The 144,179-nt window shown below is 45.1% G+C and overlaps 1 protein-coding gene across 1 annotated transcript; it reads right to left on the reverse strand.

Annotated features, from left to right (window-relative positions):
- Positions 1-4,348: 4,348 nt before the first annotated feature.
- LOC115080269 (vomeronasal type-2 receptor 26-like) lies at positions 4,349-117,931 on the reverse strand. The gene is made up of 6 exons (XM_029584423.1): positions 117,849-117,931; positions 117,206-117,497; positions 28,357-29,169; positions 15,288-15,515; positions 12,633-12,759; positions 4,349-5,513 (listed from the first exon to the last, which is right to left on the reverse strand). The coding sequence occupies exons 1-6, from the start codon at positions 117,929-117,931 to the stop codon at positions 4,618-4,620; spliced, it is 2,439 nt and encodes an 812-aa protein (XP_029440283.1). The 3' UTR covers positions 4,349-4,617.
- Positions 117,932-144,179: the final 26,248 nt, after the last annotated feature.

The following is a 144,179-nucleotide window of genomic DNA, read 5'->3' on the forward strand; positions in this document are numbered from 1 at the left end:
CACTAATTTACTCACTGCTGAAGCAGGCTGAGCCCAAGAAGAAAAAAAATTAAAAAAAACAGGTTGTGAGAAAAAGCAGGAAGTGCTATCCCGACCTGACATCTCCAGCACAAGGGGGAGAAAGACTGCCTTGATTACAGGAGCCACAGGAGATACAAGAGGGATGCCAGTGACTCACACTGTGTACATAAAGAGGAAGTTGTGCAGTGAATAAATTAAACTTCCAGGGACAAGAAACAACATTGAACAGGAAGCTTCCCTGCCATCACGGAGAGCAGAGGCTGGAGTGGTGACAGAAACAATGAATAAAAGCAGGAATGGGAGGATTTAGCTGACCGGTAATTGTCAGCAGTAATTTAAAAAAAAAGAGCTGCTATTGCCGGAGCATCTTTCTCCCACCTCCGCAGACACAGAAAGGAAGATGAAAGAAACCTTTCCCCACTGTTGTCACTGCCACTGATGAAACAGTCTCTGGTGAGTGCTGTAAAGTTTTTTTGTTTTTTTTAAGCTGTGCTGAGACTCAGGGTCAGGGAAGCCTGAGAGAAGTGAAAAGTTCAGGCAGGTTGCAGTGACAGTTACTAGTGATGTCATGAACCTCCCACAATTTCTGAAGGGGGGGGGGGGGCACCAATTTAGTGAAAAATAAGGAAAATTAGCCAATGTTAAACTGAAATAAGAGTAGCATGCAGGTTAGGGAAGGTTATTGACCTGTACAAATGTAGCAAACATCCTCTGCAAAGGCTTTTAATTATTCTATTTGTAATAGTTATGTTTAGACCCAGGGGATTAAACAGGGAAGGAAATTACAAGCAGAAACCTTTAAAGAAAAATATAAGGAGTACAGGAACATAAAAATAAGAATTCCAAGACCAACAAAATTTAAACTAAAAAAATATAAATTGTATTCAACACTGATAAATAAAGGAAAATTAAATAGTAATGAGACAATTTTTTAAAAGTAAGGAAATGTTTTATGGAAATAAAAATAAAAGAAATATCTTTCTAAAAAGAGCAATTGGTATAGACTGCCACCCCCAGAAAACATAGTATAGTCGGGCGCATCATCATCAGCTTAGCGTTAATCCCTTTAACCAAGCTAGTAGGAGATGTCGTATCCAGGGACCCGTGTCATTGGCTTCCTTGAATACGAGAAAAGAGGCCAGTGTAAGAGTATTAAAACTAGTTAAAGCACAAAGACTGAATTTAAAATTAGTGATCTATTAAAAATTAACAAAGCTACCTAAAAATAAACAAGAACATCAGTATGTAATAAAAATTTAAAAAGGAACTAACAGACAATATTAAAAGGGAGAAACAATTAGCCCAGAACTATTTGATAGAAATACATCATCAAGAGCAGGGATTACCTTGCAATAATAGCAAGTGACAGTTCATAGAGTAAGTCAGTTAGGAGTTGGCCATTGAATGGAGAGGAACTGCTGACTAAGTTCTCTTCACTTAAGGCCTACTAAGTATAGGAAAGTATAGGAAAGTATAGGAAAGTTTGGGAAGTGTGAATGTAATGATTTTCGTTGCAATTTAAGTAAGTTTATATAGGTTTAGTTAAAATAATTTTAAAGTGACTCCGCGAATTATTGTCACTTTAGTAAGGGATAGCAAAAAAACAAAAAAAACAAATGAGTGAATGTTCCATATTAGCTGTTCTGTAACTTTAGAGTTAGGGATAATAATTATTCTTTATTTTAATATAGTTAGTACAAACAAAGTTTCAATAAATCAACAAAGACATTCACATTAGGGTACATTTCAGACTAAGCTTTCGGAAGATCGAAGCGATCAGATGTGGTCAGTAGACAGGCAGAGGTCGGTTCCAGGCAGCGATCAGACGTGGTCAAGAACAGGCAGAGGTCAGTACCGTGAGATCAGTCTGAAGGGTACTACCAGGGAATTGGGGAGATGAAGGAACAGGAGATGCTGGAACAGAAGACACTGGAACAGGAGACACGAGAGCAGGCAAACAAACTACAACGGAGTGTTGACCCAATTGCCAAGGCGAGGAACAGGAAGCAGAACCTCGCCTTAAGTATCCGGCCTAGGTAACGTCAATGGGGTGTGCCCCCATGGGTTTTCCCGCCGTTGGCCCTTTAAAGAGATGCAGGTCAGCCGCGCGCACACCTAGGAGCAGGGCCGAGGATGCCGATGACGCGGAGCCCCAACGGGAGCTCCGCTATGAGGCCTGCATGGGAGACTGCGAGCGGGGGAGCCAGGGATGCTGCAAACTGGCTGCGGCAGCAGAGGAGGAGTGCCCAGAACTGGAGGAAGGGATAGCGAGGTGAGTAGGGCCGGCCGCGGTGCGGATGCGGCCGGGGCGTGCAACACCGTTACGATGTATTGTCTTAGTGAAGGTATACAAAACCTAATAAATAAATAGAAGGCTTCTACATTATCAGGTACGTTTTATTGGGTTGATGGCTTATTCAGAGAAGATTAATCTGGATAAATGGCCAAGATATTCAAATATTGGAGTTTATCCGGACAATTCACAAATTATCCAGATAAACCCCTTTGATTATTGGCCTCAGACATTTTTTTTAAAGTATAACATAATGAAATATCAGTGTTAATAAGGCTAACTTGAATGTTCTTTAAAGAGATGAGCCACCGTGAGAGATCAAAGAAGGATCAGTCCTGAAATTAAGTTTGCAGAAGTATTTATAAATTTGTTCAGGACAGTGGTAAGAAATCAGTTCGGAGAAGTAAGTGAAGGAAATGGATCATGCACATACTAAGATCATGAATTGAAGGATAGGATTAAATGAACGGATGGATATTTACATGTGATCAATGGAAAAATACAGAAATATTTCTGGAGCAAGTGAGATGCTGAGACTGGAAAAAGGAAAAGAACGGGTGATAGAGAATAGTGAGGTGATTAGTTTCCTTAATGACTATTTCCAATATATAGGGCCTGGGTCATCAAGGTATTTGCCCAACAACACTGAAATGGAGAGGGATACTTGTGAATCAGGGCTGTACTGCTAGTTCACTGTAGGCAGGTTGGGGGTGCAGGGATCTGTTTGCTACAAGACACTGCCAGCTGCCCTTCCACCTTACATGCGATCCTAAGTCAGGGAAAAGACAACGTGTATTCTCCTCAGAAATAAACTTTAATTTATCAGATTTGGCAGGACATAGCATTTAGAAAATAACAATTCCTATCTCTAACATCCTTGCTACTAAGCACCAGTTTTCCCTAAAGAAAGTTCTGTATCATGGGTGGTAACTAAACATGCCGTAAACCTTAGCCTGCTTATGATATTAATACTTGTGGCTAACTTACTTACCCCTGATTCCAACGTTCAGGCGATTCCTCTGTTCATCTCTGAAGCAGGTTCCGGCTGTAGAGCTGGAGAGTGTAGGCAGGGGAGAGGCTTGCTTCCTGGCTTGGTGCTGGCAGAGCAGGCAGGCTGTGCTGGAAGGATGCAGGCTTCTGGCTCTGGTGCTTGCCGGCTGTCTGGTCTGGTTCTCACCCTTCGTGACAGCAGGGAGATCTGATCGACCTCGGACCCTCCTTTTGCTTCAAGGGACACCTCAGCACAGGTTCTCGCTGTCAGTGTTTTCTTCTCGGGTTTGTGTTCAGGATTTGTGCCTCCTCTTCCTCTTGGGGTCCATGGCTTGCCTCTCTGCTCCCTTTTGGCATAAGGGTCGCTCTGCCAGGAGGTTCTTTTCCCCCTTTTTCTCCTCCTTGCCTCCTGTCTTATACTTCCCAGCTGATAAATATTCAGAAGCTCATGCATAACCTTGTGGTGGGTAGACGGTCTCTTGCCTCATTGCAGGTCTTTTCCCCCCTCCCTATTACTTCAGGAGGGGCCCTGCCATGTTACAAGTCCTTTCCCCCTTCCCATTTCTTTGGGGGGGGGGGGGGGGAAACTGTCACGTTGGCATGCCAAGCTGTGAGTCAGGGTCAGCATTGTCTCAGGCTCCTCCCCCTTTCTCGCACAGGTGGGGGTCTCTGCTTGCTTACTTGAATGTCCCTGACACTTGCTTAGGATCTTAAGTCGTATTGTCTCTTCTGTCTGGTTTCTTTATTTGCACAGGATCTGACAAACAGGCACATCTGATAAGGCATCCTTCTCTGCTTTAGGACAAGGCCTCTCCTTTCCACTGATGCAATGCAGTTTAAAGTTCACCTGGGTAAAATTCCTTCCTTTGCTGTAGCAGGGTCTGGGCCTGTCCGAATTTATCCTGTACATGGCTATTATAATTCATAATTAGTGCATAATTGGTGTTTCTAGAGCTACTGGGAAGAATATGGAAAGAAATGTTTCAATAATAGATTTCTCATACAGGTCTTTAAAAAGAGATTTATACTGCGTAAAATGTGTGGTGAATGGTGGTGACAACTTCTAAAATGATATTGTACAAATAGAGTACAGAATGATTTAAAATATGGTGATCATATCCTCCTAGATGAGAAAAAAAAGTTTTATTCAGAATCTATTTACACATTATTCTGAATTTAATATAAATATGAAAATGACTATGCTCTGGATCAGTGATGCATTTCTGGGCAAAACACAGATCAATCAATATGAACTGGCCAAATAATACAAATAATATTACATTTATCAATCATTTAAACAGATATTAATCATTCTAGTATTTTGTTAGGTACTTCCTGTTGTTCCTTTCAGGCCTCAGCAGAATAATGTAGCATTTGGGGATAAATATACAGCCCAGCAGTCCAGCACTGGAGGCCAGGATAGCAAATATCTCCACCACCACCATGTACTTGCCCCTGGTGCTCAGGTACGTTGGGATGAAGGACACCCAAACACTGCAGAACACCAGCATGCTGAAGGTGATGTACTTGGCCTCATTGAAGCTGTCAGGCAGATTTCTTGCTAGGAAAGCTATGAAGAAGCTGACACCAGCCAGAAGTCCCAGATAACCCAGAATACAGTAAAATGCAGTTATTGACCCTTCATTACATTCAATTAGTATTTTTCCAGTTTCTGATTGCATGTTATGATATGGGAAAGGAGGAGCAGTGCATAACCAGGCAAGACACAAAAAGGCTTGAGGAAGGAAACAGGAAAGGACAATAGAGTTTGAGACCCTGGAGCCCATCCATTTCTGGAGCTTGCTTCCCGGCTTGGTGGCTTGGAAGGCCATGACCACAGTGATGGTTTTTGCCAGAATGGAGGAGAGACAGATGGAGAAAGTGATCCCAAAGACAGTCTGTCGGAGAATGCAGGTTATGTCCTCAGGACGGCCGATGAATATCAAGGAACAGAGGAAGCAGAGCATGAGGGAAACAAGGAGAATGTAGCTGAGTTCCCGGTTGTTGGCTTTCACTATGGGAGTGTCTTTGTAATTAATGAAGATTCCCAAAATGACAGCAGTGATGAGAAAAAAGCAAATGCTGATTAGACTCAAAGCTATCCCCAAAGGTTCTTCAAAGGACAGAAAAATTATCACTTTTAGAATGCAGGCATCTCTCTTCTGATTGGACCATTTGTCCTCTGGGCACTTTGTACAGGCGTCCATATCTGAGAAGAGAGAATATTTAGTCAGCATCTCACAGACAGCTTCAATTTCAGATCCGCAAATGAACACATTTATTAATATTTAGGGATTCTTTGATTCTGTAGCTTAGAACATCATAGAATTTACGGTGCTGTAGTATTTTGGAAGCAATTATTAAAAGATTAGTCACATTTCATGCTGGTAAAAGGAAGTTTGCACTTTTACTTTCCTGATATTTTGGGACAATGCAAATTCAATTGGGAAAATAGTTGTGCATTTTTCCTCTCACCATATAAACTATTGAATGTGCTGAATGGACATTTTGGGGTGTTTTGGGATGAGAAAATGCAAAACACAAATACATTCTGCATCCTGGGTTCACTTGAGATAATAACACCTTTGCACTGTTAGTTTTTGCAGATAAGGGAAAGGTAACTGCCTCTCTCTGCAGTTTATCTCCAAGCCTTATATTAAGGACAGTTACTGCCTCTCTGTCAGGTCGATACAGTAACGTGCGGTTGAAGATTTCCCGTCTGTAACGTGCTGGGAGGGCACAATACAGACGAGTAAGGCGATCCAGCGATACAGTCTCCAGTTTCACGCGTCCTTAGCGCTTCGTAAAATAGACACATAACCCTTTCTGCACGCAGCATGTAAATGAACGAATTAGCTGTATAATGAAGGAATTAGCTATTCCCCACCGATACTGTAACGGGCGCTGATATTATCTCCTTAGTAACCCGCTGTTTTGCCGCGGCCTTAACGTGTTAGTTTACCGCCTCCCCCTAGTAGGAGTTAGGACTGTGAGTCTAGTAACAAATCCATCGACACCGCTTAAGATACTCAAAAACAATAAAACAATAAAAAAAAAAGCGATACAGAGATGATCGAGAAAATGTAATGCTGTGGGACACATAAAACCCGGCGGGCGGCGGCGGCGGGAGCCGGGTGGTCGCGTGTTAAATCTAGGCCGGGTCACACAGGCGCGCATTCATCCACTGTTCCAGGCGGCGGCGGCGGGTGGACGCGCGTTAGTTTCAGACGGCTGGCGGCGGGAGCCGGGTGGTCACGTGTTAAATCTAGGCCAGGTCGCACAGGCGCGCATTCATCCACTGTTCCAGGCGGCGGCGGCACGCGCGTTAGTTTCAGACGGCCGGCGGGCGGCGGCGGGAGCCGGGTGGTCGCGTGTTAAATCTCGGCCGGGTCGCACAGGCGCGCATTCATCCACTGCCGGTGGGGGCTGCCGGAGAGGCAGCCCCCACCGGCAGTGGATGAATGAGCGCCTGTGCGACCCGGCCTAGATTTAACACGCGACCACCCGCCCCCCGGAACCCGCCTGCCGACCGCCTGGACCCACGCGGCCCTCCGACAGGTTTTTTACACTTCCTGGTGCCTGTCATTTCAAATGTCATTTGAAATGACATTTGAAATGACAGGTACCAGCGCACCCAGGTTACTGTATAGGCGCTGTATTAAGCGCCTATACAGTAAAATGGGTTGCGCGGGCATAACCCTTCCCTAACGCTTCACAGCCGTGGCATGCATTTGCATGCGATTAGAAGAGAGTATCAGGCGCTAGGTCAAGAGAACTGTGCGTGCGGGGAGGAAGGGTGCGCCTGACACTGCCGCACTGTTTCTACCGCGGCCTTACAGTATCGACCCGTGTGTAGGTTATCCCCAAGCCTTATATTAAGGGCAGTAACTGCCTCTCTGTGTAGGTTATCCCCAAGCCATATATTAAGGGCACTAACTGCCTCTCTGTGCAGGTTATCCCCAAGCCTTTTGTTAAGGACAGTAACTGCCTCTCTGTGCAGGTTATCCCTAAGCCTTTTGTTAAGGACAGTAACTGCCTCTCTGTGCAGGTTATTCCTAAGCCTTTTGTTAAGGACAGTAACTGCCTCTCTGTGCAGGTTATCCCCAAGCCTTTTGCTAAGGACAGTAACTGCCTCTCTGTGCAGGTTATCCCTAAGCCTTTTGTTAAGGACAGTAACTGCCTCTCTGTGCAGGTTATTTCCAAGCATTTTGTTAAGGACAGTAACTGCCTCTCTGTGCAGGTTATTCCTAAGCCTTTTGTTAAGGACAGTAACTGCCTCTCTGTGCAGGTTATTCCTAAGCCTTTTGTTAAGGACAGTAACTGCCTCTCTGTGCAGGTTATCCCTAAGCCTTTTGTTAAGGACAGTAACTGCCTCTCTGTGCAGGTTATCCCTAAGCCTTTTGTTAAGGACAGTAACTGCCTCTCTGTGCAGGTTATTTCCAAGCATTTTGTTAAGGACAGTAACTGCCTCTCTGTGCAGGTTATCCCTAAACCTTTTGTTAAGGACAGTAACTGCCTCTCTGTGCAGGTTATCCCTAAGCCTTTTGCTAAGGACAGTAACTGCCTCTCTGAGCAGGTTATTTCCAAGCATTTTGTTAAGGGCCGGTGAGAGGTGAGAGGCTGCCAGCAGCATCACAACATGAATAAATCACAATCTTAATGAACCATTAACTAATAAATAACTGATTTTTGGATGTGCATGATCTCTAGCATAATACATTGTCAGTTGAATTGAATTTAATATGTGTGCACTTTATAAGTTGTGAAATTGTTATATGCACTTTATACATAAGCTGTGATTTTTATACAGCATTTTTTTGTTATAAGCATTTTTGTATTGTCTGTTCTTGGATTGTGTATGATTGGACTGATGTGCACGGAGCAAGAGAGGGACATTGGGATGATAGTGTCTAGTGATCTGAAGATTAAAAATCAATGTGACAAGGTGATAGCCAAGGCCAGAAGAATGCTGGGCTGCATAGAAAGAGGAGTATCCAGTAAGAAAAAGGAAGTGATAATCCCCTTGTACAAGTCCCTGGGGATGCCTCACCTGGAATACTGTGTACAGTTCTGGAGACCGTATCTGAAAAAGGACAGAGACAGGATGGAGGCGGTCCAGGGAAGGGTGACCAAAATGGTGGGCGGTATAAATCAAATGACTTTTGAGGAGAGGTTGAAGAACCTGAATATGTACACCCTGGATGAGAGGAGATGCAGGGGAGATATGATACAGACCTTCAGATACTTAAAAGGCATAAATGTCGCAACTTTAAGAACACATCTCTTCTGTTGGAAAGAAACAAGGAGAACTAGAGGTCATGGAATGAAGCTCCAAGGAGGACATTTTATAATCTGACAGCAGAAACTATAACTTGAACTATATAGTCAGGGGAAAAAAGGGGAGCAGACTGGGAAACCCAGCCGGCACAGGGGTGACGTCAGTGCAAAATGTGAATCCAATGGCACAAGAGGAAGTCTAGGTATACAAATGATCAAGGGGGGGGGGGGGGGGTGTGACTTACCGATGAGACACATATACCCTGAAACAAGTAACCATGACACAAGTGGGATTATCCCAGCAGTGTTATCTGCCACAACAGCAAAGAACAATGGAAAACTAGGAAAGCTGATCACATTACCCCAATACTCAAAGAACTCCACTGGCTCCCCATCGCATCCCGAATTCTCTTCAAAATTCTAACCATAGTGCACAAGTCCATCCACTCGCACAATTCCAATTGGTTGGATGAACCCTTTCGTCCTATACGCACTGAACGACCCACTCGCACTGTCAACAAAGGCACCCTCTCCATTCCCCCTCTGAAAAAAGCCCACCTCTCCTCTACTAGGGACCGTGCACTATCCATTGCAGGCCCTAAACAATGGAACACCCTCCCTACCACTCTCAGGCTAGAGCCATGTTACGCCAAGTTCAGAAAAAAACTTAAAACATGGCTCTTCCGACAAGCCTACCCTGATTAAGTACACCGACTTCTGCAAGTATCTTGCCTACGCCTTGTATATTCCTGTAAATAGTCCGTTGCAGTTTTTATTTATTGCTTTAATTCCTCCACCTCCTGCTCTTTGTATACTCCTCCTTGTTCGCCCTCCCTGTTCATTGTAATTTCTACCTTTAAAGTTACATTGTAAACCGGTATGATGTATGCATACTAATACCGGTATATAAAAGTTTTTAAATAAATAAAAAATAAAATAAAATAAATAAAAACTGATCTCAAACAAGTAACCTACAAGGCCTAGACCCTGACAGTCTGTGAACCAAACTGGATGTGAGCTTACTGGGCAGACGGGATGGGCAATTATGTCCTTTTCTGCCATCATTTTCTCTGTTTCTGTTTCTGTGATTGAGATGGATGAATGTGTATGACATTCTTTGGTGAGTGGTATTTACTGTAATAATGAAGCTTTATATTTTTGTAAGCTGTAATAAAAATTTGTGATAAACACTTGAAACATTAATTTGAAAATATATGGCTATTCTCCTGATTCTATTTTCCATATATACAGTACATATAAAGTTAGTTTACAGTAGGTCCTAAATGCAAGTACCTTAATGTCTTTCTTACAATAAGTGTTCACTTTCTCTCTGTGCTGACCGTGAGGTGATCTTGCTCACCAGCCCCTGGCACTGCAGCCTCCCCTTTGCTGCCCAGGACTATATCTTCTGCAGAGATGAATGTTATCTGGCTGAAGGACCCCTCAGAACTTCATTCCTGCCTGGTTCTCCTTGACCTTGTGCTTCAGGTCTCACCGCTTGTAGCTGAAGTCCTGTGCATTGTTGTTCTTGTGGAAGGCTTCATTCAGTTTCTGGCAGATTTCCTCCCATATCTGCTCCTTTCTGTACAATCCAGCTTTCCCTGACTCCTTCCCATACAGAACCTTCATTACCTCCCTGAAAAGTAGGTCCACCTCTTGTGGCTGGAAGTTAGGCTTCCTAAGTGGGGGTCCTTTGCCTCAAACTATGGTGCTGAACTTAAACCTCCTAATGGGAATGTAGTTACGGGTATATGGGGCTGTTTAAATGCACAGAAAATTAGCATGCATACTTTTATTAAAAATAAAGTAATGTTTAGCATGGAACCTGTATATGTGTACATTTTATCAGACGTATATACTGCATATATAAGGCCACTTTTTTGTGGTATATGCATAATACTTTCTTATATGTGTGTGTAGAGTTGGCAAACATAATATTGAATATTAGAGCTCCAAGGCACATGTGGATGATGACCTCATTTTCTGAAGCCTTTTCCATTAGGCCCATGGCCTAAGCACTTCACCTTCTAGAGAAGAGGGAGAAGCTCTTCTTTCATCACTGTACACTCATCTGAGTCATCGTTTGTCCGCTTTGTATTAGAAACCTTCAGAGTGTTGTGCTCCAAAGGGTTACCTTAGCTCTGTGTAACCATCGTACTCCATGTTTTATTTTTTAATGTGTATGTCTGGACAGGAAGCTGCTGTTTGGCAGAGACATTTCTCACCAGGTGCTTTTACTCAGACTCTAAAGGAAAGCTTTGTGTGGTTCCTTCTCCATTGTAAGGGGTTCAGGTTGGTGAGGTGATGAGCTGATGGTTACATCTTTAGTCCGTGATAGTTCACAGCTGTCTGCTTTTATAAGAAAGCCTTTCCATACTCCTTGTGCCAATGAGTCAGGTAGAAGACAGTGGCACTGGGGGAAATGCTGTAAGGGCAAGCAGATTTCCATAGCATGTGGGGGACGTTAGTGTTGGAAAGATAATGAAAGGATTCCTTGTAATGGAAAGCAGGCCCCTTCCTGGGAGGAGAGGTGGGGTTTGCAGAAATAAAGTGAAAATTGGCCTCTAGTAGCTTCATGGAAACATAGAAACATGAGGGCTGAAAAAGACCGCAAGGCCCATCTAGTCTGCAATCCACCTAACTAATTTAGCTTTACGTTTCCCATCACTCCCTCAGAGAACCCTGGTATTCTTCTCATGCTTTCTTGAACTCAGACACCATTTTTGTCTTCACCACCTCCACTGAGGCCATTCCATTACCCTCTCTGCAAAGAAATATTTCCAAAGATTACTCCGGAGTCTACCCCCTTTCACTCTCATCTCATGACCCTTTTTTCTGTTGATAGAGGCATGGAAACCTTTGAGATATTTTAATATTTCTATCATATATCTCCTTTTTCCCCTTTCCTCTAGGATATTCATGTATAAATCTTTAAGTCTATCCCCACAAGCTTTGGAACAAAGACCACTGACCATTCAGGTAGCCAAATGAGGTCTCACCAGGGACTTATACAGGGGCAAGTTCACCTCCATTTCTCTGCTGACCATTCCACTCCCTATGCAGCCAAGCATCTTTCTGACTTTTACCATCACTTTATCCACCTGTTTGGCCATCTTAAGGTCATTGAATATGATGACCCCAGATCCCTCTCTTCTTTGTGCTTACATCAGATGCAGCAGGTAGATCATTTCATCACGCATCGTTAATGAAGTCTTGGTCTTAATAAAGTATTGACCGTTCCACATAGCTCAAGTTGTCCACCAGTCCTAACCTGCCGGCATTTTCTGTTTCCCTGATGAAGGAGTGTCCTCCGAAACATTGCAGTGTCGGACAGAACAAGACATCTTATCAAATAAAGCCCGGCACGACCTGATTGTGGACTGCACACAGACTGGTAACATAAAGACCTATCAGATACTCGACTAAAAGGTGGACTTAAGCCTATTCTATAGATATATGCGTGACAGCTTCACATGGAAGAATCACTGACTTTCTGTGACCAGTGATTAGAAAAGACCTAGCGACTCCTAGAGCTTAATTCAAAAAGCTTGTAGCCCCTAGCGGCACTATATGAGGTCACTACAAAGTCAAAATTATTTACCCCTTTGAATTTTCTAAAGGAACATTTCTGCAATTCAAACAGCACTTTACTCAAAGAAGTCCCTTTGAAATCTATTCTGCATATGTATTGTATTTTTAATGCATTGTAAGACTTATTATCTGCTGAGTGTCAGGACCCAATCAAATTAGAATTTGAATTTTCAAAACATAAACTGGATATTTCCATAGCACAAGCACACTTACAGTTTGAAGGCATCTAAGCCATAATACTACAAACTTTCTGCACAACGAAAATAGATGAAAAACAAGAATATTTGGATCTGGACATTTTTTCTTCACTCTTTAAATAAAGAGAGACAGCCAGGCCTGCCTGGGAAATAACTGGCTGTGCCCCCTGAAAATGTATTTATCTGCATAATCTTTGGCAGCTTCATAATTTCAAAGAGCTGTGGAGATAGGTCATGCCGCATGATCAGATGATATCACCCACCGGTTTGGTTGGAGATCTCTCCCTCTGGACAGGGAATGCATTCATAGCAGCAGACGGGATCTCCTCTCTTGTGTAATTTGCTGAAGCCAGGAAGGCAGCTGTCACTGCATTTGGCACGTACAGGTAACTAAACATTGAGAAAATAAAATCTGGATGACTTGACATAACACTAGGCTGTCACTTTTTAAATGCACTGTTACTCTTTGGTCTAGATAGGAGCCATTTCAAATAAGTTAGTTTTATATTATCAACCAACATATCCTGTTATATTTGTGGAGAGTTAGGAGTCATTCTTTGATTTAAAAAAAACAAACTTTTATTAAAATCTGGAATCAGACAATCTGGTTGATCTGGCAATATGTTGGGCAATGTTTCTAGCTATTATACAGGTTACACTTAAAATTAATAAAATGAATCAGCAGTAAGAGAATAAACCTTTGATTTTTCCATTAAATTTATATAGTTTCTCTAGTGCTAAGAGTCAGGGTATAAAAACAGCACCTTTGATGCTTTTGTAGCCTACTGTTATCTTTCAGAGTTTACTTTTAGGTCTTCTTTCTAAAAATGAATTAATAAAGCCTCACTTCCATGTCCTGTCCATCTGTCTGTGACCTGTTTCTTCTACTGCTTTGGGATCCGCCACATGGGGAAGCTGCGGTGTGAAATCACCAGATGAGAACCAATGCCCTGGAGCAAAGAGAGCACAAGGCAGGCCTGGCCAGCTCAGGATAGCAGCCTCATTGGGCACTGTAGTGAGGGAAAGAAGATGCTGTAGCTGCAGTATCTCACACTTTCCTCGGCAAAATGGGGCCTGCTGGCCTGGGAGAACACCCAGATGGTGGCACCATGCCGAGAAGGAAAAGACCATGGAGCCAGCATGCCTCATGTGATGGATCACAAAGATCCACTTTCACAGCCCAGCACAGGACAACAGAATGTGTAGGGGTTGTGTTGGGCCATGCAGGATGGGAGACAGAGTCCTGTTCCTCACTGCTAGGCAGAGCATGGGTAACGTGTGGTGGATCTCCAATGTTATGCAGGACAGCATAGCGGGAGGCAGAAGGCTGCACACGGAGATTCAGGATCTCAGAGGATGCACCAGTAGGAGGGGCTGAGAGACAGAGATATCGGGTGGCGTGGAGGAGAGAGGAAGCATTCTGCTGTCATTCCTGATAAAGGGCTGGTTATGAACACTGAACTCACACCATCTCTCTGAGGCTGACGCAATATAGTGTGCTCAGTGTAGCGCACAGCCTGACGTGCGGTTGGACGCGTGTTTTGGAGGTACTAGAATAACTCCTGTAATAATGGGATTATCGTGTCGAAACAAGCGCTTAGCTCATAGCGCTTATCATATGTAAATGCCATGTAGATGAGGCTTAGCTATCACTCCCTATGCAAAAAATGACTGTACACCTGATGCTCACCTTTTAACTTGGAGCTGGCGTAACATCTTGACGCACTCCAGGCCGCCACAAAAAAGCAGAATTCAGCATCAGGAAAAAAAAGCCTTACCAGCAGTCAGGTTAGGAAAATGGATGCTCGTATATTGAGCGTCCATTTTCCTAAACTGCACACAGCCACATCTCCTGGGCACCCGATGACAAGGAGGTGCTAGGGACGCACAATTGATCCCTAGCGTGTCCTTTATTGCACGGCACCTCATTAACATATTGAATCACGTGCCCAGGAAAGGTGGATGTGCACGTGTTAGGAAAACAGGCGCTCAATACCAGCGCCTAATTTCTACACGTTCATATTGCATCGTGCCCTCTATCTGTGACCTTCACTTGGTATCAGGAGAGAAATGCCAAACAGGATAACCAGGGATTGTACAGGTTACCATTGGGTGATTAGCGCACCTGAAAATGATAAATGGAAATGTTCTCAGAATTGTTATCACCTTCCATTTTGTGCGTCACCCCCCCATGTTCAGATTATATTAACGTGCACTCACTGCTCATGTACTCTTAGTTGGAATATTCTTTCTGTACTTGGTTAATGGTATCAAGTGTAGAACGAGCTCAGTCCGAACATTGCACTGTGTGCACTGAGGGGGTAATTTTCAAAAGGAGTTACATGCGTAAATGTAGCTACTATTGTAGCAATTTCCAAAAGCCATTTACTCGAGTAAGTGCACTTACTTGAGTAAATCCTATGGACAATTCAATGGCATATATTGTAGCAATTTTCAAAAGCCCACTTACTCGAGTAAAGTGCATTTACATGCGTAAAACCCAGATTTACGCATGTAAATGCTTTTTAAAATCTGGCCCTGAGTGTAGGAAATGATGTAAACCAGTGATAGATGAGAATGAGCTGGAAGCCTCTGAGCATCAGTCCACAGACAGCCTGCAGGATGAGGGAATGAGCCCTGCATGGCAGGTTCCTTTGAACATATTACCTGCATTATTCTTCCCACCCAGATTTAGAAATTCTGTTTCTCTGTTATTTTATCAAGCACCAGCATTTGGGGCAGCGTTTCTATGTTGCTATTGGATCTCTGAGGGAGAGATGGGAATTGTAGGGCTGGATAAATTGGACAGAAGGCAGACTAGATGGATCATACGCTCTTCTTCTGTCATTGGGTTTCTACATTTCTAATCACAAGGAAACAGTTCCTTCCATCATGTTCTAATGTCACTTAAATCTAACCTGGAGTAACTCGCCATCCCACGCAATCGCCTTCTCATCAATGGTGAAATCCCTCCCCTGAGGAGCATATGGGTTATAACTCCCAACAATCTCAGACATTTGTGTCCCATTGCGTAGACCGGCCATATTTATTATATAGTAACCAATGGGGAGGTCTCCATTCTCATCAAAAAAGATCTCGTCACCCAGACTGTTCTTAAAGCGGACGTTCTTCAGATAACGATGAAGCTGAAAAAGGAGGGAGTTGTTTTCAGTAATTCCCCTAACAGCAGGGCTACACCCATAGCTTAAGCACCCGCAGAGTGAACCCGATTTTAGTACTCAGCTTTGTGTTGAAATGACATGAAAACTTCCCTAGCATTTGGTGATTCAATTGTCATTTAGAAAAGAACATTCTAGAAAAACACCACAGGAATTAATTTAGAACCTTTTTTTAGTATTTTATCATGCGCTAAAGCTAGCACTGGATAAATAGTTGTACGCATGCTAAAGCATATACAAAAATAAAGAAAAAATGAAATTTAGTAGTAAAAAAACAAAATGAAACAAAAGAGGAGAAAATGAAGAATGAAGAATTCTTTCCTGCACACACCCAGAACCTATTTTCATATATATTTTTTAAATGATTAAGTTTAGATTTGAACAAGTTTAGTCACGATTATAGAAGTAAAATATCATTCATTTTGAAACTGTGCATAGTTGTAAAAAGAAAGAAAGAAGATGAGAAAATGAAAAAAAACCCACGAGCAATTGGTGGAGAAAGTCCTAGAAGGTGAAATGCTGAAATAGAGCAACTCATTTTCACAGAAACACCTTATTTAGTAACAGGGTAAGCTCAGAAAACTGAGTTCATCTTGTTTTGTCTTCCCTTTATTTATAGCGTTATTTATTTATATTTTCATGCTGTTGCATTTCTTTTGATTACTTTAAGCATGCAAAAGCATTTTTCTGCATGTATCCTTTTTTCTCCCCTTTGCTCGTTCTTCTCTCTTCTCAGTTTCTCCCCTCCCCCCACCCTGGTTTTTTTGGATTTCCCTCCTTCAGTTATATTGTAAACCGGCATGTTGTGCCCCACCAATGTCGGTATTAAAAAGTTAATAAATAAATAAAAATGTAATGTCCAATGTTTCCATTTTTATGCACATTCATATACCCTTAGGTGTGTACACAATTCACACAGGCAGAGAAATGAAATGAATGCATTTCCCTATTATGTAGCTGGTCAGAGCCCTCAGGGGGAGATTGGCCCGTGCAGGGTGGCTGCACATTGTCATGTAGGGTTACCAAGCAGCTCTATTTAGCACCAAAACATGGGAGGTTCAGGAGGTAGGAGAGAATCAGAGGGACTTAACTGGTTAATGCTGAAATTCATTTCCTATCCCTGTCTTCAAGGAGAGCAGGGGAAATCTTGTGGCTTGCAGAAGATTATTTTACAAAACTCTTCCTTATATAATCAAAATACAATTTCATTTTTCCCCTTCCTGGCCCTCAACATATGTCAGTCTCATCTCCATCTCCATAGGCCACAGGATTAAGCTTTACTATCAAAGTACATCCAGTGCCTCAACATCCAGTTACAGTTAAAGAAAACTACATCTATATATCTAGTTCTATTTATCTATTTATATCTATCTATCTACATACTGCAGCTATTTCTATATCTATCTATATCCGTACATGTACGTATGATGTCACAATTGTATGTTTGCTATCTCACTCTATTATTAAATATCAGAGGTTCCAGGTGCATATCATGATATGTCTGTGCATGCCAACGCATGATGTCACACAGAAGCTACTAAAATTATTTGGTTGGGAAGAGCAGAGCTGGAAGTGAAACCCGGGATAACACGGAGCCCAGGCCCCACCTGCGGTGGTTCAGGCAAAGAAGTGGCTCACAGGGAGCCCAGGCCCCAACAAACGGAGATGGAAGCAGTGATAGCCGAGACCAGGATCGGGCCAGGAGCCAGAACTGCAGCCAGAACCCCGGAGTTGCCTGCATGAGCTCACCCATCACTCATCCTGCTTTGTTATGTGGCCCTTCCTCCTCATCATCGTCATGTATCTGCTGCCCTGAGAGCAACCTGCCCCTGCCAGAACTTCCTGAAAGTGAACCTTTCTGTGTCTGCAGTGAGCACTTCACTGGGACCACTGGTTGTTGGGAAACAAAGATAGTGCTGAGCCTCATTGGCTAGGTCTGCCCAATATGCTAGGGCATCGGTACCCATATCCTTGATGGGCTATGCGAGATAGCATGTCACAGATATTTATGCTGGGGTGGTGGGCAGAGAGTCTCTCCTGCCAGCTGCTTTAGCTATGACTTCTATCAAGAGAGATGCTTCTTTGTGGGCAACGTGACTTTGGTGGGGGAGGAAGTGGTATCTGACAGGAAGCTGCTCATGCTGCTGATCTAGGATGTGGGTTCATGGGATGAGAAGGAAAGGAGGTGGCCTCAGGAATAATCTTAGGAAATATTTCTTTACAAAGAGAGGAGTGGATGCATGGAGCAGCCTCCCAGTGGATTTGGTGGAGAAAATAACAGTATTTGAATTCAAGAATGCACTGGATAAATGTAGGAGATTTCTGAGGGTATGATAGGAATTGTAAATCTAAATTGGTTGGGTGGATGGACAGACTAGGTAAGAACATAAGAATTGCCCAACTGGATCAGACCAAGAGTCCATCAAGCCCAGCATCCTATCTCCAACAGTGGCAAATCCAGATCACAAGCATCTGGCAAGATCCCAAAGAGCAGATAGATAGCTGCTAATGAGTGCTCAGAGCAGTGGGAGATGAACCAGAGAGACCAGCGTTCAATCCCACTGTCATTCCTGGTGACCTTGGGCAAGTCACTTTACCCTCCATTGCCTCAGGTAAAAACTTAGATTATGAGCCCTCTGGGGATAGAGAAATCCCTACAGTACCTGAATATAATCCACTTTAAAGTGCAAAAAGCAGAATACAAAAATCTAAATAAATAAAGCCCAATGATAAGTAATTTCTTTCCCCAAGTCTATCTGATTAATAACATTTTATGGTCTTCTCTTCCTAGTTCTGCTAATTGCCTTTAGCACATCCTCCAGCATTGAATTACAGAGCTTAATTGTATGTTAAGTGAAGAAGTAATTTCTCGGATTTGTTTTAAATGTGCTACTTACTAACTTAAGGGAGTGCCCCCTAGTTTTCATATTTTTGAAAGAGTAAATAACCAATTCACATTTATCCATTTCATTCCACTCATGATTTTATAGGTCTCTATCCTATCCCCTCTCAGCCGTCTCCTCTCCAAGCTAAAGGGATGTAACCTATTTAGCCTTTCCTCATAGGGGAGCCATTCCATCCCCTTTATCATTTTGGTTGCCATTCTCTATATCAGAGCTTTCCAAACTTTTAACCAATGTGACCCGTTTTAGCTCTTGGAAATGTATATGACTTCCGAGTAAGACCAAATCAAATCAGCAGAGTGCGGTCCCCCTCCAGCAATCACTCCACACAGGTTGAAAAATGGCAACAAGAGCAACGGAGGCCCGCTCCTTCCACCACTAGGCCTCAGGGATACATTGACTATGCTTAGCCTCACGTAGGAGGCCTAGCCCCAGGAATATTTTGTTCTGAGTTGTAGGAGGGCATTAGAAGTTTTTTGTACTGGGTTTATCACTAGACCCAGGGATTGTTGCTGGGATTGTGGGATGGAGGGGGGTTTGCTTGATCAGTGGGGTCATTTAATAATTGGTCAATAGTGCACTTATTTGTAAAGAGGTGCATTATTTACCAAAAATAAACAAACAAAATGAAGCAAAATGAAGCAAAGTGACCAGGGATGCCCCACCCCCCCCTCGCCAACACACACATAAGAAACAATCTAAAGCATATTGATCCCCATGAAAATGAAATGAATGAATAAAACAAAATTTCATGCATGCACATCTCTACAATACTCCCACTGAGTTCTCACCAGCGGCCTGTCCAATGGCAAACACACTCCCTATTCTCTACTAGTTCTGTCCCCTTCCACGCACCCTAGCATTCCTCCAGCTCTGGCAATAACCTTGTCTCACTGTTTCCATACTTTGAAATCATCAGATATTATCACACTGAGGTCACTTTCCTGCTTTGTGGACATCAAAATATAACTCTCTGTGTATTCCACCCCTTTGGATTTCTGCACTCAGTATACATAACTCTGCTTCCCTTTCAGCACCTCCTATGCATACGTCTGAATTTATTAATACTGGAACGTTGCCATCAAGGGCTTGAGAACTCCTCATGACCTCATAGATCACTTTTCTGTGGGCTGTCACTTCTCCTCTCCCTCTCTGACCACCTCCCCCCACATGGAGAAACTTTAATGTTTAGGTAAACCTCTTCTCTATTGTGGGAGGGGCCACAAACATAACTCCACCTCTCAGCTGTGTGTTTAGGGACAGACACATATAATGCGCCCACATAACTAAAGGTTCTCCCAGGGATGGGGAGGACAGGCTGGAGCAGAGAATAGAACAATAAGTGATAACATAAAATCCAGCTTATGTAGCTACAGCAAGTTCTGCATATAAAATCAGTGCATGCACAGTTACACAGCGCCTTAGGATTCTTATACTCTACAGCAAACACCGACAAATGGATGATATTAACATTATTATTATTATTATTATTATTTATTTCTTTTATATACCGACATTCAATCGGTTTCCAGATAACTAAGAGAATAGGGCGATATCAGCCCTATTTTACATTATAACATGGTAACAAATATAACAATTATAACATATTATAACAGAAGCACATAGAATAATAGGTTATAGAATATAACATATGTACATAAATGACTTGTTGATAAAAATAATTTAGGATTAAGGGTAGAAAGGAGGGGTGAGGTGAGGGAGGAGGGGACGGTTGGGTGGGAGGAAGTTGGTGTCAGGGAGGGATGCATGGGGGGTGAGAAGTCTGTGTAGGGGGTGTGGTGTGTTGTGTTCGGGCAGGTTAAGGGTCAGGTGGGAAGGCTTTTAAAAACAGCCATGTTTTGAGGTTTTTTTTGAAGACTTGCAATGAAGGTTCGTTTCTGAGACAGGTGGGGAGGGTGTTCCATAGGGTAGGTCCCGCTATTGTTATGGCTCGTTTGCGGGTTGCGTTGAGGTGTGCAGATTTGAGATTAGGGACTGCTAGAAGGCCAGTGTTGGTGGATCTGAGAGTTCTTTGTGTGGGGTATGGATGTATTGCGTTGTTTAGCCAGTTCATTTTGTTGTTGTGTATTTTTTTGTGCATGAGGGTGAGGGTTTTATAATGGATTCTTTGTGTGATGGGTAGCCAGTGGAGTTCTTTGAGAGTAGGTGCGATGTGGGAGGATTTTTTGTTGTTAGTGATGATTCTGGCGGCGGCATTTTGTAGAACTTCGAGGGGTTTGATGTGGATTTCTGGTAGGCCGATGAGAAGGGAGTTGCAGTAGTCGAGTTTTGAGAGGATAATTGATTGAAGGACTGTTCGGAAATCGTGCGCTTGGAGAAGAGGTTTGAGTTTTTTCAGAGTTTGAAGTTTGAAGACTCCATCCTTAATTGTATTGGAGATGTGTCGTTTAAAGTTGAGTTGGCTGTCGATTGTTACGCCTAGGTTTCTTGTGGATGGTGTGAGTGAGATTTGTGAGATTTGTGGCACTCCCGGGTTGATTGAGTTTCCTGGGTAGTGGGAGGGTGTGCACTTTAGGGGAGAAGAGGGACGGTCGTCGTGGATGTGAAGGATTTCTGTTTTGGCTTGGTTGAGGCATAGTGATAATTGGGATAGTAAGTGGGATAGATTTGCACTGAGGTTGTTCCATTTTTCCATGGTGAGTTGAATGGACTTGTTTATGGGGAGTAATATTTGTATGTCGTCTGCATAGACGAAGTAGGTGAGGTTTGCATCTGAAAGGTATTTGCATAGTGGGAGGAGGTAAATGTTAAAGAGAGTTGAGGATAGGGAAGAACCTTGTGGGACCCCATGTGTGAGGGGCACTTGAGAGGATTCAGATGAGTTTGTCTTGACGATGTAGGATCTGTTTGAGAGGTAGGATTTGAACCATTGGATTGTGGTGTCTTGAAGACCAATTTCTTTAAGTCTGGTGAGGAGTGTTCTGTGATTGATGGTGTCAAAGGCGGCTGATATGTCAAGAAGTATCAGGAGGAACGATTTGCCTTTGTCACGGCCTCTGAGGATGGTATCAGTGAGAGAGAGGAGGAGGGTTTCAGTGCTGAAGAATTTTCTGAAACCATGCTGTGCTGGCTGGAGAATATTATGGGTTTCAAGGTGGTCTGTAAGTTGATTGTTGACTGTTTTTTCTATGATTTTTGCTAAGAATGGGAGGTTAGAGACTGGTCTGTAATTTGCTGGGTCTGATTTGTCGAGTTGAGGTTTTTTGATGATTGGTTTGATGATGGCGTTTTTGAGTTTTTCTGGGAAAATTCCTTGTTCGAGGGATAAGTTGATGATGTAAGTTATTGGTTTGACAATAATCTCTCTGATGAGTTTTAGGGTTTTGATGGGGATGGGGTCTAAGGGGTGGGATGCAGGGTTGGTTTTTTTGATGATGGGTTCAATTTCTGTAGAAGCAGCGGGTGCGAATTGTGACCATATGTGGATGGGAGGGGAGATGGCAGTTGGGTCGTTGTGGGTTTGGGGAATCTTGGCAATGATGTTGTCGACTTTGTCCTTGAAGAATTGTGCTAGTTTTTCGATGGAGATGTTGCTGGAGTTTGGCGTTGTGTCATTTTGGATGGGGTTGGTTAGGTCTTTGACATAGGCGAAGAGGGTCCTCGGGTTAAATTGGTAATCATGAATTCTTGACGTGTAGAAATTGCGCTTTGCTGTGTTGAGATCTGTTGTATAGTTGTGTAGTAGCGTTCTGTATTTGTCTTTCAGGTTTGAGGTGGGGGTTCGTCTCCACTGTTTTTCAGTTTGTCTCAGTGTTCGCTTTGAGGTTTTCAGTTCTGGGGTGTACCATGGGGCTTTTTGCTTTGTAGATTGTTTGATTTCCTTTCTTATCGTGGGACATAATGTATTGGCTTTGTCTGCGTTGATAGATATCCAGGAGTTTGTGGCGGTGTTGGCATCATTTAGGTCGATTGTTTTTAGTGCCTCCGGTAACAGTTCGGCGATGTCTTCACTGGAGCATGGTTTGGTGAATTCGATGATTCGGTTGTCTGTTTTTTGTGGGTTCGATTGGAGTTGAAGCTTGGCTTGGATGAGGCTGTGGTCGGACCATGGGGTGGGGGATGTGGAGGGTGGTCCAGTTGCGGATATTTTGTTGTTTAGGAAGATTAAGTCCAGGGTGTGGCCCGATTTTTGCATGGGCGTGTTGATGATTTGGGTGAATCCAATGGCAGACATGGTGGATAGGAGTAGTTCGCTGGTGGGAGAAGGAGGGTGGGAGTCGATATGGAGATTGAAGTCTCCTAGTATGATGGTTGGCTCTTGTAAGTTGATGTGGGTTGTGATGGATTCAATTAGGGTGGAGAGGTTGTGCTGTAGGCATCCAGGTGGGGCGTAGAGGAGGAGGATTTGGAGATGTTTTGATTTGAATAGGTTGGTCTCGAGAGGAGGTGGTAAGTTTAGGGAGTGGGAAGAAAATTTAAGTTTTTTGTGAGCTAGGAATAGTAGGCCACCTCCCTTTCTTTTGCTTCTGGGTATGGAGAATATGTTGTATGTATTTCTGGGCAGTTGATTGAGTAGGACTGTGTCGAAGTGTTTCAGCCAGGATTCGGTTATACAGAATATGTCTGGTTGGTCGTCTGTGAGTATGTCATGGATGATTGGAATTTTTTTGGTGATCGACTGTGCATTGATGAGGAGTAGAGTAATGAGTGTGATTGTGGTATAGGGTATGTTAGGGTTGGTGTGGATTTTGGTGAGGCGTCTAGTGATGGGTGTGGCTTTAGGAGTGTGGTGGTGGTTGTAGCGATGAGGTAGTTTGGGGATGTATTGGGCTGAGGCCATTGTGTGTGTTTTTTGTGTGAGGTAGTTAGATTGTTGAGAGTTGTATGATTGCTTTCAGGCGATTCATGGGTTGAGTGTTGGGAGGCAAATATAGGGGCTGGAAGGTTGCTGAGGGCTGTGGAGGGAATGGTGGGGAGGGCTGTGAAGACAGAAGAGTATGCGGGAGTACACAAAGGGAGTGCACGAAGGAGCGCACAAAGGAGCAGGCTCCTTTGTCGCGCGGCGCCTGGGAGGTTCTCAGCTTTAAAGGCGAATCAGGGCTGTCCCCTGATTGGCTGGACGTCGGCAGCGTGCAGCGTGTTCCTTCGGCGGCGGAGGAAGGTCGGCAGGATGGCGAGACACGGCGGAAGGCAGGGGCTGCCTCGTGGTCGGGGTCGGAGGCGGTCGTGGGTAAGTGTGCAATTAAGCAGGCCTTACCCCGGCGGGTCTCCGGCGCCGATCGCGCAGGCCTGGCACCGCTCCGAGTCGCCCTCGTCTCGCTGTGGCGTCCGGAAGAAAGGACTCCGATCGGGAGGTTCTCAGCTTTAAAGGCCAATCAGGGTTGTCCCCTGATTGGCTGGACGTCGGCAGCGTGCAGCGTGTTCCCTCGGTGGCGGAGGAAGGTCGGCAGGATGGCGAGACATGGCGGAAGGCAGGGGCTGCCTCGTGGTCGGGGTCGGAGGCGGTCGTGGGTAAGTGTGCAATTAAGCAGGCCTTACCCCGGCGGGTCTCCGGCGCCGATCGCGCAGGCCTGGCACCGCTCCGAGTTGCCCTCGTCTCGCTGTAGCGTCCGGAAACATGATAAAATGAGGTAAATTAGGTTACAAGATATAAAAGAAAAATCACTAGCCCTGCTCTGTATCTCATTTCAGTTCATTAACAAACTCCCACCTACATTCTGGCCAGAATAATAACATAAGTTCTCAGTTAAGTCTCGCGTGAGTTCTGTTTTCCTTTTCTTTAGACAATCTGCTCCACTGTGTGCTTCATGAAGCCAATGATGATGCTTGAGATCCTATACTCAGCTTAGCTGCAGGGTCTGCTTGCTTCAGTAGATTGAAAGTCCTGGTTCTCACCAAAATTATATATATATATTCTCTCTCTACTCTATATAAAATCATGACAAATCTTCTGAATTTCCCTGCAACTAAATCAGCCTGATACTAAATGTATGCAGAAACTATTCTAAATACTGTCCTTCTAACTATAAATGAAACAAAAGGTCATAAAATACCTGAAGCTCACACTCTTTTCCCTTACTACAAAATAACAAACCACTGCTTTCTCAACACTGCTTTATAATTACTATTCTACAGATTATGGCCTTGAGGAATGTTCAATATATACCTGTATCTATGCTTTATGTTAATGCTTTCTATTTAACATTAATATTCATGATTACCATGTTTTGTATTTTGAAATAGACAGCAGATTAAGAAAAGTCTATATGAACAACAAGAACGACATAGATGTTCCCTATAATGGTAATGAAGAAATAATAGCTTAGTACTGATCCCCTGAGGAAACCATTTGGGTGAAACGAGAGTCTCTCGTCAGGAGTTTCATTAATATCGAGAGAAAAGGGAACTGTGAGAGGAAGCATTGTTGGACGTTTTGGTGTAACTAAAATTATGTAAATGAATGACATGGAAATTGGGTAAGAAAATCAAGATACAATTAAATAAATGTTAGGGAACCATTTGGAATTGTTGTATAATTATTGGATAATGGGATTAGTCACATGTATGTAACATGAAATATATGTATGTATTTTAATATGATAGGGATAGGTGCAATATTGTATTATGTGGATGAATGTGGTATGAGTGAATAATGTTAAAAGATTTTATTTGAATGTGAAATCAAGTGAATAATAATAAATAAAATGTGTTTTTATAATAGATACAGGTATGTATTGTATATTTATTCATGACAGAATAATACCTGTAGAGTACCCATTTGTTGTAATTTATATTTGACCCTTGAGGAATGTTCCCAACTATCTGCAATTCCTCTTTCCTTTGTGGTAGCAACCATGTGGCTGAGGTAGAACCCTCACCTCATTGCTATGTCCTTCTGTCTTTTCCTTGCTCTGCCTGTCTGACTGTACACAAAAGACAACCGTTTTTAGCATAAGAACATAAGAAATTGATATACTGGGTCAAACCAAGGGTCCATCAAGCCCAGCATCCTGTTTCCAGTAGATCTCCTGCTCCTCATTGGCTCTGGTCTGAAATTATTCCCCAAGTTCTGATTCCAAGAACTGCCATAGCTCCATTCAACTCAAAATTTCCTTCTGTGGAAATATCCATTTAATCCTAGCAATTGTAGCCAGGTCCACTTGGTGTCACTGCAGTTCAGGAGATAAAACCACTGGCTTCCCGCCATGGCAAACCCCTCCCCCACCCCCCTTGTAGTGGAGCCAGAGGGTAATTTAAAACTTGCATAGGTGAGAAGGACTTCTGTAGGCTTCAAAGGAAAGAATTTGTATTGGCCCCTCTCTGGCTCTACCAACAAAGGTACTGCCAAGTAATTCACATCACCATTTTCCTTTACTGTTCTTCCCTAGCATTTGTTTTACTTCAAACAGATAGAGGACAATTCTGTAAAAGGTGCAGGAGAGCCGGCGCTCCGAGTTGAGCGTCCACTCTCCTGACGCACGACCAGTCACCTCTCCTGGGCACGCGATTCTCTATTTAAATGAGGCCTGGCGCTAATAAGGAGGCGCTGGGACAACAGCACATCCCTAGCGCCTCTTATTAGCGTTAGAGGTGGCTGTCAGCGGGTCCAACTACCAACACTCAATTATGCCGGCATCGGTTTTGAATCCGCTGACAGCCATGGGTTCAGAAAACGGATGCCAGCAAAACTGAGCATCCATTTTCAAACCTGCCAACCAGCGGGCAGATTTTTAAAATTTTTTTTAATTTTAATTTTTTGCTTCCTCCGACTTAATATTGCTGGGAAATTAAGTTGGAGGGTTACAACTTTCAGGGTCGCTTCAATTTCTGAGAGTAAAATGTGTGGTGGGTGACTAACTAATAGGCTCATCAACATGCATGTAATGAGCGCTATAAGTTTCAGGGGGGCTGGCCGTGTGTTTCCACGCTCTATTACCCCTTACAATATAAAGGGGTAATAGACGCCAGTGGAAAACGTGCGGCTAACCACGTGTTAAATGGTGAGCTCAGCCGAGCGCACTGTTCTCTATCGGCCTGATAGTGAACAGGGGTTCTCCCCTTTGTAATTTAATTCACCTTTCCTAGTCAGAGCAAGAACATAAGAACATAAAAAATTGCCATACTGGGTCAGACCAAAGGTCCATCAAGCTCAGCATCCTGTTTCCAACAGTGGCCAATCCAAGTCACAAGTCACAAACACCAAGAAGATCCTATGCTACTGATGCCAGTAATAGCAGAGGCTATTCCCTAAGTCAATTTGATTAATAGCAGATAATGGACTTCTCCTCCAAGTACTTATCCAAACCTTTTTTAAACTCAGCTGCAATAACTGCACTAACCACGTCCTCTGGCAACAAATTCCAGAGCTTTATTGTGCGTTGAGTGAAAAAGAACTTTCTCCGATTAGTCTTAAATGTGCTACTTGCTAACTTCATGGAATGCCCCCTAGTCCTTCTGTTATTTGAAAGTGTAAATAACTGATTCACATCTACTCGTTCAAGACCTATCATGATTTTAAACACCTCTATCATATCCCCCCTCAGTCGTCTCTTCTCCAAGCTGAACAGCCCTACCCTCTTTAGTCTTTCCTCCTACGGGAGCTGTTCCATCCCCTTTATCATTTTGGTAGCCCTTCTCTGTACCTTCTCCATCGCAATTATATCTTTTTTGAGATGCGGCGACCAGAATTGTACACAGTATTCAAGGTGCGGTCTCACCATGGAGCGATACAGAGGCATTATGACATTTTCCGTTTTATTCATCATTCCCTTCCTAATAATTCCTAACATCCTATTTGCTTTTTTGACTGCTGCAGCACACTGAGCCGACTATGATGTCTAGATCTCTTTCTTGGGTTGTAGCACCTAATATGGAACCCAACATTGTGTAATTATAGCATGGGTTATTTTTCCCTATATGCAACACCTTGCACTTCTCCACATTAAATTTCATCTGCAATTTGGATGACCAATCTTCCAGTCTCACAAGGTCCTCCTGTAATGTTTCAAAGTCTTCTTGTGATTTAACTACTCTGAATAATTTTGTATCATCCACAAATTTGATAACCTCACTCGTCGTATTCCTTTCCAGATCATTTATATATATATATTGAAAAGCACCGGTCCCTGAGGCACTCCACTGTTTACCCTTTTCCACTGAGAAAATTGACCATTTAATCCTACTCTCTGTTTCCTGTCTTTTAACCAGCCTGCAATCCACGAAAGGACATCGCCTCCTATCCCATGACATTTTAGTTTTCTTAGAAGCCTCTCATGAGGGACTTTGTCAAACGCCTTCTGAAAATCCAAATACACTACATATATTTTAAGCTTCTGGATTACATGTATTTGTTTTATTTAATTACTCACCTTTCTAACAAAACCCTTCTGTGAGGTAGTGCATAAAAAACTCCCTCAGACACCTTAGCGGATCGGCCACAGCTATCTGGCCCAGTCCTCCTTAAAAGCTAACCCGGGGTTCTGGGTCAGGGAGGTTCCCTTCAGCAGGGGATAAACAAGCAGGACCCAGAGGGGTTAGGCAGCCCCTGGAGCCTCAAGAAAGAGAACTGCACTGTCACATTTGTTTCCTGAACTGCACAGAGTAGCAAAGGTGCTTTGGCTGTTACTTCCTACAAAAAAAGATTTATAAAAGATTTTGCCAGAGTCGAGCCTGAGTCTGTTCTCTGGCTGCCCTCTGCCCGCTCTGTACCACACCTTCATTTTTTTTCAATTCTGTCAGCAAACAGGGACTTTAATTTCTCTCCTCTCCCCCCTCTCCTTATCTGCTGAGCTCGGCTTGCCTTCTAATGTGGAGATGTAGAGCACTCTGTGAACATCTGCATAAGCCTAGGGTCTGCACTGCGTCCTGCTTCCCTTTCACACTCTGCCATTGTATATCGCTCCTTTTCTTTCTGATTATTTCATTACACTGACAAAGCATGTTACCTGCCATGGCCTGAAATCCAGAAATCTCTCACCGTCTCCTCGCGACACAGCGTTGCTTCCAGAGCCGGACATGACCCTGTCATGCACTGCGTGTGCCAGGGCGTACACCGCATTGTATACGCTATAGCTGCTCCCAAGGTATTTCCTGTTACAATGCATTCGTGCGTATGGTTTCGTATTAGTGCTGCAGGATCTTCGGATGCTCTTGAGGCATCGGCTGTCACATAGCATTTCCCACCACACCTCGGGGTTCATATCACGTGGAAACAAGGTAAAATTCACCTCACGGATAAATTTATAAAAGCGTGGAATATTCTTTTTTGTGACTGTGAATGCCAGGAAGTTGTTACATTGCTGCCAGGTTAGGTTCAGCGCCTGGAGGTTTATGAAATAGGAGTTGTAAATGTCCACTTCAGCTGTGGTGATCCAGACCCTGCCAGGTACAATAACATTGTTTATGATCATATATATGCTCCTTCCATATTCTGTAGGACAGTAGAGAATGAACACTTTAGTCACCAGCATGCGCCTGATCATTTTAACCATCTGCTCTTGGGTTAAGGCCTTGTTGTGACTGAAGGTTTCTGTGACTGCGACGCAGCCTCCATTCTGCTCAATCCCTTCTTTTAGGATCTGGACAGCCCTCGTGCTGCTTTCATCATCAGATGCCATGATACTAACCCAGGTCCAGTCAAAATGTTTCAGTAGCTTGAGTATCCCAGCGCAGAGGGACAATTCGCTGGGAACGGTGCGGTAGAAATAAGGGAACGTAACAGCGTCACTCATAAGAAGATTCTGGGAGGCGTAGCTGATCTGTTGAAATAAATGTATTGAATTCCTCACATTTTATGTCATTGTGAGATTACATTTTTTTTTTTTATTTATGAAATTTGTCAAATACATGGCAAGGAACAACCTTGCAAGGAAATACAGAAACAAAATATTTTTGGAAATTATACATACATTCATTCATGTATATACTCTCATCTGTTAAATGAAATTTCTTCTATTGCATTTCATTGGAAATTAGTGGGGGAGGAGAAAGGAGAACAACAAAGGAGAATCAAAGGCAATACTATTGCAACAATTTCAACCATTAAGGCTCAGCTTGCTATTTAAACCCCAGTAATCATGGTCTATGTCCCCCCCATCTAAGAACTGTCTCAATTGTTCTGGCAGAAAAAAGATATATGTATTCCCCGCTGATTTTACAACACATTTACACGGAAACCGCAATAGAAAATTTGCTCCCTTGGTGAAAACCTTGGGGCGCATAGCAAAAAAACATTTTTCTTCGTTGTTGAGTGGACCTCGAGAGGTCTGGAACGAGCCTTACCACCCCACCCATCAAAGGATTGTTCGTATTTTTGAAATAAGCTTTCATCAGCTGTCCCAAATCCAATTCAGTGAAAAAAAAAAAGAAATAAAGAGAGTCGCTCTTTCAGTGATTTCCATATTTGAATTTTCCAAATATTGTGTTAAGTTTGCAAACTCATCCCTAACGTCCCCCGATTAAAACAGGGGGGGGGAGGGGTATTCCTTCTAGATGGCAAAAATAATCTTTTCTTTACAGATGGCACTTTCTCTGTTGGAATTCTTAGGATCTCAGTCACGTATCTTTTCAAAGTCACAAGAGTTGGTTCTCCTAATACTTTAGGAAACTTCACCATTCTAACGTTCTAATGACGAAGATAGTTTTCTATAGACTCAAGTCTTCTTTGAGATGTTATGCGATCCTTCATGAGAATCATATTAAGCTCTTGAGCCTGATTTAGTTTACCAGATATGTCCTGTATCATGTTAGCGTGCTCTTGTAATATTTGTGAGTGTACTACAAGCTACTATATTATCTAAATTGGACTACTGCAACTCCATTTTACTAGGTCTCCCAAATAGCTCACTACAACCACTACAGATGCTACAAAATGCAGCTGCACGCTTGCTTACTAACACGCACCGCCACGAACACATTACTCCAGCTCTACAATTCCTACACTGGCTTCCGATCGCATCTAGGATATTATTCAAAGTTCTTACCCTTATACACAAGTCATTATATAACCAAGATATGCATTGGTTCTCTGATCTTTTTACATTCCATACATCAGACAGACCAATAAGAAAAATGCACCAGGCTAAACTCTCTATTCCTACGCTCAAACATATAAAATATGTTTCAACGAGAGAACGATCATTCACGATAGCTGGAATCAACATATGGAACAAAATGCCCACAGATCTGCGCCAGGAACCCTGCCACAAGAAATTTAAACAGAACCTGAAAACCTGGCTGTTTAAACAAGCCTACAATTTATGAACACTTCCCTTCAGATAATTCTATATAACATGCCACTTATGCAATATTATCTATCCATACCTTTCAGCTACTATTCAATAACTCTAAGCACATCCTTTGACCTATATACTCGCAATACTCTTAATATTGTGAAGACTATTCTGATCCCCTAATCTGTCAATTATTCCCTTGACTCACAAGTAATCCACATTTCTTGTTTTATATTCCCAAAATGTAAATATTTGTATTGTTATTTTTGATCCTCCGGCCAAATGCGCCTCCTATGGATTATTTGATATTAATTATTTTATAGTTTTAATTTTATCAGCTATGTACCATTCTATAATTGTTTGGATTGTAAAGCTTGTTGCTAATTTAATGTTCATTGTAAACCAAGGTGATGTTTTCTAACGTGCCGCGGTATATATAAAAACCCTTAAATAAATAAAATAAATAAATAAATACTTGATCCACTGAATCCAATTTTTTTGCAAAATTACCCAATTGTTGAGACTGTACTTTAAGAGTACGGGCCATTACGGCCATTAGATCCCAAATGGTTTCTAATGTGATCTCCACCAGTTTCTCAAACTCCAAGGGATCCAAGATGTTTACTCCCACTTCCTCCTGGCGTGGTCTTTCTCTCGCTGTTTCCAGAGATTCAGCTCCCGCTTCAACAACTCCTCTCGCGGGAGATTCTCAACCAACAATCAGGAATGGTGGGCCTGCCCCAGCTACCGCATGGTCAACGGATCCACCCCGCTGTGCTTGCCCAGCTACGCTTGCGTCAGAAAATCCAGCTCCATCGAGAATGCGGAGGGGAGAGCTACACAGCGGTCCTCGGGGATCAGGCGGGCTCAAGGTGATCTCGCCAGGCGAAAGAGCCGCTCCTCTTGGTTCTTCCACAGCGGCGCTCAGAGCCCCCAAAACAGAGCCAGGAGTTGCAAAGTCGGTGATAAAGCGCTGTCCCGCTGGGCCAGGTGAGTCTGGTGGATAAACTCTCACCTTGCCCTTCCTCTTATGAGGCATTTTGGAAAAGATTTTAGCAAGTAACAAGAAATAGGGAAATCAGGAAGCGGAGCAGTCTGACTTAGCGTCCTCTGGTCCCGGCCATCTTGACTCCTCGTGAGATTACATTTTCATTCACATATTGCGTATTCAAAACATAATTATACGTGGAAAAGTAAAAGACCAAAAGTGGAAGATAAAGCCAACTTGCACACAGCAGCAGGGCCGCTATGCTGAGCTCTGAGTGAGAGGTGGCATCGTACACCAGTGTGGAACAGCTACTCAGGTTAGGTGAGGGATGTGCACGCAAAGACAATGTGCTTTCTTTCATTTCTCAGTTTATTTCCTCATTCATTTCGTTTTTTTTATATCTTTTTATTTTTATTAATTTCCTTTCATTTCTCATGTAGAGACCCTAGGTCTCCACTATCCAGTTGGTCCCTAGCTTAAGGATTTTAGGAAGGGAGAGTAGTTTGGAGACGATCCCTGCAGGCACCTTCACAGAGCTTTGCCTGGATTAGTCAGCAGGATGTGTATGAGGAGCAGTGGTGTTTGCTGTAGGTTAGGATTTGGTGCTGAGCTGCTGCAGTTTTGGAGTTCTCCCCGTTTTTGGGTCCCACAGCCTGACGCAGGGGAAGTGGCTTTTGTTTCTGCATTTTGGAGTGCTGAGCTGGAGAAGTAGTATGGTGGCTGAAGACTGGAGGGTGGCCAATGTAACCCCAATATTTAAAAAAGGCTCCAGGGGCGATCCGGGTAACTATAGACCAGTGAGCCTGACTTCAGTGCCGGGAAAAATAGTGGAAACTATTCTCAAGATCAAAATCGTAGAGCATATAGAAAGACATAATTTAATGGGACACAGTCAACATGGATTTACCCAAGGGAAGTCTTGCCTAACAAATCTGCTTCATTTTTTTGAAGGGGTTAATAAACATGTGGATAAAGGTGAACCGGTAGATGTAGTGTATTTGGATTTTCAGAAGGCGTTTGACAAAGTCCCTCATGAGAGGCTTCTACGAAAACTAAAAAGTCATGGGATCGGAGGCGATGTCCTTTCGTAGATTACAAACTGGTTAAAAGACAGGAAACAGAGAGTAGGATTAAATGGTCGTTTTTCTCAGTGGAAAAGGGAAACAGTGGAGTGCCTCAGGGATCTGTACTTGGACCTGTGCTTTTCAATATATATATAAATGATCTGGAAAGGAATACGACGAGTGAGGTTATCAAATTTGAGGGTGATACAAAATTATTCAGAATAGTTAAATCACAAGCAGACTGTGATACATTACAGGAGGACCTTGCAAGACTGGAAGATTGGGCATCCAAATGGCAGATGAAATTTAATGTGGATAAGTGCAAGGTGTTGCATATAGAGAAAAATAACCCTTGCTGTAGTTACACGATGTTAGGTTCCATATTAGGAGCTACCACCCAGGAAAAAGATCTAGGCATCATAGTGGATAATACTTTAAAATCGTCGGCTCAGTGTGCTGCAGCAGTCAAAAAAGCAAATAGAATGTTAGGAATTATTAGGAAGGGAATGGTTAATAGAACGGAAAATGTCATAATGCCTCTATATCGCTCCATGGTGAGACCGCACCTTGAATGCTGTGTACAATTCTGGTCGCCGCATCTCAAAAAATATATAGTTGCGATGGAGAAGGTACAGAGAAGGGCAACCAAAATGATAAAGGGGATGGAACAGCTCCCCTATGAGGAAAGGCTGAAGAGGTTAGGGCTGTTCAGCTTGGAGAAGAGACGGCTGAGGGGGGATATGATAGAGGTCTTTAAGATCATGAGAGGTCTTGAACGAGTAGATGTGACTCGGTTATTTACACTTTCGAATAATAGAAGGACTAGGGGGCATTCCATGAAGTTAGCAAGTAGCACATTTAAGACTAATAGGAGAAAATTCTTTTTCACTCAACGCACAATAAAGCTCTGGAATTTGTTGCCAGAGGAGGTGGTTAGTGCAGTTACTGTAGCTGGGTTCAAAAAAGGTTTGGATAAGTTCTTGGCGGAGAAGTCCATTACCGGCTATTAATCAATTATACTTAGGGGTAGATTTTAAAAGAAGCGCGATCAGCCTACTTTTGCTTGCGCATCAGACTCAAGCAAAAGTACGCTGGATTTTAGTAGATACGCGCGGAGCCGCGCGTATCCACTAAAATCCTGGATCGGCGCGCGCAAGGCTATCGATTTTGTATAGCCTGCGCGCGCCGAGCCGCTCCCCCGTTCCCTCCAAGGCCGCTCCGAAATCGGAGCGGCCTCGGAGGGAACTTTCCTTTGCCCTCCCCTCACCTTACCCTCCCTTCCCCTACCTAACCCACCCACCCGGCCCTGTCTACACCCCCCCCTTACCTTTGTCGGGGGATTTACGCCTCCCGGAGGGAGACGTAAATCCCCGCGCGCCAGCGGGCCTGCTGCGCGCCGGGCCGCGACCTGGGGGCGGGTACGGAGGGCGCGGCCACGCCCCCGGGCTGTAGCCACGCCCCCGTACCCGCCCCCAAAACGCTGCCGACACGCCCCCGGAACGCCGCGACGACCGGGCCCGCCCCCGACACGCCCCCCCTCCGAGAACCCCGGGACTTACGCGAGTCCCGGGGCTCTGTGCGCGCCGGGAGGCCTATGTAAAATAGGCTTCCCGGCGCGCAGGGCTCTGCTCGCGTAAATCCGCCCGGTTTTGGGCGGATTTACGCGAGCAGGGCTCTGAAAATCCGCCCCTTAGGGAATAGCCACTGCTATTAATTGCATCAGTAGCATGGGATCTTCTTAGTCTTCTTAGTTTTTGGGTACTTGCCAGGTTCTTGTGGCCTGGATTGGCCTCTGTTGGAAACAGGATGCTGGGCTTGATGGACCCTTGGTCTGACCCAGCATGGCAATTTCTTATGTTCTTATGTTTCACAGCCTGATTCAAGGGAAGAGACTCTGCCCTGTGCCAGTGCCCCACAATATGGAAGGGATTATCCTGGAGGAGGGAAGGAGATTTTGAGAGAAGTTTTGAGAAGAGCTGTTTTGTTTCTCGCTAGGTTTTGCTTTTTGGGATCCTGTGCCTGCCTAAGGAGGAATATTTTCCCCTGCGTTGGGAGGTCAGGAAGGTGCTTCCATCACCCAAGTAAGAATGGACAGCAGTGACCTGACAGAGTACTGACAGGGAAGAAGAAAGGAGCATTTCTGCAGAGTTTTGTTCTTGTTATTTGGGATTTCTGGCCACTGAGAATGAAAGAGATAATTTTGAATTCTGTTCACATTTCAGGACTTTCTACCCCGTATGTCCTGCTGGTTGCCATCTGAGAAAGAGACAGGAGATCCCAGCCCCATTAGGAGTCCCTTCTCCCTCGACCAGGAGTGCTGGGTCTTTCCTGCTAATTGCAGAGGTACTGAAATTCTCCGGTGCCTGGGGGTCAATGCATTTGTGCACCTCCTCCCCCCGCACCCCCTTCCTCTTCTAGTAATGCTTAAGGTCACAGAAAGTCAGAGGCGTCTCTAGACAGAATTGGAGGAAGAGCAACGGGGATCAAGGTAATTATGAAGGGGGGCGAGCCAAAGTGACATTTCCACACATGACACAGCGTGGCCGCTGTCTTTAAATTGGCTATAAAAAAGCAACAATAAGGAAACGTTGTCAGGGCCTGCTGCACAATTTAAAAAACGCTGTCCAGTTTCATCCTTCCAATAAAACTGCTATTATAATTATTTCATTGCCTCATTCAGCCAATTCTACATGGACATGAGGGTGAAGTCTGGAATCTATGCAGGAAGGGACAGAATCTAAATGTAAATCCTGCACCTCCAGCTCTGTAGCACAGAAATTCCCCCAGCAATGGAGCATGAATGTTTCCCCATGCAACTCATGAGACAAAAACATATTTTCAAATTCTGCTGTCATCACTGTAACATCAGCAAAGACACCTTCCACTGCCAGACTCATCGTGAAGTAACATAAAACAATGCAAAACAAAGACATTCAAAGGGGCTGATTTTAAAAGCCCTACACATGCTGGGCCAATTTTAGAAAGGCTCGGTGACGCGCGTAAAGCACCGGGACACGTCTAACTCCCAGGGCTTTACTAAAGGTGCGTGGAGGGGGCGGGGGCGGGGCTAGAGGCTCCAGGCACAGCGGCCATTTGCCAGGGCTGAAGTAAGCTTTGAAACAACCAAATGAAAACAAAAAAGGTAGGGGAAGGGAAGGTGGAGGGTAAGGGAACAGGGGAAGGCAGCGCGGCTCGGCGCGCGCAAGGTGCACAATTGTGCACCCCCTTGCGTGCGCCGACCCCAAATTTTATAACATGCATGCGCCTGCACACGCATGTTATAAAATCGGGCGTACGTGTGTGTGCGCCGGGTAGCGCGCGCACATGTACGCCCGCGCACAACCTTTTAAAATCTACCCCGTAATGTATTTATCAAACCTATCATTACATAAGATTAGTAACACCAAGGATTCAAACAACAACAACCCTACCTATGAAAAAGCAGCACTGTAAATATTACTCTGGGTCCCAGAATACCAATACACCTCCTACTGGGGAAACGAGACAAACCTGATTGCTGTAGATCCCTACACAGACACTAGACGCTAGCAGAATCCCTCACCTTGGTCACACACACAGAACAGAGACAGACCCTCCCCAAATCCAGAATAAAGGATCACAAATTAGAACCAGCAAAATGCAGCCAAAAACTGAAATGGAAACCCCAAGAAGCCAGAATCTGGCTGCAGTGTATCAGTGAAAAAGCAGAAACATTGCCATGCCTCACAAAAGATCAAACAATAAAATCCAGGAACATAAAATTATAAGAGTAAAACCATACTAATAAAAAGAATAAATATACCTGAAGAATAGAATAAATAAATATACCTGAAGAATAGAATAATATCCAATAATTAATTTCATATACATTTTTTTCAATATCCCAAGCACCAATAAATTATTTCAAAATAGCAGGCATATCAAATATCACCCAATAATGAAAACTAATAAGGATAAAAATCCCTGCTGTCCATACCTGGGAATTTTTAATTTCCAGTTACCCTGAGATAGTCAAGGACTAGGGGGTGAGGGGGATTTGTGGGCATAAACTTTATCCTCTCTCCACCCACACTCGCATGTTTATTATCTCTCACACACACTCTGTCAAACACGCATATACATACTCTCATACACATCCTCACACACTCTTAAACATATGCTTAAAGACGCTCTCTTTCTTCCCCCAGGAACACACACAGGCTGTTACTCCCACAGGTTTCCTCATAAAACATACTCCTTCTCTTTCACACATATACAGACAGAGGGTTCATCAAGCCTAGCATCCTGTTTCCAACAGTGGCCAATCCAGGCCTTAAGAACCTGGTAAGTACCCAAAAACTAAGTTTATTTCATGTTACCGTTGCTAGTAATAGCAGTGGCTATTTTCTAAGTCAATTAATAGCAGGTAATGGACTTCTCTTCCAAGAACTTATCCAATCCTTTTTTAAACACAGCTAAACTAACTGCACTAATCACATCCTCTGGCAACAAATTCCAGAGTTTAATTGTGCGTTGAGTGAAGAAGAACTTTCTCCGATTAGTTTTAAATGTGCCACATGCTAACTTCATGGAGTGCCCCCTAGTCTTTCTACTATCCGAAAGAGTAAATAATCGATTCACATCTACCCGTTCTAGACCTCTCATGATTTTAAACACCTCTATCATATCCCCCCCCTCAGCTGTCTCTTCTCCAAGCTGAAAAGTCCTAACCTCTTTAGTCTGTTCCATTCCCCTTATCATTTTGGTCGCCCTTCTCTGTACCTTCTCCATCGCAATTCTATCTTTTTTGAGATGTGGCAACCAGAATTGTACACAGTATTCAAGATGGGGTTTCACCATGGAGCGATACAGAGGCATTATGACATTTTCCGTTTTATTCACCATTCCCTTCCTAATAATTCCCAACATTCTGTTTGCTTTTTTGACTGCCGCAGCACACTGAACCGACGATTTCAATGTGTTATCTACTTTGACGCCTAGATCTCTTTCTTGGGTGGTAGCACCTAATATGGAACCTAACATTATGTAACTGTAGCATGGGTTATTTTTCCCTATATGCATCACCTTGCACTTATCCACATTAAATTTCATCTGCCATTTGGATGCCCAATTTTCCAGTCTCACAAGGTCTTCCTGCAATTTATCACAATCTGCTTGTGAATTAACTACTCTGTGTTATGCTCAGGCTTGTGGACCCCTGGCCGATGAAAGGATGGTATACCTTTCGGAGGGTCCGAGGCTCTCTCGTTGGGTGGCGAGGCAGAACAGGAGGCAGGACCAGCTGACCCTTGGCACTGGAGACTGAGGCGAACACGGAGGCGATGAAGAGACGAGATAAGGCGCTGTGTCTTCACCACTGGTGGTCTGCGGTCCCCCCGGGAGGAGCCCGTAGGGACCCGACCACTGGGACTTAGGTGGACCTAGGGAGGTCAGGGTAACGGTGCAAAGGCCAACTGGAGCTTTGCCCTGGAAGCCCGCGGTCCCCCCAGGAGGAGCCCGTAGGGACCCGGGCCGCTGGGACTTAGGTGGACCTAGGGAGGTCAGGGTAACGGTGCAAAGGCCAACTGGAGCTTTGCCCTGGAAGCCCGCGGTCCCCCCAGGAGGAGCCCGTAGGGACCCGGGCCGCTGGGACTTAGGTGGGCCCTTGGAGGCGGTGGTCATGAAGGAGTCCTAGGTCAAATGCCAGAGAGTCGACACTTACCAGTCCGAAGTCGTATACCAGAGAATCTCCGCTTGCCAATCCAGAGTCAGGAACCAGAGAATCACCGTAAGCCAATCCGAAGTTAGGAACCAGGCATGTCAAGACGGAACAGGAATGAGATCCAAAGCTAGACTCACCGAAGCAAGCAGACTAGACAGCGCTAGGGGACGTTGCCAAGTCGCTGGATGAGCAGAGTTAGCTGCCTTATATACTTCCTCTGCTCTGCCTGATGGAAGACAGGTGAAGCCATTTAAAGGGATTAGGTCCCTTTAAATCACTGGAGAGGGTGCGGCCTTGTGCCTAAGGATGGCGGAGGCCATTTTGAATCTCCCCCGCGGAGGGGAGACGCCGTCAGACGCTGCGAAGGGGGAAGCAGGACGGCTTCCCCTGCAATGAGCAGGTCCGGAGGCCGCGTGGGCGCAGTGGCCCGAATCGGAGCCCTTCCCCGGGGCTCCCGCGGCGAGAGAACACTGTGACTCAGGTAGGGGGCCCGCGGTCGTGGGATGCCATGGCCGCGGGACACAACAGTACCCCCCTCTTTAGGGCGTCTCCCTGGAGGCTTGGGTTTAGCTGGATGGTCCTTGTGGAACTGCTCCAGCAAATTCCGGTCCAGGATATTAGCCAGTGGTTCCCAGGAGTTCTCCTTGGGACCGAAGCCTTCCCACGCTATCAGGTATTCCCATTTCTTCCTGTGTTTCCTTACATCTAGAACCTCTCGGACTTGATAGGTGAGGTCATCTTCAGAGGCCACAGGTTGCGGGGTCGGAGGCGTGCTGGAAGGCCAAGACAAAACCAGAGGCTTCAGTAGGGAGACGTGGAACGTGTTGTGAATCTTGAGGGATGGATGGAGACGAAGTTGATGCGAGACAGCACCCACTTGCCGGACGATGGGAAACGGTCCGATGAACCGCGAGGCCAGTCGCGATGAGGGCAGCTCCAACCGGATGAACTGCGTGCTCAACCAAACCTTTTGGCCCGGCTTGAGAGGTGGGTACGGCCTTCTGCGCTGGTCTGCGTATCTCTTAGCTGCCTGACCAGCCCTGATCAGGGCGCGTTGCGTGGAAATCCACAGGTGATGCAACTCATCGGCGGAGAGTTTTGCTGTCGGAGATGCAACCGTGATGGGAACAGGCAGGGGCAGGCATGGCTGCTTCCCATACACTATCTGAAACGGGGAGGACCCCCATGGTGGCTGAGATATGGGAATTCAGTGCAAATTCGGCCCAGGATAGCAGGCTGGCCCAGTCGTCTTGTTTTTTATTAACCGGAGACGCCGAGTCTCCAACTTCTTGCCGGGCCTCACGCTGGAACTTGGCGTTGGCCATCTTGATGGCCAAGCCCATACGTACATGTGTGCGGGCAGCTCCTTCAGTTATAGTACCTAGGGCGGAACCGGGTCCCCAGACATGCCCAATTGGCTCTAGTTAAAAGGAAGTTCCTAGCTTCACTTCCTCGCTTCAGCAATCAGCCTTCTTAGTCGATTGCTTGCCTGTTTGTTTGCTAGCCTTGTCCTAGTACCTATTCGTGTTTGACCTCGGCTTGTTCCTGACCAATGCTTGCTTGCTGGTAATCCTGACCTCGGCTTGTTCCTGACTTATGCTTGCTTACATCTAGAACCTCTCGGACTTGGTCCGAACAGACCCGGGAGGAATAGCTATCGACGCTAACCCCATATGGATAGAGATGAAACAGAATACCCCATTCCATATATGGCCAGACAAGGAATCCAGATACATCTGCAGAGACTGTATGATTTGGGCATTCTCCGGCGAATCCGATCTGCGTGGAACACTCCCTTGTTACCCGTAAAGAAACCTGGTTCTACTGATTACCGACCAGTACAGGATCTACGGAAAGTGAATAATCAAGTAGCAGATCTAGTAGCCCTCGTACCAAATCCATACTCAATCTTGGCTCAAGTTTCCCCTGCATCCAAGTGGTACAGTGTCATTGATCTCAAAGATGCTTTCTTCTCCGTTCCAGTAGCAGAAGAATGCCAGAAGATTTTTGCTTTCACATGGGAAAATGCACCTACTGGAATAAAGCAGCAGTACACATGGACTCATTTGCCTCAAGGGTTTAAGCACTCACCTACGCTGTTCGGTGAGCAACTGGCAAAAGACTTAAAGATGTATCAAGTTATGTATGGGCCAGTCATACAATATGTGGATGACCTGTTGTTTCGAGAGACGTACCTCGAATGTGCAGTATCCACTCTTCAGCTGCTAAAGACTTTGTACTCCAAAGGATACCGTGCAAGTAAAAAGAAAGCGCAAATCTGTGAATTGGAAGTAGAGTATTTGGGCTTTCAAATACGTGAAGGCACTCGTTGTCTTGGAATCTCTCGTACTAGTTCTATAAGAGATCAACCTGTACCCACTTGCAAGAAAGAGCTCCGAGCGTTCCTTGGAGCTGCAGGATACTGTAGATTGTGGATTGCCAACTATGCGATTATTGCCCAACCCCTGTACGACAAGTTGCGGGGTAAAGAAGCAGAGTCTCAACCTTTTCAATGGGAAAGACACGAACTAGCAAGCTTACATCAACTAAAGGACGCCTTGATTGAACCACCTGCTCTAGGACTGCCAGATATAATGAAACCATTTCATCTGTTCATCGACGAAAAGAAAGGAATGGCCATAGGGGTATTGACTCAAACTTTAGGCTCATGGGAACGACCTGTTGCATATCTGTCAAAAGGAATGGACAACGTTGCAAAAGGATGGCCAGGTTGTCTTCGAAGCATGGCGGCTGCATGCTTACTAATTCCAGAAGCAGTCAAATTAACTTCTGGTCAAACTCTGAACGTAACAACTCCCCACACCATTCAAGGACTGCTAGAGACCCATGGACCAAAATGGATGACTAATTCACGTCTCGTCAAGTATCAAGCCTTACTGTGTGAAACATCTGAAATTCAAATACAAGACAGCAAAAACTTGAACCCGGCCACTCTTATGCCGGCACCTGAACCAGTTGCCCATGATTGTGAAGAAGTCATGACTACAATACATTCCAGTAGACCAGACCTGAGGGATCAATCCTGGCAAGGAGCTTGGACTTTATTCACTGATGGGAGCAGCCAAATCATTCATGAGATACGTTCTGCTGGATATGCTGTTGTATCCGAAGATGAAATCATTGAGGCTCAACCTCTTCCCCCAGGAACGACTGCACAAAAAGCTGAACTAATTGCCCTTACTCGAGCTCTGCAGTTAGCAGAAGGACAAACTGTAAATATCTATACAGACTCTAGATATGCCTTTCTTACAATTCAAGTGCATGGAGCATGATAGAGGGAAAACAATTGAACAATGCATCAGAAGTAAATTACTAGACGCAGTTTGGCTACCTCACAAGGTGGCTGTAATGCATTGCAAAGCACACACCAGGAAATCAAACCCTATTGTCAAGGAAATCAGAGAGCAGATGAAGCAGCAAAAAGGGGCAACTCGGGAACCCTTCCAAGCAGTATTAATTGCATCGAATCATCAGGCTTCAGGCAGTCCTGGAGCTCATCACCAACGACTGCTTTCGCTCTTAAACTCTGGGCAAAACAAAATACCAAAATTATGACTGCAGTGTACCAGAATAGATTGGTTTTAGATTACCTTCTGGCCCAGGAAGGAGGGTTGGTGGAACATTTAACCTCTCCACTTGTTGTTTACAGGTAGATGACCAAAGCAAGGTTATCCAAGACATCACTGATCGCATGGTCGAAATGGCTCACGTCCCTGTCCAGCAATGGAATAGTGCTTGGGACTGGACCAATGGATTCCGTGGTTGGTTTTCCATGATCGGTGGATTTAAGAGCTTGTTTGTTATCCCAGCCAGTTTAATTCTGTTTTGTCTTTTAGGACCCTGAATTATTCCTTTCTTGCTTAAATCGCCTTCGTCGGATGATGGAGGACATTGCTGAACGCAATACAGCCACGCAGCTCATGTCACTGTACATGTATTCCTCTGAGCCTATAGAACCTGTTTAACCATCCTCATGTTTTATCCTGGGCCATCTTCCCATACATGACAAGTTCGGGCTACAAAGGGGGGTGGAGCCAATAGGGCCCATCCGTCTCAAACCCGTGAAGTAACCAACGACCTGGCAACGTCTTAGGGTCCACCCTGAAAGTTCTATGTATTAATTTTTTGCTTCTCTTTTCAGTTACTTAACAGCTACAAGTGATACTTCCACCTTCCACCGAAGTTGAAGTATCAAAGGGGGGAATGAAGGAGTTCGATTCCATGAACCCCTGAAGACTGCACCCCTGAGACGCCTCTCGTCTCTTCATGCCTGCAGTGAAACGCACAGCCATCTTGATTTACTAACATTTGCAACGCAAACGGAACCTAATACGTAGTGACGTACTTACGCACTAACATTTAGTGAAACGTAACTCCATTTTGGATTCATAATTTGTATTGTATTAATACGAACGCCGCCGCAAATGTCTAACCCGTCAATTAAATGACGAAACAATAGTCTGATCATAAGCTACACCTACTAGAGACCACGCTAGCTATTGCTTGTTCAGCAGTTTGTAAATTGTTTGTTCAGCAAAAACCAGAACGCATGTGTGAAAGATAAGAACTGTAAAGTGTATAAAGGTTTGCTCCTAAGGGGGCGTGGCATGCAGTTGTACTAAGCCGTTGTCTTAGCTGCATCTTGCTGGCAATAAAAGTCTATCTTTACGGATCAGTTGTCTGGGCCTCCTTACTGACTAAAAAGAGACGGTTACACTAGTATCCTTACCTTGGCTTGTTCCTGACCAACGCTTGCTTGCTGGTAATCCTGACCTCGGCTTTTTCCTGACCAACGCTTGCTTGCTGGTAATCCTGACCTTGGCTTGTTCCTGACTTATGCTTGCTTGCTGGTATCCTTACCTTGGCTTATTCCTGACCAATGCTTGCTTGCTGGTAATCCTGACCTTGGCCTGACTTGATCTTCGCTTGTTTCAACATCTTCTCTACTGCGCTCATCCAGCTACGTGGGCACATCTACATCTTTTGGAGACCTAGTGAGGCCCACCTAAGACCCAGCGGCCTGGATCTCTACGGGCTCCTCCTGGGGGGATCTCGGGTCTCCAGTGGTGAAGTTCCTTCTTGCCTCTGTCTCCTCCTGTGCTCCACCCTTGAGCAGGGTCTTTGGGTCCCTACCCTTCGGAATTCCTACTCTTGGCTAAGAGTCCACCTCCGAGCGCAAAAATGTCTTTCTATATGTTCTGTGATTTTGATATTTAAAACACTTTCCACTATTTTTCCTGGCACTGAAGTCAGGCTAACTGGTCTGTAGTTTCCCGAATCGCCCCTGGAACCCTTTTTAAATATTTGGGTTTCATTAGCTACCCTCCAGTCTTCAGGTACAATGGATGGTTTTAAAGATAGGTTACAAATTTTTACTAACAGGTCTGAAATTTCATTTTTTAGTTCCTTCAGAACCTCGGGGTATATACCATCTGGTCCAGGTGATTTACTACTCTTCAGTTTGTCAATCAGGCCTACCACATCTTCTAGGTTCACCGTGATTTGGTTCAGTCCATCTGAATCATCACCCATGAAAACCTTCTCTGGTACGGGCAGCTCCCCAAAATCCTTTTCAGTAAACACTGAAGCAAAGAAAACATTTAATCTTTCTGCTATGGCCTTATCTTCTCTAAGTGCCCCTTTAACCCCTCGATCATCTAACGATCCAACTGACTCCCTCACAGGCTTTCTGCTTCGGATATATTTAAAAATGTTTTTACTGTGAGTTTTTGCCTCCATGGCCAACTTCTTTTTAAATTCTCTCTTAGCCTGTTTTATCAATTTCTTACATTTAACTTGCCAACGCTTATGCATAATCCTATATTCTTCTGTTGGATCCTTCTTCCAATTTTTGAATGAAGATTTTTTGGATAAAATAGCTTCTTTCACCTCCCCTTTTAACCATGTCTGTAATCATTTTGCCTTCTTTCCACCTTTCTTAATGTGTGGAAAACATGTGGACTGTGCTTCTACAATGGTATTTTTTAACAATGCACAAGCACAGTAGAGGAGCAAATGCTGCACTCCAACTATAATATCCAAATTACCAGGGAGATGCAGAAACATAGAGTCAGTCCCAAACTTCAAGATTTGTGCGAACAATTCTTTAATTCATTCTTTAATTCATTATACCGGCAACTCCATTGCTTAGAAGACACAAAAGTTTATTAACACGGCGTTTCCCGACACGGACCCGTGTTTTGCCAAACGCGACTGCGTCGGAGGGGGGGGGGGGGGGGGGAACAGTAATTTTTTAGTGGTATTCAAAGCTTTAAATCTTAGCGTCTTGGCAGTTTTAGGTTGCTACGGAAATAGGACTGTGTCTAATTAATGACCTTTAAATGTATTAGTGAATTCACTATACCTCTGGTAGTGGCCTACAGGGGAATGATCAAACTCAATAAAGTTTTTTTTTTTTAATGAATGTGGCACCTGCCTATAAATTAAAGGATGAGCTAGGGATGGGTGGGCGAAGGGTGGGAGGGTTGGGAAATACAAACAGTCTAACTTCAGTTAGTCAGCCAGAGTGACTCACTGCTCTCTTGATTAACAAATGTTGGTACGTAATCAAACCAAATCACACTACCTTAACACCTTTCCAAGGTGAGTAACTGAACTGAACTTTTCAACCTTTTTACTTAGGTATACAATGCTCCTAGCTTATTTCTAGCTTCTGGCTACCTTTTTTTTTTTTAATATACAAACACTGCTTCCTAGCTGCCTTATTGACTATTTAAAAAATATAAACAGTCTAACTTCTGTTTACTCGCTGCCTTACTGACTATTAAGAACATAAGAACATAAGAAAATGCCATACTGGTTCAGCATCCTGTTTCCAACAGTGGCCAATCCAGGCCATAAGAACCTGGCAAGTACCCAAAAACTAAGTCTATTCCATGTTACCATTGCTAATGGCAGTGGCTATTCTCTAAGTGAATTTAATAGCAGGTAATGGACTTCTCCTCCAAGAACTTATCCAATCCTTTTTTAAACACAGCTATACTAACTGCACTAACCACATCCTCTGGCAACAAATTCCAGAGTTTAATTGTGCGTTGAGTAAAAAAGAACTTTCTCCGATTAGTTTTAAATGTGCCCCATGCTAACTTCATGGAGTGCCCCCTAGTCTTTCTACTATCCGAAAGAGTAAATAACCGATTCACATCTACCCGTTCTAGACCTCTCATGATTTTAAACATCTCTATCATATCCCCCCTCAGTCGTCTCTTCTCCAAGCTGAAAAGTCCTAACCTCTTTAGTCTTTCCTCATAGGGGAGCTGTTCCATTCCCCTTATCATTTTGGTAGCCCTTCTCTGTACCTTCTCCATCGCAATTATATCTTTTTTGAGATGCGGCGACCAGAATTGTACACACTATTCAAGGTGCGGTCTTCACCATGGAGCGATACAGAGGCATTATGACATTTTCCGTTTTATTCACCTTTCCCTTTCTAATAATTCCCAACATTCTGTTTGCATTTTTGACTGCCGCAGCACACTGAACCGACGATTTCAATGTGTTATCCACTATGATGCCCAGATCTCTTTCTTGAGTTGTAGCACCTAATATGGAACCTAACAATGTGTAATTATAGCATGGGTTATTTTTCCCTATATGCATCACCTTGCACTTATCCACATTAAATTTCAACTGCCATTTGGATGCCCAATTTTCCAGTCTCACAAGGTCTTCCTGCAATTTATCACAATCTGCTTGTGATTTAACTACTCTGAACAATTTTGTGTCATCTGCAAATTTGATTATCTCACTCGTCGTATTTCTTTCCAGATCATTTATAAATATATTGAAAAGTAAGGGTCCCAATACAGATCCCTGAGGCACTCCACTGTCCACTCCTTTCCACTGAGAAAATTGTCCATTTAATCCTACTCTCTGTTTCCTGTCTTTTAGCCAGTTTGCAATCCACGAAAGAACATCGCCACCTATCCCATGGCTTTTTACTTTTCCTAGAAGCCTCTCATGATGAACTTTGTCAAAAGCCTTCTGAAAATCCAAGTATACTATATCTACCGGTTCACCTTTATCCACATGTTTATCAACTCCTTCAAAAAAGTGAAGCAGATTTGTGAGGCAAGACTTGCCTTGGGTAAAGCCATGCTGACTTTGTTCCATTAAACCATGTCTTTCTATATATGTTCTGTGATTTTGATGTTTAGAACACTTTCCACTATTTTTCCTGGCACTGAAGTCAGGCTAACCAGTCTGTAGTTTCCCGGATCGCCCCTGGAGCCCATTTTAAATATTGGGGTTATATTTGCTATCCTCCAGTCTTCAGGTACAATGGATGATTTTAATGATAGGTTACAAATTTTTACTAATAGGTCTGAAATTTCATTTTTTAGTTCCTTCAGAACTCTGAGGTGTATACCATCCGGTCCAGGTGATTTACTACTCTTCAGTTTGTCAGTCAGGCCTACCACATCTTCTAGGTTCACCGTGATTTGATTCAGTCCATCTGAATCATTACCCATGAAAACCTTCTCCATTACGGGTACCTCCCCAACATCCTCTTCAGTAAACACCGAAGCAAAGAAATCATTTAATTTTTCCGCGATGGCCTTATCTTCTCTAAGTGCCCCTTTAACCCCTCGATCATCTAATGGTCCAACTGACTCCCTCACATGCTTTCTGCTTCGGATATATTTTTAAAAGTTTTTACTGTGAGTTTTTGCCTCTACAGCCAACTTCTTTTCAAATTCTCTCTTAGCCTGTCTTATCAATGTCTTACATTTAACTTGCCAATGTTTATGCTTTATCCTATTTTCTTCTGTTGGATCTTTCTTCCAATTTTTGAATGAAGATCTTTTGGCTAAAATAGCTTCTTTCACCTCCCCTTTTAACCATGCCGGTAATCGTTTTGCCTTCTTTCCACCTTTCTTAATGTGTGGAATACATCTGGACTGTGCTTCTAGAATGGTATTTTTTAACAATGACCATGCCTCTTGGACATTTTTTACTTTTGTAGCTGCTTCTTTCACTTTTTTCCTAACAATTTTTCTCATTTTATCAAAGTTTCCCTTTTGAAAGTTTAGCACGAGAGCTTTGGATTTGCACACTGTTCCTCTTCCAGTCATTAAATTTGATCATATTATAATCACTATTGCCAAGCGGCCCCCCCACCGTTACCTCTCTCACCAAGTCCTGTGCTCCACTGAGAATTAGATCTAAAATTGCTCCCTCTCTCGTCGGTTCCTGAACCAATTGCTCCATAAAGCTATCATTTATTCCATCCAGGAACGTTATCTCTCTAGCGTGTCCCGATGATACATTTACCCAGTCAATATTGGGGTAATTGAAGTCTACTCACACAAAGGAGTCAGCGGTTAACCACAACATATAATCTAGTCACCAAAAATGTGGAACCCAAATGCAAATTCAAAAATTGGCCTAAGAAGGTGTCAGCAAGCCTTGACGTTATGTGTCACTATCAAGCAGACACTAACCGGTCTTATCTATCATTCACCTTCATCATAATTTTAATGCAACAAAATTTTTTCTTTTCTTTTTTCAATTAATTAAAAATGTCCTCCATTGTTAATAGCAAAATGACTCTTTCATATACAATTGGTAGGGGAGCCCTACACAGGCCAGTGTTTCGCTGAGTAAGCTTCCTCAGGGGCGTATAGAAACACTTCAATTGTAGAGCCACATATCATTTTAGACTGGACCAGACGTCTCAACCATCTCAAAAGGAAACAAATGGAGGTGTGTGAGAGAGTGCAGGTGTGTGTGAGATCATGTGTGATCTCTCTCTCTCACACACACACACACCCTGTATCTCTCACATATACACATACATGCACACAGGCTCACAAACACATATACACTGTGAGAGATAGAGAGAGCTTGTGTGTGTATGAAAGAGAGCCTGTATGTATGTATATGTGACAGAGAGGGAGTATGTATGAGAGCATGGCCATGTATATGAGGAAGTGTGTGAAAAATGAATATGTGTGGGTGTTTGTGTGCATGTGTGTGTGCGCCTGTGTGTGTGTGTGTGCATGTGTGTGTGTGTGTGTGTTTGTATTGAAAGAGGAAGCCTGTGAATTTGTGTGCATGTATGAAGGAGAAAGAGCCAGTGTGAGAGAAATGGAATGTGTGTGAGAGCATAGACATGTGTATGAGAGAGAGAGAATCTGAGAGAATAAATGTGTAAGTGTGTTTGTGTGTGAGAGAGAGAGAGAGAAAAGATAAAGATGTATGATCCAACTTCCTCCAATCCACGACAGTCTCAGGGTGACTGGAAATCAAAAGATCCCAGGTGGAGAAAGCATGAGATTTTTAAATACTTATTAGTTTTAATTTTTAGGTGTTATTTGATAATTCTGCTGTTTTTTTTATTTTTTTTATTTCTTTATGCATTTTACAAACATTCAAGAAGAATTCTTGTACAGAAAGAGAGGTAATACAAAGCAAAAAACTTTTAGGCAACTATTTCTTTCACAGCCACATAATGTAATATATACCTCTTTACTCAGAAGGAAATTGGGGGAGGAACAAGGGAAAATAAAGCAAAAGTACCATAGCAAATTTTAAAAGGAAAAAACTGAGAGATATAGCCAATTTCTAATTTGCACCGAGTACCGTAATTCTAATTAAGTGTGCGAGTCTAGAAAGGCCGGAGCTGGAATTATTCAAAAAACATGTAACTCACATTTTGAAATTTCAAGAAACATTTACAGGGGTAACAGAATATGAAATGACCCCCCTTACAGACCACCTCATTGCGCATAGCTAAAAATTTCTTACGAAGCAATTGAGTATTTCTAGTGAGATCTGGATATATCCATATCTTTTGGCCATAAAACAAAGATAAACGGTTAAGGAAGAAACATTTCAATACATTATTTCTATCAGATTGGAAGGCGAAATTCACCAAAAGATAACCTCTTTTTTTTACTTCAAAAGATTGTGATAATTCCAAGATAGTTGTAATATCCAATGATTGATCTTGAGCTTGAGCGTCATCATCTCTGTCTTCAGTAGTAGATGGCACATAATAAGCCTTTGTTATTATCGGCAAAACATCTTTAGGAATCTTCAGTGATTGAGTAATATAATTTTTAAAGAGATGAAATTGTTATGGCTATGGCTGCTGTGCAACCGCCTCACCACCAGGGGTCCCTCTAGTGCTGGCTCTCCTGACAGGCCCAGTCCATCTCCCCTGTCCACTCTATGTTCTGGGCTTTCCCTTATAACCCTGCCTGACAGTTCCCTCGATGCTTCGGCATCGAGCTCGCCTGGGCTCCCTGCTCTAGTCTTCCTTCCTTGCTTGCTGTGCGTTTGGTCCCTGGACCTTGCCTTGCGCGGCCTTCGGGCCTTATTCCTTGCCTTGCGCGGCCTTCGGGCCTTCTTCCTTGTCTTGCTTTGCCTTGCGCGGCCTTCGGGCCTTATTCCTTTCCTTGCCTTGCGCGGCCTTCGGGCCTTCTTCCTTGTCTTGCTTTGCCTTGCCTTGCGCGGCCTTCGGGCCTTATTCCTTGCCTTGCCTTCGGGCCTTCTTCCTTGTCTTGCTTTGCCTTGCCTTGCGCGGCCTACGGGCCTTCTGACCTGCCTTGCTCTGCCGCCTGCCCTGACCCAGCCTGAACCCAGATACTGCTATCTGCCGCCTGCCCTGACCCAGCCTGAACCCAGACACTGCTATCTGCCACCTGCCCTGACCCAGCCTGAACCCAGACACTGCTATCTGCCGCCTGCCCTGACCCAGCCTGAACCCAGACACTGCTATCTGCCGCCTGCCCTGACCCAGCCTGGACCCAGACACTGCTACTTGCCGCCTGCCCTGACCCAGCCTGGACCCAGTCACTGTTTCTAGCCATTCCTGTCTCTCTCCAACTGGAGACACCCTTCTGGGTGGTGTTCACGACTCCTGACTGGAGCCCATTCGTAACAGTATGCCGAAGCCATCAATTTCCAGGGGAAGAGATAGGTCTGTGTGCTAAACCGGTGAGTCAACTTTTTCACTATTACAAGATGCCTCCTTCAAAGTTTTATACCTGCAATTCCGGTCAGACCTTGAATTACCCAAGCTATCAGAACTGTCTAGCCTGTCAACCTGCTGGTCAGGAACACTGGTCATGCAGTAACTGCAATAAGAGAAATGTCTCTGTCTATCAAGAGTGTTTGAACTGTTCTACTCCAAAGCCAGGATGGTGGAAATGTTCATGTATTCCCAGCCTATTACCACCAGGCAAACCGTGCCCCTGTTGTTCAGCTATAGGACCAGCTGCTTCATTAGGGAGAACAGTCAGCTCTACTACCGTGCGTTCAGCTTCTGGCCCAGTTAACATTATTTCATGTAACAGTTTATGGATTAAGCATTCTAGCACTTCATCTCTGGACACTTTGAAAAAAACTTGCTACCAGGAAACAAGTATTAATTCTGAAAATCTTAGAACTCACCGGGTTAAGAAGCCTTCTATAACTTCCATGCTAGAGCACCAGAAACAGAAGCAGAGGGAAGTAATTAACTCTAGCAGGGCTCTGCTTCCCACAGCTGCCAAGTGGACACTAACGAGCACCTTCCCAAGACGGCCCAAAGCAGCCTGTGTTTTTTCTAAGCTGCAAGTCTCTGCTGCAGAATCAAGGAACCATGATCGGGGGTTTAAGAATTTGTCATCTACAGCCCAGTCTTTATCCTCCTTTCACACCAACATAACTACTCCCATGACTGGTGAACAATGCACAACTGACTTCAGTGCTCTGCCACCTCTGAATGTCAAAATACCTCAAGAGGAGCCTCCTGCTGCATCGCCCCGAGAGGGGTCCGAGCCTGCTGTTTCACCCCGAGAGGGGTCCAAGTCTGCTGTTTCACCCCGAGAGGGGTCCAAGTCTGCTGTTTCACCCCGAGAGGGGTCCAAGCCTGCTGCATCACCCCGAGAGGGGTCCGAGCCTGCTGTTTCGCCCCGAGAGGGGTCCGAGCCTGCTGTTTCGCCCCGAGAGGGGTCCGAGCCTGCTGTTTCGCCCCGAGAGGGGTCCAAGCCTGCTGCATCACCCCGAGAGGGGTCCGAGTCTGCTGCATCACCCTGAGAGGGGTACGAGTCTACTGCATCACCTCGAGAGGGGTCCGAGCCTGCTGCACTACTCCGAGAAGAGCCTGAGTCTGCTGTATCGCCCCCGGAGGGGTCCGAACCGGTCCTGCTGCCGTCCCCGGAGGGGTCCGAACCAGTCCTGCTGCCGTCCCCGGAGGGGTCCGAACCGGTCCTACTGACAGACTTTCTGACTCAGCCATCTGAGCCTGCTGAACCGGTCCTGCTACCGTCCCCGGAGGGGTCCGAACCGGTCCTGCTGCTGTCCCCAGAGGGGTCCAAACCGGTCCTACTGACAGACTTTCTGACTCAGCCATCTGAGCCTGCCAAACCGGTCCTGCTGCCGTCCTCGGAGGGGTCCGAACCGGTCCTGCTGTCGTCCCCGGAGGGGTCCGAACCGGTCCTACTGACAGACTTTCTGACTCAGCCATCTGAGTCTACTGAACCGGTCCTGCTGCCGCCCCCGGAGGGGCTCGAACCGGTCCTGCTGCCACCCCCAGAGGGGCTCGAACCGGTCCTGCTGCCACCCCCAGAGGGGCTCGAACCGGTCCTGCTGCCGTCCTCGGAGGGGTCCGAACCGGTCCTACTGACAGACTTTCTGACTCAGCCATCTCAACCTGCTGAACCGGTCCTGCTACCGTCCCCGGAGGGGTCCGAACCGGTCCTGCTGCTGTCCCCGGAGGGGTCCAAACCGGTCCTACTGACAGACTTTCTGACTCAGCCATCTGAGCCTGCTGTACCGGTCCAGCTGCCGACCCTGGAGGGGTCCGTACTGGTCCTGATGTCGCCGACCCTGGAGGGGTCTGTGCCAGTCCTGATGCCGACCCTGGAGGGGTCCGGACCAGTCCTGCTGTCGTCTCAGGAGGGATTACGGACTATTTCGCTGCCCCAGGTGGGGTTTGTGTTCCCCTTGTCACCCCAGGAGGGGTTATGGAAATCTGCACCGCCTCTGCTACCCCAGGAGGGGTCTAACTCTGCCGCCTTGTCCCAGGAGGGGTTATGGACTATTTTGCTGCCCCAGGTTGGGGTTGTGTCTGCCTTATCACCCCAGGAGGGGTTATGGACTGCTTTACTGCCTCAGGAAGGAGTTGAACCTGCTGCTTTGTCCCAGAAGGGGTCTAATCCTGCTGCCTTGTCCCAGGAGGGGTTATGGACTATGTTGCTGCCCCAGGTTGGGGTTGTGTCTGCCTTATTACTCCAGGAGGGGTTATGGACTGCCTTGCTGCCTCGGGAAGGAGTTGAACCTGCGCATTGCCCCAGGAGGGGTCTGACTTCATTATTGAGTACCCCCTGCTAAGATGGGACCCAGGAGGAGGGGGAGGCCTTGAGGAGGGGGTACTGTTACGGCTATGGCTGCTGTGCAACCGCCTCACCACCAGGGGTCCCTCTAGTGCTGGCTCTCCTGACAGGCCCAGTCCATCTCCCCTTCCACTCTATGTTCTGGGCTTTCCCTTATAACCCTGCCTGACAGTTCCCTCGGTGCTTCGGCATCGAGCTCGCCTGGGCTCCCTGCTCTAGCCTTCCTTCCTTGCTTGCTGTGCGTTTGGTCCCTGGACCTTGCCTTGTGCTGCCTTCGGGCCTTATTCCTTGCCTTGCGCAGCCTTCGGGCCTTCTTCCTTGTCTTGCTTTGCCTTGCGCGGCCTTCGGGCCTTATTCCTTGCCTTGCCTTGCGCGGCCTTCGGGCCTTCTTCCTTGTCTTGCTTTGCTTTGCCTTGCGCGGCCTTCGGGCCTTATTCCTTGCCTTGCCTTGCGCGGCCTTCGGGCCTTATTCCTTGCCTTGCCTTGCGCGGCCTTCAGGCCTTCTTCCTTGTCTTGCTTTGCCTTGCTTTGCGCGGCCTACGGGCCTTCTGACCTGCCTTGCTCTGCCGCCTGCCCTGACCCAGCCTGAACCCAGACACTGCTATCTGCCGCCTGCCCTGACCCAGCCTGAACCCAGACACTGCTATCTGCCGCCTGCCCTGACCCAGCCTGAACCCAGACACTGCTATCTGCCGCCTGCCCTGACCCAGCCTGAACCCAGACACTGCTATCTGCCGCCTGCCCTGACCCAGCCTGAACCCAGACACTGCTATCTGCCGCCTGCCCTGACCCAGCCTGGACCCAGACACTGTTTCTAGCCATTCCTGTCTCTCTCCACCTGGAGCCACCCTTCTGGGTGGTGTTCACGACTCCTGACCGGAGCCCATTTGTAACAGAAATCATCCGTATAATTGGAAAATTTAGAACTCTTAAATTCAAGCTTCTAAACGAATTTTCCAAATTCTCCAGCTTTTTTGCATGGACTTGCTCTGCTTGAACCAAGGTATTTTGAACTTTTTCTACCAGAGATATACGAGATTCAAAAGTTTTCAAGTTAGTCGCAATTTTAGTTATAGAAACAGCATTTATTCACATTTGATTATTTGTGTCCAGAAAAGCTTTCGTTAGTGAAGTTATAGAGGCCTCTAAGGTAACCCCAGACCAATTCCAAAGAGATGGTTTTTTTAAGGGGAGATTTGGTAGAGATGACATCCACCAGCTCACTAGTACCCACTAAAAGCTCTCCACTTGCAACATCTAAGGAGTGCGGATTTGAAGTTGAAAAAGTCGGACCAGATCCCAAATGTCTGTTAGAAAGGCTTGCTACACAGGCAGCCCTAAGCTGCATCCTTTCAATAGCTTCAGGCAAAATTCCTCTCTCTTCTCGTGTCTCCCGCTCAAAATTCACATCCCCCTGAATTAGGGTTGTGCAATTATTTAGGAAATTCAACGAAATTGCCTAATTCTTCCTGGTTCAGGGAACCTGAAAACCGAACCCATTTTCCCGAAATTTTGGGAAATTTGGTTTTCAGGTTAGTGCGCACTAACAGGAGTTAGTGCATGCTAATGTGAAAATGTTAGCGTGCACTAACGGGAGTTAGCATGCACTAGAAGTTAGCCGCACTAACCCGAAATTTGGGTCCCCTGAATTACAAAGGCCTGAACCGTGGGAAATACGAAATTTCCTGTAGCAGGCCGAAAATGAAGCCTAAACCAAAAGGTTTAGCTTTGCACATCTCTACCCCGTATTACCTCTTGGGGGGTGATGAGCCTTCAGGTGTCATCAGGAGAGCTTGGGAGGGAGGCATTGGAGTGTTCGGTGCTCCAGGAGTTAAGGAGATGGCCTCTGCCAGCAGAGACGGCATTCGCTCTCCGCCTGTCTCTGCAGCAGCTTGTGCTCCCGTTACTATTTTTGGTGTTGCTGCAAAAAACGTTTCAATCCGCGGTTGATTGTTCTCCAGAGAGGGAGAGCTAGCTGTACTCTCCCTCAGCTTAGCCTTCCGCATCATGTGAGGCATAACAAACATCAAGGAAAAAACAACAGTGAGGAAAATGGAGAGAGATGTTTTGCAGGAACTCTCAGTAGGCGGCCATCTTGTTCGATCGATGTTTCTGCTGTTTTGAAATTTTTTGTGGTTTTTTGAAAAATGTATAACGTTGTTAAATGTTATCAATTTATAACATTTTTGAATGTTTTATGCATCAGGAAGTTCATATTTAAAAGCCATTTATATAGATAGCTCATAAGTTATCCTTCTAAATGGCAAATGCGGCATATTCAGCCACTTATCCAGCTAAATTATAGACAGATAGGTGGATAGATATTCGGCTATAATTTAGCCAGGTAAAAAAGGGTGATTCGGGGGTGTTCCAGAGAGGCACTGAGATATCCAGCTAACCCAGCTGAGTATCGTGTGTATTCGGCTAGGTTAGCCAGATAACTGCAGACCTGCTTCTGAGCAAGTGTAAAGTTATCCTGCCTTGTGTGGCTGGATAATGTGCTACTTAACTGGATAGCTTGAAAGTTTACACTTCCAACGCTGCCTCAGTCAGAGCAGCACTAGAGGCACCCGGAGCGAGGCAGAGGGTCCCTCACTCCCAGCTCATTTAGAAAAGGTATCGGGGGATGAGAAGCGGCAGGGGGAGAATGGGGCAGGCACAATAATTCTGCTTTGTGTGTGAGGGGGGAAGAAGGTCAGAATGCAGCCCAATTTCTAACTTAACTTATAATTGGAACCAGGGACCAAGACTGAGATATAATGCTGGCCATTTCAGAAAACTGTAAAATGTTTTGGGGATTTTGGAGATTATGGCCTGTCAGGGCCTTGCTATCAGGCTTTGTGGGCGGGTAGAAGGGAGAGGATTCCTCTCTCAGCCTGTATTTTGTTAGGGCATTACAGAATTACCTAGTCAGGTCCCGACACCAGAGCCTCGGCCCAGACTCAGGCCCGATGCCGCGACCGAACCCAGCGGCCGGGTCCTGAGACCAGGGACTCGGCCTAGGCTAGGGCCCTGTTAGGGGTTTGTCTAATTGCTGGCCACAATTAGCCAACCTAAGTTAGTGAAAGAACTCTCAGGTCAAAGAAAGGCCACAGAGAAGGATGATGTCTGTGACACATGCTGCAAATGCTGTTATTTTTAGAGTCCTTTCCAGATGACTCTGGGAACTAAATGTTTTTATTTTTTCCAACAGCTGTGCAGACACTAAAAATGCTTATGTGCTGAAACCATGAGAACTTTTAGCCCAAGGTCAGACCAGAAACCTGGGAGTAATGGGGAGGCAGCAAACACCAGACACTACCTAGCAGATGTACTAGGGTGATAGTACATCTGCTAGGTGTTTCAGTGATAAAAACAGTCGGAGGGCGGGGGACTCTGCTCCTGCTTTTTTCAAGTTAGGATAAAAGTAAGCAGGGCTGTGAGAACAGCGCTCGTCACCTGTTACTTATTTCAGACTTCTGGAGCTGAACGATATCATCTGTCATTATCAACGTAAGATTTGCTACCTTTATATGTATCTTTCAGTACCTTTCTAATCATTATTATTATTTGCTTGCAAATTTGTTTGCAATTTATGTTTTTATCCCTTTGCTTAGTAAGTGCTCAAATAAACTTTCCATCTAATACCTGCATCCTGGAGTACTGGCTCAGTGTATGTGTGCATGTTTGTTGGTGCATCGGAGAAGCCCCGAGGTATAAAGCCCCTCGGTATCTCCCTGGAGTACTGGCTCAGTGTATGTGTGCATGTTTGTTGGTGCATCGGAGAAGCCCCGAGGTATAAAGCCCCTCGGTATCTCCCTGGAGTACTGGCTCAGTGTATGTGTGCATGTTTGTTGGTGCATCGGAGAAGCCCCGAGGTATAAAGCCCCTCGGTATCTCCCTGGAGTACTGGCTCAGTGTATGTGTACATGTTTGTTGGTGCATCGGAGAAGCCCCGAGGTATAAAGCCCCTCGGTATCTCCCTGGAGTACCGGCTCAGTGTATGTGTGCATGTTTGTTGGTGCATCGGAGAAGCCCCGAGGTATAAAGCCCCTCGGTATCTCCCTGGAGTACCGGCTCAGTGCATGTGTACATGTTTGTTGGTGCATCGGAGAAGCCCCGAGTTATAAAGCCCCTCGGTATCTCCCTGGAGTACTGGCTCAGTGTATGTGTACATGTTTGTTGGTGCATCGGAGAAGCCCCGAGGTATAAAGCCCCTCGGTATCTCCCTGGAGTACCGGCTCAGTGTATGTGTGCATGTTTGTTGGTGCATCGGAGAAGCCCCGAGGTATAAAGCCCCTCGGTATCTCCCTGAAGTACCGGCTCAGTGCATGTGTGCATGTTTGTTGGTGCATCGGAGAAGCCCCGAGGTATAAAGCCCCTCGGTATCTCCCTGGAGTACTGGCTCAGTGTATGTGTGCATGTTTGTTGGTGCATCGGAGAAGCCCCGAGGTATAAAGCCCCTCGGTATCTCCCTGGAGTACCGGCTCAGTGTATGTGTACATGTTTGTTGGTGCATCGGAGAAGCCCCGAGGTATAAAGCCCCTCGGTATCTCCCTGGAGTACCGGCTCAGTGTATGTGTACATGTTTGTTGGTGCATCGGAGAAGCCCCGAGGTATAAAGCCCCTCGGTATCTCCCTGGAGTACCGGCTCAGTGTATGTGTACATGTTTGTTGGTGCATCGGAGAAGCCCCGAGGTATAAAGCCCCTCGGTATCTCCCTGGAGTACTGCCCCTCGGTATCTCCCTGGAGTACTGGCTCAGTGTATGTGTGCATGTTTGTTGGTGCATCGGAGAAGCCCCGAGGTATAAAGCCCCTCGGTATCTCCCTGGAGTACTGGCTCAGTGTATGTGTACATGTTTGTTGGTGCATCGGAGAAGCCCCGAGGTATAAAGCCCCTCGGTATCTCCCTGGAGTACTGGCTCAGTGTATGTGTACATGTTTGTTGGTGCATCGGAGAAGCCCCGAGGTATAAAGCCCCTCGGTATCTCCCTGGAGTACTGACTCAGTGTATGTGTGCATGTTTGTTGGTGCATCGGAGAAGCCCCGAGGTATAAAGCCCCTCGGTATCTCCCTGGAGTACTGGCTCAGTGTATGTGTGCATGTTTGTTGGTGCATCGGAGAAGCCCCGAGGTATAAAGCCCCTCGGTATCTCCCTGGAGTACTGACTCACTGTATGTGTACATGTTTGTTGGTGCATCGGAGAAGCCCCGAGGTATAAAGCCCCTCGGTATCTCCCTGGAGTACTGGCTCAGTGTATGTGTACATGTTTGTTGGTGCATCGGAGAAGCCCCGAGGTATAAAGCCCCTCGGTATCTCCCTGGAGTACCGGCTCAGTGTATGTGTACATGTTTGTTGGTGCATCGGAGAAGCCCCGAGGTATAAAGCCCCTCGGTATCTCCCTGGAGTACTGGCTCAGTGTATGTGTGCATGTTTGTTGGTGCATCGGAGAAGCCCCGAGGTATAAAGCCCCTCGGTATCTCCCTGGAGTACTGGCTCAGTGTATGTGTGCATGTTTGTTGGTGCATCGGAGAAGCCCCGAGGTATAAAGCCCCTCGGTATCTCCCTGGAGTACTGGCTCAGTGTATGTGTACATGTTTGTTGGTGCATCGGAGAAGCCCCGAGGTATAAAGCCCCTCGGTATCTCCCTGGAGTACCGGCTCAGTGTATGTGTGCATGTTTGTTGGTGCATCGGAGAAGCCCCGAGGTATAAAGCCCCTCGGTATCTCCCTGGAGTACCGGCTCAGTGTATGTGTGCATGTTTGTTGGTGCATCGGAGAAGCCCCGAGGTATAAAGCCCCTCGGTATCTCCCTGGAGTACTGGCTCAGTGTATGTGTACATGTTTGTTGGTGCATCGGAGAAGCCCCGAGGTATAAAGCCCCTCGGTATCTCCCTGGAGTACCGGCTCAGTGTATGTGTGCATGTTTGTTGGTGCATCGGAGAAGCCCCGAGGTATAAAGCCCCTCGGTATCTCCCTGGAGTACTGGCTCAGTGTATGTGTGCATGTTTGTTGGTGCATCGGAGAAGCCCCGAGGTATAAAGCTCCTCGGTATCTCCCTGGAGTACTGGCTCAGTGTATGTGTGCATGTTTGTTGGTGCATCGGAGAAGCCCCGAGGTATAAAGCCCCTCGGTATCTCCCTGGAGTACTGGCTCAGTGTATGTGTACATGTTTGTTGGTGCATCGGAGAAGCCCCGAGGTATAAAGCCCCTCGGTATCTCCCTGGAGTACTGGCTCAGTGTATGTGTACATGTTTGTTGGTGCATCGGAGAAGCCCCGAGGTATAAAGCCCCTCGGTATCTCCCTGGAGTACCGGCTCAGTGTATGTGTACATGTTTGTTGGTGCATCGGAGAAGCCCCGAGGTATAAAGCCCCTCGGTATCTCCCTGGAGTACCGGCTCAGTGTATGTGTGCATGTTTGTTGGTGCATCGGAGAAGCCCCGAGGTATAAAGCCCCTCGGTATCTCCCTGGAGTACTGGCTCAGTGTATGTGTGCATGTTTGTTGGTGCATCGGAGAAGCCCCGAGGTATAAAGCCCCTCGGTATCTCCCTGGAGTACTGGCTCAGTGTATGTGTGCATGTTTGTTGGTGCATCGGAGAAGCCCCGAGGTATAAAGCCCCTCGGTATCTCCCTGGAGTACTGGCTCAGTGTATGTGTGCATGTTTGTTGGTGCATCGGAGAAGCCCCGAGGTATAAAGCCCCTCGGTATCTCCCTGGAGTACTGGCTCAGTGTATGTGTACATGTTTGTTGGTGCATCGGAGAAGCCCCGAGGTATAAAGCCCCTCGGTATCTCCCTGGAGTACTGGCTCAGTGTATGTGTGCATGTTTGTTGGTGCATCGGAGAAGCCCCGAGGTATAAAGCCCCTCGGTATCTCCCTGGAGTACTGGCTCAGTGTATGTGTGCATGTTTGTTGGTGCATCGGAGAAGCCCCGAGGTATAAAGCCCCTCGGTATCTCCCTGGAGTACTGGCTCAGTGTATGTGTGCATGTTTGTTGGTGCATCGGAGAAGCCCCGAGGTATAAAGCCCCTCGGTATCTCCCTGGAGTACTGGCTCAGTGTATGTGTGCATGTTTGTTGGTGCATCGGAGAAGCCCCGAGGTATAAAGCCCCTCGGTATCTCCCTGGAGTACTGGCTCAGTGTATGTGTACATGTTTGTTGGTGCATCGGAGAAGCCCCGAGGTATAAAGCCCCTCGGTATCTCCCTGGAGTACTGGCTCAGTGTATGTGTGCATGTTTGTTGGTGCATCGGAGAAGCCCCGAGGTATAAAGCCCCTCGGTATCTCCATGGAGTACTGGCTCAGTGTATGTGTGCATGTTTGTTGGTGCATCGGAGAAGCCCCGAGGTATAAAGCCCCTCGGTATCTCCCTGGAGTACTGGCTCAGTGTATGTGTGCATGTTTGTTGGTGCATCGGAGAAGCCCCGAGGTATAAAGCCCCTCGGTATCTCCCTGGAGTACTGGCTCAGTGTATGTGTACATGTTTGTTGGTGCATCGGAGAAGCCCCGAGGTATAAAGCCCCTCGGTATCTCCCTGGAGTACTGGCTCAGTGTATGTGTACATGTTTGTTGGTGCATCGGAGAAGCCCCGAGGTATAAAGCCCCTCAGTATCTCCCTTTTTCCCGAGAATCAGCCTGAGCTACACCTGTGGGAGTATAAGCAAGCCCCTCGGTATATTCTCTGTGTGTGTACGGCCAGAACCCAGAACAAGCCCGGACCCGGGCCTGATGCCATGACTTGGCCCGAAGGCCAGGTTCCGAATCTGGGGCTTCAGCCTTGGGTAAGACCCAGGCCTCGGAACCTATTCTTGGTCCTCTCTGCAAGCCAAATGACGCAGTCCACTGGGGGTCGCGCCAGAATTAATTAACCATGAAGAGGCTCTGAGGCCTGGGCTCCAAGGCCTGGACATGATCCTGTGATAAGGCCCAGGCAACTGGACCCAATCTCCAGGCTGAGGCCCTGGCAGGTCGGAACCCAGTCTCCAGGTCAGGTCACATCATCGGGCCTGGGTACGAGCCAAGACCTCAGCATTAGGACATGGCCTCTTGAGTCGGGTTGCAGAGTTGAACCTAGGTCTGGGTCAAGGTCCTGGTGTCAAGTCCCAGGCTCTAGGACAAGTCACAGAGTCGGGCCTAGGTCCAGGCTGAGGCCTCGGTGTCGGCACCTAGCCTCCGGGCCAGGTTGAAGCATCGGCCTGGGTCTGGGCTCCGGCCTAGGCCGAGGCTCTGTTGTCAGGACCCAGCCTCTGGGTCGGGTTGCAGCATTGGGGCTAGGCCCCGGCATCGGGACTCGTCCTTCATCGGATACCTGATGGATAAGGTATGTTTTGGGGTTTTTTGTTTAATTTTCAGGGGTCTCTGCCGAGGCCCTGGCATTGGCCCATGCCTCCACCGAGCCTGTAGCGTTGTGCTTGGACCAGGGCTGCAGTCCCTGGTTTGGGCATCTGCCTATGCTCTAGTCGAGGCCCTGACTTCGGGCCTAGACCTAAGCCTGAATCATTAGTTTAAAACAAAATGAACAAATAAGATGTGTTTCGTTTGGGGTCCCCTGAATGAAACAAAGTAGCCTTACTCATTGCATTTTGCAGGTTCATTTTAAACAAATGCACATCCCTATTGCATACAGGATCCCTGGGAGTTTTTCTTGTACTGTCTTATAGCTAAATTGTCAGATACAGTTAATGGCAGGCCAATATGCATTATAGTTGAGGGGTTTAGCCCATTTCTTGGTATTTAGACAAAATGTTACATTTGTGTTAGAGATTAGGTGGCTCAGTTCTGCTGGGGCTGTCTGATCCAGCAATACATGTTTGATAGAAAATGAACAAAACATGCCTTTTTATTCTGTCAAATACGTTTTTCCATATTTCTAAGGCCAGCACTGGAGTGTGTGTGTGTGGGGGGGGATTGTACAGAGCTCAGGGGGAGTGATAAAGTGTGCCCACTACTGCGAATCCACATCAATCTGAGGGGGAAGGAAGGGGGGTTCAACCTTCTCTCCCCTCCTCTCAGTCCGACTTCCTTACCCTTTGCCGTGAGGAGCACCATGAACGATTCTCACACAGGGCTCAATTTCCTCTAGAGCCCATTCTGGTGGACCGGGCCATGAGCGTTTAATTATAAAAATGTGTTTTAGGAAAAGTTTACTTAAGTTCCAGTTGAGCAGGAGCTTCTGGTTCAAACTGTCTAAAACCTGTCATTGTTTTTGTTTGTATTCAGTATGGCATAACAGATTTGGGAAAATGCTGGCGCCTATTCCCTTCTCTCACTCCTTGTTCCCTGAAACAGAATTTCTCAAAACATGGAGCTGGGCTGCCAAGGTTTTGCATGCCAGCTTCTTGGGACCTATTGATATTGTGAGATACGTTTTAGAGTTTTATTTGCATAGCATGGGAGATTTCTTGATGTACCTATGATTATACTGTGGATTAGGGAGAATTAAGTGTTTTTTCTTTCTGCCCTGGTACTCGTTATGAAGGCAACGTTTAAACTGGCACATAGGTGCACGTGTATATGCGTTCATCAGCTCGCACCCAGGGACGTGGCTATTTTATAACATACTTGCATGTATACACGCATATTATAAAACAGCCTGGCCGCGCATTCAAGTTCACCCAATTTTAAGTGGGTGCGTGCCTGTGCAGGCAAAAGCCCCCTCTACCACTTGTGGGGAAATTTTAAACGGGATGCGCACCGACGCATTTCCCATTTCTACCAGTTAGTGACCAGTTCACCCAGTTAACAGATAGGCCCTCCAATCCCCCCTGATTTGATAGTCTGCACACCCCCCAGTTACCCCAGACCCTTAAAACCCCTTCGAAATGCCTCGTGTTTTTTTTTTGTTACACGTCATCCATAGCAGTAATAAGGTTACAGGGCAGGGGGCCTTGGTGTGCGCTGGATTGCGCAAATATTTACATACAAATTTCTGGTTAAAGTCCCAAAATGTCCATGTACCACACATGCCCCACCCAGATCATGTCCACACCCCAACCCTTTCTGAGAATTTCCGAGATGTGTGCGCAGCGACATTTATGTGCGTATCCGGACAGCATTAAAAATCCACTCAGTGTGCATGCGCCCTACATATTCGCGCTTCCTCTAATTTCAGTGCACATCAGGATTTTAACACTCACCTTTATAAAGGCACATTCATGATTTAACCCTAGGACCTTTTGAAAAAAATCATCCTGTCAGCATCACCATACTTGTTAGGCAGGGGATGGTTCTTTTGTTCTTGCTTTAACCGATATGATGTTCCCACTAATATCGGTATAGAAATTTAATAAATAAATAAATAAATAAACTTTAGGTGTAATATTTCTGCATGGAGAGATCCAGACCTGAGAATATCAAAGATTGCAACACTGTGCGGAAGTCCTGAAGAAAAAGTAACGGTCGAAGTTTTTTCAAAAGATGTAGTTTGAAGAAAGATTTTTTTGTAATATTGGAAATATGATTAGACATTGAAAGGTCTGAGTTGATTGTGACTCCCAAACTATTAGTATGAGTATGAATTGGAATAGAGATTCCCTTGAAATCTAGGTGAGAAGGAGGTCCTATGGAGGAATTAACAATAGATGAAAGATGTGTAAGTTCGGTTTTGGATGGATTTCATTTTAGTCGATTATGGTCGAGCCAAGAATTAATTGTAGTCATATACAAGGAAATTATAGAAAGAGTATCAGACCAAGAGTTTTTGTAAGGAACTAACAATTGAATGTCATCTGCATAAATTCTAAAATATACATTTAAGGCTGCTAGAATATGACATAGCGGTAAAAGATATATATTGAAGAGTATAGGGGACAGTGATGAGCCCTGAGGAACACCAGATAATGATGAGTAGTAATCTGAGCAATGATTATTGATATGAATTTGTTGTTGTTGATTGGTTAGAAAAGATTGAAACCAAGAAAGAACAGTTGACTGAATACCTAATGATTTAAAACCCATTAGGAGTATATGATGGTCCAGAGTGTCAAATACTGCAGAAATGTCTAATAAAATAAGGATATAATCGGTGTAGGCGTCAAATCCACAAAATACAGTGTCGAAACAGGAGAGTAGAAGTGTTTCTGTGGAGTGTCCTTTTCTAAAGCCCTGAGTGTAGAAGATCATTATCAGATAGAAAATCTGAAAGTTGACGTAAGACCACTGATTCGATTAATTTAGCTAAAGAGGGAATTAAAGCTATAGGCCTAAGGTTGTTAAGATCTAAGGGATCTTTCGATTTATTTTTTTGAATTTATTAAATAGCAGTTATTTTCAAGTTGTTAGGAAAAGTACCAGTTAGAAGTGATTGATTGACCATATCACATAGAAAATTACTAGTTGGAGTGATGGCTTTGAATAATGATCCTGAGCAAGGATTAAATGGTGAATTAGTTGTTTTCTGTTTTTGGATTATTTTCAATAGTGTAGAATCTGATATGGGATCAAATTCAGACCAGACCACTAAGTCGGAAGGAGTTTTCAAAGTAGGATAGGGTAAATATTGGAATTCTTTTGAGATTGTGTCAATTTTTGTTTTAAAGTGGGAGACTATTTTATTACATTCAATGGAGTTATAACACAGGCCTTTTGAATTATTAATTGTGGTCAAAGATTTTACAATATTAAAAAGAATACTAGGATTCCCATTAGCATCGGAGATCTTTTTGGAAAAAAAGATTTTTTTGCCCTTATTAATTTTTTTATTATAATGCCTTAGGGGTAGATTTTAAGAGGGGTACGCACTTAAGATATGCGCGTACCCCCCGAAAACCTACCCCAAACCCCCCCTGTGCGCGCCGAGCCTATTTTGCATAGGCTCGGTGGCGCGTGCAAGCCCTGGGACGCGCGTAAGTCCCGGGGCTTTGTAAAGGGGGCATGTCGGGTGGGCGGAACGAATTTCAGGGCAGGGCAGGAGGTGTGTCGGGGGCGTGACGCTGGCCCGGGGGCGTGGTCGAGGCCTCCGGACCAGCCCCCGGGTCGGGTGATGGCGCACCAGCAGCCTGCTGGCGCGCGCAGTTTTACAGCTGCTTTCAGCAGGCGTAAATCTGCCAACAAAGGTAGGGTGTTTTTTAGATAGGGCCGGGGGGGGGGGTCAGTTAGGTAGGGGAAGGGAGGGGAAGGTGAGGGGAGGTGAAAGGAAAGTTCCCTCCGAGGCCACTCCGATTTCGTAGCGGCCTCGGAGGGAACAGGCAGCGCTCGGCGCGCACAGGTTGCACAAATGTGCACCCCCTTGCGCGCGCCGACCCCGGATTTTATAAGATACACGCGGCTACGCACGTATCTTATAAAATCCAGCGTAAATTTATAAAATGGGCCTGTTAGCATATAGTTGTAATCGCTTTTTGTCTGAGCTGATTTATTGCATCTCCATTTATGTTCTTTAGTTCTAACAAGGGATTTAAGAGTGTGTAAGGATTGGAAGTACCATGGGGCATTCGTTTTTTCTTTTTTTGGAATAACTTTTTTCAGTGGAGCTATTGAGTCTAAAACTGATGTAATAGTCAAATTCCAGGTACTAATTGTGTCTGTACAGGTTAAAGCGACTTGCAAGGGTAACCTGGAAGAAAGAGCGTCAATGAAAGTTTCAGGGGGTATGTACTTCCTTTTCCATACTGGAAGAGTATTGAATTCTCTAGGGATGGGTGTGTGTACTTTTAACTCAAAATGGATAAGAAAATGATATGACCAGGGTATAGGTGTTACTTCTGTTTTCTTGGGGATAGGGACCGCAAAAGAAGGATTGAAAAATATGAGATCTAGAGTATTTCCTCGCTGGTAGGTAGGGACTTGTATTAATTGTTCCCACCCAAGACCGACCAAGGCATCTAAAAAAGTTGACTCAATTACTGAAAGATTGGTAGTGTTTATATGTAAATTGAAATCACCTATCAAAATAGTTTTGGATAGATCCTATGGAAGAGCTGAAATAACTTCTAGAAAATTAGAAAGATCAGTGTGGAGAAAACCCGGGGGACAGTAGACCAGACAAATATTTATTACAGTAGTTGTAATTAGTAATATTTCTAAGGCATGAGGCAGAGAAATACGTATTTTGGAGAGTTTCAATGAGGTTTTTATAATGGCTAGTAAGCCTCCTCCTCTACGATTAGATCTTGGTTCCGATATAGATATATAGGGGTAGATTTTCAAAGGGGTACGCGTGTAAGATACGCGCGTACCCCCCGAAAACCTACACCAACCCCCCCTGCACGCACCGAGCCTATTTTGCATAGGCTCGGTAGCGCACGCAAGCCCCGGGATGCACGTAAGTCCCGGGGCTTGCAAAAAGGGGCGGTCGGGGGCGTGGCCAGGGGTGCGGTTTGGGATCGGGGCGTGTGGGCGGTCCGGGGGCGTGGCCTGTGTCGGGGCCTGCCGCGCCAGCGCGTGTAAGTTACTACTACCCAGAGGCAGTAGTAACTTTTCTGATAAAGGTAGGGGGGGTCTAGATAGGGCCGGGGGAGTGGGTTAGGCAGGGGAAGGGAACGTGCAGGGGGTAGAAAGAAAGTTCTCTCCGAGGCCGCTCCGATTTCGGAGCGGCCTCGGAGGGAACGGGTAGCGCGCGCAGGGCTCGGCGCGCGCAAGTTGCACAAATGTGCACCCTCTTGCACGCGCCGACCCCGGATTTTATAAGATACGCGCGGCTATGTGCGTATCTTATAAAATCCAGCGTACATTCGTTTGCGCCTGGTGCATGAACAAAAGTACGCGCGCGCGTAAATTTATAAAATCTACCCCATAGTCTACAGAATTAAAATTATTTAAAATGACTGCATCTGAGTCAGTTAACCATGATTCTACAATAAGAAAAAAATCAGGCTTATGTCTATGAATTAAGTCTAAAATAAAAAATCCCGTATAGAATGAGAGGCGGGGAAGCTCAGAGAGACCTCATCGTTGATGTCAACAATTTGAGCTGACGTATTTTACTTTTTTTGCAGCAATGTGAAAAACCGGCATTAGTGACATCCGAGCCCTTGAGGAAGGAGGTTTTCCTCCGAAACACGCCGTGTCGGAATAGCGTCGGATCACACTTGTTTCAACATCACTGGTTTGTCTACGGACATGAAAATTGCAAGTTAAGTATATTAAGAGACTTTATATCAGAGTACAAATAGAGACTGATTGTGCCGTGAGATAGCTACTTATTGCAGTAGCACCATATGCTCATAGAGACCGATGATTATAAGCTCCATAAAAGAAAAGCTTGAGCCATTATAAGCTTTACGTCAGCTCAAATTGTTGACATCAACGATGAGGTCTCTCTGAGCTTCCCCGCCTCTCATTCTATCCAAGAATATCATAGCAGGGAGAAAAAAATTGCAGGTACTGAAGGTGAAAAAAGAACCACTAAGAAAACAAAACTTACAGCACACAGAAAAGTTCACATGCCAAAGAAACCATTACAATGTACTCAGTGTGAAAAATGCTTTGCCTGCAGAGCTGAGCTGGAAAGGCATGTAAGAATTCATTCAGGAGGAAGACCATTAAAATGTACTGAATGGGAAGAAAGGTGTAGTAGTACGTCAGACCTGACAGAGCATAAAAACATTCATAGACAAGGCAAGCCTTTTAAGAGTACTGAATGTGAAAAATACTTTACATACACATCACAGCTTGCAGTTCATCAGAAATTTCACAAAGGACAGAAACCATTTAAATGTAATTGGTGTGATAAATCTTTTAGTTTCAAATACAGCTTGCAACTGCATGAAATGACTCACACAGGAGAGAAGCCATATAAATGTTCTGAATGTGATAAATGCTTCCGGAGTAAATCAGAATTAAGAAGACATGAAAGAACACACACACTGGAGAAAAACCATTTAAATGTTCTGAATGTGATAAATGCTTCAGGATCAAATCTGAATTAAGAAAACATGAAGTCGCCCACACTGGAAAGAAACCATTTAATTGTTCAGAATGTGATAAATGCTTCAGGAGCAAATCTGAATTAAGAATACATGAAAGAATCCACACAGGAGAGAAGCCATTTGATTGTTCTGAATGTGATACATGTTTCAGGAGTAAATCTGATTTACGACTACATGAAACAACCCACACTGGAAACAAACCCTTCAGATGTTCTGAATGTGATAAATGTTTCTGCCAAAAATCTAAATTAAGAATGCATGAAAGAATCCACACGGGAGATAAACCATTTCAGTGTTTTCAGTGTGATAAATATTTCCTTCATAAATACCAACTAAGAACACATGAGAGCATCCACACAGGAGAGAAGGCATTTCGGTGTTATCAATGCAATAAATATTTCAATCATAAATATCAATTAAGAACACACGAGAGAATCCACACTGGTGAGAAACCATTCAATTGTTCTGAATGCGATAAAGGTTTCAAGAGTAAATATGAATTAAGAATACATGAAAGAATACACACAGGACAGAAACAATTTAACTGCTCTGAATGTAATAAATGTTTTCATTATAGATATCAATTAGGAATACACAAAAGAATCCACACTGGAGAGAAACCATTTAAATGTTCTCAATGCGATAAATTCAGGAGTAAATCTGAATTAAGAAAACATGAAATGACCCACACTGGCCAGAAATCATTTAAGTGTTCTGAATGTGATAAAACCTATATGTGTAAATCTTCCCTAAAAATACACGAAATGACCCACACTGGTGAGAAACCATTTAAATGTTTTGAATGCGGTAAATGTTTCCATCATAAATATCAATTAAGCATACATGAAAGAATCCACACTGGTGAGAAGCCATTTAAATGTTCTGAATGTGATAAATGTTTTACTGTCAAATATAACTTGCAAATCCATGAAGTGACCCACACTGGAGAGAATCCATTTAAATGTTCTGAATGTGATGAAAGCTTCAAGTGTAAATCTAGCCTAAGAAAACATGAAAGAATCCATACTGGAGAGAAACCATTTCAGTGTTGTCAATGTGATAAGTACTTCCATCATAAATATCTACTAAGAATACATGAAAGAATACACACTGGAGAGAAACCATATCAATGTTCTGAATGTGATAAGTGTTTTCGTTACAAATCTGATCTAAGAATACATGAAAGAATTCACACGGGAGAGAATCCAATTAAATGTTCTGAATGTGATAAACCCTTTAAGCGTAAATCTGATCTAAGAAAACATGAAAGAATTCACACTGGAGAAAAACCATTTAAATGTTCTGAATGTGATAAATGTTTCAGTCAGACATCTGTTCTAAGAAAACATGAAAGAATTCACATCAGTGTTTGTTGAGGAATTCCTCAAATGACATTAGGATGACATGTGGCTTGGACAAATGAGCTAAGGCAACTTTCCTTAAAGGAAAATTAAGCCAAACTGAAAATATTTCCCTGACTGAAGATTGCAATATAAAGTAACTGGAATATAAATGAATATATGCATATCTAGAATTAAAGGAATATGAAAAAATTCAGCATAAAGTATTGAGAGAAAGATCAGTAAAGAAAACTATAGGAGAGTGTAGCAGATATTGAAGAGTACTTTAACAGCACGAAATAAGATACAAGCTATTAATCACCTTGCAATTTCTGCGGTATCATACAGTTTTGGAATAGTAGACTGGATGTAAAAACAAGAAAGCTCCTCCACGCCTATCAGGTAATTTGTAAGAACCAGTGGATGCTGATCTTGTACATAGCTAGAGCTGAAGGTGATAAGAGTCTTATTGGAATGGATTACAGTTATAGAGCTACCAAAATAGGCCTTCAGGCATACTTAATGGCATCAATGGATCCACATGCTTAAACAGTGCAGAAATACGAAAGCAAGCAAGCATCAGTCTCAGTCCTTAAACTTGGAAAATCATTCCAGCGAATAGAGGGAATAAGTGAACATCTACCAATCGCCATTACCTGATCTATGTTCCTACTTTTTATTTGTAGCTTAATTCATTGATTGTACCGCTCCCCCACGTTGATACTGCGTAACTCTTGAAGATTAATTCATTATGGTTATTATAGTTAATGAAGTTAGTAGTTTTCCAGTTAATGAAGTTAGTAGTTTTCCAGTTAATTCCGTTATTTTATTATTTATATAGCTTGTTGCTGTTAAATGTACAACCTGTTCTGATATCTGTTCTACTGTATTATCTGTTATATGTAAAAGCCTGTTGCTAAGTTATTGTTTCCCTGTAAACCGAAGTGATGTATATCTATACGTACCTCGGTATAGAAGAATCTATAAAAAAATAAAAAATAAATAAAAATACACAAAGATAAAGAAGTTACAGAATTAGCAAAACAAGAGAAGAACATAAGAACATGCCATACTGGGTCAGACCAAGGGTCCATCAAGCCCAGCATCCTGTTTCCAACAGTGACCAATCCAGGCCATAAGAATCTGGCAAGTACCCAAAAACTAAATATTTCGTGTTACCGTTGCTAGTAATAGCGGTGGTTATTATCTAAGTCAACTTAATTAATAGCAGGTAATGGACTTCTCCTCCAAGAACTTATCCAATCCTTTTTTAAACACAGCTATACTAACTGCACTAACCACATCCTCTGGCAACAAATTCCAGAGTTTAATTGTGTGTTGAGTGAAAAAGAACTTTCTCCGATTAGTTTTAAATGTGCCACATGCTAACTTCATGGAGTGCCCCCTAGTCTTTCTATTATCCGAAAGAGTAAATAACCGATTCACATCTACCCGTTCTAGACCTCTCATGATTTTAAACACCTCTATCATATCCCCCCTCAGCCGTCTCTTCTCCAAGCTGAAAAGTCCTAACCTCTTTAGTCTTTCCTCATAGGGGAGCTGTTCCATTCCCCTTATCATTTTGGTCGCCCTTCTCTGCACTTTCTCCAGTGCAACTATATCTTTTTTGAGATGCGGTGACCAGAACTGTACACAGTATTCCAGGTGCGGTCTCACCATGGAGCGATATAGAGGCATTAGGACATTTTCCATTTTATTAACCATTCCCTTTCTAATAATTCCCAACATTCTGTTTGTTTGCTTTTTTGACTGCTGTAGCACACTGAACCGACGATTTCAATGTTTTATCCACTATGACGCCTAGATCTCTTTCTTGGGTGGTATCACCTAATATGGAACCTAACATTGTGTAACTACAGCAAGAGTTATTTTTCCCTATATGCATCATCTTGCACTTATCCACATTAAATTTCATCTGTCATTTCGATGCCGAATCTTCCAGTCTTGCAAGGTCCTCCTGTAATGTATCACAATCTGCTTGTGATTTAACTACTCTGAACAATTTTGTATCATCTGCAAATTTGATTATCTCACTCGTCGTATTTCTTTCCAGATCATTTATAAATATATTGAAAAGCACCGGTCCAAGTACAGATCCCTCAGGCACTCCACTGCCCTCTCCCTTCCACTGAGAAAATTGTCCATTTAATCCTACTCTCTGTTTCCTGTCTTTTAGCCAGTTTGTAATCCACGAAAGACATCGCCACCTATCCCTTGACTTTTTACTTTTCCTAGAAGCCTCTCATGAGGGACTTTGTCAAACGCCTTCTGAAAATCCAAGTACACTACATCTACCGGTTCAAAAAATCAGACCAGATGTCAGAAGGCCTGTATTAAGAGAAGCACAACAAGGAAGCACAGTTTATTCATTGGAAGCTGTGTAAACATTATAACATTGATGTGCCAAACAAACATTGGGACCACAACCCTAATAGAATAGTGGAGAAAGTTGTGATCATCTGGGACATCACAGACAGTAAGATCGATGCGCGAAAACCAGATATTGTGGCGAAGGAGAAAAACACAAGAACGGCATTGCTGATAGAAGTCGCAGTACCCAGTGATTATTCTGTGGATTATATGGAGAAAGCAAAGATCCTTAAGTACCAAGCAATGCAATCAGAGAAGAAGAAAATGTGACAGAAAGATACAGAAATAGTCCCAAATAGATTGGGTGCCACTGGTCTGATTAAGAAGAATTTTCAAGTGCATCTTGATCTGTTGCCTATTAAGATTACACCCTATGAACGCCAGAAGGAGGCTCTCTTTGATACAATTCAAGCACTAAGAAGGGCATTAGCAGTAAATTTGAGAAACTGAGATAATCCTCAACATGGCATGGCTTACAAATGAGCTTCATTCCTTTCAAGGTGTCATGGACTGGCAGCCTGGAGTCAGGGAGCACCCCCACAGCGGCAGTACAGGATTGCAGGACAGGACTGAAGCTGGTCTTCTGCCTATCCAACCCTCTCCCCCGCAGGTTAAGCCTTGGGTTCTGGGAGCTGGTAGGACTTGTCTTCTGTGGAGTATTGTGACACAGACACGGACTGGGAGCTTCTATGCAAGCTGGGAGCTGAGGTCAGGTACTGGGTTGGCGAGGCAAGGCAGGCACAGGCTGGAGGCAGGTACTGGCTGAGGGCTGGACCCAAAGCACAGGCTGGGGTCAGAATACAGAGAACAGGCTGGGGGCCGGACTAAGGACAAGGGCAAGGCCAGGGAAACAGACAAGGACTGAACCGTACTGGGCAGGATGAAGAGCGGACAAGGGCAGGACAGAACAAGGACTGGACCGGAAAAGGACAGGACATGAGGCAGGGCAAGGACAAGACAGAAGAGAAACCACAGAAGGCCCAGAGGCCACAAGTCCGAAAGCCCGGAAGCAGCTAGGTAGGAGACCTGGAGGCCGCTAGGCAAGGCAGAAGGCCCGGAGTCCAAAAGGGTAGGCCAGGTCAGAGAGCCGAGGTGACTCAATGAAGAGGCACTGAGGTATTAATCAGGCTGGGTTAATTAGGGCTGAGGCTTGGGCATAGTAGGACCAGTGAGGAGGTAACTGGCAAGGTAGTGAGCAAGGCTTGCTGAGGACTGGTGGAGGGAAGACTGCGCACCAGGCAAAACCGTGACACAAGGTATGCGCAAAATAAATACATTTGGAGAAAATGCCCCAAGAAAAGCCATTTCAGTGTTTGGCATATGATAAATATTTCAAATGCAAAAGCAACCTGTGAGTACATGAAATGATACAGAAGAGAAACCATTTACATGTTCTAAACGTGATAAATGCTTCAGTCAGAAAAACCACCTGCAATGCTATGAGATAAATCACAAGGAAGATAGACCATTTAAATGTTCAGAATGAGGATAACGTGATGCTGTGAGCTGGGCAAGACGTGCAATCGTGCTGCTTTGGGTGCTGCCCCATTCCACCTACCCTAAATAGCTATTTTTCTTCTACGTTCAAAAGTAATGGGACTTCTTTTCACTCCCTCAAATTGTGTCCATCCCGTAAAGGAATACTCATTATATAATGTCCTCCTGTCTCACAAAAAAAAATAAAGGAGGATAAGGAGAATAGTAGGCTGACATATCCCAAGATGATGAAGGGGTCATCTGACTCTGAAATCTCCCTGCTAAGCAAAGCTGTGATCGTGGATCTTACCACTGCGGTAGTGATAGCACTGGAGATAAAATTTGAAAGATTTTATGATAAAATGAAAGAGATGACAGGAACCTTATCTTCTTTCAGGAAGTTACCGAGGTAGCACAGTGGATGGCAGGCCTGGGCACGATGAAGGGGCAAATAGAAAAATTTGAAGACAAGCTGAAGGACCTTGAAAATCAGTCCTAGGAAAACAACTTGTGCTTCTGAGTTACAAAGTTTTCTCGAGGCCTGACTGCCACATAAGTTAAGCCTCTCTACAGACTGGGGTAGGCTATAGGTAGAGTGTGCTCATCAGCTGGGGTCGTAAGCTGGAGGCGGGACCCAGACCGCATATAGCAGTAGCTCGCTTGTTAAATTTTGCTCCACACAATGGCTATCATGCAAGCTGTATGCAAAGGGAAAGAGCTGCTCCATGATAATAAGCGGATTCTCGTTTTTCAGGATTGCTCGACTAAATGAGCAGTATTGCAGCAAGAATTTACTCCAGCCTGTTTCATTCTTTAAATATTCAATGTATGCTGATTTACCCAGCGAAGCTGCAGGTCACCCCTTAATGGGGTAGTCACTTGGCTCCATTCTCCAGTTGACGCATAGGCTTCTGAGGAAAAACTGGGGGGAAAAACCCAAGTACTGTGCTAAAGATTATAGTCTACAATGTGGCAGAGGAAGCAGCTGTTGTGAGTACCAGTTCCTATGTATTAAGCGCTGTGGGACATTTGCTTTTTAAGTTTCATAATACTGCACTGGTCCTCCTGTGGAGTATAGTATTGAACTGCACTGTTGGATGTATTTTTCGGCAACTATCCTTAAACTGTTGTGATTTCAGTCACCCTTTGGTTGCCACTGTCTTGGATGCCCCAGAAGATTGAGTAACAGGATTTCCTAATGGATGGAGGCTCTCTCCGGATTTATCAAGGGGGGCTACATATCAAGCGCTGTATGGCATTTGCTTTGAAAGTCTCATAATGCAACATTAGACTTCTGTCGGTTTTGGGAAAGTTTGGAAAGTAACCCTAAATTGCTATCAGTTTCAGGTTTTCAGGTGCCCCAGAAGATTGAGCATCAAAGATGCAGGCTTTTTCACAATGTGACAACATTTCTCAGACTAGCTGAGATCTCTTTGTGCTTTCTTTTTACAATACTGAAAATTGCTGGAGTTTATTGTTGTTTGCTAGAGTCTGATCATTAACTACTGGGTTGGGGATGTCAGAGATGGCACCATGCATGAAACACATGCTTTTCCCTCTGGGCGTTAAGGGATTTGTACCTTTTCCTTACCCGAGCGAGTCGTTCAGCAGTAGGCTGGGGAGGAGAAGGTAACAGTCACTTAGTGCTTCTTTTCACTTATTTTAAAGTTAAACCATGGGGTTTATTGAAAAAAGTCATATTGTTTTCATTTCTAAACCATGCTAGTTGTTACGGTGTTTGTCGAAATGTGTGACTTGTGAATTGTTTTTGTTTCCTTCAATAAACAGTTTTTATATAAATGCTCAGTGTGATAAAAGCTTCTGTATGATATCTGACCTAAGAATACATGAAAGAATCCACACTGAATGAGAAATTGATAATTGCAGCACAGGACAGTAGACTATGGACAAGGTAGTTCACGGCCAGCATAGAAAAGACGGGTAACATGGATAAGTGATTCTGCGGAAGTGAACTGGAACCTGTTACATATCTCGTCACTGGATGTGATGTGCTGACGTCAGAAGGCCTGTATACAGAAAGGCACAACAGGGTAGCGAGGCTTATTCACTGGAAACCATGCAATGATTATAATATCGCTATACCAAACTCGGGGAGCACAACCATAAACTATCAGAACCACTGAGTACCAAGATTACACATCCCTCGAGCTGAAGGTGGTATGAGTGTTATAGAAAGTGATTACACCTATAGAGCTACCATAATAGGCCTGCAGGCGTCCTTAATGGTATCAACAGATCCAAATGCTCAAACAGTACAGAAGAAATACAAAAGCAAGTGAGCATCATCAGTCTCAGTCCTTAAGCTTGGACAATTGTTCCAACAAGTAGAAGGAATGACTGAAAATCCACCAGCACATGAAGGAAAAGAAGCTACAGAATTAGCAAAACAAAAAACTCTTTAAAGGATTAGACCAGCAAGCAAGGAAAGATAATTGGCAGAAGCACAAATATAAGGGGAAGTGCAGAGAGCTACTCCAGATACCCCACGTGGTATCTGGAGTAGCTCTCTGCAGCTCATGAGAGAGGATCACAGACAAGATGGTTCTCAACCAGCATAGAAAAGACCGGTAAAAGGGCCAAATGCAGATTCTGCGGGAAAGAGATACACGTCTCATCGCTGGATGGGATGTGCTGATGTCAGAAAGGCACGACGAGGTGGCAGGGCTTATTCATTGGATGCTGCGTAAACATTATAACATTGAGGAACCAAACACTGGGAGCTCAACCCAAAAGAAGAGAAGAGAATAAAGACGTTGCCATCACCTGGGACAGGAAATGTGATGCTAGAAATCAGCTGTCATGGTGAAGGAGAAAACCACAAGAATGGCATTTAGGATGGCGGTGTCAGTACCCAGGAAATACTCTGAATCATATGGAGAAAGCAAAGAACCTTAAGTACCAAGACATGCAGTCTTGGTACTTAAGAAAATAGGGCCGACATAGTCCCAACTCTATGGTCCGAATAAGAAAAATGACTAAGTGCTCCTCGATCTGCTGCCCATAAAAATGACCCCCCATGAACTCCAGAAGGCGGCCGTCTGGCACAATGCAAATACTAAAGACAGGGGTAGGCAAACTAAGGTCCATGGGGCAGAACTGGCCCGATGATATGATTTTTTTGGGCCCACAATAACTTTTTCCAGTTGCCATTATGTCCGGCCCCCCCAAAGCTAAACAACATGATGTCATCATCATAGGCCTGTTCTTGCGCACATCGGTGCACCTCTTTTGATGATGTGCTAGTGTCGGTGGGCCTCTTTTGATGATGTGCTAGTGTCGGTGCGCCTCTTTTGATGATGTGCTAGTGTTGGTGCACCTCTTGATGATGTGCTAGTGTCGGTGCGCCTCTTTTGATGATGTGCTAGTGTCGGTGCGCCTCTTTTGATGATGTGCTAGTGTTGGTGCACCTCTTGATGATGTGCTAGTGTCGGTGCGCCTCTTTTGATGATGTGCTAGTGTCGGTGCACCTCTTGATGATGTGCTAGTGTCGGTGCGCCTCTTTTGATGATGTGCTAGTGTCGGTGCACCTCTTGATGATGTGCTAGTGTCGGTGCGCCTCTTTTGATGATGTGCTAGTGTCGGTGCACCTCTTGATGATGTGCTAGTGTCGGTGCGCCTCTTTTGATGATGTGCTAGTGTCGGTGCGCCTCTTTTGATGATGTGCTAGTGTCGGTGGGCCTCTTTTGATGGCCGCGGGTGAGGGTACTTAGGGTCTCTTTTGATGATGGAGCAGCAGTGGCAGAGAGCAGTACATGCTTGCAGGACACCGCCATGATCCAATTGAGACTTCAGATTTGGAGATACAGAAATGAATACTTTTTATAAGTGTAAGAAAAGATTTCCCTTCTCAGTAGCACTCTTTTTAAAACCTGTTTCTGGATATACTTTCTGAAATTAGGGGTCCATGGATTATGAATGCCAAGTATTGCATGAAGTTAGGACGTGGAAAAAGCCTGTGCCATGCTAAAAGCCAGGCGTGAACACCTTATTCATGTAGTATTATCTATTCAGGAATAGCTCATCTAAACTTGTTCATTTATATACCTTTTTCCGCTAGTAAAACTTAAATATCATGCCATAAACATTAGGAATGTGCAGATCTGAGAAATGTTTTGTTTTTTCCATTCATTTCATGGAGATCCAAATTAATTTCATTAATTTTAAAAATTGAAATGAACAAATATATGTTCTATTTGTTTTTTCATGTGCCGATAAAGTCAATGGGGGAAGCATTATAGTGTATTTGGGTTCCAGAATTGGTGTTCTCTCATCAGTTCTCAGGAAACCTGTGAGAAGAAATCATCAGAAGGGGAAAAGAACTTCAAGGTACCTCGAAAGTGGCATTAACAGCCTCAGTTTCTGGAAATGGGCAAAGGGGTATCAGCATTGACAGGAGCTCTCCATGACATAGTCAGAGGAGCAAAGACGAAAGTGTGGGAAGAACACCCCAAGGCTCTAAAAGAGGGCACCAGCAATTATGGTATGAGCCCTTGATGGCAGCACCAGAGGCAAAGTGGCATCAGCATTGTAAGCTACCTTGAAGGGGGCACGAATGTAGAAGAAGTGGTAGAGAAAACCCCAAGGCACTGATAAAGGGGCAAAACAGCAAAAACAGTGGTATCAGGACACCAAAGCAATATCAGAGGTGCAAAGCAGCCCCAGAATTACAGGAGCACCTCAAGAAGCAAGGACTGGGCTATGGCAGCAAGGCAGAGGGTCAGAAAGAACCTCAAGGTGTAAAGTCTGAGCATCACGGCAAGGCTGAATAGCACAAGCACCCCCCAGGTGTAGCATTAAGGGTATAGCAGCAAGGCAGAGGGTCAGAAAGAACCTCAAGTTGTAAAGTCTGAGCATCACGGCAAGGCTGAGTAGCACAAGCACCTCCCAGGTGTAGCATAAAGGGTATAGCAGCAAGGCAGAGGGTCAGAAAGAACCTCACGTTGTAAAGTCTGGGCATCACGGCAAGGCTGAGTAGCACAAGCACCCCCCAGGTGTAGCATTAAGGGTATAGCAGCAAGGCAGAGGGTCAGAAAGAACCTCAAGGTGTAACGTCTGAGCATCACGGCAAGGCTGAATAGCACAAGCACCCCCCAGGTGTAGCATAAAGGGTATAGCAGCAAGGCAGAGGATCAGAAAGAACCTCAAGGTGTAAAGTCTGAGCATCACAGCAAGGCTGAGGAGCACAAGCACCCCCCAGGTGTAGAATAAAGGGTATAGCAGCAAGGCAGAGGGTCAGAAAGAACCTGAAGGTGTAAAGTCTGGGCATCACGGCAAGGCTGAGTAGCACAAGCACCCCCCAGGTGTAGCATTAAGGGTATAGCAGCAAGGCAGAGTGGCACGGGAGATGCCAGTCATTCTGATGAAGCACACCTGCCAATTGTCAGATTCAGTACAAGAGAATGAACTATGATAAGTATCATTTTCTTAGCATACGCTTTTCTTACATTCCCTGTTTGAAGTCGATCTGCTGGGGGGAATTTTGATTTTCTGGTGAAATGGCCTTTCCAAATGTAGCTGTTATACCACATTCAGAACATCTAATAGGTTTCTCCCCAGTGAAGCTCCCTAGGAGTTATGAGGTTAATTTAAAAAAGCTTTTATTACATTGTGGGCCAGATTTTGTAACCTATGCCCGATTTTATAACATGCGCACAGTCGCGCGTATGTTATAAAATCCGGGGTCGGTGTGCGCAAGGGGGTGCCCACTTGTGCACGCCGAGCCCTAGGGGAGCCCTGATGGCTTTCCCCGTTCCCTCCGAAGCCGCTCCGAAATCGGAGCGGCCTCAGAGGGAACTTTCTTTTCACCCCCCCACCTTCCCCTATCTAACCCGCCCCCCAGCCCTACCTAAATCCCCCACCTTTATTATTTAAGTTGCGCCTGCCTAGCGGGCCTACGGAGGCCTCTGGCCACGCCTCCACCTCTTTTTTCGAGCCCCGGGACATACGCACGTCCCGGGGCTTGTGTGCGTCGCCAAGCCTAATCAAAACAGGCTCGGCGCATACAGGAGCAGGCTTTCGGGGTTACAAGCGCAATATACACACATAACCCTTTGAAAATCCGCCCCTATGTGCTTGAACTTGATCTAGATTTCTTGTAAAATGGGCTGGCTGAATAAAACTGTTATCCCATTTACAACATGCAAATAGTTTATTTGCCTTATTTCTGTTCTGCCTGTATTTCTTCCTTCATACTGAGGGTTTTTTGTGGACACTCCACCCCACTATAATCCACAAACAAAGAGCATGGGAGAGCCAGGCTGGGACTGTGGCCAGGTAGAAGAAAAAGCAGCACTTTAGAACAGGTGCTGTGGTAGTAATAACCTGGATCTTGTCTTTGGTCACAATTTTGTTCTGGCAGCAAAATACCTTGATGGAACCAGGCAACAAACCAGGTGGAAAAACCAGGCTAGGATCATGGTAGAGGGGTTAGAACAAAACAAAAAGACATACAATAGGTGGATGGGGGAGGAGACTTTTTAAAATATATTTTTCTTTCCTGGGAAAAAATAAACCAAGAAACAAACAGCAGCAAACACAGAGGCCCAAAAATTCCCATGCTCATACATAATAGCCATGGCAGGCAGAGCATTAACAGTAAGGTCCCTGTGATGGTATTAGGGACATGGCTAGCTGGCAGCACAGTAGCAGTAAGGTTCCTGTGGTATCGGGTATGGCAGGCTGGCAGAGCATTAGGTCATGGGGTGGTATCAGGGGCATGGCAGGGTGGGAGAGCATTAGCAGTAAAGTCCCTGTGGCAGTATCACGGACATGGCAGGTTGGCAGAGCATTAGGTCATGGGGTGGTATCAGGGGCATGGCAGGGTGGGACAGCATTAGCAGTAAAGTCCCTGTGGCAGTATCATGGACATGGCAGGTTGGCAGAGCATTAGGTCATGGGGTGGTATCAGGGGCATGGCAGGGTGGGACAGCATTAGCAGTAAAGTCCCTGTGGCAGTATCATGGACATGGCAGGCTGGCAGAGCATTAGGTCATGGGGTGGTATCAGGGGCATGGCAGGGTGGGAGAGCATTAGCAGTAAAGTCCCTGTGGCGGTATCATGGACATGGCAGGCTGGCAGAGCATTAACAGTAAGGCTCCTGTGGTGGTATCAGGGCATAGCAGGCAAAGTAGCAGCAAGGCCTCCAAGATGCTGTCAATCCTTTTGCTACCCACATGGAAAAATAGGAAACCCAAGCAAAGGCAGGCTGCATTTCAGAAAGACCTGCTTTTCCATGAAGTGTGGCAGCAGCTGTGAAGGATGAGGACTCACGATGTTCCCTGTTATTGAAAACACATGGTCACTGGGCATGAAAGAAGATAGTGCTGTGCCATTGTGGCTAGTTCTCAGATGATGGACTGATACGCCCAATATGCCAGTACAGTCCTATCCTTCTTACATAAAATTATATACGAAAAACAAGAAAATTGGCTAAGTCCCCATATACAACTACATACACCAAGCAGAAACCTTAGATCAGCAAATAAGGGACTCCTAAAAACACCACCAACACACTCAAATCAACTCACCTCAACCCAAAATAGAGCAATCTCCCTTGGTAGCCCAAAACTTTGGAACTCACTACCAACTGAGCTTAGAACTCAAGAAAACCTAAAAACCTTCAAAAAAGATCTAAAAACTTGGTTATTCAACAAAGCATACCAACTCACCCACTGAACAACAAAATTACTTCACATTCCAATCCTCCTTCAAGAAATGAAATTCATCACATCTATGTTTCTATAAATGTTCTTTAACATTACACATGTTATCCCCTTGCTTAATAACAGTTATATCTTGAAACCCTGTTGAACCCCCCTCATCCCTGTAACCTTATATTTTGTAAACCGTTATGATGGCGTTATTTTGACCATTCTGAATGACAGTGTATAAAACTCACTAAATAAATAAAATACAGCTGTGTTCAATTCTTCAATGGGCTCATTTAGATAGCATGTCAGACTTTTGAGCTGAATTTGCTGCAGTTCTTCATAATCCTCTGCTACTTTAACGCATTGAAACAATTTGTGTCATCTATAAATATGGTCACCTCGCTGGTCATTCCTTTCTCAAGATCATTTCTGAATATGCTACATTGTACAGGTTCCAGTACAGATGCCTGGGGCAACCACCTTTGCTCTTTTCGGATAAGTGACCATTTATTCTTACGCTCTGTTTCCTGACTTTTATCCTGTTCCCAATCACACTAGGATATTGCCTCAAATCGCATGATCTCCCAATGTCCTGAGGAGTCGCTTATGCGGCACCTTGTCAAACACTTTCTGAAAATCCATATACACTATAGGGTAGACTTTCAAAAACGCGCGCGTGCACAGGGACGCAGCGATTTTATAACACGCACGCATGTTATAAAATACGATTCCCACATGCACGGGTGCCCGATTTTTATAACGGCGCACGCATGTACGGGGGATTTTAAAAAATATATATATACGGGCGGCGACACCGGGCCTACCCCAGTTCCTATCCCCCCTAACTACCATTCCTACCTACAACCCGTTCCTACTTTTTTTTCTTCTGCACTTACTTCTTCTGAAGAGAAGATATCATATAAGTAGTGATAAGTTGGAACTTATCCAGATAAGTGCCAATTTCAAGATGTGGCTGGATAAATCATATTTTTATCCAGATAAGTAGTGCGCAACGGCTATATTTGCATATTTATGCGTCTAACTTTAAAAATGTACTTGTGGACAATTTATCTGTGCAAGTTACATGCATTTATCCTCCCCCCCCCCCCAAGTCGGGTTTTATGCGTGCAAGTCGGGAGATTTTGCAACCTGCGCGTGGCAAGAAATGACCAGTTTTACCAATTAGTCTACCAGTTCACCCAGTCCATCTCCGGTCATCGGGACCCTCCTGGTTCTTCTGCCTGAATTCCCCCCGTGTACTCACACCCCTTACTCAGTCCATATTTGGGAATAAAGGCTTTTATTCTCACACCAGCTAATTAGCAGGTAGCAGACATTGGTTTTGCAGGATCCAAAATGGGAACTTATACAAGGAAATGTTGGCCCCACCTGGGAACGACCCTCTCTCTCACACACACACGTTTACTCATGGCTGCTTACTTACGCACGTACGTGTGGACTTTTTAAATGCCACATCCATGAGGACATGCTGTTTTACGCGCTGAAGTGTTCATTTTATAGGCGGAGCCTTCTGAAAATTCGCCTTTTAAATCAGCAGGCATAAAGGCCTACGGAAAACGTTCGGTAATGGACGCACCCAGGCCAGTCGCAGAATAGCACCTTGCGTGCAAACTTCGGAACCGCCACCCAGTACACCCCCTACCCCATTCCTTTTTTCCCTTTAATATTTACACGCAGTGCTGCGAGTGCGCACACACTGTAGGCGTTTGCAAGGTATTGTTTATATGCCCTAGGAACACGTGGAACGTCCCGTTTCAAAATCCCAATATTTTGAAAATGGCCCCAAGTGAAAATAGAGCAGCTAGCCAATCGCCCACTGTATTGTGTCATTGCAGGGGAAACACCAAAATATGACGGCAGAAAAAAAGACCATTATGGGCTGGCTAGTCTGGATGCTAACCTGCAGCTGGAGGGCCAAAATCAGGACCTTTCCAAACATTTTAGCCCTCCATCTTTTTTTCCAAGCAATGCCCCAAAAATCTGTATAGTGCAGAAAAATCAGGTGAGTTAGCAACCCTAATACTAGCCCTGGAAACTGTACTCCACCTTAGACTAGAAGTTTCCGGTGCTAAAAAGAAAACACAAGGTAAACCAGTGCACCTCTCTGCATTGGGGGTGGGGAGGTTAATGGCTAATGCCGTCATTAGCATGGAAATTGAATGAGAGGGCACTAACCTATATGCACGTTTGTGTGCACACCTCCTTGCTGCATTGGCAGTAGAGTTTGCACAAAGAAAAGCTGTGCACAACTGTTTTTAAATAAATAAAAGTGTGAGATTTATTTATTTATAAATAAAATAAATAAATAAAAGTGTGAGATATTTATTTATTTAACATCTTTTCTATACCGTCGTTCAGTATATTACCATCACAACGGTTTACATAGGGGCACATATAGTAAATTGTACATGCCTCTGTTCCTATTATTAGTAATGGAGGTGCCTGATAAGCTCGGTGACATAGTTTCATAATAATGGCTATATGTTCAGTGATGTCTAATCTGACCTGTGACTACAATAAAGACTGTTAGATTATACATTCAATTAAGAGGTGTAGTAAACAAACCATGACGTGCATACATAGATATAGCCTCTGGAACCGACATCTGGGTTCAAGCATCACTGGGGTTACATTTTGATATCCTTTATGATTTCCCCAAAGAACTGAAAAATTACAAGTTCATAGGTGCCTTGCCTGCCTTGCTCCTTCTGTCTCAGACACCCTGCGGCACCCATGCGCTATCTCTGCAGATCCAGTCAGGGTTGCCAGGTAATCATGAAAGAACAAGCACTATCTGCAGAAAAAACAAGCCCAAAACACACAAGATTAAAACTACTTTTATTAGAAGGTATGTATACACAGAGAACACTTTAAAATACTTTTGTGAGTGTAATGGAGGCAATACAGTGACTTGCAATTGTATTTTTGTGGATTACATGACATTACACAGATTGTTCCAGATAGTATGTGCTAAAAGTAAATTTCCAAACTCATAATTTATTATTCAGTAATGGCTTCTATCTAGCCACCCCTTCCATGCAGGCCAGTTGTATGGTTGACTGGTGCCCCACCACTCCAGTCTCAACCACTGAAATCTGTAGCTCCTTCAAAGTGAAAAAAATAAAAAAATGCCCCCCCCAGCACGTCTGGCCCCCCTCACACTCATTCTCCCTCCCCACCCCCTCCAAGCACATCTCTGCCCCCCCCACTGATTCCTCACCCCCTCCAAGCACATGACTGGCCCCCTCAAACTCATTCCCCCTCCCTGCCCCCTCCAAGCATGTGACTGCCCCCCTCCCCAAGCACATCTCTGCTCCCCCCCCACACTCATTCCTCACCCCCTCCAAGCATGTGACTGGCCCCCTCAAACTCATTGCCCCTCCCTGCCCCCTCCAAGCATGACTGCCCCCCTCCCCACCCTCTCCAAGCACATCTTTGCTCCCCCCCCCCTCATTCCTCACCCCCTCCAAGCACGTGACTGCCCCCCCCACACTCATTCCTCACCCCCTCCAAGCACATGACTGGCCCCCTCAAACTCATTCCCCCTCCCTGCCCCCTCCAAGCATGTGACTGCCCCCCCTCCCCAAGCACATCTCTGCTCCCCCCCCCTCATTCCTCACCCCCCTCCAAGCACGTGACTGCCCCCCCCCACTCATTCCTCACCTCCTCCAAGCATGTGACTGGCCCCTCAAACTCATTGCCCCTCCCTGCCCCCTCCAAGCACGTGACTGACCCCCCCCACACTCATTCCTCACCCCCTCCAAGCACGTGACTGGCCCCCTCAAACTCGTTCCACCTCCCAGCACACTCATTGCTCCCCCTCCAGGTACCTCTTCTTTTTGATTGTTGCCAGTTGACTGCTTCACTCCCTTCGGCCTGCGAGCCTACCCCGCGGCATAAAATCTTCTTTGGTCACCACACACCGTTGCTTGCCGTCAGTGCTGTCTGCCCACGTGCCCCTCTGATGGTGGACAGGCCTCATCGGCAGCTGCAGCAGCAGCAGCAGCCAATCACAGGGATAGCTGGGCACAAGGACCGCCCACCAAGCCCAAAAAAAATGCGATTGACAGGAAAAAGCGCCCAATAATAGGCAACCAGTGAATTTAAAAAAAAAAAAAAAAAAAAGCCCAAACGCGGGAAATAAGTGAGGTTTGCAACTCATAAGGAGCTGGACACTTTCCCCCCCACCCGCATGACTTCAGTGTGCGCATGCGCTGCTGCTTTTTTCTTTCCTAGTGACCCCCACCGGCTTAAACAGACTGCCAGCAGAAAAGGCTGAATAAAAGGACTGGAAATCCCTGCAAGCCTCAACCCCAAATCTGCAGAAGGAAAGCTCCAGCCTGAGTCCATCCTGACAGTTGCAGAATTCAGAGGGAAAACAGGTGGGACCTGTTTGCCTTGGCTTCTGCTCAGGTAAGAAATCCTTCTCAACTTCTTCTAGTCAGGGCACCAGAACTTGACAGAACATGTTTTTCTTTCAGCCTTCCCTCTTCACATTGCAAAGCTCTTTCCATCCCTGGGATCAGCTGAGATTATTTATTTATTTATTTATGTATTTATTTATTTAACAGTTTTTTATACCGACCTTCATAGTAAATACCCATATCGGATCGGTTTACATTTAACAAGGGTATAACTGAAGTAACAATTTAGGTAAACTATACATAACAAAAAATAAGAATAAGTCAAAGTTACAATCAACAAGGAATAGAGGACTTGGAAGCTTAAAACAAAAGCTGGAAAGATTAGCAGGGTGGAGTGGGTGCATGCAGACTCTCACATACGTACACATATGAACTCACTCCCACTCTCACACATGTATATGCACCCATGTGAACACATTCACTTTCACACATGCGTACACTCATACACATTCTCACAGATATGGACACAATGGGCCGGATTTTAAAAAGGTTACAGGCGCCGGGCCTATTTTCAAAAGGCCTGGTGACCCATGTATAGCCCCGGGACGCATGTAAGTCCCGGGGCTTTACTAAAGGGGCGGAGAGTGGGCGGGGTCAGCCTCCAGGCACAGCGGCCATATTTGCCGCTGTGCCGGGGATCGCGCGCCGACAGTCGGCCGACATGCGCAACTTGCGCCTACCCAGAGGCAGGTGCAAAAGGTAAAATAAAGGTCAGGGAGGGGGTTAGAGTAGGGCTGAGGGGTGGAAAGGTTAGGGGAAGGGGTGGGAAGGTCAGGCTAGGGGGAAGGGAACGGGGGAAGGCAGCGTGGCTCGGCGCGCGCAAGGTGCACAATTGTGCACCCTCTTGCACGCGCCGACCCAGGATTTTATAACATGCGCGCACATGTTATAAAATTGGGCGTACATGTGCGCGCGCCGGGTAGCGCACGCACATGTACGCCTGCGCGCAACCTTTTAAAATCTACCCCAATCTCATACATGCTTACTCTCGCTCAGACATATTCTCTCTCTCCCCTCCCCAGTTCTGGCCCGAGTACCCTCCATTTTCCTGTCTTCAAACACCAACCCATCAGCTTCTATTCAGATTCTGCTGCTGCCTCATCCATCATCCCATCAACACAAAGAGTGGCGATTTTCCCCCTTCCAACTGCAGAATCAGCCAGAAATCAGATAAATCTCTACAAAATATTGGAAATTTAAGAGAACAGAGCCCTCCTGAATCTATGATTTACTAGAGAACTGATCTCACTGACAGAGGCCATGTAATAGTTTATTACTAATACTACTTAACATTTCTGTAGTGCTACACAATATGCGCAGTGCCTTACAAACATACAAAAAAGACAGTCCCTGCTTAATAGAGCTTACAAACATACAGGACAAGAATCTTGGGGTATTTCATGAAGCAAGACAATGATTAAAAAGAAAAGAAAGTTAGTTATTACATGCACAGTATAATGAAGCTGGAGGGAGAGGGGCTGGCTGAGGGTGTCCTGTTTGCTGTTCCAGGCATCGGTCACGTTCAGGGACGTCGCTGCTTATTTCTGGGAAGCGGAGTGGGACGTCCTGGGAGAATGGCAGAAAGAGCTGTACAGGAAGGTCATCAAGGAGATTCACAGCATCCTCACGTCACGGGATAAATCTGCATTTTCTATCACCTGCCACCCATCGATACATTGCAGAATGAAGCTGACAGTTTATAAGGCCTGGAAAAATCCCAGGCGCCAAGTCCTGTGGGCACCTAAAATATAGGTCCTGGCTTCTGATGTCATCCAAAAGGAGCTGCTATGGCTCTCCAGGGCCCTGTGAGAAACATCACTGCTGTGGGCCCAGAAAAAGATGCTGCGCTAGGCTGTAGCATAAAACATATAAATGAGAGACTTCATATAAGACTGAGATAGTCTGTCTCTTTATTTTCTCTACAACAAAACTGGCACAGGGGAGAGGCTTTACCTCTCTAATGCCCACCTGAGAACCATAACCTTCCCTCCCTGCTCCGACCACTCCACCCACTTTCTGTTCTCCTCCCCCCAACTGCCCCCTCTAGCTAATGCATGCCACTCTCCTCCCGTCCCATCTCCCTTCCCTGCCTACACCAACTCATACACCTCCTCTCCTCTCTGTCCCCACTCGCCCTCCTGTCACACTCATCCACACCCCTTCAGGCATGCTCCATTCCCTCCACAGCCACAAACACCCACTCCACTCTTTGAGGAACCTAAACACAAAAGTAGACAGACGGACTGCCAGATAGTCACGGACCAACAATCGGATGCACTCAAGAACAAAGAAAAAAGACTAAAGGATGGGAAACAGCAAGGGAAAAACAAGGAGCACAAAAGGCACCACCAAGAACCACCCAGCGCTGACAAAATGGCCCTGGGAGAGGCGAGGAGGCGTGGCCAAGGAAACAGACTGACATCTGTGCACCACCAGTCACACCACACATCAGCCTGGGGCACCTCTGTCAGCCAATAGGGAGCACTGCAGCAGTTCTCCCTCTGGCACTGATTTCTACCACCATTTTAGCACGGTTTTCTGCGTGTCAGTTCCATACGCCACTTTTGGTGCGCTTGTTGGGCTTACCTTGGATCTTTAGTGCCGGTTTGATTTGCATACAGTTAGTTTCTAGCATTGACCGGGACCATGTGTTTTTAACATGCACGGTATTACAAATCGGCGCTAAACGTTTGCCGGTTTTATTACATTGGCCCGAGAGGGCAGAAATGTGACTGGCAGTGACAGCAGAATTAAAATAATGAGTATGATGTGCAGGTATGTGTTATTTTTCACAGGCTCATTCTTGTGGGAGGGCAGATTGTAGTCAGTGCTTTAGCTATCACATAGCATGGGAGAGGGGAGCCATCTGGGCCTGCACCTCGTAGGTATCTAAGCCACAGCCTACCTGGGCTGGAAAGGACGCGAGGCAATCTGAGTTGGAGGGAGGGGGACAGGGAGAGAGAGTTTTGCATTCCCTCCCTTTCCCTCCTTTCCAGTGTGACATCCATACTCATGGTGCCCTTTCCCCCAAACTCTGCCCATGGGTTTCCTTCTCCGATGCTTCTAATCAGAAGCTGGGTCTCCTCCTCTCCAGGAGGGCACAGGCTGGCAGAGAAGATGGGCACCTGCAATGCCTCCACCTAGGAGGGTCCTGGATAGAAATGACGAGCCAGAGGTTTAATCTTAATCAAGTGGCTGCCACCGTCTCTTCTCACCAAACTGTGTCATGCAATTACAGTATTCACCCAGAGATAGAGATATATACCCAAAGTGGACACCTCCAGGTCCTTCTCCCTCAAAATTTGTCATCAGGAGAAAAGCAAGTGATCCGTACCTTAGGTTCAAATAATTCTACAGTTCTCAGGCCAGCGGACAAAGGTGGCAGAATTGTCATTCAAGATTTTTCTGATTATAACAGAGGCCATGCAACAACTATCTGATGTCAATTTTTATACACTTCTAGAAGGAGATCCAAGAATAGAAATTCAAGTTGATATTACATCCATTTTAAATGATGGCCTCAAGAAGAAGCTTCTAACCAAATGATTTTTTCCTAGAACCATACCCTCATATACTTATTTATCTGGTCCCCAAAATACACAAATCGCTAACCAAACCACCGGGATGACCTGTTGTCTCTAATTTGGAACCTCTTTCTGAATACATAGATTTTTTTCCTCGTCCATTGATTCCTTGTAATCAATCATATATTAGAGACTCCTCCCACTTTTTACAGATGCTTCAATCTACTCCTTTGTGGGAGGAATCATGGCTCCTCACCATTCCAGACCTCAATTCTCTGTGAGCTTTCTAGGGCTAAGAATTAAAAAAGAACAGCCAGTCTCCTAAGCAGTTGTTAGTGGGGGTGGGGATAATTGGATTGGGTTTCCAACAGTCTCATGTATTACGCGTGCCGGCCGCAGGAGACCCGTGGCCTGGCCCCCTCACCTCTCTCAGACAAATCCAGTGCCTGGTTCCTCATCCATGGCAGCAGTTGGTCGCTGGCTCTGTCTTCGGGCCGCCCCCGGCGTCTCTCCGCGTTGCCCGCGGAGAGACGCCTCCGTCCAGCGCTGCATCTCTCCCTTGGCGCGCACGAGCGCACCATTGAGTCTTATGAAGGGCCCGCGGCGGGAACTTGGCCGCGTCCCCGGATGTTGATGTCAGAGGAATCCCGGTACTTAAGGCCAGGCTCAGCTCCTAAGGCTTGCCTTTGTAAGAGGTCTCCACGCTGATCGTGTACTCGTTGCCTACTGGTGATTCTCCTTTGTTCCTGGTTCCTGATCCTCACTGACTCCTGTTCCTAGTTTCCTCGTTCCTGATTCCTAAGCTATACTTGGATTGCCTTCTAGGACACAACCTCTGCTTTGCCTGACCACGCCGTTGACTCTCTCCATGCCTGGACCTCTGCTTCGCCTGACTACGCCGTTGACTCTCTCCAAGCCTGGACCTCTGCATTGCTTGCCCATGCTATTGACTCTCTCCAAGCCCGGACTTCTGCTTTGCCTGACCAGTCGTTGACTCTCTCCAAGCCCGGACTTCTGCTTTGCCTGACCACGCTGTTGACTCTCTCCAGGTCCGGACCTCAGCTTTGCCTTGCCACTGCTTCCTGATTGCCACCGGCCCTGACGTCAGTTTGCCCTATGACACTTCTTCAGTCTATGTCCTGGCCTTGGCCTATTCAGGCTTTGGCCTGTTCTTGCTCGGGCGCCCCCTGTCTGACTTTGGTTACCTTGGCGCCAGTCTCCAGGACTCTGCCTTGTCCAGTACAGACTTCTTCATTCTACTGTTACCACCACTGGGCTGACCTCTCGATCCTTCCATCGACGACGATATACGGAAGCCCACCTAAGACCAGCCGGCCCCGGTACCCAAAGGCTCAACCCATGGGGAATGAGAGCTGGTATTGCTGAAGCACCAGCTGGCCTCCACCCTTTACCCACTCCGCCTGTCGACAGTGGGGACCCGTAGGATACCTCCTATAGGTAGTGTCAACCCCACCTCGGCCTAAGGGTCCACCTCCGGCGCAACATCATGTCCTGAGGAAACTGAATGTTTTTGGAGCTGGGATCTTCATGAGACGGAACCCTGCTAAAAGTAAGTACAAGTTTATTTTATTATTTACCTGTGATTAATGTAATAGTGCTTTCTATTTGCAAAAGATTGCGCCTTGTCTGTCAGGGGCAGATTTGAAATTGAAACCTGAAATAGCTATTTTGTAAGCCTTCTAGGGCTAAGAATTACAAAAGCACAGCCAGTCTACTTAGCCATTGTTACTGTGGGTGGGGCTAATTGGATTTGGTTTGCCACAGCCTCATGTGCTGGGGAAACTGAATCTTTTTGGAGCTGGGATCTTCATGAGCCAGAGCCCTGCTGAAACTAAGTGCAATTTAATTTTGTTATTTACTTTTGCTTAAATGTGATAAGGCATTCTATGTACAAAAGGTTGTGCCTTGTCTGTTAGAAAAGGGCAGATTTGAAATTGAAACCTGAAAGAGAGATATTTTATGAGATTTCTAGAGCTAAGAATTAAAAAAGCACAGCCAGTCTACTTAGCCATTCTTAGTGGATGGGGCTAATTGGATTTGGTTTGCCACTGTTTCATGTGCTGGGGAAACTGAAACTTTTTGGAGCTGGGATCTTCATGAGCCAGAGCCTTGCTGAAACTATTTACAATTTTATTTTGTTATTTACTTTTGCTTAAATGTGATAAGGCATTCTATGTACAAAAGGTTGTGCCTTGTCTTTTAGAAAGGGGTAGATGTGAAATTGAAACCTGAAAGAGCTATTTTGTGAGCTCTCTAGGGGTAGGTATTAAAAAAGAACAGCCAGTCTACTTAGCCATTGTTACTGTGGGTGGGGCTAATTGGATTTGGTTTGCCACAGCCTCATGTGCTGGGGAAACTGAATCTTTTTGGAGCTGGGATCTTCATGAGCCAGAGCCCTGCTGAAACTAAGTGCAATTTTATTTTGCTATTTACCTATGTTTAATGTAATAATGCTTTATATTTGCAAAGATTGTGCCTTGTCTGTTAGAAAGGGGTAGATTTGAAATTGAAACCTGAAAGAGAGATATTTTGTGAGATTTCTAGGGCTAAGAATTAAAAAAGAAAACAGCCAGTCTCCTCAGCCATTCTTAGTGGATGGGGCTAATTGGATTTGGTTTGCCACTGTTTCATGTGCTGGGGAAACTGAAACTTTTTGGAGCTGGGATCTTCATGAGCCAGAGCCTTGCTGAAACTATTTACAATTTTATTTTGTTATTTACTTTTGCTTAAATGTGATAAGGCATTCTATGTACAAAAGGTTGTGCCTTGTCTTTTAGAAAGGGGTAGATTTGAAATTGAAACCTGAAAGAGCTATTTTGTGAGCTCTCTAGGGGTAGGTATTAAAAAAGAACAGCCAGTCTACTTAGCCATTGTTAGTGTGGGTGGGGCTAATTGGATTGGGTTTCCCACTCTCTCATGTATTATGCGTGCTAGCCTCGGCAGACCCGCAGCCTGGCCCCCTCACCTCTCTCAGATGAATCCAGTGCCTGCTTTCTCCTCCATGGCGGCGTTTGGGCTGCCGGCTCCGTCCTCGGGCCGCCCCTGCTGCCTCTGACTCCGCTGCAGATCCCTGTGCTCCGAGTCGGGCCTCTCCATGTGGCCCGCGGATAGACGCTGCCGTCCAGCAATATGCCCCACCCTTGGTGCATGCGTACCATTGAGTCTTATGAAGGGCCCACGGCGGAAACTTGGCCGCAGCCCCGGATGTTGACATCAGCAGAATTCCATTACTTAAGTCCGGGCTCCACTCCTGAGGCTTGCCTTTGTAAGAGGTCTCCACGCTGGTTGTGTACTCGTTGCCTACTGGTGATTCTCCTATGGTCCTGGTTCCTGATCCTCACTGACTCCTGTTCCTGGTTTCCTTGTTCCTGATTCCTAACCTACACTTGTATTGCTTTCTCGGACATGACCTCTGCTTTGCATGACTACGCCGTTGACTCTCTCCAAGACCGGACCTCAGCTCTACCTATGCCACTGCTTCCTGATTTCCACCGGACCTGACTTCAGCTTTCCCTACGACGTTTCTTAAGTCTACGTCCTGGACTTGGCCTATTCAGGCTTTGGCCTGTTCTTGCTCGGGCACCTCCTGTCTGACTTTGGTTACCTTGGCGCCAGTCTCCGGGACTCTGCCTTGTCCAGTACAGACTTCTTCATTCTACTGTTACCACCACTGGGCTGACCTCTCGATCCTTCCATCGACGACGATATACGGAAGCCCACCTAATACCAGCCGGCCCCGGTACCCAAAGGCTCAACCCATGGGGAATGAGAGCTGGTATTGCTGAAGCACCAGCTGGCCTCCACCCTTTACCCACTCCACCTGTCGACAGTGGGGACCCGTAGGATACCTCCAATAGGTAGTGCCAACCCCACCTCGGCCTAAGGGTCCACCTCCGGCGCAACATCATGTCCTGAGGAAACTGAATGTTTTTGGAGCTGGGATCTTCATGAGACTGAACCCTGCTAAAAGTAAGTACAAGTTTATTTTATTATTTACCTGTGATTAATGTAATAGGGCTTTATATTTGCAAAAGATTGCGCCTTGTCTGTCAGGGGCAGATTTGAAATTGAAACCTGAAATAGCTATTTTGTGAGCCTTCTAGGGCTAAGAATTACAAAAGCACAGCCAGTCTACTTAGCCATTGTTAGTGTGGGTGGGGCTAATTGGATTTGGTTTGCCACAGCCTCATGTGCTGGGGAAACTGAAATCTTTTTGGAGCTGGGATCTTCATGAGCCAGAGCCTTGCAGAAACTATTTACAATTTTATTTTATGTACCTATGCTTAATGTGATAAGGTTTTATATTTGCAAAAGATTGTGCCTTGTCTGTTAGAAAGGGGTAGATTTGAAATTGAAACCTGAAAGAGAGCTATTTTGTGAGATTTCTAGGGCTAAGAATTAAAAAAGAAAACAGCCAGTCTACTTAGCCATTGTTACTGTGGGTGGGGCTAATTGGATTTGGTTTGCCACAGCCTCATGTGCTGGGGAAACTGAAATCTTTTTGGAGCTGTGATATTCATGAGCCAGAGCCTTGCAGAAACTATTTACAATTTTATTTTATGTACCTATGCTTAATGTGATAAGGTTTTATATTTGCAAAAGATTGTGCCTTGTCTGTTAGAAAGGGGTAGATTTGAAATTGAAACCTGAAATAGCTATTTTGTGAGCCTTCTAGGGCTAAGAATTACAAAAGCACAGCCAGTCTACTTAGCCATTGTTAGTGTGGGTGGGGCTAATTGGATTTGGTTTGCCACAGCCTCATGTGCTGGGGAAACTGAAATCTTTTTGGAGCTGTGATATTCATGAGCCAGAGCCTTGCAGAAACTATTTACAATTTTATTTTATGTACCTATGCTTAATGTGATAAGGTTTTATATTTGCAAAAGATTGTGCCTTGTCTGTTAGAAAGGGGTAGATTTGAAATTGAAACCTGAAAGAGAGCTATTTTGTGAGATTTCTAGGGCTAAGAATTAAAAAAGAAAACAGCCAGTCTACTTAGCCATTGTTACTGTGGGTGGGGCTAATTGGATTTGGTTTGCCACAGCCTCATGTGCTGGGGAAACTGAAATCTTTTTGGAGCTGTGATATTCATGAGCCAGAGCCTTGCAGAAACTATTTACAATTTTATTTTATGTACCTATGCTTAATGTGATAAGGTTTTATATTTGCAAAAGATTGTGCCTTGTCTGTTAGAAAGGGGTAGATTTGAAATTGAAACCTGAAAGAGCTATTTTGTGAGCTCTCTAGGGGTAGGTATTAAAAAACAAAACAGCCAGTCTCCTTAGCCATTCTTACTGTGGGTGGGGCTAATTGGATTTGGTTTGCCACAGCCTCATGTGCTGGGGAAACTGAATCTTTTTGGAGCTGGGATCTTCATGAGCCAGAGCCCTGCTGAAACTAAGTGCAATTTTATTTTGCTATTTACCTATGTTTAATGTAATAATGCTTTATATTTGCAAAAGATTGTGCCTTGTCTGTTAGAAAGGGGCAGATTTGAAACTGAAACCTGAAAGAGAGCTATTTTGAGAGATTTCTAGGGCTAAGAATTAAAAAAGAAAACAGCCAGTCTCCTTAGCCATTCTTAGTGGGTGGGGCTAATTGGATTTGGTTTGCCACAGCCTCATGTGCTGGGGAAACTGAAACCTTTTTGGAGCTGGGATATTCATGAGCCAGAGCCTTGCTGAAACTATTTACAATTTTATTTTATGTACCTATGCTTAATGTGATAAGGTTTTATATTTGCAAAAGATTGTGCCTTGTCTGTTAGAAAGGGGCAGATTTGAAATTGAAACCTGAAAGAGAGCTATTTTGAGAGATTTCTAGGGCTAAGAATTAAAACCAAACAGCTAGTCTACTTAGCCATTGTTAGTGTGGGTGGGGCTAATAGAATTTGGTTTGCCACAGTTTCATGTGCTGGGGAAACTGAAACTTTTTGGAGCTGGGATCTTCGTGAGCCAGAGCCTTGCTGAAACTAAGTGCAATTTTATTTTATCTATCTATGCTTAATGTGATAATGCTTTATATTTGCAAAAGATTGTGCCTTGTCTGTTAGAAAGGGGAAGATCTGAAATTGAAACCTGAAAGAGAGCTATTTTAAGAGATTTCTAGGGCTAAGAATTAAAAAACAAAACAGCCAGTCTCCTTAGCCATTCTTAGTGGATGGGGCTAATTGGATTTGGTTTGCCACAGCCTCATGTGCTGGGGAAATTGAAATCTTTTTGGAGCAGGGATATTCATGAGCCAGAGCCTTGCTGAAAATATTTACAATTTTATTTTATGTGATAAGGTTTTATATTTGCAAAAGATTGTGCCTTGTCTGTTAGAAAGGGGCAGATTTGAAATTGAAACCTAAAAGAGAGCTATTTTGAGAGATTTCTAGGGCTAAGAATTACAAAAGCACAGCCAGTCTACTTAGCCATTGTTAGTGTGGGTGGGGCTAATTGGATTTGGTTTGCCACAGCCTCATGTGCTGGGGAAACTGAATCTTTTTGGAGCTGGGATCTTCATGAGCCAGAGCCCTGCTGAAACTAAGTGCAATTTAATTTTGTTATTTACTTTTGCTTAAATGTGATAAGGGATTCTATGTACAAAAGGTTGTGCCTTGTCTGTTAGAAAAGGGCAGATTTGAAATTGAAACCTGAAAGAGCTATTTTGTGAGCTCTCTAGGGGTAGGTATTAAAAAAGAACAGCCAGTCTACTTAGCCATTGTTACTGTGGGTGGGGCTAATTGGATTTGGTTTGCCACAGCCTCATGTGCTGGGGAAACTGAAATCTTTTTGGAGCTGTGATATTCATGAGCCAGAGCCTTGCAGAAACTATTTACAATTTTATTTTATGTACCTATGCTTAATGTGATAAGGTTTTATATTTGCAAAAGATTGTGCCTTGTCTGTTAGAAAGGGGTAGATTTGAAATTGAAACCTGAAAGAGCTATTTTGTGAGCTCTCTAGGGGTAGGTATTAAAAAAGAACAGCCAGTCTAGTTAGCCATTCTTAGTGGGTGGGGCTAATTGGATTTGGTTTGCCACAGCCTCATGTGCTGGGGAAACTGAATCTTTTTGGAGCTGGGATCTTCATGAGCCAGGGCCCTGCTGAAACTAAGTGCAATTTTATTTTGCTATTTACCTATGTTTAATGTAATAATGCTTTATATTTGCAAAAGATTGTGCCTTGTCTGTTAGAAAGGGGCAGATTTGAAACTGAAACCTGAAAGAAAGATATTTTGTGAGCTTTCTAGGGCTAAGAATTAAAAAAGAAAACAAACAGCCAGTCTACTTAGCCATTGTTAGTGTGGGTAGGGCTAATTGAATTTGGTTTGCCAAAGTTTCATGTGCTGGGGAAACTGAAACTTTTTGGAGCTGGGGTCATCGTGAGCCAGAGCCTTGCTGAAACTAAGTGCAATTTTATTTTATCTATCTATGCTTAATGTGATAATGCTTTATATTTGCAAAAGATTGTGCCTTGTCTGTTAGAAAGGGGCAGATTTGAAATTGAAACTTGAAAGAAAGATATTTTGTGAGATTTCTACGGCTAAGAATTAAAAAACAAAACAGCCAGTCTCCTTAGCCATTCTTAGTGTGGGTGGGGCTAATTGGATTTGGTTTGCCACAGCCTCATGTGCTGGGGAAACTGAATCTTTTTGGAGCTGGGATCTTCATGAGCCAGAGCCTTGCTTGAAACTAAGTGCAATTTTATTTTGTTATTTACTTTTGCTTAAATGTGATAAGGCATTCTATGTACAAAAGTTGTGCCTTGTCTGTTAGAAAAGGGCAGATTTCAAATTGAAATTTTATGTTCTGAATTTTTATTTTATGTACCTCTGCTTAATATGATAAGGTTTTATATTTGCAAAAGATTGTGCCTTGTCTGTTAGAAAGGGGTAGATTTGAAATTGAAACCTGAAAGAGAGATATTTTGTGAGATTTCTAGGGCTAAGAATTAAAAAAGAAAACAGCCAGTCTCCTTAGCCATTCTTAGTGAGAGGGAGGGGAAGGAAAACATGAAGGACCCCCCCATTAGTAAGTAAATGTTTGCAATTTAAAGGGCTTTGCATTTTCAGATCACAGGAGATGGGGCATTAATATCAAACCTTTGGAGATTTAAAATCCATTCCCTAATATAACATTAGTAGGTCCTTGTTGAATCCTTCTAGTCATGTTTTGAGATCAATATTCAGTCACTGGCTAGATTGCAAAGTTAGTTGGTTCCCAGTATGTACCCAGATCAATCCAGACTCCTAGGTTTTGCTTGCCTGCCAGCAGATGGAGACAGAGAAAGTTTCACTGACACTGTACATAACCCAGTGTGGCACCTGCAGTCCCTCAGTATTTCTCTGTCTCCAGCAGATGGTGTAAAACCTGCAGTCTGGAGAGAAAGAAAAGATTAAAAGTCAAAATTTCTGGTTCCTGAACATACCCAGATCAGTCCAGTCAAGTGGGTTTATGCATCCCTATCAGTATATGGAGGCAGAAAACAAAAACTCTGAGGCACTGCTACATAACAGAGAGTGCTACCTGCAGTCCCTCAGTATTTTTCTGTCTCCAGCAGATGGTAGAGGTGCAATCCTGCAGTCCTGATTGATTCTGGAGTTTGGAGAGTTGGATCCGTTCCCCGAGGTGCCAGGTTCCTTGGTGGGCCATCCCTCGGGTTCAGCCAGGTGAATGGGGGGGGGGGGGGGGTTTGGATACCCTTGGCTGTTGCAGCCTGCTAGCTCCGGGGCCCATGATAGCCAGGGGACTGGCTCCCTCTTCATGCCCCAAGGTCCCCTCTTGTCCCCTCCTGTCCGCTGCTGGCTGTCTCAGGGAAGTATCCCTTGTGGGGTGCTTATTGTCTTTTTTTGTTATTTAAGTTTAGTTTAAAAAAAAAAAAAGTATCAGTGACTGAGAGGATTATAGCCAGGAGAACTGGACTGTGGAGCAGTGCCAGGGGTGGCTGACCTCTGAAGCTGCCGGGGTCGGGGTGGGAGTGGTGTGTGCCGACACAGGCTTGCTGTAATTTCCCCGGCGGGGGAGAGTTTTTCCGTGCGCCGCGGCTTTTCTCTGTGAGCTGTTTTTTTTTTGGTGCGCACTGTGTTCGCGCCACTGTTGTTGCCGTGCGCCCGTTCTGTTGGCGCGGTGGCATGGCTTGGCGGCCACGTTGTGCGGCCTACCTTGCTGTGGAGCATGGGTGTGCGGCAGTGCAAGTGTATTTGAGACCAATGGCAGAAAAGCCACGCATTGAAGCCTGCGAGCTTTGGTCAACCCGTTTGAATTCCCTATCTCTGTGCACAGCAGGGGGGGGGATCCTCTGCTAAGGTCTGAAGGCCAGAAGGGCCTCTCACTCTGTGGGGTCCACGGCAGGGGCTAAGGTGGGGGTTCTCGCTTCCTCTGCTCCCGAGGGGGATTGCAGCCAGGGGGCTCCGGCCGGCTGGCGACTCCCCTCCTCCTCTCTCCAGTGGGGCGTGAGCTCGAGGAGGGGGCAGATTCAGAGTCCAGTGGTCCTGAGCGAATGTTTGAGGGCCCACGGGTTTTTTCCCCGAGTTCGTCCTACTCATGCACGAGGCCTTCCTGGTTAGGAAGGCAGGTGAGCGGAGACCCAAGGAGAGGACCTCAGGGCTGTCCAAGAGACCTCGGCTGGCTTCAGCAGGTTTCTCTGGGCGTGCTGGCAAGAATCTGGGGTTGCGTGGCACTGTTCTTGACACCAGGGACCTGGATGACTTAAACAAGCTGCAAGAGGATGTGGCGTCCACCCCAGCAGTGGATCTGGACATGGACCCAAATGGGGATCAGAACCCAGATCCCGATGTGGGCAAGGACGATCCGGATCTTGTTGAGAAGATTGAGGCTGACGGAGATAACCCTCGGATGGTCCACCTTTTTAAAAAGGAGGAGCTTTGGCCTCTCATCCCCCAGGTTGGATGAGTTGTGGATGAAGTTAGCTCAGGAGAAATCGGATAACAAGGGCGTCAATCCAGTCCTGGATGGTCTGCAGGGGTCCCCCTAGTGCTTTCCCCATTCCCAAGAAGATTCAGAAGTTCCTCAGCTGGACTTCCTGGAGGTGGTCTTGAAGGTCGGGAAGGCGATGGTGAAGCTTTACCCATTATTAGAAGAGAATTTGGACTGCCTTAAAACACCTAAGGTGGATGCGGCGGTCTCAGTGGTGACCAAGAAGACTATGATTCTGGTGACGGGGTCTACCGCACTGAAGGATGTCCAGGACTGCAAGTTGGAAATTTAATTGAAGCGCATGTTTGAAGTGTCAGCCTTCTCAGAGGAGAAAAAATTAAAAAAAAGAACAAGAACTAGTTAGAGGAATCTGTGCAGTATGGGGTTCCAAAAGAGGAGCTAACCTAGCAGCTTGAGGACCTCAGCGATGTGGTTTTTCAGCAGCTTCTCTGCCTGTGGAGGAGACTGGGTGTTGGCTCCATGGTGCTGAGGAACTGTTTCCCTGCTTGCCATTTGAGGTGCTTGGTGGTGTTGCGGGTGCAGGAAGGAACAGTGTGCACGTGCGGCAAAAGCGGCAAGGTATTCCAGAGTCCACGTTGAGCATGGCTGCACCGGCAGAACAAGTTTTAGCCAGCAATCTTTAGGGCTACTCTACTGCATGGCCAGAATTCGTTGGATAAGTTATGTGGCTGACTTTGAATATCAGAGTTAGCCCCATCACTTATTCAGTTAACTTAACTCCTTCCTACATTACGCCCCTACATAATTTGGCTAAGTTTAAGCTGTATAATTTATCTGGCTAAACTTAGGTGGAATTGTGTTTGGGTGGGGGGGGGGGGGGTATTGTAGAGTTGGCATTTTGACAGATAACTTGTGAGTTGTTTGCTGTTCATTTTGTTTTCTCATCCCAGGCCTTCCCATCGTAACGTCTGTGTTCTCACGGAGCGTTAAACAAGAGGAAGAGCTGCCCTTCATGGATCCTCCTGAATCGGAGACAACCGAAGAGAATCACTCTCCAGTAACAAGCAAGTATCAGATTCCTCCTGGATACCTTTACTAAGGTCAGCCGGTGCCATTTTGTATTTCAGCACTGATGGGGGTAACGGTCTGCCATCCTCTCTCTTGCTTCTAGTGTTAGTTTCCCTAATTTGGATGAGGTGAGCTCCTGGGGAGGGGGGGCAGTACCTGATGAAAGTGGAGAGCAAGTCAGACAGGCAAGGCCCTTCATTCTGGGGTGCCACAGGGTCCCCATCTGATGAAAGACTTTCTCGCTTCTGGATCTTGCTAAGCTGATTGAGCTGGCATTTGTTATAATCAGAGTAATGAAAACTCGACATAGTTTGGTATATGTTTGTGTTAAATCAAGGGGGCCTAGTTTGCAGAGGGCTCCAACTTTGTCTCTGTTCGCCCAAGGTTTATTAGGGTTTGTTAGGGTAGACATCTTGGCTTGGATACAGGTCAATACTGAGGGATTGCCGGTGGCACATTTGGTTATGTAGCAGTGCTTCAAAGTTTTGTTCTCTGCCTCCATCTACTTCAGGAACGAAAATTAGCAGGTAAGAAGCAATTTTCCTTTTTAAAAGTCTCAAAATAACAGCTTGTCTTCTTTGGTTGCTGGAGACTGCCTCAGAATCAGTCGACACTGGACCAGTATTTCGAAGTGAAAGATCTCTGTTTGAAGGTTTCTGTAGGGCTCTGCTCACAATTGGCAAACGACGAGGGAACAAACTGCAATTTGCAAAACAAAAAAAAAAATAGTGCGAAAAAGAAGCACTCCCAATGCACGATGTCATGGGAGATCGGTATATCTAATAAAGACAGATGTATCCATCAATTTCAAAAATAGATATTATAATAAAATCGGTGAACATTTCAGAACGTGTGCCACAAAATATTCACTGTCTCTTTCCTGAAAGTCCCCACATTGCCTATCAAAGGAGTCAAAATATTAAAATGATATAGTACAGGAATTCCCATCAGAACCCACACCTGTTTTATACCGGGAAGGACATTATTCTTGTGGGAAGAAAGATCTATGTGCCAATACCTTGGCATCCTTCTTCTAGCTTTGTTATTGATTGAAAGAATTTCACAGATTGCACTTCACGTTAAGTCTATATGGTTTTCCTGTCCATTAGTGTATAGGTCATACCAAGCGACCTGACTTATTGAACACCTGAGCTGCATAAATATGCTTAAAAAGGAAACTTCACTAAAACATTGCATTACTTAAATTGCTCTTTTGATCATCTCCAGTGGTCTGTCTTAGAGCAGAGTATGCCTCTCCTGGGGAGGGGGGAAAATGATATTCAATTGGCATGAACATTATTGGAATTTTAATCTCAATACAACATCACCCCTGGGTTTAGATGAGAATGTTTTGGGATTAGTTCTTAGTTTCGACTTCGATGGCTTTTTATATGAATACTGGTTTTTGCCTGAGTTGTACCACAGTAGGTACCAGTAATGATGTTATGGAAAAGATGTGTCTTCTGTCTGCGTCTGCTGGTAAGAGGGAAGAAACCCACATATCTGAACTGATGTAGTAGGATTCGAGGAAAGGAAATTAACAGGCAAGATTACATTTCTCCATTTGTGTAATGCTTTTAATTGTGTTATTAATGTATGGTTACTGATGTTTAATTCATATACGCTACCAAGAGTTTTCCAGAATTATAAATACAATATAGTAAATCCATTTTCCCATTTTCTACCAGGCAGCCAAGGTTATAATCCCAACCCCGCAGCAGAGATCTTGAAAATGGAAGAGCCTCATGTCCATGACCAACTGGAGGGAGGAGCGGTGAGCAAAATATTCCTTTGTAATAAAATACTTCCTGCTCAATCCTCATTCCCTATTCCTTGAATCAGATTAGAATGTCAGGTTTGATTATGAAGGAGCTCGTTATGGGAAAAACAGCTGATTTACGGCACCTTAATTATTTAAGCCCCTGTAATCAGCCATACAAGGCGCCTAAATAAAGCACCTTAAAAAGAATGAATATAAGTGCAAAGACTTAGGAATGGTATTAACCTCCTACAATTAGGTGCCTTCATTCTCCTAAGACAAGCAGGATGGTAGTCCTCACACATGGGTGACATCATTGGATGGAGCCTGACATGGAAAACTTTTGTCAAAGTTTCTGGAACTTTGTCTGAGCATGCCCAGCATGCCCTAATCCATGTGGGGTCCCTCTTCAGTCTGTTTTTTTTTCACATGGAGCTTTCGCCTCATGAGAGAGTGAGCTCATGGCTTTTCTTGTTGGAAATTGCCTAAGAAAACTTTTCACCATCCTGTTCGGGTTTTTCATGTAAATTCACCAATCCGTTCCCTCTAGTTTCACCAGTTAGGTTTTTCGGCGGTTCGGTAGGTCTCTTTTCGCTTCCGTTCCCCCTCCCATGGTAGTGGTGCCTCGGTGCCTGCCGGCATCGACCGGCATGCCCACCGTCACCATCTTTCCTTTTTCCCCTTTTTCTTTCGTTCGTCATGGCCTCTTCCAGTTTCCATTGGTGTCCCCAGTGTCCTAGGACCATGTCCATCATGGACCCCCATGAGGTGTGCGTCCTCTGCCTGGGGGCATCGCATGACATCCGGGTTTGCCGTATGTGCACCCAGATGACCCCTAAGGGACATCGCGCTTGGCTCGATAAGATGGAGAAGATCTTCGGGTTGAAGAAGTCCGAGGCATCGACATCAGCAGCACTGGCAAGGAAGCATTAGCACTGGTCACCCTAAATGCACATTGCTGGGCTCAGGAAGGTTCCAGCTTCTGCCGTGATGCCCCTGAATCAACCCAGCGGCGAGGAGTGCCCATCCGAGTCACTCCGCCTCTTTGAGCCTCTTTATCCTGGTGGCAGGCTCTCTCGAATTTGGAATGGGGAATATCTTTCTAAAATCCCCCTACCCAAATTGTCCTAACCACGGATGTGTCCACCTTAGGGTGGGGAGTTCATGTAGAGGGACTCCAGCCGCTCCACACCCAGGGCTTATGGTCCGCCAGGAAGCATGTTGTCAAATCACCTTCCTGGAGCTCTGGGCGATCAGGTACATGCCTTGGGCTTTCAGAGACCGGCTGTCCAGCAACATTGTCCTGATACAGACAGACAACCAAGTTGCCATGTGGTATGTCAACAAACAGAGAGGCATAGGATCGTACCTCCTGTGTTGGGAAGCAGTCCAGATTTGGTCCTAGGCCCTGTCCGGGCCATCTATCTAGCTGGAATGGAGAATGTGATAGCGGACAGGCTGAGTCGTGCCTTTAGACCCCACAAGTGGTCTCTCTGGACCAGGGAGGCAGCGAACCGGATCCTCCTCCTCTGGGGAAGCCCAGAGGTGGACTTGTTTGCGTCCCGCTGTAACAGGAAGGTGATTCAGTTCTGCTCCCTGTACAGGCTGGACGGCAAACCAGCCTCAGATGCCTTTGCCCTACATTGGGGCAGGGGTCTTCTTTACATGTATCCTCAGATTCCTCTAGTTACAAAGACTCTCTTGAAGCTTCACAAGGACCATGATCCTTATAGCCCCTCATTGGCTGAGACAGATTTGGTTCCACTCCTTTGGGAGTTGTCCATCCGGAAACCGATCAATCTGGGGACTTCCCCAGACTTCATTACGCAAGATCAGGGCAGGCTGCGGCATCCCAACCTCCAGGCCCTGTTGCTCACAGCCTGGAAGTTGAGAGGTTATTCCTGCAGCTGCTTGATCTTTCAGAAGATGCGTCTCGGATCTTGGTGGCTTCCAAGAAGCCTTCCACTAGAAAGTCCTACGGACTGAAATGGAGGAGGTTTTCCATGTGGTGTGAGCAGAAGGCCCTGGATCTGTTCTGCCCCATGCAAAAACTGCTCGACTACCTTCTACACCTATCGGAGGCTGGCTTGAAAACCAACTCCATTAGAGTTAATCTCAGTGCAATTGCAACATCCCAAGGTGTCGATCGTACGCTCATCTCTATACAGCCCTACTTGTATGCTATATGCGGGGCCTGCTTCAAATGAAGCCTTCCCTATGTCTTGGGACCTCAACGTGGTATTAGCTCAGCTGATGAAAGCTCCTTTTGAGCCGCTGCACACCTGTGACCTGAAGTACCTGACCTGGAAGGTCATATTCTTGGTGGCAATCACTTCAGCATGCAGGGTCAGTGAGCTCCAGGCCTTAATGACTTATCCACCTTATACCAAGTTTTATCATGACTGGGTGGTCTTGCATATGCACCCTAAGTTCCTGTCTAAGGTGGTGACGGACTTCCATCTTAACCAGTCAATTGTCCTATCAACATTTCTTTCCCAGGCCCCATTTGCACCAAGGCGAATGAGCACTGCACAGTTTGGATTGCAAAAGAGCCTTAGCCTTTTATCTGGAGTGGACAGAAGCCCATAGACAGTCCAGCCAACTTTTGTTTCTTTTGATAAAAATAGGTTGGGCGTTGCCATTGCCAAACAGACACTACCCAATTATGGCCCACTTGTGAGCAGTTCCAGTGGAGATCTGCAAGGCTGCGACATGGAGTTCTCTCTGCACAATCACATTTCACTACTGTCTGGATAGGGATGGCCGACGTGACAGTAGGTTTGGCCAGTCTGTCCTTTGGAATCTCTTTGAGGTGTAGAACCCAACTCTCCCTGCCTAGGGCCCATTGTTTGGGTTCAGGCTGTCTCCCTCTCTGTTACCAGCAGCACTGTGGTTGTTGGGCCCGTTGGCACCTGGTTGGTGCTTGTTGGTCCCCTTTTGTGTTGGGGAGCAGCCTGTAGCTAGGGATTCACCCATGTGTGAGGACTACCATCCTGCTTGTCCTGTGAGAAAGCAGAGTTGCTTACCTATAACAGGTGTTCTCCTAAGACAGCAGGATGTTAGTCCTCACGAAACCTGCCCACAACCCCACGGAGTTGGGTTGCTCCTATTTTTTATTTCAGCGTAATTCTATGATACAAAACTGGAGAGAGATCCCGCGTGAATGCGTGGTGTAGGGAATGCTCAGTGTCCACTCACTGAGAGTGAGCAACGTTTGAAGCTGCCAGGATCGTGTCATGAGTCTACTGTGATCCCAGGTTCAGGTGGTTCGTAAGGTTAGGATTGGGGTGGGAGAGGAGAGGATAAGTGATTTTACATTTTGAACATTTTGCCGTCTCAAGGTGGGGGAAAGATAGGAGGGTAGTTTACTCATCAGACTTTTATTTTTAAATATTATCTGGAGGGGTTGGGAGAATGTTGGCTCAGCAAGTTGCAGGCCCATGTGGGACTTTTTTTTTTTAAAGTGTATGGCAACTTAACTGGCTATATTCTTTTGAATTAAGCTTAATGTAGCTAGATAACATTTAACATAATTGACTATATTCAGATACTTTAATCATGCATATTCAGAGGGACATGTCTCATTGAATATCACAGATAATTGATATGGCTAAAGTTAGCCAGATATGTAAGAGAACATCACTGTCTTCATGCTATACACTATAACAGTTTACTACACACACATTATAATGAAGCTGGAGGGAGAGGGGCTGAGGGTGTCCTGTTTTCTGTTCCAGGCATCGGTCACGTTCAGTGACGTCGCTGCTTATTTCTTGGAAGTGGAGTGGGACATTCTGGGAGAATGGCAGAAAGAGATGTACAAGAAGGTCATCAAGGAGATTCACGGCATTCTCAGGTCACAGGGTAAATCTGCATTTTCTATCATCTACCACCATAGACACATTGCAGGATAGAAGCTGACATTGTCTAAGGACTGGAAAAATCCCAGGCGTCAAGTCCCATGGGCACCTAAAATTTAGGGCCTAGCTCCTAATCTCATCCAAGGTCTAATAGGAGCTACTGTGGCTCTCCAGAGCTCACTGTGAGACACCATTTCTGCAGGCTCAGCATAAGCTCCTGTCCTGTGCTGTAAAATAGAACTTATATGCTGCTTCCTAATGATTTATTTCTTTATAAGTCCTCTGATTGTTTAAAAAAAAAAAAGAATATTCCTGTTCATACCCCAGATCTGCCACACTGAAAGATGTGTAGGACCGAAAGTTAGTCCACCTCAAGAGGATTTTTGAGGTCTCGGCATTGGGCATATGGGCTATGGTCTGCAGTATTTTTATGCAAAGAGCATGGTCCAGCACTTGCAGGCAAGGGAGCTTATATCAGCATCTTCAGAAAAAACAGGCTGAGTGCTTGGAGGTGGCTGTGGCCTATGTTCCGGACACCTTTTATGACCTGATCAGAATGTCTTCCAGGAATTTGATATCTGTGATGTCGGCCAGGTGACTGCTTTGGTTGAGGAATTGGTCGGCTGATGTGTGGTCCAAGTCTCAGTTGGGTGCTCTGCCATTGAAGGGTAAGTTCTTGTTTGGGGCGGACTTAGAACAGCTGGTGAAACATCTGGGAGAGTCCAAAGGGCATAAATTGCCGGAGGACAGGCTGAAAGGGGAAAAGAGGTCTCTTCTGACTTGTTTGCGTTTTCAGGATTATAAGAAATTTCAGTAGCATAGGAGCCCTTCGGGGTTTCAGAGGCAGAGCACAGTTCTGGGGGTAGCCCTTGCAGGATGGATGGAAGCCAACACTAGTCGGGGAACCGGGGGGGGGGGGGGGGCTCCAAGTCCTAACAATGAGGCAAGGCTAGTCCACTCTTCTTCCGTTGGGGCATTTGGCTCTTTTACGAGGAGTGGACCAGAATTACAATGGGCAAGTGGGTCCTAAGTGTGATAAAAAGAAGGCTATGCATTAGATTTTGCTTGACTCGTACAAGAAGTCTACATCGTCTCCCCTTTCACGCCCCACACAAGTGAGTGGCAGTCCAGGTGATAGTGGACTGTGGTGACAGTGGTTTCTTGGGGCTATAACGCCGGTTCCCTGAGACAAACAGAGTAAAGGAAGGTATTCCATTTATTTCATAGTACCAAAAAATTTAAAAATTATTATCTCTGGGAGTCCCCGGCTTGGACGAAACCAAAGAAGAATCCCATCTTGGTGTCTCTGCAAAAAGTCTCTTGCTATTTTCCGATGCTGGAAGCCATCCAGGAGTTGATTGACCTGGAATGGGACGCCCCAGAAGTCAGCTTTAAAGGAGGTCTGACATTGGAGGCCCTCTATCCTCTGAACCCAATGGATAGAGAACGCCTGCGTTTCCCCAAAGTGGACGCCCTGTTCTGCGCCATTTCGAAGTGAGCAACCATCCCAGTGGAGGGAGGAGCGGCCTTGAAGGATGCACATGATAGGCAGTTAGAGTCCATCCTTAAGCAAGCCTTTGAAACGACAGCAATGGCACTTCAGATTGCTTCCTGTTGTGCCCTAGTGGCTCGCTCATGCCTGCTTCTCTCAAGAGAGGCAGATGGCTCAGGGGCACATTCCAGAGAGGTGATGGAGCCCGACATTGCCTTTCTAGTGGATGCAAGCAACTGAGTTCGTACTTCAGCCAGAGAAGTGGCTTCAGTGGTGGCGGCCAGAGGACAACTATGACTGTGAAATTGGTCAGCGGACGCGACCTCTAAGGCAAACATCACAAAGATGCCCTATTCGGAAGTGAATTGGAAAAGTTAGCCAGTAAGTGGGGTGAATCTCCAGTGCCTCGGCTACTGGAAGATAAGAAAAAGAGGTTGCAGTGCCCCTCACCTATGAGGGGTTGGACCAGGGGCTCCCAGTGCTTTCTGCCCTATAGAAACTCGTCATTTCAGACATCTCGAGGAGGTCTCAGTCCTTTCTGAGCCAACAACCTAAAAGAGGGATGGGTTCAGGCTCAGCCCGAAATTCCCAATGAAGTTCTGCCGATCCATCCACGGGACAAGGAGATAGGGGGTCGACTATTCCTCTTCTATCAGAGGTGGGTTGAGATCATGTCAGACAAATGGGTACTGGATATTATACGAGGATACGCTCTGGAATTTCTCAGCACCCCTTGGGACATGTTCATGATGTCACCTTGCCTCTCCCAGCACAAGAAACTGGCAGTGGAATCTACGTTGATAAGGCTCCTTAGTTTGAGGGCTATAACTCCGGTACCTACAACCCAGGAAAATACAGGGCGTTATTCCATCATACCCAAGAAGGAGGGTTTGTTTTGCCCCATCCTGGACCCCAAGAACATCAGTCGTCATCTGCGGATAATTCACTTCCGCATGGAAACTCTTCGCTCTGTCATAATGGCCGTACAACCGGGAGAGTTCTTAACCTCCCTGGACCTCTCGGAGGCCTACGTTCATATTCCAATCCATCAAGACCACTAGCGTTTCCTATGCTTTGCAGTACTGGGCCAACATTATCAGTTCTGGGCGCTGCTCTTCGGCCTGGCAACCGCCCCCAGAACATTTTCCAAAATTATGGTGGTCGTGGCAGCGGCACTGAGGAAAGAAAGGATCCTGGTGCACCCTTACTTAGATGACTGGCTGATCCAGGCAAAGTCATTGGAAGAAATCCTCCATGTGATCAGCAGGGTCAGGTCCCTACTTCAAGAACTCGATTGGGTTGTGAATATGGACAAGAGCAGCCTCAAGCTCTCCCAGTCCTTAGAGTACTTGGGAGTCTGGTTCGACACCAAGCAGGACAAAGTCTTCCTCCCTCCCTCAAGGATAAGGAAACTGATGTGCCAAGTGTGTCAGCTGACGAACACAATGTGCCCCAGGGTGTGGAGCTATCTTCAGGTCCTCAGCCTGATGGCGTCAACGCAAGGGCACACATGCGGCCACTCCAACGCTCCCTGCAGTCACATTGGAACCCACTGTCTCAAGATTACTTGATTCGCCTTTACCTACCGATGGAAGTATGTTCTCTGCTCCAGTGATGGCTACAGGAAGTTCATCTAAGCAGGGGTGTAAACCTGTCTCCACCGAACTGGCTAGTCCTCACAATGGACGCAAGCCTCCAAGGGTGGAAGCTCACTATCAGGAATTGACAACCCAGGGGCGATGGACCAAGAAGAGGTGCGCTGGAACATAAACTGCTTGGAAGCCCGAGCTGTCAGATTAGTGTGTCTTCAATTCAGCCACAGGCTCCAGGGATAGGCAGTCCTCGTGATGTCGTACAACGCAACAACAGTAGCCTACATCAACTGCCAGGGAGGAACCAAAAGCCACCAAGTGTCTCTGGAAATAGACCCCCTTATGGAATGGGCAGAGCTAAATCTTCAAGGGATCACGGTCTCCCACATCGCGGGAAAAGACAACGTCAGAGCAGACTTTCTCAGCAGGGAGATTCTGGATCCAGGGGAATGGGCGTTGTTGACCAGAGCCTTCCAGCTCCTAGTAGATCACTGGGGCCTCCCATCCATTGACCTACTGGCCACATCTCACAATGCGAAAGTCCCCCGATTCTTCAGTCGCAGAAGAGATGAGCGTTCCCAAGGGATCGACACTCTTGTTCAGACCTGGCCAGAGGAGGACTTACTGTAGCCTTCCTTCCTTGGCCTCCGCTGGGCAAGATCATTTGCAAGATCAAATACCACAGAGGATTAGTCCTTCTAGTGGCCCAGAATTGGCCCAGATGCCCATGGTATGCAGACATGCAGAGGCTTCTGGTGGAGAGCTCCCTATGCCTCACCCTACACAGGGACCTTCTCCAGCAAGGTCTGATCCTTTACGAGGACCCAACTCGATTTTGTCTTATGGTCTGGCCCTTGAGAGGGCTCGCCTGATGAAGCGTGGTTATTCGGTGGCAGTAATAGCCACCTTACTCTGCACACGGCAGTTCTTGATGTCCTCAGAGTACGTGCAGATCTGGAGAATATTTGAGGCCTGGTGCAAGGAACGTGGGGTGCCCCCTCAGACGACCAAGATCCCCATGATTTTGGAATTTTTACAGGATGGCCTGAACAAAGGGTTGTCCCTCAACTCCTTGAAGGTCCAGGTGGCGGCTCTCTCCTATTTAAGAGGCAAGGTGAATGGAGCCCGCCTGTCAATGTATCCGGACTTGTCCTGTTTTCTAAAAGTGGTTAAACACCTCCGACCATCCTTAAAGTGGCCAGTCCCCCTATGGAACCTCAATCTAGTATTGGACTTTTTAGCAGGGCCTTCCTTTCAGCTGCTGCACAATCTGTCTCTATGCTTGTTAACGCTGAAGACTGTATTCTTGGGGGTGATATGCTTGGCTTGTTGCATCTCTGAATTACAGACGCTGTCATGGTGGGAGCCATTCCTCTGGTTGACTCCAGGAATGTTACAGCTTCGCCCCGTTCCTTTCTTCTTACCAAAGGTAGTCTTGGAGTTTCACTGAACCAGTCCATTTCCTTACCAGTGCTAGATAAACGCAAGGACACGAAAGACTACTGCCTCCTACGCCACTTAAACGTCAGTAGGCTTTTAGTACGGTATCTGGAACTTTCAGAACCGATGCACAAGATGGGCCACTTGTTTGTTCTTCACGGTGGAAAGAAATGAGGCGAAGCAGCTTTGCGAGCTACCATAGCTCGCTGGATCAAGGAAGTGATCACGGCAGCTTATGTAGAAGCAGGGACGTCTTTACCCCTTCAGATTAAAGCTCATTCCACTGGGACCCAGGCAGTATCCTGGGCGGAAGCTAAGCTACTGTCTCCTGTTGACATCTGCCGAGTAGTGACGTGGTCCTCCTTACACACCTTCTCCAGATTATATCGCCTGGACATCCAGGCCCGAGAGGAGACAGCCTTTGCGAGGGCAGTGCTAACTGGACCATGGACAGCCTCCTGCCCCGTTCAGGAGTAGCTTTTGTACATCCCATTGGTCCTGAGTCCATCTGGCTACATGCAAGGAAATGGAGAAATTACTTACCTGATAATTTTGTTTTCCTTAGTGTAGACAGATGGACTCAGCATCCCACCCATGGCTGCCCATGAACGGTACCAAGGAATCGCCCATAGGTGAATCTTGATTCCATGAGGTTACAGGTAAGCCGTCGTCCAATCCCTAGATCAGGGTATCTTATAATATTGCTGGGATTCAGCACTTATGTTTGATTGAGTACAGTTACAGTCACCAGTTTTTTAATCAAGTATTTTAATCAAGTTATTAAGTTGTATTCACGTTTATTAAAGTTTTTCAATAGTATGTCTACAATGGCTTTTGAAGAGAATACTGAAGGGCTGAGGACACTGCATGGGTATATCTAGGGTGATGGCAGCTTTGAAACCTGACTCTGTCTCCATCTGCTGGCAGGAGAGCATAACCCATTGGTCCTGAGTCCATCTATCTACACTAAGGAAAACAAAATTATCAGGTAAGTAATTTCGCCATTTAAAATATAATTTCATGTTTCTCTTGACAGGTTATTCAATTCTTAATCCTGATGTTATATTCAAGATTAAAACGGAAGATGAGAAATATTTCACTGAATCCTGTGAGTGGGAGGGAAAAGAAAACATGACGGACCCCCCCATTAGTAAGTAAATGTTCTGGATTTAAAGGGCCTTGCATTTTCACATCACATTTGTAGACTTAAAATCCCTTTCCTAATATAACATTAGCAGGTCCTGGGTGACTCCTTCTAGCCAGGTTTGTTTTCTCATCCCAGGCCTTCCGATCGTAACGTCTGTGTTCTCACTGAGTGTTAAACAAGAGGAAGATCTGCCCTTCATGGACCCTCCTGAATCAGAGAGGACTGAAGAGATTCTCCCTACTGTAACAGGTGAGTATCAGATTCCTCCTGGTCACCTTCACTAAGGTCAGCCGGTGCCATTTTGTATTTTGGCACTCGTGGGGTAAGATGCTGTCAACTGTTCTCTTACTCATTGTCTGTTTCCCTTCTTCGGATGGATTAAACTGCCTGATGGGGAGTACTCCTGATGGTGGGGATCCCATGGAGGGAGGCGGGCATGGCCCTTCAGCCTATACTGTCATAGGGTTAAGTACTCTGTGTTGCCAGGATGGTGGGTGTGGAGGGGCTTCTGCATTGTTGGAGGGCAGTATGACTTCATCTAGCCATGGAAGCTTAGCACAACAATGCCACTGTAGTTCATTTTTACATCACTGGTGGGTTAATGTAAATAATGGCATATAATGCAATTTATAGTAAAATAGTTTAATATTAATGAGCTTATTTGTATTATAATGCATGTAGCTCAGCTCAAAGTTCCCTATATGTACCCTGTATGTGAGACTCCTGGCACAAGGTGGAGAGAATGAGATAGAGGAAGACTGGTGGGACATAGTGTGACCACTTTATAATGAGGTCCATATACAAAAGCAATTTAGATGGATAACTCAAACGTTATCTGTCTAAATGGCAAAACAGGCATATTAAAAGATTTATGCAGCTAAATTCTAGCCACATAACGAATTATGTGGCTAGAATTTAGGTGCATAAGTCGGGAGTGTTCTGGAGGCAGGCAGGAGGCTAACTTTAAAATAGCTGGGTAGATTTAGCCGACTAACTGGCCAAGCTGCTCAGCGGCTGAATATTGCTCCCAATATTTTATTTAAACATTTATAGGTCACTGTTTCTAAAATCCAAAGCGAGGAAGAACCTTTGTTCAGAAAATCACACGAAAAAACCCCCTCACTAACTGCTGACATTAAAAAGGGGTGGGAATCCACCTGCGAATATCAGGAAGTACTTACCCTGAGAAACCTCTCTGAACGTGGGCCTCACTGTACCCATCTCTCCCCATAACAGGCTCCCTCACTGTCAAACCAGACATTATAATCCGATTTAAGGAAAAAGGAGTCAAGACGGAGTCCCAGGAATCCGAGGAAGGAGGAAACCTGATGGTCACAGGCGCATGTGAGGAGCTGCAAGGAGCAGGTGATGCAGCTTGGATTAAAGCTGGTGCTGGGCAGATCCAAAGAGAGTGGCAGCTTGAAGATGCCGTGTTCTCCATGATTATGGCTACCCCAGATGGACTTGATGGCAACAACAAACAATGCCAAAGCAACCTTGGTTCATCAAGTCGCAGAAGAGAGCCAGGGTTGGATGCTCTCTCTCGATCATGGCCTCAGCATTGTCTTTTGCATGTGTTTCTGCCGTGGCCACTGCTAGGCAGGGTGCCCCACAGAACAGAAAGACATCAGGGAAGTGTGGTTCTAGTGGCCCCAAAGATGACCTTGGTTTGCACATTTGATAAGATTCAGTACAGAAGCCCTGTGCGGTTCAATCGGGTCCTACATCAGGGTCCGATTTGCTTGGAGCAGGTGCATCATTTTGTTTTGTGGCGTGGGCTCTTGAGAGGAGGAGACTAAGAGGCAAGGATTACTGGTAGGAAGTGATTTCTAGATTGTTGCTTGCAAGAAAGGATTCTACTTCTCTAGCTTTTGCCCAAGTCTGCAAGGTGTTTGAGGGTTGGAGTCAGAAAGTCCAGAGTCTCACCCAGTTATTTTTTACTCTGCTCTTGCACTATTCAGAGAAGGTAATGGTTATTGTGTTTTGTAAATTTTTCAGGTCTTTCCAGTTGAAGGGGGACAGGCCTAGTTTTTAGTTAATCCTAAGAGTTTGCTATCCCCTGCTCGTAGAGGAGTTTAAGTGTTTGGCTTTGATGACACAGTGCCTTTAGTAGACAGTTAATCTTTTATTTTCTGTCTCCAGCTGCTGGTGGGGGAGCAAAATACACTCATCTGAACTGGTCTGGTAGAACTCAAGGAAAGAAAATTAGCAGGTAAGGAATTACATTTTCCATATTTGTTCTTCTCCATAGTTGAATAATTAATGATTATACTCATTGTTTATCTAATAGATGATGGATTCAGGAACAATAGAGAGAGACAGAGACTGTGTGATGGGCAGCAGCGTGAGGAATGGAAACACAAAGACCCCTCCAGCGAGATCCCAGATCCTTCATCTAACTATGAAGGAGGTATCAGAGTGACACCACCCAGGGTGAAAGAAAAAGCCCAAAAAAGGAGACCAAGCACCTGTAACGAAAGAGAGAGACATTCCAAATGCTGCCAAAATCTTGTACAAATGCAGAGACTCGGTGAAGGAGAAGAACCATTTAGAAGTGCTGATACTTGGGAAGACTTCACTACAAATTTACATTCTGTTAAGTACCAAGAAAAAATTGAATGTGGGAACAAGTTCACTGCGAGGACAAATAATACATGTATCCAAGAATATCATATCAATACAACAAAAAAGAGAATCCACGAATCAGGATATAAATGATTTCAACTATAAAATAAAAAATCCCGTATAGAATGAGAGGCGGGGAAGCTCAGAGAGACCTCATCGTTGATGTCAACAATTTGAGCTGACGTAAAGCTTATAATGGCTCAAGCTTTTCTTTTATGGAGCTTATAATCATCGGTCTCTATGAGCATATGGTGCTACTGCAATAAGTAGCTATCTCACGGCACAATCAGTCTCTATTTGTACTCTGATATAAAGTCTCTTAATATACTTAACTTGCAATTTTCGTGTCCGTAGACAAACCAGTGATGTTGAAACAAGTGTGATCCGACGCTATTCCGACACGGCGTGTTTCGGAGGAAAACCTCCTTCCTCAGGGGCTCGGATGTCACTAATGCCGGTTTTTCACATTGCTGCAATAAAGTAAAATACGTCAGCTCAAATTGTTGACATCAACGATGAGGTCTCTCTGAGCTTCCCCGCCTCTCATTCTATACGGGATTTTTTATTTTATAGTTGAAATCATTTATATCCTGATTCGTGGATTCTCTTTTTTGTTGTATGAATTAAGTCTGTCAGGACAGGAATTTTTTTATGTATAGATTGTGCATTGCAGAATTTAAAAGAAAGCGCTATAAATACTAAGGTAGCAGATAACATAGGAACAATAGGGATTAAATTATTATCGACTGAACATTTCGAGGTAGATTTTACAAAAGATTGTTTTCTCGTACTAGGTGATAAGGAATTATATTTACCTCGGCCTGTTAAAACAGGAATATCCATGGTTAAGAGATCCTTTTTTTTTTTTTGTTTAGCTGTTACATAAAATTGGAAGTTGCTGAAGCTGCCTCCTCTGTCAGTAAAGACCGAGTTAAGCTCTCTGTTTAATCTGCGCATAGGAAACGGGAAGCAGAGAGAGAAGGGAGGAAATGAGCCTGCGATCCGTAGCCATCAGTTTCCAGGTCTGTAACCCAACTACAATTAGGAGACGTTCTAGGGTCAATAATTTTCCTAAATGGCTGGGACTCCATAGACAAAATGTAAGATCATCATTAGGAGGAAGATCCCTTTCCAGATCTGCCCAATGTTTCTCTTTATTTTCCATTTACTCCATGCAGAAGACTGCCAGGACCTCATTTTAAAGTGCGGGAGTGCAAATCATCATTGTGCTGTGATATGTGACAAAGTGCTCCCTGCCGCCCTAGGCCTGTCCCCTCTCCATATAAACCTCGTGATGCTTTTATTTAGTTCTGTAAATGTGGTGAAGAGAATTAAAAATAAAATAATTAATTTGAAGGGGCTGTATAAGTGCCAGTGATGCCTGCATTGAGTAAAGTACTTGGGAACCATAGCAACGGGTATCCAGGGAACTATTACCTTAACAACAGAGCACTGGTCATCTGCTCGCTGTAACAAAGTTTAAAGTAATGGTACAAATTAAAGCCAAGTTGCTATTTTGTTTGGAAAATTGGTATAATTGGGAATGCATTTAAATTAGTTAATAAGTTTCCTTTTTACTAGTCTCTTGAACCAAGGGTTGGTTTTTTTTTTTCAAGATTTCTGTTAATTACTAATCTAAACCCAAGTAGGCACTTTTTCTTTTTATGACATCAGCAATATTCTTTTAGTTTTCTCTGCAGGACAGTTGGTCAGTGAGGGGGGTTGAGCTGGGAAAGGTGACAGAGAGAGAGAGCGTGCACTGCTGAGCTCTGTTATTTAGGCCTTTATACTGTGTAAAACACCTTAAAACATTTAAGAAACACTAATTAAGAGTGAATGAGAGGGATTATTAATGTTTATTTGCCTGCCAAAGGTAAGGAAAGTACTTTAGTGAGATTAAAAATAACACAGCTGAAACGCGGGTATTTTCTCAGCTTTCAGAGTTAGCTGAATGAAAGAAACTGGTGAAACTGATTGTGTGATATTATAATTACACTGAAGTTAAAGCCCTATTAGAAGCAGACAAATATTGCTGTTCATATATATTTTGCTGTACACCTGAAGATAAATGAGGGCGACTGCTGCTGAATTCCAAAGGGAAATTAAAAGCACTTTTGGCAGAAGGGTAAAAGGATTTTCATTTTGGGCTTCAAGGCTTCTTATTTTCAAAACCTCATTTCCATTTAAATACAGTTATCTGAGAACTGTTTGAGGAAAGAGTGACTGAATGGGTATAAGGATCTCGTGTGTTATATAATGAATTTAAAGAGTGTCTGATCTGAAAACACAATAATTTATTCTTATCCACCTTTCCTAGTTGTAGACAGGGAACTGAATTAGCCTTTTATTTTGAAGCTAGTAACATTAAAGAAAGTAAAAATTGACAGTCTCAGGGAGACAGGTTATTTTATTGATTTCTTAAAGTCAGAATAGTTGGAAATTGTTCCAGAGACAACGTGGTTAAGCATAAATCCAGAAAGAACTGTAGCCTTCAAAACGTTTCATCTTTGTTCAAAAACCAGCGTACACAAATCATCGCGGGAGTCATAGATAAGTGCACCAACGAATACATGTGTAAAAGTATTAAAGACTTAAAAAAAACCCCATTTAAATAGTTAATAGTGCAGTAAATATTTTATAAGATAGACAGAATGTGAAATACAGTTATAGTTATCTGAAATGTTTGGAATGTTTTAAAACCTGGTACCAAGGTTAAAATATATTTATTTGTCATAATTCATGTTTATATTTGTTTTCCCAGTAAACCATATTCTCTATTGCCAGTTTAATAAATTGAACTTTAATAATACCAAGTGTCAAAATAATTAATTTTTCTTTTATTGGTGAAACTTCGCTGAGGAAAATTGTAAACTGTTAACTTATAACAACTTTAATTAAGAAAACCCCAAAACCTAAACCACACAGCTACCTATGTAACCGTGCATAAAAACAGTTTATAATTTCCGAAGTGGTTTACAGTTCTTTAGAAAAATCTTCAGGTTTTTCATGGGAATTAATCCTAAAAATAAAGTTAATCCTGGGTGAGATGTTAATTGTAATTGTTGCTGTTCCACCCAGCAAAAAGATTTATAAAGGGAGTCGTATTCTGAGATCCAGTGTAATCTTGAAGAGCAGAAGGTGCTAATTACAGGAGAATAAGTTATTCAGTTTATTAGGGATACATTCTCTCACATATTTTCACCACAGGAAAAGACAGTGCTCGTCACACTTTGCCCTACTTTCATCAGTCAAATTCTTCATTAACTAAATGGAATCTGATAACTGTGATGGAATATTAATATATTTTTACTTTATTAGTTCATTATTACAATGGATTGGTAATTGGCCACTTATACTATTTAAGTACCTGACCGCATTTTCAGTTTCAGTGCATCCCATGTATCTGATTGTGACTGTAAAACTGTATTTCTATCAGTATGTTTTATTTTGATTTATAAAAATAACTAATGGTTAATGTATGCTCTGACAGAAATGTGAGAATTGTGCATCCTCCCCCTGGACCAAGATCTCCACCTCTCCTCGAGAAATCTTGCCTTGTGGCTGTTGCCCTACCCACCTTCTCCTTATTCCATCACAAGTCAGGAACACCGGAGCCCTCAGCAAGGTTTATGAAAACTTAGGTGTGCTACAGTACCAGGTTTTAACTGACTCTTTCAGGGTCACATTTTATCAATGCCTTTCTGTGCACATCTGGACTTACTACCCTTCTTTTATTCTCTGCTCTGTGTCACGTTTCAGTGATTGTGCACAACAAGTTGGATTCATTTCCATGGAGGATGACGTTCAGGAGGGGAGGATTATGCAGCAGGTTGTAAAGTTAAATTGAGAAGAGCACCCCCTGACCTGTGGGAAGTGGTACGTCCTCAGCACATTGGACAGCTGACTTGATTCCTCAGAGGGAAGGCCTTCAATTATTGCAGCCAGGGTGCCAGATGTTCTGCAGCTGTAGTTAAGGACCCAGAACCTCCTTCCTGAAAATATTTTCATGGCAGCCATAAGCATATGATTCAGATTTTTCTGAGAATCGAAAATACAGAACCCCAGTGTGAGGTTGGGGAGGAGCTCTGAGTTCTCATTAATCTCCTCCACTGCAAAAACCAAGGCCAGGAAGTTGTAGTAATTTTTTGCAGTTAACCTGTAAGGATATTAAGGGAATAATATTCAATGGTGTGCATAAGTCAGCGCATACACACACAAGTGGGTACATCTAAAGTTAAAGCTGTATTTTGCAAACAGTATGGTGGGGAATGTAGAGTTTATCAAATACCCCGTATCTACACCCAGAAAGCATGCACATCTGAGTCTGAACGTGGATTTTGTTTTACTAAGGGGATCCACATACTTTGTGTACCTATTGTATAAAAGTGCCCCTATATATTTTAAACAGGAAATAATTGTAACCTGTGCATGCAATAACCCCATTGTTTATGTGCAGAGGCAGGAACTTTGTAATGTATAAGTGTTCCCCACTTATAAACACACTCACTTGTGCACACTCTTTAATCTCCAGCTCACTGACACCTCCTCCAATTCACTCAGACATCCATCACTTCCCCCTGAGACCCCCATCAAGGTCCCCTGACCTTCCATCCAAAAACTGCAGACAAAATAAAAGTGTGATTTCATCTCCGTGACTTGACTAGCAGGGGTAACAGCATGCGGGGAAGTTGCATGGACAACACTGACAAAATATTCACTTGTGCATGGACTTCCAACCCCACCCAGAATCCCTCAAACACCCTCATTTTTATTCCCAAGGAAGTACAAGTAACCTTGTCTTCAGAAAATTCACTTATCACACACGGGGATTACATGCACAGGTATATCATGATTTCACACACACAGTCCCCATGTAAACCTTTCCAAAAATGACCCCTCACTGTCAGATAATATGAAATCCATACCCAAATAAAAGATACAAAACCGCTGGCTTGGAATCTCAGAAACAGAGCAGCAGTGGGTCAGGAGGGACTGGGGATCACTAGTACACTGTGAAGACCCAGTCCATAGCCAGAACATGCTATAAGATACTAGGGGGTTGGAGATGGGTGAGAACAAGGTCCAGAAGAGTTTTCAATCTGTCTTTTTCATGGCAGGGTCTGGGGATTAGGGGCCAGACCCAACAGGAGATCATCTGTGATGCAGAATTTCAGCTCTGAAATTAGGCATAAGCAATGTAAGAAACTACCTCCGGTGCTGCTAAATACTTCTAGGTCCTGGAGTGTTGTTGCAGCCAATGCCTACATAAATCCAGGCCCCCTCACTTCTATGCTGCAACAGTGACCCCAAAACAAATATAACAGCAAGAAATGCCAGGAAAATCAGCACAGGGCCTCCTGCAACCCTCATACACTCACGGGCCATTTGACACCTCTGTTGCGCACACAGGTTTTGGCAAGGTGTTACGTGCAGGAGACCATGAACAGTTGCTAAGAACATAAGAACATGCCATACTGGGTCAGACCAAGGGTCCATCAAGCCCAGCATCCTGTTTCCAACAGCTTCCTCCAGCAATCTAAACTGTTGCACTGGAGGTGGACTCTTGACCTGGCGCAGGATTGGTACGGCCCTCTGAAGGAACCCAGAAGGCGCCTGCCGTCAGGAGGCGGAGCACACTAGGAGACAGAGGCAAGCTGGAGCTTCACCAATAACAGCCCGGGGGCTCCATGGGTTGAGCCATTGGATTCCCAGGCTGCCTGGGCTTAGGTGGGCCTCTGGGGGGTCTCTTGGAGAGATGGTGGAGAGGTGTGCCCACCAATAGCAGAGGTGCACGGCTGGTGGTGAGCAGGCGAGCTAGACCGGAACAGAGAGTACCGGAGACCACGGGTATGAAGCAGGAACTGAAGGTCCTCCAGGCAGGATAGGCAGCGCCTAGTGGTCTAGCTCAAGGAAGGCCGCTGACAGCGTCAAGGCAGGTGGACCTGGTGGTCACAGGAGGAGCAAAGAAAGTGTCTGAATGGAGCACAAGAGTCAAAGCCAGGGTATCTGTCCGAGGATGGTCAGCCAAAGCAAGGGTCAGTTCCAGGTATCAGTCCAAGCGTTGTCAGAGGCAAGCAGAGGTCAGTTCCAGGTATCAGTCCGAGCTTGGTCAGAGGCAAGCAGAGGACAGTTCCAGGTATCAGTCCGAGCGTGGTCAGAGGCAAGCAGAGGACAGTTCCAGGTATCAGTCCGAGCGTGGTCAGAGGCAAGCTGAGGTCAGTACCGGGAATCAGTCCGAGAAGAGTCCAACCTGGGTTGCTGAGCGTGGAGAGGAACTCGGGAACGAAGGAACACAAAAGCAGGCACTGGAACACAGGAAGGACCATGGGAACACAGGAGCAAACTCAAGAATACTGGAACAGGCACAGGAACACAAGAACAGATGCAGGAACACTGGAACAAGCACAGCAACACAGTAACAGGAACGAAGATGGCAACTAGCTCACACGATGTGTGACGACCCGTTTGCCAATTCAACAAAATAACATCATATGTATGGAAACTAAATTTTTATTGTTTATCTAATTTTTGTTTTTTTATATTTATATTCTTATAATTATTATGAACGGGAATCTCATAAACTGCTCACTTGTAGCAACAGTAGCTTATTCAAAGCTTTAAACAGTCTGACTCTTTCGGACTATGACTCTTTAATCATTGATTCCCGTTCCTGAGAATGTGGGACACAGTAAACTTTTTGACGCTTGTGGTATCAAGCTTATGTGTAAAACTCACTTTATCACTATGATGACAGATGTAAAGAGAATCGGAGCTTTCACTATGTTTTAAGGCTGTCGCCGCTCCGTCTTATTCAAGCTAATCACTATTTTTCTTTTAGCAGATGAAAAAGAGAGGTCGGGGTTATCGCTCTATATTAGAGCTGCCGCCACTCCGTGTATTATTCGAGCTGCCGCCGCTCCGTTTTACTCAAGCTGATATTTCACTTGAGAGTCACTAGTTTGCTTGCTTTGCCCAACACGGCTCGTGTTTCGTGGAGTTACTTCTTCAGGGGCTTATGATGATTATTTTTATCTGAAACAGACCAGATTACAATAGTGTCTCTCATACTACCTTTGTCACCTGTATGTGATATCCAAAACATCAATAATTAATATCAGTTTACATACGATCCTGTTGACAGTGAAGAGTTCTGCGTCCTCAATTGCGGTACAGCGTTTCCTGTCAGGATCCACCATTTTCTGCACCTACCTGGTCGCTTTATAATCCGAACCTCATTTTGATTTCGACCAATCACTGACGCCTGCAAGCCAGTCAATCAATTGAAAATAATTCCATTAGATAAGAGACAGCCATTCCACACAATCATTCATACCATAGGGTGTATAGGCAGATAGTTTGAATATCCACCATTGTTCCCTATAATTGAGATATCGTTGAAGATCTCCCCCTCGATCATGATGATGTACTTGTTCCAGGATAGACCAACGTAATTGATCAAAAAAGTGATTGTGTGCACTACAGTGTTTAACCATGGGAGCCTCTAAATTATTTGTTTGAAGTCGGCTACGATGTTCTCGGAGTTGTATCTTTATTTGCCTTTTAGTACGGCCAACATATAATTGTGGGCATGGACATTGGATCACTTATACCACGTTAGTGGACTCACAATTAGTTATGTTTTTTCTTTTAAATGTTTCTCCCGTTACTGGATGTAACCACTGAGAACCACAAATTGCGTTTGCACACATGTCACATTGTCCACATTGATTGTGAGAACCTGTAAAGCACCGATTAGTAGTATATGAAAGAGAGGCATGAACCACGTAATCCCGGATGTTTTTGTTTCGTGAATATGAGATCAAAGGTGGATCTTGAAAAACTCCTTGATGTAATTGTATTACGTGCCAATGTCGGCGAACTCTTTGTGCAATTAAAGAGGCTTTGTCTGTGTACTTCAAAAGACAGACATCAGCAGGGAAGGTTTGTTTGATTGATATTGAAGAAGAGCTTCTCGAGGTGAATAAAGGGCTCTCTTATATGCCTTTAAAACCACTGAATAAGAATAGCCCCGCTGAAAAAACTTTTTTGCCATCACAAATGCTTGTGCTTTAAATTCATCTGTAGTAGAACATAATCTTTTAATACGAAAAAATTGACTAACTGGAAGTCCATTTTTAAACGCTCGCGGATGGCAACTGTGATACATAAGTAGATTGTTTCTTTCAATCAGTTTATGATGAACTGACGTGTGAATGACTTGATTTTCTATCGAGATCAGGATATCCAAAAACACAATTTTTTGACTGTATTGTGATGTAAATTTTAAATGTTGATCGATGGTGTTCATCCACTCCAAAAAATTATTTAAGGATGTTTCATCTGATGTCCAAAAAAATAATAGGTCATCAATATACCGTACCCAAAATAAGATGTTAGCATACCTGGGAGATCTATAGATCTGTGTACGTTCCAATCGGTCCATAACTAAATTAGCTATGGAAGGGGCTGCTGAAGACCCCATGGCTATACCGTGGATTTGCAAATAAAAATTGCTATTAAAGAAAAAATAATTGTTTTTGGGAACCAACTTTGCCAGGTCCATGATGAAATTGAAAGGGACTCTATGAGTATGCCTTGATAGGCTCAAAAATTCTCCAATAATTTCCAAAGCTACATCTTGGGCTACATTCGTGTACAAGGATGTGACATCCATCGATACCATAAACACAGAGTGGGATAATGGAGCAACATGTTCAAGCTTGTTTAGTACATGAGTGGTATCATGAACAAAAGATTTCATCTTTTTTACATGTGGTTGAAGAAAGGTATCTAAAAAAATGGCTAATGGTTCTAATAAAGAGCCAATACTTGAAATAATTGGACGAAGAGGTGGATTCATCAAGGTCTTATGTACTTTAGGCACCCCGTATAAAATCGGGATGCGTGGGTGTTCCACCAATAAAAAAGAACGTTCTTTACGTGTTAAAAATGGTGTTCATTTTTCATCAAGAATCGTTTTAATGACTTGAAACAATTTTGGCGTGGGATCTTCTTGTAACTTTAAATAATATTTGGAATCATCCACCTGATCTGACAAAGCTTGGACATATTGTGCTCCCACATTCTCAGGAACGGGAATCAATGATTAAAGAATTTTACAGTCACAGTCCGAAAGAGTCAGACTGTTTAAAGCTTTGAATAAGCTACTGTTGCTACAAGTGAGCAGTTTATGAGATTCCCGTTCATAATAATTATAAGAATATAAATATAAAAAAAACAAAAATGAGATAAACAATAGAAATTTAGTTTCCATACATATGATGTTATTTTGTTGAATTAGGATTTTATTACATCATATTTATCAGTTTGATACCACAGTAGTGACCCGTTTGCCAAGGCAAGGTTCTGGGGAAAGGGCCTCCCCTTAAATACTGAGGTCAGATGATGTCATCAGAGTAGGCCGCGGAGCGGTTTCCCGTGGCTGGCCCTTTAAAGGGCCTTGCTGTCCACGCACGTGCCTGCCTAGGGGCAGAGCCGAGGCAGCGGAGGACGCCGAGCCCCGGGATGCCGAAGTGCTGGAGGTAGCTGGGAACACCACTGTCCTGAGCCGGGGATGCAATCGACTCGCCGCGGCAGCGGGGGAGGTAGGCCCGGGACCCGCGGAGCTCGGAACAAGGTGAGCAGGCCCGGGCGTGGCCCTAGCACTACCGGGATGCGCAACATAAACTCTAAAAACTGACACCCCCACTGCCCGACTCTTCAGCACTTCCCCCAGATCCCATGGCTGGTGCCAGGGTATCAGGTGCCCTAGGCGCACACATACACACACACAGGTAAGAATTATGTATTTATAATAGATTTTACATAGAAAAGAACAAAGTACAGTCTGCTGAGATAAAAATATCACTTTATATTATGTTGACAGGTTTTGATGTTGTAACCCCTCCCCTTGCATGGGGGGGTCACCTTCCCGGTCTCGGGGCACTTGGTACTCACACCCTTGAGGTAGGGGATCAGTTCTCCAGGGATCGAGGGCTGGGGCCAGGTCTTCCTGCAGGGCCAGTGCCGGCCCGAGAATACTCCAAGTAAATAAGTCACTCTCCAGTCTCTAAATGTGCTACAAGGAAAATAATAGTTTAATTCCGTTTCTTCAGGGGAGTTCATAATGACAGTCGGATGGAAGCAGGCAGATATGTAACTCAGGAAAGAAGGCGCCGTCCAGGAAATCTTTTCTCCTCTTTACACAACTCCCACCTTTAGCGATGGCCTCTTAGTAGCACACAGGCTCCCCTGTAACTTTCTTACTTTCCCCCCTCTTATTCCTCTGTGTAACCTCAGCCCCCTCTCGTCCTTCAGTCCTTAGTTGTGGATGGATTGTTACTCACTCGAATGTCCTGTTCCAGCTCAAGGAAAAACCCTTCAGAGGTAACTTCAGAGTCCTCCAAGCCCAGCACAAGTCCCCACTGACCCAGTTTGGCTTCCTGGTCCAGAAGAGCTCCTGTGCTGGTCAGACACTGGGTCAGTCTTGTGAATCCTGGGTGATATTGCAGCCTTGCTTCTCCTTCTTAGCCTCCTAGGGATTTTAGTAGAAAATCCTTGCCTCTCTCCTTCCTGCTCCCTTCTGTCAATCCTGGGAGAGGATCACAGCTCCAACCAATTTCTTTCAGTGCAAATCTGAAGCAGCCCCTGACCCAGGATGGTCAAGGCCTTTTATTATCTTTGATAATCATTAAACCCCTCAGGGATTGAAGATTTAGCCAATGAAATTCAGCAACAAAAAAGTCACTAAGCAGGTAAGGTAAAGAATTATTTGTTTTTGCTTTATTAATAAATACAGTACATATATTAAAATTATAACTTTGTTATTAATTAGAGCTACAAATATCACAAAATTATGGATTTTTCTAGAAGAAGTGACACACCGCCCGAGTTATGCTCAGGTTTTTTATGAATTTTGACACACTGAGCTCAAAAGGTTGGCCATCACTGCTCTAGTGCCTCTTCTAAGATGCAACGCCCGTCAGAGTCTTGCATTTCCAATTCTTATTCCTTCTCCCCCCCCCCTGATTTCCCCTTCAACTTAAGTTATAATTTGTTCCTTTATAAGTTTTACCTTTAAGTTATTCCTTTGTTACTATTTAGTTGTTTATGTACTAGTTTTCAACTATTATCAACTTGTTCTATGTATAACGCTACGGCGTATTTTGTTTTGTTATCTGTACACCGATGCGATATCTTTGATGAGCGGCGGTATATAAAAACCAATAAATAAATAAATAAAATAAATAAATACATTTTTTCAAAAATCTTTAGAAATCACCAAAAATATTTAGAAATTGTAACAAACTGTAGTACTGTGTGAGTGAGTAGGCCCTTTGGCCGAGGTGAGGAGCTGGAATGCCCACTAGGGGAAGAGTCCAAGTGAGCCTCACCTTCAGAGAGGCAAGTTCTCGGCAGCTTAGGTGGAGTCCAGCAGCAGGATACAGAGAGAGCAAGAGAGGGAGAGAAAGAGAGAGAGAGATCGACCCCACGAAGTAGGGCCACGAACATCAGCCTTGGAGCTGATGATTGGTACAGTTAATGAAAAGAGTATGTCTCTGCAGGAGCACCCTCTGAGGAGCGGGGGGTGTCCAAGAAAGCACAACCCAAAGGGAGTCTTCCTTGAGCTGAGTAGAGGATCCGATAACCAAGCAAATTCCTCCCGAGGGGTCCGGCAGTGGTCCGCGGAGCAGGGTACACTGGAAGAGGTCCTCAGATGGTCGTAGAACCGGGTATACCAGGCAAGGTTCCCAGATGGTCAGGTAGTGGCCCGCGGAGCGGGGTACACCCAAGCAAGTTTCCCAGATGGTCGGTAGAAACTCCAGCAGGGTCAGCGAGAAGTCCCTCAGTAGGTCAGCACGGATACTCACAATCAGGCTGAATAGATGAGATGAATACAGCAGGCCTAAAGGCAAGACCAGGTGATTCTGGTGAACGGCCCTCCAAGGAGCGGATAGCCAGGATAAGAAGATCCCCTGAGGAGCGTGTACCCGGAGACTTTAACAAGAATAGCAGGAACAAATTCCGTAGAATGCAGGAAGGGAAGAGACGACCTTCGCCAGTAGTGAACTTGTTGCCAAGTCGTAGGTGTCCGGGTGCAGCTGGATTAAATAGTGGAGAGAACTGATGTCAGCCAGGGGGGATGCCCAGAGGTTCGCGCCTTAACGTCTTTAAAAGAGTCCAGGAAGCACACGCGCGCGCATAGGGAATCCTGGATCAAGATGGCACCCATCGGCATCCTCAGCGCGGCAGGAGGCCTGAGAGGGCCAGCAGATGTTGGCGGACGCCGCAAGCTCCCCCAGTGAAGCTGCAGGAGGAGAAAGAGAGGTGCCAGCTGCGGCTGCGGAGCGTAACAGAAATCACCAAAAACAGTCCCGCACATTCACAGAACAAAATTCCTTTTCAAATGAGCATCAAAGTATTCTCGCACTTATCTTGTCATCAAATGTCCGATCGAATCCTGACACGATATCATGTTTCGAACGTCTGTCTGCCTCAGGGGGAAAAAACTGAATCCATTTGCTCACATTCTTATATTGTTTTGTTATTCATCAGGGACCAGCTCCATATCTTCACTCCAGTAAGGTTTTATCGAACAGCTCCTTCCGAGGGGAGGAACTATCGATCTGGTAGGCTTGGCTCCTGTAGAAGGAGGAGTTAACAATCTGTAAGTGCTCAGCTCCCCAGTTAGCAATCTGATATGGCTCACCCTGCCAGGAGGGCGGAGTTAGTAAACTGTTATGCTTTGTTCCTGTAGAAGGAGGAGCCAGCAACCTGTATGATCCCCACGGGGGGTTAGCTATCTGTTATGGATCAACTTCTGCAGAGAGAGGAGTAATGGTCTGATGTGGGTTGGCTCCCACAGAGTGGCAGATGATAATACCGCTCTATTAATGTAAGGAGTAATACTTAGTAGAAATAGTGAATCTCTGGGCCGATGGCAGATGACAGCGCCCTCAAGAGGAGATCCTGAGAGGGACCACCGGCTAGGCTGGAGTATTGAGACAAACACAGAGTACTGGAAGTAGAACCACCAGAGGTGGCAGTAGTGAGCTGATATGCCCGGCAGGGCTGAAGTCCCTCAGATACTGGAATTACGATCTCTGAGTTGCTGAGCTGTAAGGAGAGACTATAGGTAGTGAGTAGACAGGGTATGCTGGACATATAACCAGTGGAAGATGATACACTCACAATGTAGATATCTGCAATGTCCTCTATGCAACAGAGAGTCTTCAGTATTCAGGAAAAGGAGCCACAGGCGAGTACTGGTTCCTATAAGCAGTGTGAAATAGAACTCACAATAACTGTGTATGGGATGGCTTCTGGAATAGAAGAGAGGCTAGGAGAGATTTAGGAACATAGGCCCTTGTGGAGCGAGTACTAGTTCCTATCTGTAATCTGTACTAGTAATCCATAAGATATAGGTAAGCGATAGCTTCTGAGGAAGAAGAGAGTCTGAGAAAGGTATTAGGAACATTGGGCCCTCGTGGAGCGAGTACCGGTTCCTATCTGCAATAGTAACTCACGATCTCCGTACCTGCGATAACGTCTTAGACTGAAGGGAGTCTTTAGGGATTAGGAACATGGGCCCTCGTGGAGCGAGTACCGGTTCCTATGTGCATAAGAACTCACTGTGTTCACGTCTGCGATTGCCTCCAGGCAGTAGGAGTCTTCTGAGTATTCGGGAACGTAGGCCCTCGAGGAACGAGTACCGGATCCCGTCCAGCGATCTGAAATCAAGAAGAGGGAGCATGGGACCCCCGAGGAGTGGGTACCCCTGGGTGAGTTTGTAAAGGCAGAGCAGCAGAGGAAGAATTCCCCGAGAGTAGCGAGGAAGGGGTTCCTACCCTTGCCCATGCTAATTCAATTTGAAGTAGCAATCAAAGACCTTTTATGGTGGAAGCGGATGACGTCACTACGGGGGGACGCCCCCGAGGTTCGTGTCCTTGCTGGTACAAAGTCTGAAGCGCACGCGCATGCGCGCCCTACGTCATCAGGAACATGGCGGATCCGTAGCGTCAGGCCAGCCCGGGGATTCCAGGAAGAAAATGGCGAGAAGAAGCCGCAGCAGCACCTGTCCGTCAGACCCAAAGGGAGTCACTACAAGGTAGAGAGGGTGGAGCGAAGGCGAGAATGGGCACGAACATAACATAAGGTCCGACCTATATTTTCTTTGTAGCACATTTAAAGACTGGAGAGTGACTTATTTACTTGGAGTATTCTTGGGCAGACAGATATATTTATTTTCTTAATCATGTAAACCGTTGTGAAAGTTTTTACTAAACGAAGGCCTAGAAAACCTGTTAAATAAATAAAATAAATAAACAGATGTTCGAAACATGATATCGTGTTGGAGTTCGATCTGACATTTGATGACAAGATAAGTGTGGGAATACTTTGATGCTCATTTGAAAAGGAATTTTGTTCTGTGAATGTGAGGGACTGTTTTTGGTGATTTCTAAAGATTTTTGAAAAAAATACAAAATAACATAAAACATATAGATAGGATTAAATAAAGAAAAGTGGACTTTCCTCCTGAATTGGCTCTTTTATAAAATTGAAGAGCTTAGGGTTGTCAGTCCCACATAAATGTCGGTATAAAAAGAGTTTTTTACATCAAGTATGAGTTTATAGAAGATCAAGTTATATGACCAGTTGACCAATTTTGTATTTGTGGGTGTAAACCTTTGCCACTGTGGTGTAGTTGATACAGGCTCGTAGGTGAACCTACAAGGTTTATGCCAACAGCTGGCAAATGCGCTAGTTAGTGGGATAGCCTGAAGCTTCGCCTATGCTAGCTGCCTCCCCCACAGGTTGAGTCTTTGGGTTCTGGTGGTCAGTAGGGCTTAGGTGGGTCCCTAGGGCAGTCATGCAAGCAAGAGTCAATGGGCACACCAGAGTCAAGACAGACAGCAGGAGTCAGAGACAGGCCAAGGTCAGGGTGGGCAGCAGGCAACAAGATCAGGTCCAAGCAAGAGGTCAGGTCCAGGCAAGAGGTCAAGATCCGGAGACTTAGGCCTAGGGTGGATGAAGACTCACCGAAGGCACTAGACAAGACAGGCAGGAGAAGGTAAGGCTGGACAAGGAGGGCTGGATGAGGCACAGGCAGGAACACAGGATCAAGGCAAGCACTGGAACACGAGTAACTTGTACTACTCAGAAGTAGGAGAGTGATTGCAAGTTGTCTGATGCTTCTCTGGAGGGACAGTGATAACATCAGGAGGCACCAAGGAAGGTTTCTTGCCATGGTCTCTTTTAGACAAGGCACGTTGGGCACATGTGCGCCTAAGAAGGGCTGGATGGGAGGCGGCGGCCATGGTAGCGTCCTGTCCCATGCGAGAGGGGCTTAGCTGCTGGCAGCGTCTTATGCCATGTGATCAAGGCTCACCTGCTGGTCACATCCTGGCCACGGGGTGTTGCAGGGGATGCTAAAGGTAGGAGAGACAGCTTGTGGAGCCATTCTGCAAGCCAGCATACCTAACACCATAAAGTATAAATAGAAACATAGTTGAAAGCTGAACAGGAAACCACAAGCCAGACTATGTAGGCAACAGTGGAAAAACAGAAACATCATCATTCCTCAAACAAAATAATACAATCAAGAAATTCAGTACATACATAGTCATGACTAGTAGAGTGATAATTAAAAATTCAGGTACAATTTTTTTTTTAATATTCCAAATACCAATAACTATTTTAAAACCGCAGACAAAAACATCTGAAAAATAAAACTAATAAGGATAAAAAATTCACACTTCTCCATGCCTGGGAACTTTTGATTTCCAGTCACCCTGAGATTGTCAGAGTGTCGTGGTTTAGTGATGTAGATTTAGAATAGAAAAGACCCTCTGGGTGTCTTAGGGTCGTCATTACTAGGCCAGGGCTGGAAATGCGGTGAGAAACACTGTGCTGGTTTATAAGTGCTCCATAACATGCATTCTACAAGAGAAGTAACTTACAGAGAATGTTATATGAGATCTTCATTATAGTTCCCTTTCAAGGTTGAAGCCTGCTCATTAAGAACTTTTGGAGAGGCTATTAAAAAATAATGGGGGCTTTTATGCCAGTACAGATTAAAATCCCTTGAGGCTTGTTGGCACATGAGCGACAGGCTTAAAAGTTTGCTTGCTGTTTATTCAGTAAGAGATGAACTGGCTTTTTAAATTCCTTTTTAGTATAATCACAACAATATAAAAAATAGAGAAGAATTATTAAATATTGTTTACATTTTTCACATTTATATTTCACTGTAGTAGTGGTTGGGTTTTTTGGGTTGTGGCTTATACATATAAACACTACTTAAATTTAAATCGGTCAATAGTACTGTTGGTTTTGGTTACCTATATATATATATATATATATATATATATACACGCACACACGTCAACATGTAGGAGCACTAATGTATATATTGTATATAGCTGCTTTATTCACAAAAAGCTTTTTTTAATTTAAATAAACTTATGAAAGGTACATGGGGCTCAAACCTGCGTGAGAGATTGGTGATGATGGATTTTATTTATTTATTTATTTAAAAACTTTTCTATACCGTTGCTAAGTTATGTACCATCGCAACGGTTTACAAATAGGCACAAATAGGTATATATAGGTGGGTATCGTACATTCTAACAAGTGCCAACTAAAAACGGTTACGGCGGTTACTACCCCAAACCAAATAAGCCTGTTACTTCAATTTCTATGCATATACAGCATAGTTCTCTGCTTCAACGGCAGGGGAGAAGAAAAAACTGATACTTCAAGCATATCCAGCATAGCTCCCTGCTTCAACGGCAGGGGAGAAGAAAAAAGGGTTCACACTCACAAAGCGGGGAGTAGCTGGCTTGTTACGGCGGTTACTACCCCAAACCAAATGTGCCTGATACTTCACTTTCGATGCATATCCAGCATGGCTCTCTGCTTCAACAGCATGGGAGAAGAATAAACTGATACTTCAAGCATATCCAGCATAGCTCCCTGCTTCAACGGCAGGGGAGAAGATAAACAACCAATAAGGGCTGTATAACATAGTCTGAGTAAAACAAATAAGCATGGGTGTAGCTTGCTTATTGCGGCGGTTACTACCCCTTACTACCCCTAACTTATCAGCTAGATATTCACTTGGATGCAGCTCCATCACTGCTTTCTACATTAATGGTGGGGGTGGAAAGGAAATAGAACCAAGAGCTAAGAGAAACAGATAAGTATGAGAGAAAAAAGTGTGTGAAGCTTGCTGGGCAGACTGGATGGGCCATTTGGTCTTCTTCTGCCGTCATTTCTATGTTTCTATGTTTCTATCATTCATAAAGTTAAATTTTTGGGTAGTGATGGATTAGTCTGGGAAAGTTTATTAAGATACTTTATTTCGGTCTATTTCTCTACCGTATTATGTATTTATAATATTGTGATATTGGATCTAAAACTATTGAGCCACTCAGCCGTTGAAGCAGTCGGACTGTTCCCTTCCCACAAGTGTATTGTTTGTGAAAATGTTTTCTCAGTTTCAAACATCCCATCGTCCAACTTTAAATATTTGATTTTGACTTTGTGAGCATTATGACTGCAGCACCACTCCGGTGATAAATGGTATTCAATGCCCATGTTTAAAATTGTTCACAGGCCACACAAAATCGGCCAGAATGGCACGGAGTATGCAGCACAAGAGCTGCATACGGACTAGGAAACTTGATTCTCATACTAGAAACAAAGAAAATGATGGCAGAAAAGGACAAAATGGTCCATCCAGTCTGCCCAGCAAGCTCATGGTAGCATCTGCAGCACCATACAGGTCACCCCCATATTTAGCTTCCCAAACCTGCCAAGTCAGGGCCCTTATTGGTGGCCGTCTGAGTCCAATTCCACATTACCTCTTGCCATTGAAGCAGAGAGCAATGTTGGAGTTACATCAAAAGTATCAGGCTGAATGGTTAAGGGTAGTAACAGCCACATCAGCAAGTTACCCCCATGCTTGTTTGTTCTCCCCCCATGCTTATTTGTTTTCCCAAACCATAAAATTCAATAGCCTTGTTGGTTGCTGTCTGAATCTAATTCTCCTTTTCTTCTTTTTCCCCTGCCGTTAAAGCAGAGAGCAATAATGGAGTTGCATCAACAGTATGAAGGCTTATTGGTTATGGGTAGTACCACTGTTGATAGTATGTTCACAGATGCTGTTTGTTTGTTTTTTTTTAATTAATTTATATTGGATTTGAATAAGAACATAAGAAATTGCCATTCTGGGTCAGACCAAGGGTCCATCAAGCTCAGCATCCTGTTTCCAACAGAGGCCAAACCAGGCCACAAGAACCTGGCAACTACCCAAACACCAAGAAGATCCCATGCTACTGATGCAATTAATAGCAGTGGCTATTCCCTAAGTAAACTTGATTAATAGCAGTTAATGGACTTCTCCTTCAAGAACTTATCCAAACCTTTTGTGAACCCAGCTACAATAACCGCACTAACTATATACTCTGGCAACAAATTCCAGAGTTTAATTGTGTGTTGAGTGACAAATTTATCAAACAAAATAATAAGAGGCTTCGACAATAAACTAAGCTACCTACTAAGTCTACTCGACCTCTCTGCGGCTTTCGACACCATAGACCACAAAAGCCTGATAGCAAGACTTGCAAACATAGGTCTTACTGGCAAAACCCTTGCTTGGTTCACTTCATTCCTAAAAGACAGGTTCTTCAAAGTCACATTTAACAACAACTCCTCCGATCCCCTCCCCCTCGAAACAGGGGTACCACAAGGGTCAGCCCTCTCAGCCACCCTCTTTAATATATACTTACTCCCACTCTGCCAACTCATTGCAAGTCTAGGCATATCATTTTATATGTACGCCGACGATATTCAGCTCCTCATCCCAATAACCTCTACGATCGAAGACGCATTGAGACTAACAGCCGACCACCTTATCTCAAACAGAAACATGCTGAACAAACTAAAACTATGCCTCAACATGGACAAAACAGAATGTATACTCATTGAAAAAAACAACACAAGCCAAATGACCCCATTACCCACCTTACAAATTGGCAACTCTAACATTCAACTGAAGAATAATACAAAGGACCTCGGAATTTGGATTGACTCCGAATTAAACTTAAAAAAAAACATCGCAACAAAAACAAAAGAAGGCTTTCATAAACTCCACATACTTAAACACCTCAAGCCTCTACTACACCAACAAGAATTCAGAACCATCCTGCAATCTCTCATCTTTACCAGCCTCGATTACTGCAACTCACTACTAATTGGCCTTCCCAAATCTACCATAAAACCACTCCAACTGTTACAGAATGCCGCTGCCAGAGTTTTAACCGGCAAAAAAAATTCTGAACACATCACCCCTGTTCTGAAGAGCCTTCACTGGCTACCGGTCGATCAAAGAATCAAGTTCAAAACCTTAACAATCCTACACAACGCAATTTACAGATCAGATAACACCATCCTCGATAACATGCTCCAAACATACAAACCTCAACGCACGACAAGAACTTCAAGCAAATTGCACCTAGCCATACCCTCCCTCCCATCAGCAAAGCACTCCAACACTAGGAACAGAGCCTTCTCCATTGCGGGACCAAGAGCATGGAACTCCTTACCAGATTACTTAAGCTCACTCAGAGACATAAAATCCTTCAAAAAGGAACTCAAAACTTGGATATTCAGACAAACTTTCACAGATGATGTTGGCTAAGCATACATCAAACACACACATCAGAGACTCAATGACTTTACCCTGTTTTTTGTCACAAATTTTATGCAACAGTACTCGTTTGTACCCTGATTAGACAATGTTTATACACTGTTAGACCTGTTTAACCTCGACTATTTCTTCAACATTTTTGTTGCGTTTAGTTATTATGATGCCCGTTTATATCGTTCTTTGTCTGTATCAAGTTGTTATTCTGTAAACCGGAGTGAAGGCAGATTGCTATACTTCGGTATATAAAAGACTTCAAATAAATAAATAAATACATAAAAAGAATTTTCTCCGATTTAGTCTTAAAGGTGCTACTTGCCAACTTCATGGAATGCCTCCTAATCCTTTTATTATCCGAAAGTGTAAATAACCGATTCACATCTACTCGTTCAAGACCTCTCATGATCTTAAAAACCTCTATCATATCCCCCCTCAGCCGTCTCTTCTCCAAGCTGAACAGGCCTAACCTCTTCAGCCTTTCCTCATAGGGGAGCTGTTCCATCCCCTTTATCATTTTGTTGCCCTTCTCTGTACCTTCTCCATTGCAACTATATCTTTTTTAGATGCGGTGACCAGAATTGTACACAGTATTCAAGGTGCAGTCTCACCATGGAGCGATACAGAGGCATTATGACATTTTCTGTTTTATTAACCATTCCCTTCCTAATAATTCCTAACATTCTGTTTGCTTTTTTGACTGCTGCAGCACACTGAGCCGATGATTTTAAAGTATTATCCACTATGATGCCTAGATCTTTTTCCTGGGTGGTAGCTCCTAATATGGAACCTAACATCGTGTAACTACAGCAAGGGTTATTTTTCCCTATATGGTACACCTTGCACTTGTCCACATTAAATTTCATCTGCCATTTGGATGCCCAATCTTCCAGTCTTGCAAGGTCCTACTGTAATGTATCACAATCCGCTTGTGATTTAACTACTCTGAATAATTTTGTATCGTCCGCAAATTTGATAACCTCACTCATCGTATTCCTTTCCAGATCATTTATATATATATATATATATATATATATATATATTAAAAGGCACCAGTCCAAATACAGATCCCTGAGGCACTCTACTGTTTACCCTTTTCCACTGAGAAAACTGACGATTTAATCCTACTCTCTGTTTCCTGTCTTTTAACCAGTTTTTAATCCATGAAAGGACATCGCCTTCTATCCCATGACTTTTAGTTTTCTTAGAAGCCTCTCATGAGGAACTTTGTCAAGCGCCTTCTGAAAATCCAAATACACTACATCTATCGGTTCACCTTTATCCACATGTTTATTAACTTCTTCAAAAAAAAGAAGCAGATTTGTTAGGCAAGACTTCCCTTGGGTAAATCTGTGTTGACTGTGTTCCATTAAATCATGTCTTTCTATATGCTCTACGATTTTGATCTTTAGAATAATTTCCACTATTTTTCCCGGTACTGAAGTCAGGCTCACTGGTTTATAGTTACCCGGATCGCCCCTGGAGCCCTTTTAAAATATATATTGGGGTTACATTGGCCACCCTCCAGTCTTCAGGTGCAATGGATGATTTTAATGTTATGTTACAAATTTTAACTAAAAGATCAGAAATTTCATTTTTAGTTCCTTCAGTACTCTAGGATGCATACCATCCAGTCCAGGTGATTTGCTACTCTTTAGTTTGTCAATCTAGCCTACTATATCTTCCCGGATCACAGTGATTTGGTTCAGTTTGTGTGACTCATCACCCTTGAAAACCATCTCCGGAACTGGTATCTCCCCAACATCCTCATTAGTAAACTCAGAAGCAAAGAATTAATTTAGTCTTTCTGCAATGGCCTTATCTTCCCTAAGAGCCCCTTTAACCCCTCAGTCATCTAATGGTTCAACCGACTCCCTCACAGGTTTCTTGCTTCGGATATATTTTAAAAAGTTTTTATTATGAGTTTTTGCCTCTATAGCCAACTTCATTTCAAATTCTTTCTTCACCTCTCTTATCAATGTTTTATACTTAACTTGACAATGCTTATGTTTTATCCTATTTTCTTCAGATGGATGCTTCTTCCAATTTTTGAATGATGATTTTTTTGGCTAAAATAGCCTCTTTCACCTCATCTTTTAACCATGCCAGTAATCGTTTTGCCTTCCTTCCACCTTTCTTAATGCGGGGAATACATCTGGACTGCGCCTCTAGGATTGTATTTTTAAACAATGTCCATGCCTGTTGAACACTTTTAACCTTTGCAGCTGTACCTTTAAGTTTTTTTCTAACTATTTTCCTCATTTTATCAAAGTTTCCCTGTTGTGGTTGTGGACCCTTGGGCTGGTCGGGACAGTGGGTGGTGCTCTGTGGAGGGCCACAGCAAGCGTCCCAACCAGGAGGCGGCTCGGAGGACTCAAGGAAGGCCTCGGCCCTGGAACAAGGTGGAGTCCTATGCGACCAAGGACGGATGACGTTGGGCCCTGGTGACTGACGAGTCTTCACCCTAGAGACCGGTACTCCCCCGGGAGGAGCCCGTAGGAGTCCAGCAGCTGGGACTTTTGGAGATTCACCCTGGAAATCGGTACTCCCCCAGGAGGAGCCTGGCCTCTGGGACTTAGGAGAATCTTCGGGGCCAGTGAGCACCAGGTACCCGAGGAGCGGCGGAATCCCAGGATGAGGTCCAGGAGCGAAGCCGAGTCGGAAGCCTGGAGTCGGAGGTGAAACCAAGCCAGGGATGAGATGGAAGACGGAGTCGTGGACGGTGCCGGGTCAAAGCCTGAGGTCAGAGGAAGCCAAACCAGGAACTGAAGCCAAAGATGGAGTCGTGGACGAAGCCAGGAATCAGAAGACGGAGTCAGGAGCCAAAGGACCAAGCTGAAGCGGAGTCGTGGACAGATCCAAGGTCAGAAGCCAGGAATCAGAAGACGGAGTCGAAGCTCGAGACAAGCAGCAACTAGACACTCTAGGAGCAGAGGAACCTCGTTGCAAGGCGAAGAAGGAACCAGGAAGCAGGGCTTAAGTAGTCTGGAGCGTCTGATGTCATCCAGGGACGGTCCAGAGGTTTCCCGCGCTGGCCCCTTTAAATCCCCAGCCCCTGCGCGCACCTAGGGGGTGGGGCCAGCCACGGTGAAACGCCGGCATCTCCCTTTAGGAGGGAGAGCCGCTGCAGAGGCCTGAACAGGCCTAGATGGATCCCCAGTGACCCGAGCCGGCCTCGAAGTAGGTAGGGGACCCGGGGCACGGCCCGGGGCCGTAAGAGTACCCCCCTCCTACGCCCCCTCCCTGGAGGCCGATGCTTCCCCGGGTGGTCCAGATGGAATTGGTGGAGGAGGTTTTTATCCAGGATATTGGAGGACGGCTCCCAGGAATTCTCCTCAGGACCATACCCTTCCCATGAGAGGAGGCATTCCCACCGGCAGGGGTGGAATCAAACATCCAGGACATCTTTTATGGTGTATACTAGGGATGTGAATCGTTTTAGGACGATTAAAATTATCGTCCGATAATTTTAATATCGTCTTAAACCGTTATGGAACACAATACAATACAGATTCTAACGATTTATCGTTATAAATCGTTAGAATCGTGAGCCGGCACACTAAAACCCCCTAAAACCCACCCCCGACCCTTTAAATTAAATCCCCCACCCTCCCGAACCCCCCCCCAAATAACTTAAATAACCTGCGGGTCCAGCGGCGGTCCGGAACGGCAGCGGTCCGGAACGGGCTCCTGCTCTGAATCTTGTCGTCTTCAGCCGGCGCCATTTTCCAAAATGGCGCCGAAAATGGCGGCGGCCATAGACGAAAAAGATTGGACGGCAGGAGGTCCTTCCGGACCCCCGCTGGACTTTTGGCAAGTCTCGTGGGGGTCAGGAGGCCCCCCACAAGCTGGCCAAAAGTTCCTGGAGGTCCAGCGGGGGTCAGGGAGCGATTTCCCGCCGCGAATCGTTTTCGTACGGAAAATGGCGCCGGCCATACGCGTATGGCCGGCGCCATTTTCCGTACGGAAAATGGCGCCGGCAGGAGATCGACTGCAGGAGGTCGTTCAGCGAGGGTTCCGGCGCCTCGCTGAACGACCTCCTGCAGTCGATCTCCTGCCGGCGCCATTTTCCGTACGAAAACGATTCGCGGCGGGAAATCGCTCCCTGACCCCCGCTGGACCTCCAGGAACTTTTGGCCAGCTTGTGGGGGGCCTCCTGACCCCCACGAGACTTGCCAAAAGTCCAGCGGGGGTCCGGAAGGACCTCCTGCCGTCCAATCTTTTTCGTCTATGGCCGCCGCCATTTTCGGCGCCATTTTGGAAAATGGCGCCGGCTGAAGACGACAAGATTCAGAGCAGGAGCCCGTTCCGGACCGCTGCCGTTCCGGACCGCCGCTGGACCCGCAGGTTATTTAAGTTATTTGGTGGGGGATTTAATTTAAAGGGTCGGGGGTGGGTTTTAGGGGGTTTTAATGTGCCGGTTTTTCGATTTTTCGATTTTTAACGATTTTTCACGATATTTTACCCCCCCAAACGGCAACAATACGATTCCCTCCCCCTCCCAGCCGAAATCGATCGTTAAGACGATCGAGGACACGATTCACATCCCTAGTGTATACAACATCAGGATCTGCCGTGGCGGCAGCCGGCTCGGGAGGCTTTGTATGAAACTTTGAGAGGATCACAGGCTTGAGTAGGGATACGTGGAACATGTTGTGGATTCTCAAGGTGGAAGGCAGACGCAATCGATAGGAGACTGCTCCGACTCGCTCGACTACAGCGAAAGGACCAATGTACCTAGGGGCCAGGTGCATAGAGGGAGTCCGTAAGTGAATGTTTCTGGTACTCAACCATACCTTCTGCCCCAGAAGGAAGACTGGAGCGGGCCGCCGAGACTTGTCTGCATATTTCTTTGCTTTGGCCGCTGCCAGGCGGAGTTTTTCCTGGGTGATTTGCCATAAGTGGCGCAGATGCCGTGCCGTAAATTGGACTGCCAGAGATGGCACCGTCAGAGGCAGAGGTAGGGGAGGTCTCGGGACCTTCCCATAGACCAACTGAAACGGGGATTGGTCCGTCGCAGAGTGCTTGTGGCGGTTATAGGAAAATTCCGCCCATGGTAATAAGGACACCCAATCGTCCTGGAGATCTCCCATGAAGGAGCGAAGAAATGTCTTCAACGTCCTGTTGGTGCGCTCGCTTTGTCCGTTGGCCTGGGGATGGAAGGCCGTGGTCAGGTCAAGCTGTATGCCAAACTTCCTGCAGAGAGCCTTCCAATACTTTGCAGTGAACTGTGAGCCACGGTCAGAGGTTATGTGCAACGGGAGACCATGGAGGCGGTTTAAAGCGATCTGTATGTCACCCCCCCCCCGAGTGGTAGCCTGTACATGTTCAAGGATAGACCATTTTAGATCAATAAATTGGTGTCCAGCACACAAACAATGTTGTACTAATGGAGCAGTGAGCTTTCCAGTCCTAATACAACTTCTATGTTCTATTAGACGTGTGCGAATTTTTCTCTTTGTACGGCCAACATATATTTTGTCACAAGGACATTGGATCACATATATGACTCGTTCAGTATCACAGTTGGTTAATACAGGTTGTCGTATCACTCTAGTGGATTTGGGCACACACCATTGTGTCCCTGTCATTGTTAATGCACACATATCGCAGTGTCCGCAGGTCTGATGGCCCCCTGTAATTGGAGAGAACTTATCCTTGAAGGGAAGAATAAAGGCTTCTTGACATCTAGAGAGGCGCGAGCTTTAAAAGTTGCTCACCCTAGACATCCCACGCTATACACCTTGCCAAAGATCCATAAAAATCTCCGAGTACCTCTGGGTCGCCCTATAGTATCGGGCAGAGGCTCTATTTTAGAGCCACTTTCCAACTTTCTTGATTTTTTTCTTGAAACCTTTTGGGGCGGATTTTAAGAGCCCTGCTCGCCTAAATCCGCCGAAATCCGGGCGGATTTAGGCGAGCTGGGCCCTGCGCGCCGGTGAGCCTATTTTACATAGGCCTACCGGCGCGCGCAGAGCCCCGGGACTCGCGTAAGTCCTGGGGCTCTGCGTGTCGGGGGCGGGGCCGAACGCCGCGCCGTTTTTGGAGCGTGTCGGCAGCGTTTTGGGGGCGGGCCCGGGGGCATGCTTACGGTCCGGGGGCGTGGCCGCGCCCTCCGTTCCCGCCCCCAGGTCGCGTCCCGGCGCGCTAGGGGCCCGCAGGCGCGCGGGGATTTACGCCTCCCTCTGGGAGGCGTAAATCCCCCGACAAAGGTAAGGGGGGGGGGTTTAGACAGGGCCGGGTGGGTGGGTTAGGTAGGGGAAGGGAGGGGAAGGTGAGGGGAGGGCAAAAGAAAGTTCCCTCCGAGGCCGCTCCGATTTCGGAGCGGCCTCGGAGGGAACGGGGGTTGGCTGCGTGGCTCGGCGCGCGCTGGCTATACAGAATCAATAGCCTTGCGCGCGCCGATCCCGGATTTTAGCGGATACGCGCGGCTCCGCGCGTATCTACTAAAATCCAGCGTACTTTTGCTTGCGCCTGATGCGCCAGCAAAAGTACGCCTAATCGTGCGGTTTGAAAATCTACCCCTTTGTGAAAGAAGCAGCTTCTTTTCTGCAAGACACCTCCCATATGTTACGTCTTTTAGCAGAGCTGCCAGCACTTCCAGATGATTGCTGGTTGGTGACTTTAGACATTACATCGTTGTACACCAATGTACCCCAGGATGAAGCTTATAACCTCATAGAAGGGATTCTACATTCAAGACCTCGTCCACAGAAGGTTCCCACCGACTTTCTCTTACGTCTACTTGAATTGGTGCTGTTCAAAAATTTTTTTATATTTGATGAGACATTTTTTCTCCAAATACAGGGAGTAGCAATGGGAGCGACGGTAGCTCCTGATATTGCAAATCTCTATGTCACCAATTTTGAGACCCAATTCCTATATACCTCCAGGTGGTACTCTAAGATCACTATGTGGAGACGATATATAGACGACGTATTTTGCATTTGGCATTCATCAGAGGCAGAGCTGCTAGAGTTTCTACACGAATTAAATCAATTTAATTCCCACCTTCAGTTTGTGGCTCATTATCATCGAAATTCTGTCTCTTTTTTAGATATTCTCATTCAAAGAGACGGACAGAAGGTGTTTACCACGTTATATAGGAAGGAAACAGATTGTAATCACTTTTTACAGTATTCTAGTTACCATCCCACCAAACTTAAGGATGGTCTTCCTATTTCACAATTTCTGCGTTTGCGCAGAATATGTTTAGACTACGCAGACTTTAAAAAACAGGCTGCAGAATTAACAGTCCAGTTCATTCATAAAGGATACCCTAGGACCATAGTTAAAAAGGCATAGAAGCGTGCATTATTTGCCAACCGAGAGCTGCTGTTACATTATCAACAGAAACCTTTTAACCAGGACTTAACATGTATTTTGCGTTATTCTTCCCGGAGTCAGGATGTAGTGAACATTATTAAATCCCACTGGCAGGTACTTTCTCTCCATCAGATTTTTGAGTCTGTTCCTAGATTTGCGTATTCGAGAGCGTCCAATATTAGAGATTTGGTGGTACATTCCACATTTCAATCATCCCGGTGCTCCCCAATTACAGGGGGCCATCAGACCTGTGGACACTGCGATATGTGTGCATTAACAATGACAGGGACACAATGGTGTGTGCCCAAATCCACTAGAGTGATACGACAACCTGTATTAACCAACTGTGATACTGAACGAGTCATATATGTGATCCAATGTCCTTGTGACAAAATATATGTTGGCCGTACAAAGAGAAAAATTCGCACACGTCTAATAGAACATAGAAGTTGTATTAGGACTGGAAAGCTCACTGCTCCATTAGTACAACATTGTTTGTGTGCTGGACACCAATTTATTGATCTAAAATGGTCTATCCTTGAACATGTGCAGGCTACCACTCGGGGGGGTGACATACAGATCGCTTTAAACCGCAGAGAGCACTTTTGGATACACAGTTTAAACATAGTGGAACCATCGGGTTTGAATGAAAAAATAAACTGGTATTCATTGATTTGAATTGATTGCTTCAATTCAAGTTTTAATCACATTCAGTGTTTGCTTTGATTGTGTCTAAAAATTCTTTATGGTGATGCTTGAAACTGTGGCACGATTTTCTATTAGCACCCAGGTGTGAGGAGATATATCGTGCAGGTCCGCATTCCAATTACACCCGCTATAATAGCCAGCACGTAAGACGACGTGACAGAAGACTTTACCCAGTATTGGGAGGAAATGACGACGTGGTAGAAGACTTTACCCAACATTGAGGACGACCTGACAGAAGACTGCAGTGGTGAGACCGGATGCTGAGATTGCGTACTTATACCGGAAATGATGCCATGTTTTGATAAAATGGCTGCCGAGGATATCGACGGGAGTAAAAAGAAAAAGGAACTGTAATTGGAACCGCGAGAACAGCGTTTTCTGGAGACCCTTGAGAACTGGAATCTACATTTTACCCCTGAAGCAGGACCAGGACGGTCCGAAACACGATCGTGTCGGGATGTTATGAATGCGTCAGAAAATCATATTATAGATGAGTATCATGCTCCGACGAGTGGTTTAAATGAGTATTGGCAGTGAAGAGCTGTTGCTTTCACATATATTGATAGCACGGTATGCTTATGATACCTTGATTAGTGGGGTCTTTGAACAGTTTTATATAAAACAAGAAAAATAACTCTAAAAATCGTTTAAAACTCTAAGAAAGAGTATGGTTTAAGTAAAATAAAGTAATTTTGGACCTGTAAACTACAAATGGGGTGTACATGTTACACACCCATGTAGCACAGAGGTCCTACAAATGTAACAAAAATTGTACGTGGTTCCACAGCAATATTGATGTTAATGGATACACCAGATTCTTTGTTTATTTTGATGTGTGTATACCTTACACTAACACACGCTACACTAATAATTTCGCCAGTCCAGGTCAACGTTTCACTTCCATTTTAACACATTCGCGCACTTTTTTCGCTGGAAGATAACTATTTCCTTTACAGATAAAATACATCCACCACCCTCCTCACGCCCCCCACACACATGCCAAATTGATTTACTTCCCACAGCCTCCCAACACACACAAAACCACCCTCCTCACACCCCCCACACACATGCCAAATTTATTTACTTCCCAGGCCCTCACAACACACACAAAACCTGACAGAAGTCCGGGAGGCTCCAGCGGGGGGCCAGGACCGGTCCGGGATACATTTCCTGCACTACGGACGTCAGCTACCAGCACTCAACATGGCGCCGACAGCCTTTTCCCTTACTATGCCACTCAGGGACACCAATGGCGGCAGTAGCCCATGTGACATAGTAAGGGTGAGGGCCCCTCGGCGCCATTTTCAGGACTGGCAGCCAGCGGACCTTTGCCCTTACTATGTAAGAGGACCTACCGCTGCCATTGCTCCACCCCACTGACATAGTAAGGGCAAAGGGCCGTCGGAACCCGTTTCAGTGCTCGCAGCCGACGGACCAACGCCAATACATCGCTCCCGGACCACTCCTGAACGCCCGCTCCATTGACAGACATTTTTATCAGGTCTCGGGGGTCTGGAGGGTGAGGGGTGGTAATGAATTTATTGCGAACATCTTGAGAGAGGTCACGAGGGGGGGGGCAGGTTTCATTCATTCAGCAACTCGGGGGGGGGGGGCTACTGTTTTTCGCAGGGCTGGGGGAGGGGGGGCAGGAGAGTGTGGGGTGGTTAGTTTAAGAGAACTTTTCTCATAGGGTTGTTTTTTGGGGGAAGAGGGAAGTTCACACACAAATACATACACTAAACTTGCACGATCTCGGGAATGCACCAAAATAGCCCTCCCCAGACCACAAAACAAATTTGGAAGTGCAAATTTGGTTAGGCACTCCCCTATTTGGCTACATAACGCGCACAGACGCCCAGGGACAGACCACATGTAGCACCAACAATTTTAATTTCCCAGGTCTTGGGAGGGGGCAGGAGGGTGGGGGGTTATTATTTGATTTAAAGGGTTGGGATTGGGGGGGGGGGTTCCCACAGAAATAGAAAGACAAAGGTTTTCTGATCTGAAGGGTAGGCAGTAGGCGGGGGGAGCTGACAGTGAGGGGAGGGAGAATGAAGGGGGAGGTGAGTGTCAGGGGAGGGAGAATGAGGGGAGAGGTGAGTGTGAGGGGAGAGAGTTGGAGTGGGGACAGGGGAAGGAAGGGGGGGTGAGTGACCAAGGGGGAGGAGGATGAGTGACTGAGGTAAATGAGTGAGGGGAAGGGGGAGGGAGGGTAAAGAACCTGACTCTTCCACTGCAATGCATGGCCGGGTACCGCTAGTATATTTATAAATGATCTGGAAAGAATTACGACGAGTGAGATAATCAAATTTGCAGATGACACAAAATTGTTCAAAGTAGTTAAATCACAAGCAGATTGTGATAAATTGCAGGAAGACCTTGTGAGACTGGAAAATTGGGCATCAAAATGGAAGATGAAATTTAATGTGGATGAGTGCAAGGTGATGCACATAGGGAAAAATAACCCATGCCATAGTTACACAATGTTAGGTTCCATATTAGGTGCTACTACCCAAGAAAGAGATTCAGGTGTCATAGTGGATAACACATTGAAATCATCGGTTCAGTGTGCTGCGGCAGTCAAAAAAGCAAACAGAATGTTGGGAATTATTAGGAAGGGAATGGTGAATAAAACGGAAAATGTCATAATGCCTCTGTATCGCTCCATGGTGAGACCCCACCTTGTATACTGTGTACAATTCTGGTCGCTGGATCTCAAAAAAGATATAATTACGATGGAGAAGGTACAGAGAAGGGCAACCAAAATGATAAGGGGAATGGAACAGCTCCCCTATGAGGAAAGACTAAAGAGGTTAGGACTTTTCAGCTTGAAGAGATGGCTGAGGGGGGATATGATAGAGGTGTTTAAAATCATGAGAGGTCTAGAACGGGCAGATGTGAATCGGTTATTTACTCTTTCGGATAATAGAAAGACTAGGGGGCACTCCATGAAGTTAGCGTGTGACACATTTAAAACTAATCGGAGAAAGTTCTTTTTTACTCAACGCACAATTAAACTCTGGAATTTGTTGCCAGAGGATGTGGTTAGTGCAGTTAGTATAGCTGTGTTTAAAAAAGAATTGGATAAGTTCTTGGAGG

This window comes from Rhinatrema bivittatum, chromosome 19 (genome assembly GCF_901001135.1).
Source record: "Rhinatrema bivittatum chromosome 19, aRhiBiv1.1, whole genome shotgun sequence".
Taxonomy (NCBI): Eukaryota; Metazoa; Chordata; class Amphibia; order Gymnophiona; family Rhinatrematidae; genus Rhinatrema; species Rhinatrema bivittatum.

Coding starts and splice junctions, on each gene's coding strand:
- LOC115080269 (XM_029584423.1), bottom strand. CDS start 117,931: ATGGGGGTCTCAGGGGGAAGTGATGGATGTCTGAGTGAATTGGAGGAG. Junction 15,516..28,356: donor TGGATTTCAGGCCATGGCAG/GTAACATGCTTT, acceptor CTCCTTTTTCAG/CTTCATCGTTATCTGAAGAA. Junction 5,514..12,632: donor AGAGATCTCCAACCAAACCG/GTGGGTGATATC, acceptor CTCTCTTCTCAG/ATATGGACGCCTGTACAAAG.